This window comes from Ptiloglossa arizonensis, chromosome 9 (genome assembly GCF_051014685.1).
Source record: "Ptiloglossa arizonensis isolate GNS036 chromosome 9, iyPtiAriz1_principal, whole genome shotgun sequence".
Classification (NCBI taxonomy): Eukaryota; Metazoa; Arthropoda; class Insecta; order Hymenoptera; family Colletidae; genus Ptiloglossa; species Ptiloglossa arizonensis.
In genome coordinates, this window is record NC_135056.1 from 721,968 (window position 1) to 866,146 (window position 144,179).

A 144,179-nucleotide genomic window follows, 5' to 3' on the forward strand; every position below is an offset into this window, starting at 1 on the left:
CGAGATATGGCAGTTTTGAGGTAAGAAACGCTTGAGAAACTCCAAATTTTCGCAGTTCTGATGCTCGAAACGAATAACTAGAACGGCCTAGGGGAAGACTACTCATACCTTTGTAATCGGGCGTGTCTCTACCTTCAGATGCAACAGAATCTTTGCGGATTGGTCAATCCGTTCGCGAGATATGGCAGTTTTGAGGTAAGAAACGCTTGAGAAACTCCAATTTTTCGCAGTTCTGATGCTCGAAACGAATAACTAGAACGGCCTAGGGGAAAACTACTCATACCGTTGTAATCGGGCGGGTTTCTACTTTCAGATGCAACAGAAATTTTGCAGATTGGTCAATCTGTTCGCGAGATATGGCAGTTTTGATGTAAGAAACGCTTGAGAAACTCCAAATTTTCGCAGTTCTGTTGCTCGAAACGAATAACTAGAACGGCCTAGGAGAAGACTACTCATATCGTTGTAGTCGGGCGAGTTTCTACTTTCAGATGCAACAGAATCTTTGCGGATTGGTCAATCCGTTCGCGAGATATGGCAGTTTTGAGGTAAGAAACGCTTGAGAAACTCCAATTTTTCGCAGTTCTGTTGCTCGAAACGAATTACTAGAACGGCCTAGGGGAAGACTACTCATACCGTTGTAGTCGGGCGAGTTGCGACTTTCAGATGCAACAGAAATTTTGCGGATTGGTGAATCCGTTCGCGAGATATGGCAGTTTGAGGTAAGAAACGCTTGAGAAACTCCAAATTTTCGCAGTTCTGATGCTCGAAACGAATAACTAGAACGGCGTAGGGGAAAACTACTCATACCGTTGTAATCGGGCGAGTTTCTACTTTCAGATGCAACAGAAATTTTGCGGATTGGGGAATCCGTTCGCGAGATATGGCAGTTTGAGGTAAGAAACGCTTGAGAAACTCCAAATTTTCGCAGTTCTGATGCTCGAAACGAATAACTAGAGCGGCCTAGGGGAAAACTACTCATACCGTTGTAATCGGGAGAGTTTCTACTTTCAGATGCAACAGAAACTTTGCGGATTGGTAAATCCGTTCGCGAGATATGGCAGCTTTGAGGTAAGAAACGCTTGAGAAACTCCAAATTACCGCAGTTCTGATGCTCGAAACGAATAACTAGAACGGCCTAGGGGAAGACTACTCATACCGTTGTAATCGGGCGAGTTTCTACTTTCAGATGCAACAGAAATTTTGCGGATTGGTCAATCCGTTCGCGAGATATGGCAGTTCTGAAGTAAGAAACGCTTGAGAAACTCCAAATTTTCGCAGTTCTGATGCTCGAAACGAATAACTAGAACGGCCTAGGGGAAGACTACTCATACCTTTGTAATCGGGCGTGTCTCTACCTTCAGATGCAACAGAATCTTTGCGGATTGGTCAATCCGTTCGCGAGATATGGCAGTTTTGAGGTAAGAAACGCTTGAGAAACTCCAATTTTTCGCAGTTCTGATGCTCGAAACGAATAACTAGAACGGCCTAGGGGAAAACTACTCATACCGTTGTAATCGGGCGGGTTTCTACTTTCAGATGCAACAGAAATTTTGCAGATTGGTCAATCTGTTCGCGAGATATGGCAGTTTTGATGTAAGAAACGCTTGAGAAACTCCAAATTTTCGCAGTTCTGTTGCTCGAAACGAATAACTAGAACGGCCTAGGAGAAGACTACTCATATCGTTGTAGTCGGGCGAGTTTCTACTTTCAGATGCAACAGAAATTTTGCGGATTGGTCAATCCGTTCGCGAGATATGGCAGTTTTGAGGTATGAAACGCTTGAGAAACTCCAAATTTTCGCAGTTCTGATGCTCGAAACGAATAACTAGAACGGCCTAGGGGAAAACTACTCATACCGTTGTAATCGGGCGAGTTTCTACTTTCAGATGCAACAGAAATTTTTCGGATTGGTCAATCCGTTCGCGAGATATGGCAGTTTTGAGGTAAGAAACGCCTGAGAAACTCCAATTTTTCGCAGTTCTGATGCTCGAAACGAATTACTAGAACGGCCTAGGGGAAGAATACTCATATCGTTGTAGTCGGGCGAGTTTCTACTTCAGATGCAACAGAAATTTGCGGATTGGTCAATCCGTTCGCGAGATATGGCAGTTTTGAGGTATGAAACGCTTGAGAAACTCCAAATTTTCGCTGTTCTGATGCTCGAAACGAATAACTAGAACGGCCTAGGGAAGACTACTCATACCTTTGTAATCGGCGTGTCTCTACTTTCAGATGCAACAGAACTTTGCGGATTGGTCAATCCGTTCGCGAGATATGGCAGTTTTGAGGTAAGAAACGCTTGAGGAATTCCAATTTTTCGCAGTTCTGATGCTCGAAACGAATAACTAGAACGGCCTAGGGAAAACTACTCATACCGTTGTAATCGGGCGGGTTTCTACTTTCAGATGCAACAGAAATTTTGCAGATTGGTCAATCTGTTCACGAGATATGGCAGTTTTGATGTAAGAACCGCTTGAGAAACTCCAAATTTTCGCAGTTCTGTTGCTCGAAACGAATAACTAGAACGGCCTAGGGGAAGACTACTCATACCGTTGTAATCGGGCGTGTTTCTACTTTCAGATGCAACAGAATCTTTGCGGATTGGTCAATCCGTTCGCGAGATATGGCAGCTTTGAGGTAAGAAACGCTTGAGAAACTCCAAATTTCCGCAGTTCTGATGCTCGAAACGAATAACTAGAACGGCTAGGAGAAGACTACTCATATCGTTGTAGTCGGGCGAGTTTCTACTTTCAGATGCAACCGTAATTTTGCGGATTGGTCAATCCGTTCGCGAGATATGGCAGTTTTGAGGTATGAAACGCTTGAGAAACTCCAAATTTTCGCAGTTCTGATGCTCGAAACGAATAACTAGAACGGCCTAGGGGAAAACTACTCATACCGTTGTAATCGGGCGAGTTTCTACTTTCAGATGCAACAGAAATTTTGCGGATTGGTCAATCCGTTCGCGAGATATGGCAGTTTTGATGTAAGAAACGCTTGAGAAACTCCAAATTTTCGCAGTTCTGATGCTCGAAACGAATAACTAGAACGGCCTAGGGGAAGACTACTCATACCGTTGTAAACGGGCGGGTTTCTACTTTCAGATGCAACAGAAATTTTGCGGAATTGGTCAATCCGTTCGCGAGATATGGCAGTTTTGATGTAAGAAACGCTTGAGAGACTCCAAATTTTCGCAGTTCTGATGCTCGAAACGTATAACTAGAACGGCCTAGGAGAAGACTACTCATACCGTTGTAATCGGGCGAGTATCTACTTTCAGATGCAACAGAATCTTTGCGGATTGGTCAATCCGTTCGCGAGATATGGCAGTTTTGAGGTAAGAAACGCCTGAGAAACTCCAATTTTTCGCAGTTCTGATGCTCGAAACGAATTACTAGAACGGCCTAGGGGAAGAATACTCATATCGTTGTAGTCGGGCGAGTTTCTACTTTCAGATGCAACAGAAATTTTGCGGATTGGTCAATCCGTTCGCGAGATATGGCAGTTTTGAGGTATGAAACGCTTGAGAAACTCCAATTTTTCGCAGTTCTGATGCTCGAAACGAATAACTAGAACGGCCTAGGGGAAAACTACTCATACCGTTGTAATCGGGCGGGTTTCTACTTTCAGATGCAACAGAAATTTTGCAGATTGGTCAATCTGTTCGCGAGATATGGCAGTTTTGATGTAAGAAACGCTTGAGAAACTCCAAATTTTCGCAGTTCTGTTGCTCGAAACGAATAACTAGAACGGCCTAGGGGAAGACTACTCATACCGTTGTAATCGGGCGAGTTTCTACTTTCAGATGCAACAGAATCTTTGCGGATTGGTCAATCCGTTCGCGAGATATGGCAGTTTTGAGGTAAGAAACGCTTGAGAAACTCCAATTTTTCGCAGTTCTGATGCTCGAAACGAATTACTAGAACGGTCTAGGGGAAGACTACTCATACCGTTGTAGTCGGGCGAGTTTCTACTTTCAGATGCAACAGAAATTTTGCGGATTGGTCAATCCGTTCGCGAGATATGGCAGTTTGAGGTAAGAAACGCTTGAGAAACTCCAAATTTTCGCAGTTCTGATGCTCGAAACGAATAACTAGAACGGCCTAGGGGAAAACTACTCATACCGTTGTAATGGGGCCAGTTTCTACTTTCAGATGCGACACAAACTTTGCGGATTGGTCAAACCGTTCGCGAGATATGGCAGTTTGAGGTAAGAAACGCTTGAGAAACTCCAAATTTTCGCAGTTCTGATGCTCGAAACGAATAACTAGAACGGCCTAGGGGAAGACTACTCATACCGTTGTAATCGGGCGAGTTTCTACTTTCATATGCAACAGAAATTTTGCGGATTGGTCAATCCGTTCGCGTGATATGGCAGTTCTGAGGTAAGAAACGCTTGAGAAACTCCAAATTTTCGCAGTTCTGATGCTCGAAACGAATAACTAGAACGGCCTAGGGGAAAACTACTCATACCGTTGTAATCGGGCGAGTTTCTACTTTCAGATGCAACAGAAATTTTGCGGATTGGTCAATCCGTTCCCGAGATATGGCAGTTTTGAGGTAAGAAACGCTTGAGAAACTCCAAATTTCCGCAGTTCCGATGCTCGGAACGAATATCTAGAACGGCCTAGGGGAAATCTACTCATACCGTTGTAATCGGGCGAGTTTCTACTATCAGATGCAACAGAAATTTTGCGGATTGGTCAATCCGTTCGCGAGATATGGCAGTTTTGAGGTAAGAAACGCTTGAGAAACTCCAAATTTTCGCAGTTCTGATGCTCGAAACGAATAACTAGAACGGCCTAGGGGAAAACTTCTCATACCGTTGTAATCGAGCGAGTTTCTACTTTCAGATGCAACAGAAACTTTGCGGATTGGTAAATCCGTTCGCGAGATATGGCAGCTTTGAGGTAAGAAACGCTTGAGAAACTCCAAATTTTCGCAGTTCTGATGCTCGAAACGAATAACTAGAACGGCCTAGGGGAAGACTACTCATACCTTTGTAATCGGGCGTGTCTCTACTTTCAGATGCAACAGAATCTTTGCGGATTGGTCAATCCGTTCGCGAGATATGGCAGTTTTGAGGTAAGAAACGCTTGAGAAACTCCAATTTTTCGCAGTTCTGATGCTCGAAACGAATAACTAGAACGGCCTAGGGGAAAACTACTCATACCGTTGTAATCGGGCGGGTTTCTACTTTCAGATGCAACAGAAATTTTGCAGATTGGTCAATCTGTTCGCGAGATATGGCAGTTTTGATGTAAGAAACGCTTGAGAAACTCCAAATTTTCGCAGTTCTGTTGCTCGAAACGAATAACTAGAACGGCCTAGGGGAAGACTACTCATACCGTTGTAATCGGGCGAGTTTCTACTTTCAGATGCAACAGAATCTTTGCGGATTGGTCAATCCGTTCGCGAGATATGGCAGTTTTGAGGTAAGAAACGCTTGAGAAACTCCAATTTTTCGCAGTTCTGATGCTCGAAACGAATTACTAGAACGGTCTAGGGGAAGACTACTCATACCGTTGTAGTCGGGCGAGTTTCTACTTTCAGATGCAACAGAAATTTTGCGGATTGGTCAATCCGTTCGCGAGATATGGCAGTTTGAGGTAAGAAACGCTTGAGAAACTCCAAATTTTCGCAGTTCTGATGCTCGAAACGAATAACTAGAACGGCCTAGGGGAAAACTACTCATACCGTTGTAATGGGGCCAGTTTCTACTTTCAGATGCGACACAAACTTTGCGGATTGGTCAAACCGTTCGCGAGATATGGCAGTTTGAGGTAAGAAACGCTTGAGAAACTCCAAATTTTCGCAGTTCTGATGCTCGAAACGAATAACTAGAACGGCCTAGGGGAAGACTACTCATACCGTTGTAATCGGGCGAGTTTCTACTTTCATATGCAACAGAAATTTTGCGGATTGGTCAATCCGTTCGCGTGATATGGCAGTTCTGAGGTAAGAAACGCTTGAGAAACTCCAAATTTTCGCAGTTCTGATGCTCGAAACGAATAACTAGAACGGCCTAGGGGAAAACTACTCATACCGTTGTAATCGGGCGAGTTTCTACTTTCAGATGCAACAGAAATTTTGCGGATTGGTCAATCCGTTCCCGAGATATGGCAGTTTTGAGGTAAGAAACGCTTGAGAAACTCCAAATTTCCGCAGTTCTGATGCTCGAAACGAATAACTAGAACGGCCTAGGGGAAGTCTACTCATACCGTTGTAGTCGGGCGAGTTTCTACTTTCAGATGCAACAGAAACTTTGCGGATTGGGGAATCCGTTCGCGAGATATGGCAGTTTGAGGTAAGAAACGCTTGAGAAACTCCAAATTTTCGCAGTTCTGATGCTCGAAACGAATAACTAGAACGGCCTAGGGGAAGACTACTCATACCGTTGTAATCGGGCGGGTTTCTACTTTCAGATGCAACAGAAATTTTGCGGATTGGTCAATCCGTTCGCGAGATATGGCAGTTTTGAGGTAAGAAACGCTTGAGAAACTCCAAATTTTCGCAGTTCTGATGCTCGAAACGAATAACTAGAACGGCCTAGGGGAAAACTACTCATACCGTTGTAATCGGGCGAGTTTCTACTTTCAGATGCAACAGAAATTTTGCGGATTGGTCAATCCGTTCGCGAGATATGGCAGTTTTGATGTAAGAAACGCTTGAGAAACTCCAAATTTTCGCAGTTCTGATGCTCGAAACGAATAACTAGAACGGCCTAGGGGAAAACTACTCATACCGTTGTAATCGGGCGAGTTTCTACTTTCAGATGCAACAGAAATTTTGCGGATTGGTCAATCCGTTCGCGAGATATGGCAGTTTTGAGGTATGAAACGCTTGAGAAACTCCAAATTTTCGCAGTTCTGATGCTCGAAACGAATAACTAGAGCGGCCTAGGGGAAAACTACTCATACCGTTGTAATCGGGCGAGTTTCTACTTTCAGATGCAACAGAAATTTTGCGGATTGGTGAATCCGTTCGCGAGATATGGCAGTTTGAGGTAAGAAACGCTTGAGAAACTCCAAATTTCCGCAGTTCCGATGCTCGGAACGAATATCTAGAACGGCCTAGGGGAAATCTACTCATACCGTTGTAATCGGGCGAGTTTCTACTATCAGATGCAACAGAAATTTTGCGGATTGGTCAATCCGTTCGCGAGATATGGCAGTTTTGAGGTAAGAAACGCTTGAGAAACTCCAAATTTTCGCAGTTCTGATGCTCGAAACGAATAACTAGAACGGCCTAGGGGAAAACTTCTCATACCGTTGTAATCGAGCGAGTTTCTACTTTCAGATGCAACAGAAACTTTGCGGATTGGTAAATCCGTTCGCGAGATATGGCAGCTTTGAGGTAAGAAACGCTTGAGAAACTCCAAATTTTCGCAGTTCTGATGCTCGAAACGAATAACTAGAACGGCCTAGGGGAAGACTACTCATACCTTTGTAATCGGGCGTGTCTCTACTTTCAGATGCAACAGAATCTTTGCGGATTGGTCAATCCGTTCGCGAGATATGGCAGTTTTGAGGTAAGAAACGCCTGAGAAACTCCAAATTTTCGCAGTTCTGATGCTCGAAACGAATAACTAGAACGGCCTAGGGGAAAACTACTCATACCGTTGTAATCGGGCGGGTTTCTACTTTCAGATGCAACAGAAATTTTGCAGATTGGTCAATCTGTTCGCGAGATATGGCAGTTTTGATGTAAGAAACGCTTGAGAAACTCCAAATTTTCGCAGTTCTGTTGCTCGAAACGAATAACTAGAACGGCCTAGGGGAAGACTACTCATACCGTTGTAATCGGGCGAGTTTCTACTTTCAGATGCAACAGAATCTTTGCGGATTGGTCAATCCGTTCGCGAGATATGGCAGTTTTGAGGTAAGAAACGCTTGAGAAACTCCAATTTTTCGCAGTTCTGATGCTCGAAACGAATTACTAGAACGGTCTAGGGGAAGACTACTCATACCGTTGTAGTCGGGCGAGTTTCTACTTTCAGATGCAACAGAAATTTTGCGGATTGGTCAATCCGTTCGCGAGATATGGCAGTTTGAGGTAAGAAACGCTTGAGAAACTCCAAATTTTCGCAGTTCTGATGCTCGAAACGAATAACTAGAACGGCCTAGGGGAAAACTACTCATACCGTTGTAATGGGGCCAGTTTCTACTTTCAGATGCGACACAAACTTTGCGGATTGGTCAAACCGTTCGCGAGATATGGCAGTTTGAGGTAAGAAACGCTTGAGAAACTCCAAATTTTCGCAGTTCTGATGCTCGAAACGAATAACTAGAACGGCCTAGGGGAAGACTACTCATACCGTTGTAATCGGGCGAGTTTCTACTTTCATATGCAACAGAAATTTTGCGGATTGGTCAATCCGTTCGCGTGATATGGCAGTTCTGAGGTAAGAAACGCTTGAGAAACTCCAAATTTTCGCAGTTCTGATGCTCGAAACGAATAACTAGAACGGCCTAGGGGAAAACTACTCATACCGTTGTAATCGGGCGAGTTTCTACTTTCAGATGCAACAGAAATTTTGCGGATTGGTCAATCCGTTCCCGAGATATGGCAGTTTTGAGGTAAGAAACGCTTGAGAAACTCCAAATTTCCGCAGTTCCGATGCTCGGAACGAATATCTAGAACGGCCTAGGGGAAATCTACTCATACCGTTGTAATCGGGCGAGTTTCTACTATCAGATGCAACAGAAATTTTGCGGATTGGTCAATCCGTTCGCGAGATATGGCAGTTTTGAGGTAAGAAACGCTTGAGAAACTCCAAATTTTCGCAGTTCTGATGCTCGAAACGAATAACTAGAACGGCCTAGGGGAAAACTTCTCATACCGTTGTAATCGAGCGAGTTTCTACTTTCAGATGCAACAGAAACTTTGCGGATTGGTAAATCCGTTCGCGAGATATGGCAGCTTTGAGGTAAGAAACGCTTGAGAAACTCCAAATTTTCGCAGTTCTGATGCTCGAAACGAATAACTAGAACGGCCTAGGGGAAGACTACTCATACCTTTGTAATCGGGCGTGTCTCTACTTTCAGATGCAACAGAATCTTTGCGGATTGGTCAATCCGTTCGCGAGATATGGCAGTTTTGAGGTAAGAAACGCTTGAGAAACTCCAATTTTTCGCAGTTCTGATGCTCGAAACGAATAACTAGAACGGCCTAGGGGAAAACTACTCATACCGTTGTAATCGGGCGGGTTTCTACTTTCAGATGCAACAGAAATTTTGCAGATTGGTCAATCTGTTCGCGAGATATGGCAGTTTTGATGTAAGAAACGCTTGAGAAACTCCAATTTTTCGCAGTTCTGATGCTCGAAACGAATTACTAGAACGGTCTAGGGGAAGACTACTCATACCGTTGTAGTCGGGCGAGTTTCTACTTTCAGATGCAACAGAAATTTTGCGGATTGGTCAATCCGTTCGCGAGATATGGCAGTTTGAGGTAAGAAACGCTTGAGAAACTCCAAATTTTCGCAGTTCTGATGCTCGAAACGAATAACTAGAACGGCCTAGGGGAAAACTACTCATACCGTTGTAATGGGGCCAGTTTCTACTTTCAGATGCGACACAAACTTTGCGGATTGGTCAAACCGTTCGCGAGATATGGCAGTTTGAGGTAAGAAACGCTTGAGAAACTCCAAATTTTCGCAGTTCTGATGCTCGAAACGAATAACTAGAACGGCCTAGGGGAAGACTACTCATACCGTTGTAATCGGGCGAGTTTCTACTTTCATATGCAACAGAAATTTTGCGGATTGGTCAATCCGTTCGCGTGATATGGCAGTTCTGAGGTAAGAAACGCTTGAGAAACTCCAAATTTTCGCAGTTCTGATGCTCGAAACGAATAACTAGAACGGCCTAGGGGAAAACTACTCATACCGTTGTAATCGGGCGAGTTTCTACTTTCAGATGCAACAGAAATTTTGCGGATTGGTCAATCCGTTCCCGAGATATGGCAGTTTTGAGGTAAGAAACGCTTGAGAAACTCCAAATTTCCGCAGTTCCGATGCTCGGAACGAATATCTAGAACGGCCTAGGGGAAATCTACTCATACCGTTGTAATCGGGCGAGTTTCTACTATCAGATGCAACAGAAATTTTGCGGATTGGTCAATCCGTTCGCGAGATATGGCAGTTTTGAGGTAAGAAACGCTTGAGAAACTCCAAATTTTCGCAGTTCTGATGCTCGAAACGAATAACTAGAACGGCCTAGGGGAAAACTTCTCATACCGTTGTAATCGAGCGAGTTTCTACTTTCAGATGCAACAGAAACTTTGCGGATTGGTAAATCCGTTCGCGAGATATGGCAGCTTTGAGGTAAGAAACGCTTGAGAAACTCCAAATTTTCGCAGTTCTGATGCTCGAAACGAATAACTAGAACGGCCTAGGGGAAGACTACTCATACCTTTGTAATCGGGCGTGTCTCTACTTTCAGATGCAACAGAATCTTTGCGGATTGGTCAATCCGTTCGCGAGATATGGCAGTTTTGAGGTAAGAAACGCTTGAGAAACTCCAATTTTTCGCAGTTCTGATGCTCGAAACGAATAACTAGAACGGCCTAGGGGAAAACTACTCATACCGTTGTAATCGGGCGGGTTTCTACTTTCAGATGCAACAGAAATTTTGCAGATTGGTCAATCTGTTCGCGAGATATGGCAGTTTTGATGTAAGAAACGATTGAGAAACTCCAAATTTTCGCAGTTCTGTTGCTCGAAACGAATAACTAGAACGGCCTAGGGGAAGACTACTCATACCGTTGTAATCGGGCGAGTTTCTACTTTCAGATGCAACAGAATCTTTGCGGATTGGTCAATCCGTTCGCGAGATATGGCAGTTTTGAGGTAAGAAACGCTTGAGAAACTCCAATTTTTCGCAGTTCTGATGCTCGAAACGAATTACTAGAACGGTCTAGGGGAAGACTACTCATACCGTTGTAGTCGGGCGAGTTTCTACTTTCAGATGCAACAGAAATTTTGCGGATTGGTCAATCCGTTCGCGAGATATGGCAGTTTGAGGTAAGAAACGCTTGAGAAACTCCAAATTTTCGCAGTTCTGATGCTCGAAACGAATAACTAGAACGGCCTAGGGGAAAACTACTCATACCGTTGTAATGGGGCCAGTTTCTACTTTCAGATGCGACACAAACTTTGCGGATTGGTCAAACCGTTCGCGAGATATGGCAGTTTGAGGTAAGAAACGCTTGAGAAACTCCAAATTTTCGCAGTTCTGATGCTCGAAACGAATAACTAGAACGGCCTAGGGGAAGACTACTCATACCGTTGTAATCGGGCGAGTTTCTACTTTCATATGCAACAGAAATTTTGCGGATTGGTCAATCCGTTCGCGTGATATGGCAGTTCTGAGGTAAGAAACGCTTGAGAAACTCCAAATTTTCGCAGTTCTGATGCTCGAAACGAATAACTAGAACGGCCTAGGGGAAAACTACTCATACCGTTGTAATCGGGCGAGTTTCTACTTTCAGATGCAACAGAAATTTTGCGGATTGGTCAATCCGTTCCCGAGATATGGCAGTTTTGAGGTAAGAAACGCTTGAGAAACTCCAAATTTCCGCAGTTCTGATGCTCGAAACGAATAACTAGAACGGCCTAGGGGAAGTCTACTCATACCGTTGTAGTCGGGCGAGTTTCTACTTTCAGATGCAACAGAAACTTTGCGGATTGGGGAATCCGTTCGCGAGATATGGCAGTTTGAGGTAAGAAACGCTTGAGAAACTCCAAATTTTCGCAGTTCTGATGCTCGAAACGAATAACTAGAACGGCCTAGGGGAAGACTACTCATACCGTTGTAATCGGGCGGGTTTCTACTTTCAGATGCAACAGAAATTTTGCGGATTGGTCAATCCGTTCGCGAGATATGGCAGTTTTGAGGTAAGAAACGCTTGAGAAACTCCAAATTTTCGCAGTTCTGATGCTCGAAACGAATAACTAGAACGGCCTAGGGGAAAACTACTCATACCGTTGTAATCGGGCGAGTTTCTACTTTCAGATGCAACAGAAATTTTGCGGATTGGTCAATCCGTTCGCGAGATATGGCAGTTTTGATGTAAGAAACGCTTGAGAAACTCCAAATTTTCGCAGTTCTGATGCTCGAAACGAATAACTAGAACGGCCTAGGGGAAAACAACTCATACCGTTGTAATCGGGCGAGTTTCTACTTTCAGATGCAACAGAAATTTTGCGGATTGGTCAATCCGTTCGCGAGATATGGCAGTTTTGAGGTATGAAACGCTTGAGAAACTCCAAATTTTCGCAGTTCTGATGCTCGAAACGAATAACTAGAGCGGCCTAGGGGAAAACTACTCATACCGTTGTAATCGGGCGAGTTTCTACTTTCAGATGCAACAGAAATTTTGCGGATTGGTGAATCCGTTCGCGAGATATGGCAGTTTGAGGTAAGAAACGCTTGAGAAACTCCAAATTTCCGCAGTTCCGATGCTCGGAACGAATATCTAGAACGGCCTAGGGGAAATCTACTCATACCGTTGTAATCGGGCGAGTTTCTACTATCAGATGCAACAGAAATTTTGCGGATTGGTCAATCCGTTCGCGAGACATGGCAGTTTTGAGGTAAGAAACGCTTGAGAAACTCCAAATTTTCGCAGTTCTGATGCTCGAAACGAATAACTAGAACGGCCTAGGGGAAAACTTCTCATACCGTTGTAATCGAGCGAGTTTCTACTTTCAGATGCAACAGAAACTTTGCGGATTGGTAAATCCGTTCGCGAGATATGGCAGCTTTGAGGTAAGAAACGCTTGAGAAACTCCAAATTTTCGCAGTTCTGATGCTCGAAACGAATAACTAGAACGGCCTAGGGGAAGACTACTCATACCTTTGTAATCGGGCGTGTCTCTACTTTCAGATGCAACAGAATCTTTGCGGATTGGTCAATCCGTTCGCGAGATATGGCAGTTTTGAAGTAAGAAACGCTTGAGAAACTCCAATTTTTCGCAGTTCTGATGCTCGAAACGAATAACAAGAACGGCCTAGGGGAAGACTACTCATACCGTTGTAATCGGGCGAGTTTCTACCTTCATATGCAACAGAAATTTTGCGGATTGGTCAATCCGTTCGCGTGATATGGCAGTTCTGAGGTAAGAAACGCTTGAGAAACTCCAAATTTTCGCAGTTCTGATGCTCGAAACGAATAACTAGAACGGCCTAGGGGAAAACTACTCATACCGTTGTAATCGGGCGAGTTTCTACTTTCAGATGCAACAGAAATTTTGCGGATTGGTCAATCCGTTCCCGAGATATGGCAGTTTTGAGGTAAGAAACGCTTGAGAAACTCCAAATTTCCGCAGTTCTGATGCTCGAAACGAATAACTAGAACGGCCTAGGGGAAGTCTACTCATACCGTTGTAGTCGGGCGAGTTTCTACTTTCAGATGCAACAGAAACTTTGCGGATTGGTCAATCCGTTCGCGAGATATGGCAGTTTTGAGGTAAGAAACGCTTGAGAAACTCCAATTTTTCGCAGTTCTGATGCTCGAAACGAATTACTAGAACGGCCTAGGGGAAGACTACTCATACCGTTGTAGTCGGGCGAGTTTCTACTTTCAGATGCAACAGAAATTTTGCGGATTGGTCAATCCGTTCGCGAGATATGGCAGTTTTGAGGTAAGAAACGCTTGAGAAACTCCAATTTTTCGCAGTTCTGATGCTCGAAACGAATAACTAGAACGGCCTAGGGGAAGACTACTCATACCGTTGTAAACGGGCGGGTTTCTACTTTCAGATGCAACAGAAATTTTGCGGATTGGTCAATCCGTTCGCGAGATATGGCTGTTTTGATGTAAGAAACGCTTGAGAGACTCCAAATTTTCGCAGTTCTGATGCTCGAAACGTATAACTAGAACGGCCTAGGAGAAGACTACTCATACCGTTGTAATCGGGCAAGTTTCTACTTTCAGATGCAACAGAATCTTTGCGGATTGGTCAATCCGTTCGCGAGATATGGCAGTTTTGAGGTAAGAAACGCCTGAGAAACTCCAATTTTTCGCAGTTCTGATGCTCGAAACGAATTACTAGAACGGCCTAGGGGAAGAATACTCATATCGTTGTAGTCGGGCGAGTTTCTACTTTCAGATGCAACAGAAATTTTGCGGATTTTTCAATCCGTTCGCGAGATATGGCAGTTTTGAGGTATGAAACGCTTGAGAAACTCCAAATTTTCGCAGTTCTGATGCTCGAAACGAATAACTAGAACGGCCTAGGGGAAAACTACTCATACCGCTGTAATCGGGCGAGTTTCTACTTTCAGATGCAACAGAAATTTTGCGGATTGGTCAATCCGTTCGCGAGATATGGCAGTTTTGACGTAAGAAACGCTTGAGAAACTCCAAATTTTCGCAGTTCTTATGCTCGAAACGAATAACAAGAACGGCCTAGGGGAAGACTACTCATACCGTTGTAGTCGGGCGAGTTGCGACTTTCAGATGCAACAGAAATTTTGCGGACTGGTGAATCCGTTCGCGAGATATGGCAGTTTGAGGTAAGAAACGCTTGTGAAACTCCAAATTTTCGCAGTTCTGATGCTCGAAACGTATAACTAGAACGGCCTAGGGGAAAACTACTCATACCGTTGTAATCGGGCGAGTTTCTACTTTCAGATGCAACAGAAATTTTGCGGATTGGTCAATCCGTTCGCGAGATATGGCAGTTTTGATGTAAGAAACGCTTGAGAAACTCCAAATTTTCGCAGTTCTGATGCTCGAAACGAATAACTAGAACGGCCTAGGGGAAGACTACTCATACCGTTGTAAACGGGCGGGTTTCTACTTTCAGATGCAACAGAAATTTTGCGGATTGGTCAATCCGTTCGCGAGATATGGCAGTTTTGATGTAAGAAACGCTTGAGAGACTCCAAATTTTCGCAGTTCTGATGCTCGAAACGTATAACTAGAACGGCCTAGGAGAAGACTACTCATACCGTTGTAATCGGGCGAGTTTCTACTTTCAGATGCAACAGAATCTTTGCGGATTGGTCAATCCGTTCGCGAGATATGGCAGTTTTGAGGTAAGAAACGCCTGAGAAACTCCAATTTTTCGCAGTTCTGATGCTCGAAACGAATTACTAGAACGGCCTAGGGGAAGAATACTCATATCGTTGTAGTCGGGCGAGTTTCTACTTTCAGATGCAACAGAAATTTTGCGGATTGGTCAATCCGTTCGCGAGATATGGCAGTTTTGAGGTATGAAACGCTTGAGAAACTCCAAATTTTCGCAGTTCTGATGCTCGAAACGAATAACTAGAACGGCCTAGGGGAAAACTACTCATACCGTTGTAATCGGGCGAGTTTCTACTTTCAGATGCAACAGAAATTTTGCGGATTGGTCAATCCGTTCGCGAGATATGGCAGTTTTGATGTAAGAAACGCTTGAGAAACTCCAAATTTTCGCAGTTCTTATGCTCGAAACGAATAACAAGAACGGCCTAGGGGAAGACTACTCATACCGTTGTAATCGGGCGAGATTCTACTTTCAGATGCAACAGAATCTTTGCGGATTGGTCAATCCATTCGCGAGATATGGCAGTTTTGAGGTAAGAAACGCTTGAGAAACTCCAATTTTTCGCAGTTCTGTTGCTCGAAACGAATTACTAGAACGGCCTAGGGGAAGACTACTCATACCGTTGTAGTCGGGCGAGTTGCGACTTTCAGACGCAACAGAAATTTTGCGGATTGGTGCATCCGTTCGCGAGATATGGCAGTTTGAGGTAAGAAACGCTTGAGAAACTCCAAATTTTCGCAGTTCTGATGCTCGAAACGAATAACTAGAACGGCCTAGGGGAAAACTACTCATACCGTTGTAATCGGGCGAGTTTCTACTTTCAGATGCAACAGAAATTTTGCGGATTGGTCAATCCGTTCGCGAGATATGGCAGTTTGAGGTAAGAAACGCTTGAGAAACTCCAAATTTCCGCAGTTCCGATGCTCGGAACGAATATCTAGAACGGCCTAGGGGAAAACTACTCATACCGTTGTAATCGGGCGAGTTTCTACTTTCAGATGCAACAGAAATTTTGCGGATTGGTCAATCCGTTCGCGAGATATGGCAGTTTTGAGGTAAGAAACGCTTGAGAAACTCCAAATTTTCGCAGTTCTGCTGCTCGAAACGAATAACTAGAACGGCCTAGGGGAAAACTTCTCATACCGTTGTAATCGAGCGAGTTTCTACTTTCAGATGCAACAGAATCTTTGCGGATTGGTAAATCCGTTCGCGAGATATGGCAGCTTTGAGGTAAGAAACGCTTGAGAAACTCCAATTTTTCGCAGTTCTGATGCTCGAAACGAATAACTAGAACGGCCTAGGGGAAAACTACTAATACCGTTGTAATCGGGCGGGTTTCTACTTTCAGATGCAACAGAAATTTTGCGGATTGGTCAATCTGTTCGCGAGATATGGCAGTTTTGATGTAAGAAACGCTTGAGAAACTCCAAATTTTCGCAGTTTTGTTGCTCGAAACGAATAACTAGAACGGCCTAGGGGAACACTACTCATACCGTTGTAATCGGGCGAGTTTCTACTTTCAGATGCAACAGAATCTTTGCGGATTGGTCAATCCGTTCGCGAGATATGGCAGTTTTGAGGTAAGAAACGCTTGAGAAACTCCAATTTTTCGCAGTTCTGATGCTCGAAACGAATTACTAGAACGGTCTAGGGGAAGACTACTCATACCGTTGTAGTCGGGCGAGTTTCTACTTTCAGATGCAACAGAAATTTTGCGGATTGGTCAATCCGTTCGCGAGATATGGCAGTTTGAGGTAAGAAACGCTTGAGAAACTCCAAATTTTCGCAGTTCTGATGCTCGAAACAAATAACTAGAACGGCCTAGGGGAAAACTACTCATACCGTTGTAATGGGGCCAGTTTCTACTTTCAGATGCGACACAAATTTTGCGGATTGGTCAAACCGTTCGCGAGATATGGCAGTTTGAGGTAAGAAACGCTTGAGAAACTCCAAATTTTCGCAGTTCTGATGCTCGAAACGAATAACTAGAACGGCCTAGGGGAAAACTACTCATACCGTTGTAATCGGGCGAGTTTCTACTTTCAGATGCAACAGAATCTTTGCGGATTGGTCAATCCGTTCGCGAGATATGGCAGTTTTGAGGTAAGAAACGCTTGAGAAACTCCAATTTTTCGCAGTTCTGTTGCTCGAAACGAATTACTAGAACGGCCTAGGGGAAGACTACTCATACCGTTGTAGTCGGGCGAGTTGCGACTTTCAGATGCAACAGAAATTTTGCGGATTGGTGAATCCGTTCGCGAGATATGGCAGTTTGAGGTAAGAAACGCTTGAGAAACTCCAAATTTTCGCAGTTCTGATGCTCGAAACGAATAACTAGAACGGCCTAGGGGAAAACTACTCATACCGTTGTAATCGGGCGAGTTTCTACTTTCAGATGCAACAGAAATTTTGCGGATTGGTCAATCCGTTCGCGAGATATGGCAGTTTGAGGTAAGAAACGCTTGAGAAACTCCAAATTTCCGCAGTTCCGATGCTCGGAACGAATATCTAGAACGGCCTAGGCGAAAACTACTCATACCGTTGTAATCGGGCGAGTTTCTACTTTCAGATGCAACAGAAATTTTGCGGATTGGTCAATCCGTTCGCGAGATATGGCAGTTTTGAGGTAAGAAACGCTTGAGAAACTCCAAATTTTCGCAGTTCTGATGCTCGAAACGAATAACTAGAACGGCCTAGGGGAAAACTTCTCATACCGTTGTAATCGAGCGAGTTTCTACTTTCAGATGCAACAGAAACTTTGCGGATACGTAAATCCGTTCGCGAGATATGGCAGCTTTGAGGTAAGAAACGCTTGAGAAACTCCAAATTACCGCAGTTCTGATGCTCGAAACGAATAACTAGAACGGCCTAGGGGAAGACTACTCATACCGTTGTAATCGGGCGGGTTTCTACTTTCAGATGCAACAGAAATTTTGCGGATTGGTCAATCTGTTCGCGAGATATGGCAGTTTTGATGTAAGAAACGCTTGAGAAACTCCAATTTTTCGCAGTTCTGTTGCTCGAAACGAATAACTAGAACGGCCTAGGGGAAGACTACTCATACCGTTGTAATCGGGCGATTTTCTACTTTCAGATGCAACAGAATCTTTCCGGATTGGTCAATCCGTTCGCGAGATATGGCAGTTTTGAGGTAAGAAACGCTTGAGAAACTCCAATTTTTCGCAGTTCTGATGCTCGAAACGAATTACTAGAACGGTCTAGGGGAAGACTACTCATACCGTTGTAGTCGGGCGAGTTTCTACTTTCAGATGCAACAGAAATTTTGCGGATTGGTCAATCCGTTCGCGAGATATGGCAGTTTGAGGTAAGAAACGCTTGAGAAACTCCAAATTTTCGCAGTTCTGATGCTCGAAACGAATAACTAGAACGGCCTAGGGGAAAACTACTCATACCGTTGTAATGGGGCCAGTTTCTACTTTCAGATGCGACACAAATTTTGCGGATTGGTCAAACCGTTCGCGAGATATGGCAGTTTGAGGTAAGAAACGCTTGAGAAACTCCAAATTTCCGCAGTTCCGATGCTCGGAACGAATATCTAGAACGGCCTAGGGGAAAACTACTCATACCGTTGTAATCGGGCGAGTTTCTACTTTCAGATGCAACAGAAATTTTGCGGATTGGTCAATCCGTTCGCGAGATATGGCAGTTTTGAGGTAAGAAACGCTTGAGAAACTCCAAATTTTCGCAGTTCTGCTGCTCGAAACGAATAACTAGAACGGCCTAGGGGAAAACTTCTCATACCGTTGTAATCGAGCGAGTTTCTACTTTCAGATGCAACAGAATCTTTGCGGATTGGTAAATCCGTTCGCGAGATATGGCAGCTTTGAGGTAAGAAACGCTTGAGAAACTCCAATTTTTCGCAGTTCTGATGCTCGAAACGAATAACTAGAACGGCCTAGGGGAAAACTACTAATACCGTTGTAATCGGGCGGGTTTCTACTTTCAGATGCAACAGAAATTTTGCGGATTGGTCAATCTGTTCGCGAGATATGGCAGTTTTGATGTAAGAAACGCTTGAGAAACTCCAAATTTTCGCAGTTTTGTTGCTCGAAACGAATAACTAGAACGGCCTAGGGGAACACTACTCATACCGTTGTAATCGGGCGAGTTTCTACTTTCAGATGCAACAGAATCTTTGCGGATTGGTCAATCCGTTCGCGAGATATGGCAGTTTTGAGGTAAGAAACGCTTGAGAAACTCCAATTTTTCGCAGTTCTGATGCTCGAAACGAATAACTAGAACGGTCTAGGGGAAGACTACTCATACCGTTGTAGTCGGGCGAGTTTCTACTTTCAGATGCAACAGAAATTTTGCGGATTGGTCAATCCGTTCGCGAGATATGGCAGTTTGAGGTAAGAAACGCTTGAGAAACTCCAAATTTTCGCAGTTCTGATGCTCGAAACAAATAACTAGAACGGCCTAGGGGAAAACTACTCATACCGTTGTAATGGGGCCAGTTTCTACTTTCAGATGCGACACAAATTTTGCGGATTGGTCAAACCGTTCGCGAGATATGGCAGTTTGAGGTAAGAAACGCTTGAGAAACTCCAAATTTTCGCAGTTCTGATGCTCGAAACGAATAACTAGAACGGCCTAGGGGAAAACTACTCATACCGTTGTAATCGGGCGAGTTTCTACTTTCAGATGCAACAGAATCTTTGCGGATTGGTCAATCCGTTCGCGAGATATGGCAGTTTTGAGGTAAGAAACGCTTGAGAAACTCCAATTTTTCGCAGTTCTGTTGCTCGAAACGAATTACTAGAACGGCCTAGGGGAAGACTACTCATACCGTTGTAGTCGGGCGAGTTGCGACTTTCAGATGCAACAGAAATTTTGCGGATTGGTGAATCCGTTCGCGAGATATGGCAGTTTGAGGTAAGAAACGCTTGAGAAACTCCAAATTTTCGCAGTTCTGATGCTCGAAACGAATAACTAGAACGGCCTAGGGGAAAACTACTCATACCGTTGTAATCGGGCGAGTTTCTACTTTCAGATGCAACAGAAATTTTGCGGATTGGTCAATCCGTTCGCGAGATATGGCAGTTTGAGGTAAGAAACGCTTGAGAAACTCCAAATTTCCGCAGTTCCGATGCTCGGAACGAATATCTAGAACGGCCTAGGGGAAAACTACTCATACCGTTGTAATCGGGCGAGTTTCTACTTTCAGATGCAACAGAAATTTTGCGGATTGGTCAATCCGTTCGCGAGATATGGCAGTTTTGAGGTAAGAAACGCTTGAGAAACTCCAAATTTTCGCAGTTCTGATGCTCGAAACGAATAACTAGAACGGCCTAGGGGAAAACTTCTCATACCGTTGTAATCGAGCGAGTTTCTACTTTCAGATGCAACAGAAACTTTGCGGATACGTAAATCCGTTCGCGAGATATGGCAGCTTTGAGGTAAGAAACGCTTGAGAAACTCCAAATTACCGCAGTTCTGATGCTCGAAACGAATAACTAGAACGGCCTAGGGGAAGACTACTCATACCGTTGTAATCGGGCGAGTTTCTACTTTCAGATGCAACAGAAATTTTGCGGATTGGTCAATCCGTTCGCGAGATATGGCAGTTCTGAAGTAAGAAACGCTTGAGAAACTCCAAATTTTCGCAGTTCTGATGCTCGAAACGAATAACTAGAACGGCCTAGGGGAAAACTACTCATACCGTTGTAATCGGGCGGGTTTCTACTTTCAGATGCAACAGAAATTTTGCGGATTGGTCAATCTGTTCGCGAGATATGGCAGTTTTGATGTAAGAAACGCTTGAGAAACTCCAATTTTTCGCAGTTCTGTTGCTCGAAACGAATAACTAGAACGGCCTAGGGGAAGACTACTCATACCGTTGTAATCGGGCGATTTTCTACTTTCAGATGCAACAGAATCTTTCCGGATTGGTCAATCCGTTCGCGAGATATGGCAGTTTTGAGGTAAGAAACGCTTGAGAAACTCCAATTTTTCGCAGTTCTGATGCTCGAAACGAATTACTAGAACGGTCTAGGGGAAGACTACTCATACCGTTGTAGTCGGGCGAGTTTCTACTTTCAGATGCAACAGAAATTTTGCGGATTGGTCAATCCGTTCGCGAGATATGGCAGTTTGAGGTAAGAAACGCTTGAGAAACTCCAAATTTTCGCAGTTCTGATGCTCGAAACGAATAACTAGAACGGCCTAGGGGAAAACTACTCATACCGTTGTAATGGGGCCAGTTTCTACTTTCAGATGCGACACAAATTTTGCGGATTGGTCAAACCGTTCGCGAGATATGGCAGTTTGAGGTAAGAAACGCTTGAGAAACTCCAAATTTTCGCAGTTCTGATGCTCGAAACGAATAACTAGAACGGCCTAGGGGAAGACTACTCATACCGTTGTAATCGGGCGAGTTTCTACTTTCAGATGCAACAGAAATTTTGCGGATTGGTCAATCCGTTCGCGTGATATGGCAGTTCTGAGGTAAGAAACGCTTGAGAAACTCCAAATTTTCGCAGTTCTGATGCTCGAAACGAATAACTAGAACGGCCTAGGGGAAAACTACTCATACCGTTGTAATCGGGCGAGTTTCTACTTTCAGATGCAACAGAAATTTTGCGGATTGGTCAATCCGTTCGCGTGATATGGCAGTTCTGAGGTAAGAAACGCTTGAGAAACTCCAAATTTTCGCAGTTCTGATGCTCGAAACGAATAACTAGAACGGCCTAGGGGAAAACTACTCATACCGTTGTAATCGGGCGAGTTTCTACTTTCAGATGCAACAGAAATTTTGCGGATTGGTCAATCCGTTCCCGAGATATGGCAGTTTTGAGGTAAGAAACGCTTGAGAAACTCCAAATTTGCGCAGTTCTGATGCTCGAAACGAATAACTAGAACGGCCTAGGGGAAGACTACTCATACCGTTGTAAACGGGCGGGTTTCTACTTTCAGATGCAACAGAAATTTTGCGGATTGGTCAATCCGTTCGCGAGATATGGCTGTTTTGATGTAAGAAACGCTTGAGAGACTCCAAATTTTCGCAGTTCTGATGCTCGAAACGTATAACTAGAACGGCCTAGGAGAAGACTACTCATACCGTTGTAATCGGGCGAGTTTCTACTTTCAGATGCAACAGAATCTTTGCGGATTTGGTCAATCGGTTCGCGAGATACGGCAGTTTTGAGGTAAGAAACGCCTGAGAAACTCCAATTTTTCGCAGTTCTGATGCTCGAAACGAATTACTAGAACGGCCTAGGGGAAGAATACTCATATCGTTGTAGTCGGGCGAGTTTCTACTTTCAGATGCAACAGAAATTTTGCGGATTGTTCAATCCGTTCGCGAGATATGGCAGTTTTGAGGTATGAAACGCTTGAGAAACTCCAAATTTTCGCAGTTCTGATGCTCGAAACGAATAACTAGAACGGCCTAGGGGAAAACTACTCATACCGTTGTAATCGGGCGAGTTTCTACTTTCAGATGCAACAGAAATTTTGCGGATTGGTCAATCCGTTCGCGAGATATGGCAGTTTTGATGTAAGAAACGCTTGAGAAACTTCAAATTTTCGCAGTTCTGATGCTCGAAACGAATAACTAGAACGGCCTAGGGGAAGACTACTCATACCGTTGTAAACGGGCGGGTTTCTACTTTCAGATGCAACAGAAATTTTGCGGATTGGTCAATCCGTTCGCGAGATATGGCAGTTTTGATGTAAGAAACGCTTGAGAAACTCCAATTTTTCGCAGTTCTGATGCTCGAAACGAGTTACTAGAACGGCCTAGGGGAAGACTACTCATACCGTTGTAGTCGGGCGAGTTTCTACTTTCAGATGCAACAGAAATTTGGCGGATTGGTCAATCCGTTCCCGAGATATGGCAGTTTTGAAGTAAGAAACGCTTGAGAAACTCCAAATTCCCGCAGTTCTGGGGCTCGAAACGAATAACTAGAACGGCCTAGGGGAAGACTACTCATACCGTTGTAATCGGGCGAGTTTCTACTTTCAGATGCAACAGAAATTTTGCGGATTGGTCAATCCGTTCGCGAGATATGGCAGTTTTGATGTAAGAAACGCTTGAGAAACTCCAAATTTTCGCAGTTCTGATGCTCGAAACGAATAACTAGAACGGCCTAGGGGAAAACTACTCATACCGTTGTAATCGGGCGAGTTTCTACTTTCAGATGCAACAGAAATTTTGCGGATTGGTCGAGCCATTCGCGAGATATGGCAGTTTGAGGTAAGAAACGCTTGAGAAACTCCAAATTTTCGCAGTTCTGATGCTCGAAACGAATAACTAGAACGGCCTAGGGGAAAACCACTCATACCGCCGTAATCGGGCGAGTTTCTACTTTCAGATGCAACAGAAACTTTGCGGATTGGTCAATCCGTTCGCGAGATATGGCAGTTTTGAGGTAAGAAACGCTTGAGAAACTCCAAATTTTCGCAGTTCTGATGCTCGAAACGAATAACTAGAACGGCCTAGGGGAAGACTACTCATACCGTTGTAATCGGGCGAGTTTCTACTTTCAGATGCAACAGAAATTTTGCGGATTGGTCAATCCATTCGCGAGATATGGCAGTTTGAGGTAAGAAACGCTTGAGAAACTCCAAATTTTCGCAGTTCTGATGCTCGAAACGAATAACTAGAACGGCCTAGGGGAAGACTACTCATACCGTTGTAATCGGGCGAGTTTCTACTTTCAGATGCAACAGAAATTTTGCGGATTGGTCAATCCGTTCGCGAGATATGGCAGTTTTGAGGTAAGAAACGCTTGAGAAACTCCAAATTTTCGCAGTTCTGATGCTCGAAACTAATAACTAGAACGGCCTAGGGGAAAACTACTCATACCGTTGTAATCGGGCGAGTTTCTACTTTCAGATGCAACAGAAATTTTGCGGATTGGTCAATCCGTTCGCGAGATATGGCAGTTTTGAGGTAAGAAACACTTGAGAAACTCCAATTTTTCGCAGTTCTGATGCTCGAAACGAGTTACTAGAACGGCCTAGGGGAAGACTACTCATACCGTTGTAGTCGGGCGAGTTTCTACTTTCAGATGCAACAGAAATTTGGCGGATTGGTCAATCCGTTCCCGAGATATGGCAGTTTTGAAGTAAGAAACGCTTGAGAAACTCCAAATTCCCGCAGTTCTGATGCTCGAAACGAATAACTAGAACGGCCTAGGGGAAGACTACTCATACCGTTGTAATCGGGCGAGTTTCTACTTTCAGATGCAACAGAAATTTTGCGGATTGGTCAATCCGTTCCCGAGATATGGCAGTTTTGAAGTAAGAAACGCTTGAAAAACTCAAAATTTTCGCAGTTCTGATGCCCGAAACGAATAACTAGAACGGCCTAGGGGAAGACTACTCATACCGTTGTAATCGGGCGAGTTTCTACTTTCAGATGCAACAGAAATTTTGCGGATTGGTCAATCCGTTCGCGAGATATGGCAGTTTTGATGTAAGAAACGCTTGAAAAACTCAAAATTTTCGCAGTTCTGATGCCCGAAACGAATAACTAGAACGGCCTAGGGGAAGACTACTCATACCGTTGCAATCGGGCGAGTTTCTACTTTCAGATGCAACAGAAATTTTGCGGATTGGTCAATCCGTTCGCGTGGTATGGCAGTTCTGAGGTAAGAAACGCTTGAGAAACTCCAAATTTTCGCAGTTCTGATGCTCGAAACGAATAACTAGAACGGCCTAGGGGAAAACTACTCATACCGTTGTAATCGGGCGAGTTTCTACTTTCAGATGCAACAGAAATTTTGCGGATTGGTCAATCCGTTCGCGAGATATGGCAGTTCTGAAGTAAGAAACGCTTGAGAAACTCCAAATTTTCGCAGTTCTGATGCTCGAAACGAATAACTAGAACGGCCTAGGGGAAGACTACTCATACCTTTGTAATCGGGCGTTTCTCTACTTTCAGATGCAACAGAATCTTTGCGGATTGGTCAATCCGTTCGCGAGATATGGCAGTTTTGAGGTAAGAAACGCTTGAGAAACTCCAATTTTTCGCAGTTCTGATGCTCGAAACGAATAGCTAGAACGGCCTAGGGGAAAACTACTCATACCGTTGTAATCGGGCGGGTTTCTACTTTCAGATGCAACAGAAATTTTGCGGATTGGTCAATCTGTTCGCGAGATATGGCAGTTTTGATGTAAGAAACGCTTGAGAAACTCCAAATTTTCGCAGTTCTGTTGCTCGAAACGAATAACTAGAACGGCCTAGGGGAAGACTACTCATACCGTTGTAATCGGGCGAGTTTCTACTTTCAGATGCAACAGAATCTTTGCGGATTGGTCAATCCGTTCGCGAGATATGGCAGTTTTGAGGTAAGAAACGCTTGAGAAACTCCAATTTTTCGCAGTTCTGATGCTCGAAACGAATTACTAGAACGGTCTAGGGGAAGACTACTCATACCGTTGTAGTCGGGCGAGTTTCTACTTTCAGATGCAACAGAAATTTTGCGGATTGGTCAATCCGTTCGCGAGATATGGCAGTTTAAGGTAAGAAACGCTTGAGAAACTCCAAATTTTCGCAGTTCTGATGCTCGAAACGAATAACTAGAACGGCCTAGGGGAAAACTACTCATACCGTTGTAATGGGGCCAGTTTCTACTTTCAGATGCGACACAAATTTTGCGGATTGGTCAAACCGTTCGCGAGATATGGCAGTTTGAGGTAAGAAACGCTTGAGAAACTCCAAATTTTCGCAGTTCTGATGCTCGAAACGAATAACTAGAACGGCCTAGGGGAAGACTACTCATACCGTTGTAATCGGGCGAGTTTCTACTTTCAGATGCAACAGAAATTTTGCGGATTGGTCAATCCGTTCCCGAGATATGGCAGTTTTGAAGTAAGAAACGCTTGAAAAACTCAAAATTTTCGCAGTTCTGATGCCCGAAACGAATAACTAGAACGGCCTAGGGGAAGACTACTCATACCGTTGTAATCGGGCGAGTTTCTACTTTCAGATGCAACAGAAATTTTGCGGATTGGTCAATCCGTTCGCGAGATATGGCAGTTTTGATGTAAGAAACGCTTGAAAAACTCAAAATTTTCGCAGTTCTGATGCCCGAAACGAATAACTAGAACGGCCTAGGGGAAGACTACTCATACCGTTGCAATCGGGCGAGTTTCTACTTTCAGATGCAACAGAAATTTTGCGGATTGGTCAATCCGTTCGCGTGATATGGCAGTTCTGAGGTAAGAAACGCTTGAGAAACTCCAAATTTTCGCAGTTCTGATGCTCGAAACGAATAACTAGAACGGCCTAGGGGAAGACTACTCATACCGTTGTAAACGGGCGGGTTTCTACTTTCAGATGCAACAGAAATTTTGCGGATTGGTCAATCCGTTCGCGAGATATGGCAGTTTTGATGTAAGAAACGCTTGAGAAACTCCAAATTCCCGCAGTTCTGAGGCTCGAAACGAATAACTAGAACGGCCTAGGGGAAGACTACTCATACCGTTGTAATCGGGCGAGTTTCTACTTTCAGATGCAACAGAAATTTTGCGGATTGGTCAATCCGTTGGCGAGATATGGCAGTTTTGAGGAAAGAAACGCTTGAGAAACTCCAATTTTTCGCAGTTCTGATGCTCGAAACGAGTTACTAGAACGGCCTAGGGGAAGACTACTCATACCGTTGTAGTCGGGCGAGTTTCTACTTTCAGATGCAACAGAAATTTGGCGGATTGGTCAATCCGTTCCCGAGATATGGCAGTTTTGAAGTAAGAAACGCTTGAGAAACTCCAAATTCCCGCAGTTCTGGGGCTCGAAACGAATAACTAGAACGGCCTAGGGGAAGACTACTCATACCGTTGTAATCGGGCGAGTTTCTACTTTCAGATGCAACAGAAATTTTGCGGATTGGTCAATCCGTTCGCGAGATATGGCAGTTTTGAGGTAAGAAACGCTTGAGAAACTCCAATTTTTCGCAGTTCTGATGCTCGAAACGAATTACTAGAACGGTCTAGGGGAAGACTACTCATACCGTTGTAGTCGGGCGAGTTTCTACTTTCAGATGCAACAGAAATTTTGCGGATTGGTCAATCCGTTCGCGAGATATGGCAGTTTAAGGTAAGAAACGCTTGAGAAACTCCAAATTTTCGCAGTTCTGATGCTCGAAACGAATAACTAGAACGGCCTAGGGGAAAACTACTCATACCGTTGTAATGGGGCCAGTTTCTACTTTCAGATGCGACACAAATTTTGCGGATTGGTCAAACCGTTCGCGAGATATGGCAGTTTGAGGTAAGAAACGCTTGAGAAACTCCAAATTTTCGCAGTTCTGATGCTCGAAACGAATAACTAGAACGGCCTAGGGGAAGACTACTCATACCGTTGTAATCGGGCGAGTTTCTACTTTCAGATGCAACAGAAATTTTGCGGATTGGTCAATCCGTTCCCGAGATATGGCAGTTTTGAAGTAAGAAACGCTTGAAAAACTCAAAATTTTCGCAGTTCTGATGCCCGAAACGAATAACTAGAACGGCCTAGGGGAAGACTACTCATACCGTTGTAATCGGGCGAGTTTCTACTTTCAGATGCAACAGAAATTTTGCGGATTGGTCAATCCGTTCGCGAGATATGGCAGTTTTGATGTAAGAAACGCTTGAAAAACTCAAAATTTTCGCAGTTCTGATGCCCGAAACGAATAACTAGAACGGCCTAGGGGAAGACTACTCATACCGTTGCAATCGGGCGAGTTTCTACTTTCAGATGCAACAGAAATTTTGCGGATTGGTCAATCCGTTCGCGTGATATGGCAGTTCTGAGGTAAGAAACGCTTGAGAAACTCCAAATTTTCGCAGTTCTGATGCTCGAAACGAATAACTAGAACGGCCTAGGGGAAGACTACTCATACCGTTGTAAACGGGCGGGTTTCTACTTTCAGATGCAACAGAAATTTTGCGGATTGGTCAATCCGTTCGCGAGATATGGCAGTTTTGATGTAAGAAACGCTTGAGAAACTCCAAATTCCCGCAGTTCTGAGGCTCGAAACGAATAACTAGAACGGCCTAGGGGAAGACTACTCATACCGTTGTAATCGGGCGAGTTTCTACTTTCAGATGCAACAGAAATTTTGCGGATTGGTCAATCCGTTGGCGAGATATGGCAGTTTTGAGGAAAGAAACGCTTGAGAAACTCCAATTTTTCGCAGTTCTGATGCTCGAAACGAGTTACTAGAACGGCCTAGGGGAAGACTACTCATACCGTTGTAGTCGGGCGAGTTTCTACTTTCAGATGCAACAGAAATTTGGCGGATTGGTCAATCCGTTCCCGAGATATGGCAGTTTTGAAGTAAGAAACGCTTGAGAAACTCCAAATTCCCGCAGTTCTGGGGCTCGAAACGAATAACTAGAACGGCCTAGGGGAAGACTACTCATACCGTTGTAATCGGGCGAGTTTCTACTTTCAGATGCAACAGAAATTTTGCGGATTGGTCAATCCGTTCGCGAGATATGGCAGTTTTGATGTAAGAAACGCTTGAGAAACTCCAAATTTTCGCAGTTCTGATGCTCGAAACGAATAACTAGAACGGCCTAGGGGAAAACTACTCATACCGTTGTAATCGGGCGAGTTTCTACTTTCAGATGCAACAGAAATTTTGCGGATTGGTCGATCCATTCGCGAGATATGGCAGTTTGAGGTAAGAAACGCTTGAGAAACTCCAAATTTTCGCAGTTCTGATGCTCGAAACGAATAACTAGAACGGCCTAGGGGAAAACCACTCATACCGCCGTAATCGGGCGAGTTTCTACTTTCAGATGCAACAGAAACTTTGCGGATTGGTCAATCCGTTCGCGAGATATGGCAGTTTGAGGTAAGAAACGCTTGAGAAACTCCAAATTTTCGCAGTCCTGATGCTCGAAACGAATAACTAGAACGGCCTAGGGGAAAACTACTCATACCGTTGTAATGGGGCCAGTTTCTACTTTCAGATGCGACACAAATTTTGCGGATTGGTCAAACCGTTCGCGAGATATGGCAGTTTGAGGTAAGAAACGCTTGAGATACTCCAAATTTTCGCAGTTCTGATGCTCGAAACGAATAACTAGAACGGCCTAGGGGAAGACTACTCATACCGTTGTAATCGGGCGAGTTTCTACTTTCAGATGCAACAGAAATTTTGCGGATTGGTCAATCCGTTCCCGAGATATGGCAGTTTTGAAGTAAGAAACGCTTGAAAAACTCAAAATTTTCGCAGTTCTGATGCCCGAAACGAATAACTAGAACGGCCTAGGGGAAGGCTACTCATACCGTTGTAATCGGGCGAGTTTCTACTTTCAGATGCAACAGAAATTTTGCGGATTGGTCAATCCGTTCGCGAGATATGGCAGTTTTGATGTAAGAAACGCTTGAAAAACTCAAAATTTTCGCAGTTCTGATGCCCGAAACGAATAACTAGAACGGCCTAGGGGAAGACTACTCATACCGTTGCAATCGGGCGAGTTTCTACTTTCAGATGCAACAGAAATTTTGCGGATTGGTCAATCCGTTCGCGTGATATGGCAGTTCTGAGGTAAGAAACGCTTGAGAAACTCCAAATTTTCGCAGTTCTGATGCTCGAAACGAATAACTAGAACGGCCTAGGGGAAGACTACTCATACCGTTGTAAACGGGCGGGTTTCTACTTTCAGATGCAACAGAAATTTTGCGGATTGGTCAATCCGTTCGCGAGATATGGCAGTTTTGATGTAAGAAACGCTTGAGAAACTCCAAATTCCCGCAGTTCTGAGGCTCGAAACGAATAACTAGAACGGCCTAGGGGAAGACTACTCATACCGTTGTAATCGGGCGAGTTTCTACTTTCAGATGCAACAGAAATTTTGCGGATTGGTCAATCCGTTCGCGAGATATGGCAGTTTTGAGGAAAGAAACGCTTGAGAAACTCCAATTTTTCGCAGTTCTGATGCTCGAAACGAGTTACTAGAACGGCCTAGGGGAAGACTACTCATACCGTTGTAGTCGGGCGAGTTTCTACTTTCAGATGCAACAGAAATTTGGCGGATTGGTCAATCCGTTCCCGAGATATGGCAGTTTTGAAGTAAGAAACGCTTGAGAAACTCCAAATTCCCGCAGTTCTGGGGCTCGAAACGAATAACTAGAACGGCCTAGGGGAAGACTACTCATACCGTTGTAATCGGGCGAGTTTCTACTTTCAGATGCAACAGAAATTTTGCGGATTGGTCAATCCGTTCGCGAGATATGGCAGTTTTGATGTAAGAAACGCTTGAGAAACTCCAAATTTTCGCAGTTCTGATGCTCGAAACGAATAACTAGAACGGCCTAGGGGAAAACTACTCATACCGTTGTAATCGGGCGAGTTTCTACTTTCAGATGCAACAGAAATTTTGCGGATTGGTCGATCCATTCGCGAGATATGGCAGTTTGAGGTAAGAAACGCTTGAGAAACTCCAAATTTTCGCAGTTCTGATGCTCGAAACGAATAACTAGAACGGCCTAGGGGAAAACCACTCATACCGCCGTAATCGGGCGAGTTTCTACTTTCAGATGCAACAGAAACTTTGCGGATTGGTCAATCCGTTCGCGAGATATGGCAGTTTTGAGGTAAGAAACGCTTGAGAAACTCCAAATTTTCGCAGTTCTGATGCTCGAAACGAATAACTAGAACGGCCTAGGGGAAGACTACTCATACCGTTGTAATCGGGCGAGTTTCTACTTTCAGATGCAACAGAAATTTTGCGGATTGGTCAATCCGTTCGCGAGATATGGCAGTTTTGATGTAAGAAACGCTTGAGAAACTCCAAATTTTCGCAGTTCTGATGCTCGAAACGAATAACTAGAACGGCCTAGGGGAAAACTACTCATACCGTTGTAATCGGGCGAGTTTCTACTTTCAGATGCAACAGAAATTTTGCGGATTGGTCGATCCATTCGCGAGATATGGCAGTTTGAGGTAAGAAACGCTTGAGAAACTCCAAATTTTCGCAGTTCTGATGCTCGAAACGAATAACTAGAACGGCCTAGGGGGAAACCACTCATACCGCCGTAATCGGGCGAGTTTCTACTTTCAGATGCAACAGAAACTTTGCGGATTGGTCAATCCGTTCGCGAGATATGGCAGTTTTGAGGTAAGAAACGCTTGAGAAACTCCAAATTTTCGCAGTTCTGATGCTCGAAACGAATAACTAGAACGGCCTAGGGGAAGACTACTCATGCCGTTGTAATCGGGCGAGTTTCTACTTTCAGATGCAACAGAAATTTGGCGGATTGGTCAATCCGTTCCCGAGATATGGCAGTTTTGAAGTAAGAAACGCTTGAAAAACTCAAAATTTTCGCAGTTCTGATACCCGAAACGAATAACTAGAACGGCCTAGGGGAAGACTACTCATACCGTTGTAATCGGGCGAGTTTCTACTTTCAGATGCAACAGAAATTTTGCGGATTGGTCAATCCGTTCGCGAGATATGGCAGTTCTGAGGTAAGAAACGCTTGAGAAACTCCAATTTTTCGCAGTTCTGATGCTCGAAACGAGTTACTAGAACGGCCTAGGGGAAGACTACTCATACCGTTGTAGTCGGGCGAGTTTCTACTTTCAGATGCAACAGAAATTTGGCGGATTGGTCAATCCGTTCCCGAGATATGGCAGTTTTGAAGTAAGAAACGCTTGAGAAACTCCAAATTCCCGCAGTTCTGATGCTCGAAACGAATAACTAGAACGGCCTAGGGGAAGACTACTCATACCGTTGTAATCGGGCGAGTTTCTACTTTCAGATGCAACAGATATTTTGCGGATTGGTCAATCCGTTCCCGAGATATGGCAGTTTTGAAGTAAGAAACGCTTGAAAAACTCAAAATTTTCGCAGTTCTGATGCCCGAAACGAATAACTAGAACGGCCTAGGGGAAGACTACTCATACCGTTGTAATCGGGCGAGTTTCTACTTTCAGATGCAACAGAAATTTTGCGGATTGGTCAATCCGTTCGCGAGATATGGCAGTTTTGATGTAAGAAACGCTTGAAAAACTCAAAATTTTCGCAGTTCTGATGCCCGAAACGAATAACTAGAACGGCCTAGGGGAAGACTACTCATACTGTTGCAATCGGGCGAGTTTCTACTTTCAGATGCAACAGAAATTTTGCGGATTGGTCAATCCGTTCGCGTGATATGGCAGTTCTGAGGTAAGAAACGCTTGAGAAACTCCAAATTTTCGCAGTTCTGATGCTCGAAACGAATAACTAGAACGGCCTAGGGGAAAACTACTCATACCGTTGTAATCGGGCGAGTTTCTACTTTCAGATGCAACAGAAATTTTGCGGATTGGTCAATCCGTTCGCGAGATATGGCAGTTCTGAAGTAAGAAACGCTTGAGAAACTCCAAATTTTCGCAGTTCTGATGCTCGAAACGAATAACTAGAACGGCCTAGGGGAAGACTACTCATACCTTTGTAATCGGGCGTTTCTCTACTTTCAGATGCAACAGAAATTTTGCGGATTGGTCAATCCGTTCGCGAGATATGGCAGTTCTGAGTTAAGAAACGCTTGAGAAACTCCAAATTTCCGCAGTTCCGATGCTCCGAACGAATAACTAGAACGGCCTAGGGGAAGACTACTCATACCGTTGTAATCGGGCGAGTTTCTACTTTCAGATGCAACAGAATCTTTGCGGATTGGTCAATCCGTTCGCGAGATATGGCAGTTTTGAGGTAAGAAACGCTTGAGAAACTCCAATTTTTCGCAGTTCTGATGCTCGAAACGAATAGCTAGAACGGCCTAGGGGAAAACTACTCATACCGTTGTAATCGGGCGGGTTTCTACTTTCAGATGCAACAGAAATTTTGCGGATTGGTCAATCTGTTCGCGAGATATGGCAGTTTTGATGTAAGAAACGCTTGAGAAACTCCAAATTTTCGCAGTTCTGTTGCTCGAAACGAATAACTAGAACGGCCTAGGGGAAGACTACTCATACCGTTGTAATCGGGCGAGTTTCTACTTTCAGATGCAACAGAATCTTTGCGGATTGGTCAATCCGTTCGCGAGATATGGCAGTTTTGAGGTAAGAAACGCTTGAGAAACTCCAATTTTTCGCAGTTCTGATGCTCGAAACGAATTACTAGAACGGTCTAGGGGAAGACTACTCATACCGTTGTAGTCGGGCGAGTTTCTACTTTCAGATGCAACAGAAATTTTGCGGATTGGTCAATCCGTTCGCGAGATATGGCAGTTTGAGGTAAGAAACGCTTGAGAAACTCCAAATTTTCGCAGTTCTGATGCTCGAAACGAATAACTAGAACGGCCTAGGGGAAAACTACTCATACCGTTGTAATGGGGCCAGTTTCTACTTTCAGATGCGACACAAATTTTGCGGATTGGTCAAACCGTTCGCGAGATATGGCAGTTTGAGGTAAGAAACGCTTGAGAAACTCCAAATTTTCGCAGTTCTGATGCTCGAAACGAATAACTAGAACGGCCTAGGGGAAGACTACTCATACCGTTGTAATCGGGCGAGTTTCTACTTTCAGATGCAACAGAAATTTTGCGGATTGGTCAATCCGTTCGCGTGATATGGCAGTTCTGAGGTAAGAAACGCTTGAGAAACTCCAATTTTTCGCAGTTCTGATGCTCGAAACGAGTTACTAGAACGGCCTAGGGGAAGACTACTCATACCGTTGTAGTCGGGCGAGTTTCTACTTTCAGATGCAACAGAAATTTGGCGGATTGGTCAATCCGTTCCCGAGATATGGCAGTTTTGAAGTAAGAAACGCTTGAGAAACTCCAAATTCCCGCAGTTCTGGGGCTCGAAACGAATAACTAGAACGGCCTAGGGGAAGACTACTCATACCGTTGTAATCGGGCGAGTTTCTACTTTCAGATGCAACAGAAATTTTGCGGATTGGTCAATCCGTTCGCGAGATATGGCAGTTTTGATGTAAGAAACGCTTGAGAAACTCCAAATTTTCGCAGTTCTGATGCTCGAAACGAATAACTAGAACGGCCTAGGGGAAAACTACTCATACCGTTGTAATCGGGCGAGTTTCTACTTTCAGATGCAACAGAAATTTTGCGGATTGGTCGATCCATTCGCGAGATATGGCAGTTTGAGGTAAGAAACGCTTGAGAAACTCCAAATTTTCGCAGTTCTGATGCTCGAAACGAATAACTAGAACGGCCTAGGGGAAAACCACTCATACCGCCGTAATCGGGCGAGTTTCTACTTTCAGATGCAACAGAAACTTTGCGGATTGGTCAATCCGTTCGCGAGATATGGCAGTTTTGAGGTAAGAAACGCTTGAGAAACTCCAAATTTTCGCAGTTCTGATGCTCGAAACGAATAACTAGAACGGCCTAGGGGAAGACTACTCATGCCGTTGTAATCGGGCGAGTTTCTACTTTCAGACGCAACAGAAATTTGGCGGATTGGTCAATCCGTTCCCGAGATATGGCAGTTTTGAAGTAAGAAACGCTTGAAAAACTCAAAATTTTCGCAGTTCTGATGCCCGAAACGAATAACTAGAACGGCCTAGGGGAAGACTACTCATACCGTTGTAATCGGGCGAGTTTCTACTTTCAGATGCAACAGAAATTTTGCGGATTGGTCAATCCGTTCGCGAGATATGGCAGTTCTGAGGTAAGAAACGCTTGAGAAACTCCAAATTTTCGCAGTTCTGATGCTCGAAACGAATAACTAGAACGGCCTAGAGGAAGACTACTCATACCGTTGTAATCGGGCGAGTTTCTACTTTCAGATGCAACAGAAATTTGGCGGATTGGTCAATCCGTTCCCGAGATATGGCAGTTTTGAAGTAAGAAACGCTTGAGAAACTCCAAATTCCCGCAGTTCTGATGCTCGAAACGAATAACTAGAACGGCCTAGGGGAAGACTACTCATACCGTTGTAATCGGGCGAGTTTCTACTTTCAGATGCAACAGAAATTTTGCGGATTGGTCAATCCGTTCCCGAGATATGGCAGTTTTGAAGTAAGAAACGCTTGAGAAACTCCAAATTCCCGCAGTTCTGATGCTCGAAACGAATAACTAGAACGGCCTAGGGGAAGACTACTCATACCGTTGTAATCGGGCGAGTTTCTACTTTCAGATGCAACAGAAATTTTGCGGATTGGTCAATCCATTCGCGAGATATGGCAGTTTGAGGTAAGAAACGCTTGAGAAACTCCAAATTTTCGCAGTTCTGATGCTCGAAACGAATAACTAGAACGGCCTAGGGGAAGACTACTCATACCGTTGTAATCGGGCGAGTTTCTACTTTCAGATGCAACAGAAATTTTGCGGATTGGTCAATCCGTTCGCGAGATATGGCAGTTTTGAGGTAAGAAACGCTTGAGAAACTCCAAATTTTCGCAGTTCTGATGCTCGAAACTAATAACTAGAACGGCCTAGGGGAAAACTACTCATACCGTTGTAATCGGGCGAGTTTCTACTTTCAGATGCAACAGAAATTTTGCGGATTGGTCAATCCGTTCGCGAGATATGGCAGTTTTGAGGTAAGAAACGCTTGAGAAACTCCAATTTTTCGCAGTTCTGATGCTCGAAACGAGTTACTAGAACGGCCTAGGGGAAGACTACTCATACCGTTGTAGTCGGGCGAGTTTCTACTTTCAGATGCAACAGAAATTTGGCGGATTGGTCAATCCGTTCCCGAGATATGGCAGTTTTGAAGTAAGAAACGCTTGAGAAACTCCAAATTCCCGCAGTTCTGATGCTCGAAACGAATAACTAGAACGGCCTAGGGGAAGACTACTCATACCGTTGTAATCGGGCGAGTTTCTACTTTCAGATGCAACAGAAATTTTGCGGATTGGTCAATCCGTTCCCGAGATATGGCAGTTTTGAAGTAAGAAACGCTTGAAAAACTCAAAATTTTCGCAGTTCTGATGCCCGAAACGAATAACTAGAACGGCCTAGGGGAAGACTACTCATACCGTTGTAATCGGGCGAGTTTCTACTTTCAGATGCAACAGAAATTTTGCGGATTGGTCAATCCGTTCGCGAGATATGGCAGTTTTGATGTAAGAAACGCTTGAAAAACTCAAAATTTTCGCAGTTCTGATGCCCGAAACGAATAACTAGAACGGCCTAGGGGAAGACTACTCATACCGTTGCAATCGGGCGAGTTTCTACTTTCAGATGCAACAGAAATTTTGCGGATTGGTCAATCCGTTCGCGTGATATGGCAGTTCTGAGGTAAGAAACGCTTGAGAAACTCCAAATTTTCGCAGTTCTGATGCTCGAAACGAATAACTAGAACGGCCTAGGGGAAAACTACTCATACCGTTGTAATCGGGCGAGTTTCTACTTTCAGATGCAACAGAAATTTTGCGGATTGGTCAATCCGTTCGCGAGATATGGCAGTTCTGAAGTAAGAAACGCTTGAGAAACTCCAAATTTTCGCAGTTCTGATGCTCGAAACGAATAACTAGAACGGCCTAGGGGAAGACTACTCATACCTTTGTAATCGGGCGTTTCTCTACTTTCAGATGCAACAGAATCTTTGCGGATTGGTCAATCCGTTCGTGAGATATGGCAGTTTTGAGGTAAGAAACGCTTGAGAAACTCCAATTTTTCGCAGTTCTGATGCTCGAAACGAATAGCTAGAACGGCCTAGGGGAAAACTACTCATACCGTTGTAATCGGGCGGGTTTCTACTTTCAGATGCAACAGAAATTTTGCGGATTGGTCAATCTGTTCGCGAGATATGGCAGTTTTGATGTAAGAAACGCTTGAGAAACTCCAAATTTTCGCAGTTCTGTTGCTCGAAACGAATAACTAGAACGGCCTAGGGGAAGACTACTCATACCGTTGTAATCGGGCGAGTTTCTACTTTCAGATGCAACAGAATCTTTGCGGATTGGTCAATCCGTTCGCGAGATATGGCAGTTTTGAGGTAAGAAACGCTTGAGAAACTCCAATTTTTCGCAGTTCTGATGCTCGAAACGAATTACTAGAACGGTCTAGGGGAAGACTACTCATACCGTTGTAGTCGGGCGAGTTTCTACTTTCAGATGCAACAGAAATTTTGCGGATTGGTCAATCCGTTCGCGAGATATGGCAGTTTGAGGTAAGAAACGCTTGAGAAACTCCAAATTTTCGCAGTTCTGATGCTCGAAACGAATAACTAGAACGGCCTAGGGGAAAACTACTCATACCGTTGTAATGGGGCCAGTTTCTACTTTCAGATGCGACACAAATTTTGCGGATTGGTCAAACCGTTCGCGAGATATGGCAGTTTGAGGTAAGAAACGCTTGAGAAACTCCAAATTTTCGCAGTTCTGATGCTGGAAACGAATAACTAGAACGGCCTAGGGGAAGACTACTCATACCGTTGTAATCGGGCGAGTTTCTACTTTCAGATGCAACAGAAATTTTGCGGATTGGTCAATCCGTTCGCGTGATATGGCAGTTCTGAGGTAAGAAACGCTTGAGAAACTCCAAATTTTCGCAGTTCTGATGCTCGAAACGAATAACTAGAACGGCCTAGGGGAAAACTACTCATACCGTTGTAATCGGGCGAGTTTCTACTTTCAGATGCAACAGAAATTTTGCGGATTGGTCAATCCGTTCGCGAGATATGGCAGTTCTGAAGTAAGAAACGCTTGAGAAACTCCTAATTTTCGCAGTTCTGATGCTCGAAACGAATAACTAGAACGGCCTAGGGGAAAACTACTCATACCGTTGTAATCGGGCGAGTTTCTACTTTCAGATGCAACAGAAATTTTGCGGATTGGTCAATCCGTTCCCGAGATATGGCAGTTTTGAGGTAAGAAACGCTTGAGAAACTCCAAATTTCCGCAGTTCTGATGCTCGAAACGAATAACTAGAACGGCCTAGGGGAAGACTACTCATACCGTTGTAAACGGGCGGGTTTCTACTTTCAGATGCAACAGAAATTTTGCGGATTGGTCAATCCGTTCGCGAGATATGGCTGTTTTGATGTAAGAAACGCTTGAGAGACTCCAAATTTTCGCAGTTCTGATGCTCGAAACGTATAACTAGAACGGCCTAGGAGAAGACTACTCATACCGATGTAATCGGGCGAGTTTCTACTTTCAGATGCAACAGAATCTTTGCGGATTGGTCAATCCGTTCGCGAGATATGGCAGTTTTGAGGTAAGAAACGCCTGAGAAACTCCAATTTTTCGCAGTTCTGATGCTCGAAACGAATTACTAGAACGGCCTAGGAGAAGACTACTCATACCGATGTAATCGGGCAAGTTTCTACTTTCAGATGCAACAGAAATTTTGCGGATTGGTCAATCCGTTCGCGAGATATGGCAGTTTGGAGGTAAGAAACGCTTGAGAAACTCAAAATTTTCGCAGTTCTGATGCTCGAAACGAGTAACTAGTACGGCCTAGGGTAAAAGTACGCAGACCGTTGTAATCGAGCGAGTTTCTTCTTTCAGATGCAACGGAAATTTTGCGAATTGGTCAATCCGTTCGCGAGATATCCGTTTCTTTCTTCGTTTCTCCGTTTCTTTCATCGTTTCTCCGTTTCTTTGCTCGTTTCTCCGTTTCTTTGTTCGTTTCTCCGTTTCTTTGTTCGTTTCTCCGTTTCTTTGTTCGTTTCTCCGTTTCTTTGTCCGTTTCTCCGCTCCTTTCTTCGTTTCTCCGTTTATTTCTTCGTTTTTCCATTTACTCCTCCGTTCCTCCGTTTCTTTGTTCGTTTCTCCGTTTTTTGTCGTTTCTCCGTTTCTTTGTTCGTTTCTCCGTTTCTTTGTTCGATTCTCCGTTTCTTTGTTCGTTTCTATATTTCTTTGTTCGTTTCTCCGTTTCTTTGTTCGTTTCTTCGTTTCTTTGTTCGTTTCTCCGTTTCTTTGTTTGTTTCTCCGTTTCTTTGTTCATTTCTCCGTTTCTTTGTTCGTTTCACCGTTTCTTTGCTCGTTTCTCCGTTTCTTTGTTCGTTTCTCCGCTCCTTTCTTCGTTTCTCCGTTAATTTCTTCGTTTTTCCATTTATTTCTCCGTTTCTCCGTTTCTTTCTTCGTTTCTCCGTTTATTTCTCCGTTTCTCCGTTTCTTTCTTCGTTTCTCCGTTTCTTTGTTCGTTTCTCCGTTTCGTTCTCCGTTTCTCCGTTTCTTTCTGCGTTTGGCCGTTTCTTTGTTCGTTTCTCTGTTTGTTTCTCCGTTTCTCCATTTATTTCTCCGCTTCTCCGTTTCTTTGCTCGTTTCTCCGTTTCTTTGTTCGTTTCTCCGCTCCTTTCTTCGTTTCTCCGTTTATTTCTTCGTTTCTCCATTTATTTCTTCGTTTCTCCGTTTCTTTCTTCGTTTCTCCGTTTCTTTCTTCGTCTCTCCGTTTCTTCCTTCGTTTCTTCGTTTCTCCGTTTCTCCGTTTCTCCGTTTCTCCGTTTCGATTAAATGATTATAATAGTTATAATTTCTATCATAAATCATTTGAGCTATTGTTAAATTTTAAACTAATACTCTAAATACATATTTATTATATTTTTTAATCTCTTTAGCCTCCAGAAGAATTTTATTTATACTATTTACTGTATATAATAATTTACACAGAATCGGAAATAAATCAAATTATTTATTTATAATAATTGTTTTTTGTTCACTTATTTTGCCAAAAATTTCGATTCTTTCGAGTCTCGATCAAAATCAATTTCGACAAGTTTCCTAATTAATTGCAATACATAAATAAGATGCACATTGTTCGATCAATATAGGGAACATGCGTAAATGTTAATAACAATCGCTGAAATGAACAAACATTCACTGAAACCGTTCGCCTTCGCAGACTTCGCAATATCTTGACATTTATTTATCATAATTATTAACAACCGTCGTTGGACCGTAGATTAAACAATTTTTGACAATGTTTCGGTATAAAAAGCCATCAATTTCTTGAAATATTTGGTTAGATCGAACAAATACGATCGAAGAAGCCGTGGGATAAAATAAATGAATATTTCTCTACATATCGGAATTATAGTTTGTATGTATGCAAATATATTCTGAAACCGCAATTACAAATCCCTGTAACGTGGTAATTACATGGGTTGCCATCTATTGGAGAAAGGGTTAAACTACACTTAAGGGGTGAAAACACTTGGCGGAGAAACGCTCAAGTTTGTCGAGGAATTGTTCTAATTTCCACAAATAGATGGCGCGACAAGTACAATTTACCGACATTAGAGATAAGTATTTCCATTTGTATGATATTCCCTACCGTGCGATAAAATAAATAAATACTTTTGTACAAACTTTTGTATGTTTCATCTTTCGAATAAATGTAAAATTAAACCTACCACGGTAAATTTTATTCTTGAAATTATTAATGTTTCTAGGACGATTTATTTCAGTATAAAGAGTGCTATAGATGGGAAATTTGTGTACATAATAATTATTGAGTATAAAATAATTATTCTTTTATAAGAGTTTAATATATTAAATAAGGAAGAAGAGTTAATCTTTATTATTTTAAAAATAAAAATTAAAATTAAAGAAATTATTGAATATAAAATGAAATATGTTAAAAATTTATTTTTGTTAATTATTAATAAAATAATAGATGTTTGTATAACAGATGAATATCCTATAATTATTATGATTGATTTTTTTGTTCAAGCAAATGATAGGGGCAATAATTACATTAATTTGGCAAATAAAATAAATTTCATTATTAAATTTTAATATGAGTTCTATAATAATTATAGGGATTAATTTTATTAAAGTTATTATAAAGAATAGATTAATTCAGTTTAATGAATAAATTAAAGAAACGAATCGAACATTTAAAGAGTACATCGCAATTTTTAAGATAAGTGAAAAAAAAAATTATTATAAATAAATGATTAGATTTATTTCCGATTCTGTGTAAATTATTATATATAGTAAATAGTATGAATAAAATTCTTCTGGAGGCTAAAGAGATTAAAAAATATATTAAATATGAATTTAGAGTATTAGTGTCTAATTTAACTATAGATCAAATGATTTATAATAGGAATTATAAATATTATAATCATTTAATAGAAACGGAGAAACGGAGAAACGGAGAAACGGAGAAACGGAGAAACGATGAAACGAAGAGATAAACCGAGAAACGGAGAAAGAAACGGAGAAACGAAGAAAGAATCGGAGAAACGAAGAAAGAAACGGAGGAACGAACAAAGAAACGGAGAAACGAAGAAAAAACGCAGAAACGAAGAAAGAAACGGGGAAACGGAGAAATAAATGAGGAAACGAAGAAATAAACGGAGAAACGAAGAAAGAAACGGAGAAACGAACAAGGAAACGGAAAAACGAAGAAAGAAACGGAGAAACGAAGAAAGAAACGGAGATACGAAGAAAGAAACGGAGAAACGAACAAAGAAACGCAGAAACGAACAAAGAAACGGAGAAACGGAGAAATAAATGGAGAAACGAAGAAATAAACCGAGAAACGGAGAAAGAAGCGGAGAAACGAACAAAGAAACGGAGAAACGAACAAAGAAACGGAGAAACGAACAAAGAAACGGAGAAACGAACAAAGAAACGGAGAGACGAACAAAGAAACGGAGAAACGAACAAAGAAACGGAGAAACGAACAAAGAAACGGAGAAACGAACAAAGAAACGGAGAAACGAAGAAAGAAACGGAGAAACGAAGAAAGAAACGGAGAAATAAGTGGAGAAACGGAGAAAGAAACGGAGAAACGATGAAAGAAACAGAGAAACGAACAAAGAAACGGAGAAACGATGAAAGAAACCGAGAAACGAAGAACGAAACGAAGAAACGAAGAAAGAAACGAAGAATCGGAGAAATAAATGGAGAAACGAAGAAAAAACGGAGAAACGAAGAAAGAAACGGAGAAACGAAGAAAGAAACGGAGAAACGAAGAAAGAAACGGAGTAACGAAGAAAGAAACGAAGAAACTAAGAAAGAAGCGGAGAATCGGAGAAATAAATGGAGAAACAAAGAAATAAACCGAGAAACGGTGAAAGAATCGGAGAAACGTACAAAGAAACGGAGAAAAGAAGAAAGAAACGGAGAAACGAAGAAAGAAACGGAGAAACGAAAAAAGAAACGGAGAAACGAAAAAAGAAACGGAGAAACGAACAAAGAAACGGAGAAACGAAGAAAGAAACGGAGAAACGGAGAAATAAATGGAGAAACGAAGAAATAAACGGAGAAACGAAGGAAGAAACGGAGAAACGAAGAAAGAAACGGAGAAACGAAGAAAGAAACGGAGAAACGAAGAAAGAAACGGAGTAACGAAGAAAGAAACGAAGAAACTAAGAAAGAAGCGGAGAATCGGAGAAATAAGTGGAGAAACAAAGAAATAAACCGAGAAACGGTGAAAGAATCGGAGAAACGTACAAAGAAACGGAGAAAAGAAGAAAGAAACGGAGAAACGAAGAAAGAAACGGAGAAACGAAGAAAGAAACGGAGAAACGAAGAAGGAAACGGAGTAACGAAGAAAGAAACGAAGAAACGAAGAATGAAACGGAGAATCGGAGAAATAAATGGAGAAACGAAGAAATAAACCGAGAAACGGAGAAAGAAACGGAGAAACGAACAAAGAAACTGAGAAACGAAGAAAGAAACGGAGAAACAAAGAATGAAACGGGGAAACGAAGAAAGAAACGGAGAAACGATGAAAGAAACGGAGAAACGAAGAAAGAAACGAAGAAACGAAGAAAGAAACGAAGAAACGAAGAAAGAAACGGGGTATCGGGGAAATAAATGGAGAAACGAAGAAATAAACCGAGAAACGGAGAAAGAAACGGAGAAACGAACAAAGAAACTGAGAAACGAAGAAAGAAACGGAGAATCGGAGAAATAAATGGAGAAATGAAGAAATAAACGGAGAAACGAACAAAGAATCGAAGAAACGAAGAAAGAAACGGAGAAACGAAGAAAGAAACGGAGAAACGAAGAAAGAAACGGAGAAACGAAGAAAGAAACGGAGAATCGAAGAAAGAAACGGAGAAACGAAGAAACGAAGAAAGAAACGGAGAAACGAAGAAAGAAACGGAGTATCGGAGAAATAAATGGAGAAACGAAAAAATAAACAGAGAAACAGAGAAAGAAACGGAGAAACGGAGAAACGAACAAAGAAACGGAGAAACGAAGAAAGAAACGGAGAAACGATGAAAGAAACGGAGAAACGAAGAAAGAAACGGAGATACGAAGAAAGAAACGGAGAGACGAACAAAGAAACGGAGAAACGAACAAAGAAACGGAGAAACGAACAAAGAAACGGAGAAACGAACAAAGAAACGGAGAAACGAAGAAAGAAACGGAGAAACGAAGAAAGAAACGGAGAAATAAGTGGAGAAACGGAGAAAGAAACGGAGAAACGATGAAAGAAACAGAGAAACGAACAAAGAAACGGAGAAACGATGAAAGAAACCGAGAAACGAAGAACGAAACGAAGAAACGAAGAATCGGAGAAATAAATGGAGAAACGAAGAAATAAACGGAGAAACGAAGAAAGAAACGGAGAAACGAAGAAAGAAACGGAGAAACGAAGAAAGAAACGGAGTAACGAAGAAAGAAACGAAGAAACTAAGAAAGAAGCGGAGAATCGGAGAAATAAATGGAGAAACAAAGAAATAAACCGAGAAACGGTGAAAGAATCGGAGAAACGTACAAAGAAACGGAGAAAAGAAGAAAGAAACGGAGAAACGAAGAAAGAAACGGAGAAACGAAAAAAGAAACGGAGAAACGAAAAAAGAAACGGAGAAACGAACAAAGAAACGGAGAAACGAAGAAAGAAACGGAGAAACGGAGAAATAAATGGAGAAACGAAGAAATAAACGGAGAAACGAAGAAAGAAACGGAGAAACGAAGAAAGAAACGGAGAAACGAAGAAAGAAACGGAGAAACGAAGAAAGAAACGGAGTAACGAAGAAAGAAACGAAGAAACTAAGAAAGAAGCGGAGAATCGGAGAAATAAGTGGAGAAACAAAGAAATAAACCGAGAAACGGTGAAAGAATCGGAGAAACGTACAAAGAAACGGAGAAAAGAAGAAAGAAACGGAGAAACGAAGAAAGAAACGGAGAAACGAAGAAAGAAACGGAGAAACGAAGAAGGAAACGGAGTAACGAAGAAAGAAACGAAGAAACGAAGAATGAAACGGAGAATCGGAGAAATAAATGGAGAAACGAAGAAATAAACCGAGAAACGGAGAAAGAAACGGAGAAACGAACAAAGAAACGGAGAAACGAAGAAAGAAACGGAGAAACAAAGAATGAAACGGGGAAACGAAGAAAGAAACGGAGAAACGATGAAAGAAACGGAGAAACGAAGAAAGAAACGAAGAAACGAAGAAAGAAACGAAGAAACGAAGAAAGAAACGGAGTATCGGGGAAATAAATGGAGAAACGAAGAAATAAACCGAGAAACGGAGAAAGAAACGGAGAAACGAACAAAGAAACTGAGAAACGAAGAAAGAAACGGAGAATCGGAGAAATAAATGGAGAAATGAAGAAATAAACGGAGAAACGAACAAAGAATCGAAGAAACGAAGAAAGAAACGGAGAAACGAAGAAAGAAACGGAGAAACGAAGAAAGAAACGGAGAAACGAAGAAAGAAACGGAGAATCGAAGAAAGAAACGGAGAAACGAAGAAACGAAGAAAGAAACGGAGAAACGAAGAAAGAAACGGAGTATCGGAGAAATAAATGGAGAAACGAAAAAATAAACAGAGAAACAGAGAAAGAAACGGAGAAACGGAGAAACGAACAAAGAAACGGAGAAACGAAGAAAGAAACGGAGAAACGATGAAAGAAACGGAGAAACGAAGAAAGAAACGGAGATACGAAGAAAGAAACGGAGAAACGAACAAAGAAACGCAGAAACGAACAAAGAAACGGAGAAACGGAGAAATAAATGGAGAAACGAAGAAATAAACGGAGAAACGAAGAAAGAAACGGAGAAACGAAGAAAGAAACGGAGAAACGAAGAACGAAACGGAGTAACGAAGACAGAAACGAAGAAACGAAGAAAGAAACGGAGTAACGAAGACAGAAACGAAGAAACGAAGAATGAAACGGAGAATCGGAGAAATAAATGGAGAAACGAAGAAATAAACCGAGAAACGGAGAAAGAAGCGGAGAAACGAACAAAGAAACGGAGAAACGAACAAAGAAACGGAGAAACGAACAAAGAAACGGAGAAACGAACAAAGAAACGGAGAAACGAACAAAGAAACGGAGAAACGAACAAAGAAACGGAGAAACGAAGAAAGAAACGGAGAAACGAAGAAAGAAACGGAGAAATAAGTGGAGAAACGGAGAAAGAAACGGAGAAACGATGAAAGAAACAGAGAAACGAACAAAGAAACGGAGAAACGATGAAAGAAACCGAGAAACGAAGAACGAAACGAAGAAACGAAGAAAGAAACGAAGAATCGGAGAAATAAATGGAGAAACGAAGAAATAAACGGAGAAACGAAGAAAGAAACGGAGAAACGAAGAAAGAAACGGAGAAACGAAGAAAGAAACGGAGTAACGAAGAAAGAAACGAAGAAACTAAGAAAGAAGCGGAGAATCGGAGAAATAAATGGAGAAACAAAGAAATAAACCGAGAAACGGTGAAAGAATCGGAGAAACGTACAAAGAAACGGAGAAAAGAAGAAAGAAACGGAGGAACGAAGAAAGAAACGGAGAAACGAAAAAAGAAACGGAGAAACGAAAAAAGAAACGGAGAAACGAACAAAGAAACGGAGAAACGAAGAAAGAAACGGAGAAACGGAGAAATAAATGGAGAAACGAAGAAATAAACGGAGAAACGAAGAAAGAAACGGAGAAACGAAGAATGAAACGGAGAAACGAAGAAAGAAACGGAGAAACGAAGAAAGAAACGGAGAATCGAAGAAAGAAACGGAGAAACGAAGAAACGAAGAAAGAAACGGAGAAACGAAGAAAGAAACGGAGTATCGGAGAAATAAATGGAGAAACGAAAAAATAAACAGAGAAACAGAGAAAGAAACGGAGAAACGGAGAAACGAACAAAGAAACGGAGAAACGAAGAAAGAAACGGAGAAACGATGAAAGAAACGGAGAAACGAAGAAAGAAACGGAGATACGAAGAAAGAAACGGAGAAACGAACAAAGAAACGCAGAAACGAACAAAGAAACGGAGAAACGGAGAAATAAATGGAGAAACGAAGAAATAAACGGAGAAACGAAGAAAGAAACGGAGAAACGAAGAAAGAAACGGAGAAACGAAGAACGAAACGGAGTAACGAAGACAGAAACGAAGAAACGAAGAAAGAAACGGAGTAACGAAGACAGAAACGAAGAAACGAAGAATGAAACGGAGAATCGGAGAAATAAATGGAGAAACGAAGAAATAAACCGAGAAACGGAGAAAGAAGCGGAGAAACGAACAAAGAAACGGAGAAACGAACAAAGAAACGGAGAAACGAACAAAGAAACGGAGAAACGAACAAAGAAACGGAGAAACGAACAAAGAAACGGAGAAACGAACAAAGAAACGGAGAAACGAACAAAGAAACGGAGAAACGAACAAAGAAACGGAGAAACGAACAAAGAAACGGAGAAACGAAGAAAGAAACGGAGAAACGAAGAAAGAAACGGAGAAACGAAGAAAGGAACGGAGAAATAAGTGGAGAAACGGAGAATGAAACGGAGAAACGATGAAAGAAACGGAGAAACGAACAAAGAAACGGAGAAACGATGAAAGAAACCGAGAAACGAAGAACGAAACGAAGAAAGAAACGGAGAATCGGAGAAATAAATGGAGAAACGTAGAAATAAGCCGAGAAGCGGAGAAAGAAACGGAGAAATGAACAAAGAAACGGAGAAACGAAGAAAGAAACGGAGAAACGAAAAAAGAAACGGAGAAACGAACAAAGAAACGGAGAAACGAACAAAGAAACGGAGAAACGGAGAAATAAATGGAGAAACGAAGAAATAAACGGAGAAACGAACAAAGAAACGCAGAAACGAACAAAGAAACGGAGAAACGGAGAAATAAATGGAGAAACGAAGAAATAAACGGAGAAACGGAGAAACGAAGAAAGAAACGGAGAAACGAAGAACGAAACGGAGTAACGAAGACAGAAACGAAGAAACGAAGAAAGAAACGGAGTAACGAAGACAGAAACGAAGAAACGAAGAATGAAACGGAGAATCGGAGAAATAAATGGAGAAACGAAGAAATAAACCGAGAAACGGAGAAAGAAGCGGAGAAACGAACAAAGAAACGGAGAAACGAACAAAGAAACGGAGAAACGAACAAAGAAACGGAGAAACGAACAAAGAAACGGAGAAACGAACAAAGAAACGGAGAAACGAACAAAGAAACGGAGAAACGAACAAAGAAACGGAGAAACGAAGAAAGAAACGGAGAAATAAGTGGAGAAACGGAGAATGAAACGGAGAAACGATGAAAGAAACGGAGAAACGAACAAAGAAACGGAGAAACGATGAAAGAAACCGAGAAACGAAGAACGAAACGAAGAAAGAAACGGAGAATCGGAGAAACAAATGGAGAAACGTAGAAATAAGCCGAGAAGCGGAGAAAGAAACGGAGAAACGAACAAAGAAACGGAGAAACGAAGAAAGAAACGGAGAAACGAAAAAAAGAAACGGAGAAACGAACAAAGAAACGGAGAAACGAACAAAGAAACGGAGAAACGGAGAAATAAATGGAGAAACGAAGAAATAAACGGAGAAACGAAGAAAGAAACGAAGAAACAAAGAAAGAAACGGAGTATCGGGGAAATAAATGGAGAAACGAAGAAATAAACCGAGAAACGGAGAAAGAAACGGAGAAACGAACAAAGAAACTGAGAAACGGAGAATCGGAGAAATAAATGGAGAAATGAAGAAATAAACGGAGAAACGAACAAAGAATCGAAGAAACGAAGAAAGAAACGGAGAAACGAAGAAAGAAACGGAGAAACGAAGAAAGAAACGGAGAAACGAAGAAAGAAACGGAGAAACGAAGAAAGAAACGGAGAAACGAAGAAACGAAGAAAGAAACGGAGAAACGAAGAAAGAAACGGAGAAACGAAGAAAGAATCGGAGTATCGGAGAAATAAATGGAGAAACGAAAAAATAAACAGAGAAACAGAGAAAGAAACGGAGAAACGGAGAAACGAACAAAGAAACGGAGAAACGAAGAAAGAGACGGAGAAACGATGAAAGAAACGGAGAAACGAAGAAAGAAACGAAGAAACGAAGAATGAAACGAAGAAACGAAGAAAGAAACGGAGTATCGGGGAAATAAATGGAGAAACGAAGAAATAAACCGAGAAACGGAGAAAGAAACGGAGAAACGGAGAAACGAACAAAGAAACGGAGAAACGTTTCTCCGTTTCTCGGTTTCTCGGTTTCTCCGTTTCTTCGTTTCTCCGTTTCTCGGTTTCTCCGTTTCTCTGTTTCTCTCTTCGTTACTCCGTTTCTCTCTTCGTTTCTCCGCTTCCTTCTTCGTTTCTCCGTTTCTTTCTTCGTTTCTCCGTTTCTTGTTCGTTTCTCCGTTTCTTTGTTCGTTTCTCCGTTTCTTTCATCGTTACTCCGTTTCTCCGTTTCTTTGTTCGTTTCTCCGTTTCTTTGTTCGTTTCTCCGTTTATTTCTTAGTTTCTCCATTTATTTCTCGGATTCTCCGTTTCTTTCTTCGTTTCTTCGTTTCTTTCTTCGTTACTCCGTTTCTTTCTTCGTTTCTCCGTTTCTTTGTTCGTTTCTCCGTTTCTTTCTTCGTTTCTGCGTTTCTTTCTTTGTTTTTCCGTTTATTTCTTCGTTTCTCCATTTATTTCTCCGTTTCTTTCTTCGTTTCTCCGTTTCTTTCTTCGCTTCTGCGTTTCTTTCTTTGTTTCTCTGTTTATTTCTTCGTTTCTCCATTTATTTCTCCGTTTCTCCGTTTCTTTCTTCGTTTCACCGTTTCTTTGTTCGTTTCTCCGTTTATTTCTTCGTTTCTCCATTTATTTCTCCGTTTCGTTCTTCGTTTCTCCGTTTCTTTCATCGTTTCTTCGCTTCTCCGTTTCATTCTTCCTTTCTCCGTTTATATCTTCGTTTCTCCATTTATTTCTCCATTTCTTTCTTCGTTTCTCCGTTTCATTCTTCGTTTCTCCGTTTCTTTCTTCGTGTCTCCGTTTCTTTGTTCGTTTCGCCGTTCCTTTCTTAGTTTCTCCGTTTCTTTCTTCATTTCTCCGTTTATTTCTACGTTTCTCCGTTTCATTCTTCGTTTCTCCGTTTATTTCTTCGTTTCTCCATTTATTTCTCCGTTTCTCCGTTTCTTTCTTCGTTTCTCCGTTTCTTTGTTCGTTTCCCCGTTTCTCTCTTCGTACCTCCGTTTCTTTCTTCGTTTCTCCGTTTCTTTCTTCGTTTCTGCGTTTATTTCTTCGTTTCTCCGTTTCTTTCTTCGTTTCTCCGTTTATTTCTTCGTTTCTCCGTTTCTTTCTTCGTTTCTTTCTTTGTTTCTCCGTTTATTCCTTCGTTTCTCCATTTATTTCTCGGATTCTCCGTTTCTTTCTTCGTTTCTTCGTTTCTTTCTTCGTTACACCGTTTCTTTCTTCGTTTCTCCGTTTCTTTGTTCGTTTCTCCGTTTCTTTCTTCGTTTCTCCGTTTCTTTCTTCGTTTTTCCGTTTCTTTCTTCGTTTCTCCTTTTATTTCTTCGTTTCTCAATTTATTTCTGCGTTTCTCCGTTTCTTTGTTCGTTTTCCCGTTTCTTTCTGCGTAACTCCGTTTCTTTCTTCGTTTCTCCGTTTCTTTCTTCGTTTCTGCGTTTATTTCTTCGTTCTTCGTTTCTTTCTTCGTTTCTCCGTTTATTTCTTCGTTTCTCCGTTTCTTTCTTCGCTTCTGCGTTTCTTTCTTTGTTTCTCCGTTTATTTCTTAGATTCTCCATTTATTTCTCCGTTTCTCCGGTTCTTTCTTCGTTTCCTCGTTTCTTTCTTCGTTACTCCGTTTCTATCTTCATTTCTCCGTTTCTTTCTTCGTTTTTCCGTTTCTTTCTTCGTTTCTCCGTTTCTTTCTTCGTTTTTCTGATTCTTTCTTCGTTTCTCCTTTTATTTCTTCGTTTCTCCATTTATTTCTACGTTTCTCCGTTTCTTTCTTCGTTTCTCCGTTTCTTTCTTCGTTTCTCCGTTTCTTTCATCGTTTCTTCGCTTCTCCGTTTCTTTCTTCCTTTCTCCGTTTATATCTTCGTTTCTCCATTTATTTCTCCGTTTCTTTCTTCGTTTCTCCGTTTCTTTCTTCGCTTCTGCGTTTCTTTCTTTGTTTCTCCGTTTATTTCTTCGTTTCTCCATTTATTTCTCCGTTTCTCCGTTTCTTTCTTCGTTTCTCCGTTTCTTTGTTTGTTTCCCCGTTTCTTTGTTCGTTTCTCCGTTTATTTCTTCGTTTCTCCATTTATTTCTCCGTTTCTTTCTTCGTTTTTCCGTTTCTTTCTTCGTTTCTCCTTTTATTTCTTCGTTTCTCCATTTATTTCTACGTTTCTCCGTTTCTTTCTTCGTTTCTCCGTTTCTTTCTTCGTTTCTCCGTTTCTTTCTTCGTTTTTCCGTTTCATTCTTCGTTTCTCCATTTATTTCTCCGTTTCTTTCTTCGTTTCTCCGTTTCTTTCTTCGCTTCTGCGTTTCTTTCTTTGTTTCTCCGTTTATTTCTTCGTTTCTCCATTTATTTCTCCGTTTCTCCGTTTCTTTCTTCGTTTCTCCGTTTCTTTCTTCGTTTCTCCGTTTCTTTGTTCGTTTCCCCGTTTCTTTCTTCGTTTCTCCGTTTATTTCTTCGTTTCTCCATTTATTTCTCCGTTTCTTTCTTCGCTTCTCCGTTTCTTTCTTCGCTTCTGCGTTTCTTTCTTTGTTTCTCCGTTTCTTTCTTCGTTTCTCCGTTTCTTTGTTCGTTTCCCCGTTTCTTTCTTCGTACATCCGTTTCTTTCTTCGTTTCTCCGTTTCTTTCTTCGTTGCTGCGTTTATTTCTTCGTTTCTCCGTTTCTTTCTTCGTTTCTCCGTTTATTTCTTCGTTTCTCCGTTTCTTTATTCGTTTCTGCGTTTCTTTCTTTGTTTCTCCGTTTATTTCTTCGTTTCTCCATTTATTTCTCCGTTTCTCCGTTTCTTTCTTCGTTTCTCCGTTTCTTTGTTCGTTTCTCCGTTTATTTCTTCGTTTCTCCATTTATTTCTCCGTTTCTTTCTTCGTTACTCAGTTTCTTTCTTCGTTTCTCCGTTTCTTTCTTCGCTTCTGCGTTTCTTTCTTTGTTTCTCCGTTTATTTCTTCGTTTCTCCATTTATTTCTCCGTTTCGCCGTTTCTTTCTTCGTTTCTCCGTTTCTTTCTTCGTTACTCCGTTTCTTTCTTCGTTTTTCCGTTTCATTCTTCGTTTCTCCGTTTCTTTCTTCGTTTTTCCGTTTCCTTCTTCGTTTCTCCTTTTATTTCTTCGTTTCTCCATTTATTTCTACGTTTCTCCGTTTCTTTCTTCGTTTCTCCGTTTCTTGCTTCGTTTCTTCGTTTCTTTCATCGTTTCTTCGCTTCTCCGTTTCTTTCTTCCTTTCTCCGTTTATATCTTCGTTTCTCCATTTATTTCTCCGTTTCTTTCTTCGTTTCTCCGTTTCATTCTTCGTTTCTCCGTTTCTTTCTTCGTGTCTCCGTTTCATTGTTCGTTTCGCCGTTCCTTTCTTTGTGTCTCCGTTTCTTTCTTCATTTCTCCGTTTATTTCTTCGTTTCTCCGTTTCATTCTTCGTTTCTGCGCTTCTTTGTTCGTTTCTCGGTTTCTTTGTTCGTTTCTCCGTTTCTTTGTTCGTCTCTCCGTTTCTTTGTTCGTTTCTCCGTTTCTTTCTCCGTTTCTCTGTTTAGATCTTCGTTTCTCCATTTATTTCTCCGATTCTCCGTTTCTTCGTTTCTTTCTTCGTTACTCCGTTTCTTTCTTCGTTTCTCCGTTTCTTTCTTCGTTTCTCCGTTTCTTTCTTCGTTTCTCCGTTTATTTCTTCGTTTCTCCATTTATTTCTCCGTTTCTCCGTTTCTTTCTTCTCTTCTCCGTTTCTTTGTTCGTTTCCCCGTTTCTTTCTTCGTATCTCCGTTTCTTTCTTCGTTTCTCCGTTTCTTTGTTCGTTTCTGCGTTTCTTTCTTCGTTTCTCCGTTTCTTTCTTCGTTTCTCCGTTTATTTCTTCACTTCTCCATTTATTTCTCCGATTCTCCGTTTCTCTCTTCGTTTCTCCGTTTGTTTGTTGGTTTCTCCATTTATTTCTCCGTTTCTCCGTTTCTTTGTCCGTTTCTCCGTTTCGCCGTTTCTTTGTTCGTTTCTTCGTTCGTTTCTCCGTTTCTTTGTTCGTTTCTCCGTTTCTTTCTTAGTTTGCCCGTGTCTTTGTTCGTTTCTCTGTTTGTTTCTTCGATTCTCCATTTATTTCTCCGTTTCTCCGTTTCTTTGCTCGTTTCTCGGTTTCTTTGTACGTTTCTCTGCTCCTTTTTTCGTTTCTCCGTTTATTTCTTCCTTTTTCCAGTTATTTCTCCGTTTCTCCGTTTCTTTCTTCGTTTGTCCGTTTCTTTCTTCGTTTCTCCGTTTCTTTCTCCGTTTCTCCGTTTATTTCTTCGTTTTTCCATTTATTTCTCCGTTTCTCCGTTTCTTTGCTCGTTTCTCCGTTTCTTTGTACGTTTCTCTGCTCCTTTTTTCGTTTCTCCGTTTATTTCTTCCTTTTTCCAGTTATTTCTCCGTTTCTCCGTTTCTTTCTTCGTTCCTCCGTTTCTTTCTTCGTTTCATCGTTTCTTTGTTCGTTTCTCCGTTTCTTTGTTCGTTTCCCCGTTTGCTTCTTCGTTTCTCCATTTATTTCTCCGTTTCTCCGTTTCTTTCTTCTTCTCTCCGTTTCTTTCTTCGTTTCTCCGTTTATTTCTTCGTTTCTCCATTTATTTCTTCGTTTCCCCGTTTGCTTCTTCGTTTCTCCATTTATTTCTCCGTTTCTCCGTTTCTTTCTTCTTCTCTCCGTTTCTTTCTTCGTTTCTCCGTTTATTTCTTCGTTTCTCCATTTATTTCTTCGTTTCTCCGTTTCTTTCTTCGATTCTCCTTTTCTTTCTTCGTTTCTCCGTTTCTTTCTTCGTTTCTCCGCTTCTTCCTTCGTTTCTTCGTTTCTCCGTTTCTCCGTTTCTCCGTTTCTCCGTCTCCCGGTTTTTCCGTTTCTCCGTTTCTTCGTTCGTTTCACCATTTATTTCTCCGTGTCTTCATGTCTTTGTTCGTTTCTCCGTTTCCTTGTTCGTTTCTCCGTTTCTTTATTCGTTTCTTCGTTTCTTTCTTCGTTTCACCGTTTCTTTCTTCGTTTCTCCGTTTCTTTCTTCGTTTCTCCGTTTCTTTCTTCTTTTCTCCGTTTCTTTGTTCGTTTCTCCGTTTCTTTCTTCGTTTCTCCGTTTCTTTCTTCGTTTCTCCGTTTGTTTCATCGTTTCTCCGTTTCTTTGTTCGTTTCTCCGCTTCTTGGTTCGTTTCTCCGTTTCTTTGTTCGTTTCTCCGCATCTTTGTTCGTTTGTTCGTTTCTTTCATCGTTTCTCCGTTTCTTTGTTCGTTTCTCCGTTTCTTTCTTCGTTTCTGCGTTTATTTCTTCGTTTCTCCGTTTCTTTCTTCATTTCTCCGTTTATTTCTTCGTTTCTCCGTTTCATTCTTCGTTTCTGCGCTTCTTTGTTCGTTTCTCCGTTTCTTTGTTCGCTTCTCCGTTTCTTTCTTCGTTTCTCCGTTTCTTTGTTCGTTTCTCCGTTTATTTCTTAGTTTCTCCATTTATTTCTCCGTTTCTCCGGTTCTTTCTTCGTTTCCTCGTTTCTTCCTTCGTTACTCCGTTTCTTTCTTCGTTTCTCCGTTTCTTTCTTCGTTTCTCCGTTTCTTTGTTCGTTTCTCCGTTTATTTCTTCGTTTCTCCATTTATTTCTCCGTTTCTTTCTTCGGTACTCCGTTTCTTTCTTCGTTTCTCCGTTTCTTTCTTCGTTTCTCCTTTTATTTCTTCGTTTCTCCATTTATTTCTCCGTTTCTCCGTTTCTTTCTTTGTTTCTCCGTTTCTTTCTTCGTTTCTCCGTTTCTTTCATCGTTTCTTCGCTTCTCCGTTTCTTTCTTCCTTTCTCCGTTTATATCTTCGTTTCTCCATTTATTTCCCCGTTTCTTTCTTCGTTTCTCCGTTTCATTCTTCGTTTCTCCGTTTCTTTCTTCGTGTCTCCGTTTCTATGTTCGTTTCACCGTTCCTTTCTTTGTTTCTCCGTTTCTTTCTTCATTTCTCCGATTCTTTCTCCGTTTCTCGGTTTAGATCTTCGTTTCTCCATTTATTTCTCCGATTCTCCGTTTCTTTCTTCGTTTCTTCGTTTCTTTCTTCGTTACTCCGTTTCTTTCTTCGTTCCCCGTTTCTTTCTTCGTACCTCCGTTTCTTTCTTCGTTTCTCCGTTTCTTTCTTCGTTTCTGCGTTTATTTCTTCGTTTCTCCGTTTCACTCTTCGTTTCTGCGTTTCTTTGTTCGTTTCTCCGTTTCTCCGTTTCTTTGTTCGCTTCTCCGTTTCTTTGTTCGTTTCTCCGTTTCTTTCTCCGTTTCTCGGTTTATTTCTTCGTTTCTCCATTTATTTCTCCGATTCTCCGTTTCTTCGTTTCTTTCTTCGTTACTCCGTTTCTTTCTTCGTTTCTCCGTTTCTTTCTTCGTTTCTCCGTTTCTTTCTTCGTTTCTCCGTTTATTTCTTCGTTTCTCCATTTATTTCTCCGTTTCTCCGTTTCTTTCTTCTCTTCTCCGTTTCTTTGTTCGTTTCCCCGTTTCTTTCTTCGTATCTCCGTTTCTTTCTTCGTTTCTCCGTTTCTTTGTTCGTTTCTGCGTTTCTTTCTTCGTTTCTCCGTTTCTTTCTTCGTTTCTCCGTTTATTTCTTCACTTCTCCATTTATTTCTCCGATTCTCCGTTTCTCTCTTCGTTTCTCCGTTTGTTTGTTGGTTTCTCCATTTATTTCTCCGTTTCTCCGTTTCTTTGTCCGTTTCTCCGTTTCGCCGTTTCTTTGTTCGTTTCTTCGTTCGTTTCTCCGTTTCTTTGTTCGTTTCTCCGTTTCTTTCTTAGTTTGCCCGTGTCTTTGTTCGTTTCTCTGTTTGTTTCTTCGATTCTCCATTTATTTCTCCGTTTCTCCGTTTCTTTGCTCGTTTCTCGGTTTCTTTGTACGTTTCTCTGCTCCTTTTTTCGTTTCTCCGTTTATTTCTTCCTTTTTCCAGTTATTTCTCCGTTTCTCCGTTTCTTTCTTCGTTTGTCCGTTTCTTTCTTCGTTTCTCCGTTTCTTTCTCCGTTTCTCCGTTTATTTCTTCGTTTTTCCATTTATTTCTCCGTTTCTCCGTTTCTTTGCTCGTTTCTCCGTTTCTTTGTACGTTTCTCTGCTCCTTTTTTCGTTTCTCCGTTTATTTCTTCCTTTTTCCAGTTATTTCTCCGTTTCTCCGTTTCTTTCTTCGTTCCTCCGTTTCTTTCTTCGTTTCATCGTTTCTTTGTTCGTTTCTCCGTTTCTTTGTTCGTTTCCCCGTTTGCTTCTTCGTTTCTCCATTTATTTCTCCGTTTCTCCGTTTCTTTCTTCTTCTCTCCGTTTCTTTCTTCGTTTCTCCGTTTATTTCTTCGTTTCTCCATTTATTTCTTCGTTTCCCCGTTTGCTTCTTCGTTTCTCCATTTATTTCTCCGTTTCTCCGTTTCTTTCTTCTTCTCTCCGTTTCTTTCTTCGTTTCTCCGTTTATTTCTTCGTTTCTCCATTTATTTCTTCGTTTCTCCGTTTCTTTCTTCGATTCTCCTTTTCTTTCTTCGTTTCTCCGTTTCTTTCTTCGTTTCTCCGCTTCTTCCTTCGTTTCTTCGTTTCTCCGTTTCTCCGTTTCTCCGTTTCTCCGTCTCCCGGTTTTTCCGTTTCTCCGTTTCTTCGTTCGTTTCACCATTTATTTCTCCGTGTCTTCATGTCTTTGTTCGTTTCTCCGTTTCCTTGTTCGTTTCTCCGTTTCTTTATTCGTTTCTTCGTTTCTTTCTTCGTTTCACCGTTTCTTTCTTCGTTTCTCCGTTTCTTTCTTCGTTTCTCCGTTTCTTTCTTCTTTTCTCCGTTTCTTTGTTCGTTTCTCCGTTTCTTTCTTCGTTTCTCCGTTTCTTTCTTCGTTTCTCCGTTTGTTTCATCGTTTCTCCGTTTCTTTGTTCGTTTCTCCGCTTCTTGGTTCGTTTCTCCGTTTCTTTGTTCGTTTCTCCGCATCTTTGTTCGTTTGTTCGTTTCTTTCATCGTTTCTCCGTTTCTTTGTTCGTTTCTCCGTTTCTTTCTTCGTTTCTCCGTTTATTTCTTCGTTTCTCCATTTCTGTGTTCGTTTCCCCGTTTCTTTCTTCGTATCTCCGTTTCTTTCTTCGTTTCTCCGTTTCTTTCTTCGTTTCTGCGTTTCTTTTTTCGTTTCTCCGTTTCTTTCTTCGTTTCTCCGTTTATTTCTTCGTTTCTCCATTTATTTCTCCGTTTCTCCGTTTCTTTGTTCGTTTCTCCGTTTCTTTGTTCGTTTCTCCGTTTCTTTGTTCGTTTCTCCGTTTCTTTGTTCGTTTCTCCGTATCTTCGTTTCTTTTTTCGTTTCTCCGTTTCTTTTTTCGTTTCTGCGTTTCTTTCATTGATTCTCCGTTTCTTTCTTCGTTTCTTCGTTTCTTTCTTCGTTTCTCCGTTTCTTACATCGTTTCTCCGTTTTTTTGGTCGTTTCTCCGTTTCTTTGTTCGTGTCTCCGTTTCTTTGTTCGTTTCTCCGTTTCTTTGTTCGTTTCTCCGTTTCTTTGTTCGTTTCTCCGTTTCTTTGTTCGTTTCTCCGTATCTTCGTTTCTTTTTTCGTTTCTCCGTTTCTTTCATCGATTCTCCGTTTCCTTCTTCGTTTCTCCGTTTCTTTCTCCGTTTCTCGGTTTCTCCGTTTCTAGGTTTATCCGTTTCTCGGTTTCTCCGTTTCTAGGTTTATCCGTTTCTCCGTTTCTCGGTTTCTCCGTTTCTCGGTTTATCCGTTTGTCCGTTTCTCGGTTTCTCCGTTTCTCCGTTTCTAGGTTTCTCCGTTTCTAGGTTTCTCCGTTTCTCCGTTTCTCCGTTTCTCCGTTTCTTCATTTCTCCGTTTCTCGGTTTCTCCGTTTCTCCGTTTCTCCGTTTCTCCGTTTCTCCGTTTCTACGTTTCTCCGTTTCTCCGTTTCTCCGTTTCTCCGTTTCTCCGTTTCTCTGTTTCTCCGTTTCTCCGTTTCTCGGTTTCTCCGTTTCTCCGTCTCTCGGTTTTTCCGTTTCTCCGTTTCTTCGTTCGTTTCACCATTTATTTCTCCGTGTCTTCATTTCTTTGTTCGTTTCTCCGTTTCCTTGTTCGTTTCTCCGTTTCTTTATTCGTTTCTTCGTTTCTTTCTTCGTTTCTCCGTTTCTTTGTTCGTTTCTCCGTTTCTTTCTTCGTTTCTCCGTTTATTTCTTCGTTTCTCCATTTCTGTGTTCGTTTCCCCGTTTCTTTCTTCGTATCTCCGTTTCTTTGTTCGTTTCTCCGTTTCTTTGTTCGTTTCTCCGTATCTTCGTTTCTTTTTTCGTTTCTCCGTTTCTTTTTTCGTTTCTGCGTTTGTTTCTTTCTTCGTTTCTTCGTTTCTTTCTTCGTTTCTCCGTTTCTTACATCGTTTCTCCGTTTTTTTGGTCGTTTCTCCGTTTCTTTGTTCGTGTCTCCGTTTCTTTGTTCGTTTCTCCGTTTCTTTGTTCGTTTCTCCGTTTCTTTGTTCGTTTCTCCGTTTCTTTGTTCGTTTCTCCGTATCTTCGTTTCTTTTTTCGTTTCTCCGTTTCTTTCATCGATTCTCCGTTTCCTTCTTCGTTTCTCCGTTTCTTTCTCCGTTTCTCGGTTTCTCCGTTTCTAGGTTTATCCGTTTCTCGGTTTCTCCGTTTCTAGGTTTATCCGTTTCTCCGTTTCTCGGTTTCTCCGTTTCTCGGTTTATCCGTTTGTCCGTTTCTCGGTTTCTCCGTTTCTCCGTTTCTAGGTTTCTCCGTTTCTCCGTTTCTCCGTTTCTCCGTTTCTTCATTTCTCCGTTTCTCGGTTTCTCCGTTTCTCCGTTTCTCCGTTTCTCCGTTTCTCCGTTTCTACGTTTCTCCGTTTCTCCGTTTCTCCGTTTCTCCGTTTCTCCGTTTCTCTGTTTCTCCGTTTCTCCGTTTCTCGGTTTCTCCGTTTCTCCGTCTCTCGGTTTTTCCGTTTCTCCGTTTCTTCGTTCGTTTCACCATTTATTTCTCCGTGTCTTCATTTCTTTGTTCGTTTCTCCGTTTCCTTGTTCGTTTCTCCGTTTCTTTATTCGTTTCTTCGTTTCTTTCTTCGTTTCTCCGTTTCTTTCATCGTTTCTCCGTTTCTTTGTTCGTTTCTCCGTTTCTTTGTTCATTTCTCCGTTTCTATGGTCGATTCTCCGTTTCTTTGTTCGTTTCTCCGTTTCTTCGTTTCTTTGTTCGTTTCTCCGTTTCTTTCTTCGTTTCTCCGTTTATTTCTTCGTTTCTCCGTTTCTTTCTTCGTTTCTCCGTTTATTTCTTCATTTCTCCATTTATTTCTCCGATTCTCCGTTTCTCTCTTCGTTTCTCCGATTGTTTGTTGGTTTCTCCATTTATTTCTCCGTTTCGCCGTTTCTTTCTTCGTTCCTCCGCTTCTTTCTTCGTTTCATCGTTTCTTTGTTCGTTTCTCCGTTTCTTTCTTCGTTTCTCCGTTTATTTCTTCGTTTCTCCATTTATTTCTTCGTTTCTCCGTTTCTTTCTTCATTTCTCCGTTTCTTTCTTCGTTTCTCCGTTTCTTTCTTCGTTTCTGCGTTTCTTCCTTCGTTTCTTCGTTTCTCCGTTTCTCCGTTTCTCCGTTTCTCCGTTTCTCCGTCTCTCGGTTTTTCCGTTTCTCCGTTTCTTCGTTCGTTTCACCATTTATTTCTCCGTGTCTTCATGTCTTTGTTCGTTTCTCCGTTTCCTTGTTCGCTTCTCCGTTTCTTTATTCGTTTCTTCGTTTCTTTCTTCGTTTCTCCGTTTCTTTCTTCGTTTCTCCGTTTCTTTCTTCGTTTCTCCGTTTCTTTCTTCGTTTCTCCGTTTCTTTGTTCGTTTCTCCGTTTCTTTGTTCGTTTCTCCGTTTCTTTCTTCGTTTCTCCGTTTGTTCCATCGTTTCTCCGTTTCTTTGTTCGTTTCTCCGTTTCTTGGTTCGTTTCTCCGTTTCTTTGTTCGTTTCTCCGGTTCTTTGTTCGTTTGTTCGTTTCTTTCATCGTTTCTCCGTTTCTTTGTTCGCTTCTCCGTTTCTTTCTTCGTTTCTCCGTTTCTTTCTTCGTTTCTGCGTTTCTTCCTTCGTTTCTTCGTTTCTCCGTTTCTCCGTTTCTCGGTTCCTCGGTTTCTCCGTTTCTCCGTATCTCCGTTTCTCCGTTTCTCCGTTTCTCGGTTTCTCCGTTTCTCCGTCTCTCGGTTTTTCCGTTTCTCCGTTTCTTCGTTCGTTTCACCATTTATTTCTCCGTGTCTTCATTTCTTTGTTCGTTTCTCCGTTTCCTTGTTCGTTTCTCCGTTTCTTTATTCGTTTCTTCGTTTCTTTCTTCGTTTCTCCGTTTCTTTCATCGTTTCTCCGTTTCATTGTTCGTTTCTCCGTTTCTTTGTTCTTTTCTCCGTTTCTTTGTACGTTTCTCCGTTTCTTTGTTCGTTTCTCCGTTTCTTCGTTTCTTTGTTCGTTTCTCCGTTTCTTTCATCGTTTCTCCGTTTCTTTCTTCGTTTCTCCGTTTATTTCTTCATTTCTCCATTTATTTCTCCGATTCTCCATTTCTCTCTTCGTTTCTCCGTTTCTTTGTTTGTTTCTCCATTTATTTCTCCGTTTCTCCGTTTCTTTGTCCGTTTCTCCGTTTCGCCGTTTCTTTGTTCGTTTCATTGTTCGTGTCTCCGTTTCTTTGTTCGGTTCTCCGTTTCTTTGTTCGTTTCTCCGTTTCTTTGTTCGTTTCTCCGTTTCTTTGTTCGTTTCTCCGTATCTTCGTTTCTTTTCTCGTTTCTCCGTTTCTGTCATCGATTCTCCGTTTCCTTCTTCGTTTCTCCGTTTCTTTCTCCGTTTCTCGGTTTCTCCGTTTCTCGGTTTATCCGTTTCTCCGTTTCTCGGTATCTCCGTTTCTCGGTTTATCCGTTTCTCCGTTTCTCGGTTTCTCCGTTTCTCCGTTTCTAGGTTTCTCGGTTTATCCGTTTCTCCGTTTCTCCGTTTCTCGGTTTCTGCGTTTCTTCATTTCTCCGTTTCTCGGTTTCTCCGTTTCTCCGTTTCTCCGTTTCTCCGTTTCTCCGTTTCTCCGTTTCTCCGTTTCTCCGTTTCGCTGTTTCTCCGTTTCTCCGTTTCTCGGTTTCTCCGTTTCTCCGTTTCTCCGTATCTCCGTTTCTCCGTTTCTCGGTTTCTCCGTTTCTCCGTGTCTCGGTTTTTCCGTTTCTCCGTTTCTTCGTTCGTTTCACCATTTATTTCTCCGTGTCTTCATTTCTTTGTTCGTTTCTCCGTTTCCTTGTTCGTTTCTCCGTTTCTTTCTTCGTTTCTCCGTTTCTTTCTTCGTTTCTCCGTTTCAATCTTCGTTTCTGCGTTTCTTCCTTCGTTTCTCCGTTTCGATTAAATGATTATAATATTTATAATTCCTATTATAAATCATTTGATCTATAGTTAAATTAGACTCTAATACTCTAAATATTTATTTAATATATTTTTTAATCTCTTTAGCCTCCAGAAGAATTTTATTTATACTATTTACTATATATAATAATTTACACAGAATCGGAAATAAATCTAATCATTTATTTATAATAATTTTTTTTTTTCACTTATCTTAAAAATTGGGATGTACTCTTTAAATGTTCGATTCATTTCTTTAATTTATTCATTAAACTGAATTAATCTATTCTTTATAATAACTTTAATAAAATTAATCCCTATAATTATTATAGAACTCATATTAAAATTGAATAATGAAATTTATTTTATTTGCCTAATTAATGTAATTATTGCCCCTATCATTTGCTTGAACAAAAAAATCAATCATAATAATTATAGGATATTCATCTGTTATACAAACATCTATTATTTTATTAATAATTAACAAAAATAAATTTTTAACATATTTCATTTTATATTCAATAATTTCTTTAATTTTAATTTTTATATTTAAAATAATAAAGATTAACTCTTCTTCCTTATTTAATATATTAAACTCTTATAAAAGAATAATTATTTTATACTCAATAATTATTATGTACACAAATTTCCCATCTATAGCACTCTTTATACTGAAATAAATCGTCCTAGAAACATTAATAATTTCAAGAATAAAATTTACCGTGGAAGGTTTAATTTTACATTTATTCGAAAGATGAAACATACAAAAGTTTGTACAAAAGTATTTATTTATTTTATCGCACGGTAGGGAATATCATACAAATGGAAATACTTATCTCTAATGTCGGTAAATTGTACTTGTCGCGCCATCTATTTGTGGAAATTAGAACAATTCCTCGACAAACTTGAGCGTTTCTCCGCCAGGTGTTTTCACCCCTTAAGTGTAGTTTAACCCTTTCTCCAATAGATGGCAACCCATGTAATTACCACGTTACAGGGATTTGTAATTGCGGTTTCAGAATATAATTGCATACATACAAACTATAATTCCGATATGTAGAGAAATATTCATTTATTTTATCCCACGGCTTCTTCGATCGTATTTGTTCGATCTAACCAAATATTTCAAGAAATTGATGGCTTTTTATACCGAAACATTGTCAAAAATTGTTTAATCTACGGTCCAACGACGGTTGTTAATAATTATGATAAATAAATGTCAAGATATTGCGAAGTCTGCGAAGGCGAACGGTTTCAGTGAATGTTTGTTCATTTCAGCGATTGTTATTAACATTTACGCATGTTCCCTATATTGATCGAACAATGTGCATCTTATTTATGTATTGCAATTAATTAAGAAACTTGTCGAAATTGATTTTGATCGAGACTACACGTTAAAACATGTTTCGCAGAGTTTTAAAGCACGGAAAGTAACAATTGTTCATTAGATACATTAATTTAACATTTGTTTAATACTTAGAATTTACACAATACGCGTAGAAGTGGTATTTTTTACACAAAAGTGCCAAAATTCAATTAATCGCTTTTTTAGATAGAAAGATCACCGCGATAAATACTTGGGAATCGATAATCGATACGTGTAGCCTTGAGAATGTCAGTTGGATCTCAAGGAAAAATTCCTTCGCGAACAAGGAATATTTCAACGAAATGATATTTTAAGCCATTATTTATACCAGGACATTGTTAATAATTGTCTAATGTATGATCCTACGACGGTTGTCAATCATTATGATAAACAAACATCAAGATATTGCGAAATCTTCGAGGCCGAATGGTTTCGGTGAATGTTTGTTCATTTCAGCGATTGTTATTAACATTTACGCATGTTCCCTATATTGATCGAACAATGTGCATCTTATTTATGCATTAAAAATGATTGATTCGCCTCTAGCAATTGATTTTGTTCAAACTTCAAAGTAATGAGATGTTTCCTAAAGTCTTAAAACATGGAAAGTAATAATTGTCTATGAGATATATCAATTTAACATTTGTTTAATACATGAAGAATCGAAATTTTTGGCAAAATAAGTGAACAAAAAATAATTATTATAAATAAATAATTTGACTTATTTCCGATTCTGTGTAAATTATTATATACAGTAAATAGTATAAATAAAATTCTTCTGGAGGCTAAACAGATTAAAAAATATAATAAATATGTATTTAGAGTATTAGTTTAAAATTTAACAATAGCTCAAATGATTTATAATAGAAATTATAACTATTATAATCATTTAATCGAAACGGAGAAACGGAGAAACGGAGATACGGAGAAACGGAGAAACGGAGAAACGAAGAAACGAAGGAAGAAACGGAGAAACGAAGAACGAAACGGAGAAACGAAGAAAGAAACGGAGAAACGAAGAAAGAAGCGGAGAAACGGAGAAATAAATGGAGGAACGAAGAAATAAACGGAAAAACGAAGAAAGAAACGGAGAAACGAACAAAGAAACGGAGAAACGAGCAAAGAAACGGAGAAACGGAGAAATAAATGGGGAAACGAAGAATCAAACAGAGAAACGAACAAAGAAATGGACAAACGAAGAAAGAAACGGAGAATCGGAGAGAGAAACGGAGAATCGAACAAAGAAACAGAGAAACGAACAAAGAAACGGAGAAACGAACAAAGAAACGGAGAAACGAAGAAATAAGCGGAGAAACGAAGAACGAAACGCAGAAACGAACAAAGAAACGGAGAAACGAAGAAAGAAACAGAGAAACGGAGAAATAAATGGAGAAATGAAGAAATAAACGGAGAAACGAAGAAAGAAACGGAGAAACGGAGAAAGAAACGGAGAAACGAAGAAAGAAACGGAGTAACGAAGAAAGAAACGAAGAAACGAAGAAACAAAAGGAGAAACGAACAAAGAAACGGAGAACCGAAGAAATAAATGGAGAAACTAAGAAATAAACCGAGAAACGGAGAAAGAAACGGAGAAACGAACAAAGAAACAGAGAAACGAAGAAAGAAACGGAGAAACGAACAAAGAACCGGAGAAACGAGCAAAGAAACGGAGAAACGAAGAAAGAAACGGAGAAACGGAGAAATAAATGGAGAAACGAAGAAATAAACGGAGAAACGAAGAAAGAAACGAAGAAACGAACAAAGAAACGAACAAACGAAGAAAGAAACGGAGAATCGGAGAAATAAACGGAGAAACAAAGAAAGAAACGGAGAAACGAAGAAAGAAACGGAGAAACGAAGAAAGAAACGGAGTATCGAACAAAGAAACGGAGAACCGAACAAAGAAACGGAGAAACGGAGAAAGAAACGGAGAAACGAAGAAAGAAACAGAGAAACGAAGAAAGAAACGGAGAAACGGAGAAAGAAACGGAGAAACGAAGAAAGAAACAGAGAAACGAACAAAGAAACGCAGAAACGCAGAATGAAACGGAGAAACGAAGAAAGAAACGGAGAAACGAAGAAAGAAACGGAGAAACGAAGTAAGAAACGGAGTAACGAACAAAGAAACGGAGAAACGAACAAAGAAACGGAGAAACGGAGAAAGAAACGGAGAAACGAAGAAAGAAGCAGAGAAACGAACAAAGAAACGCAGAAACGCAGAAACGCAGAACGAAACGTAGAAACGAAGAAAGGAACGGAGAAACGAAGAAAGAAACGGAAAAACGAAGTAAGAAACGGAGTAACGAACAAAGAAACGGAGAAACGAACAAAGAAACGGAGAAACGGAGAAAGAAACGGAGAAACGAAGAAAGAAACAGAGAAACGAACAAAGAAACGCAGAAACGCAGAATGAAACGGAGAAACGAAGAAAGAAACGGAGAAACGAAGAAAGAAACGGAGAAACGAAGTAAGAAACGGAGTAACGAACAAAGAAACGGAGAAACGAACAAAGAAACGGAGAAACGGAGAAAGAAACGGAGAAATGAAGAAAGAAGCAGAGAAACGAACAAAGAAACGCAGAAACGCAGAAACGCAGAACGAAACGGAGAAACGAAGAAATAAACGGAGAAATGAAGAAAGAAACGCAGAAACGAAGAAAGAAACGGAGAATCGGAGAAATAAACGGAGAAACGAAGAAATAAACCGATAAACGGAGAAAGAAACGGAGAAACGAACAAAGAAACGGAGAAACGGAGAAAGAAACGGAGAAACGAAGAAAGAAGCAGAGAAACGAACAAAGAAACGCAGAAACGCAGAAACGCAGAATGAAACGGAGAAACGAAGAAATAAACGGAGAAATGAAGAAAGAAACGCAGAAACGAAGAAAGAAACGGAGAATCGGAGAAATAAACGGAGAAACGAAGAAATAAACCGATAAGCGGAGAAAGAAACGGAGAAACGAACAAAGAAACGGAGGAACGAAGAAAGAAACGGAGAAACGGAGAAATAAATGGAGAAACGAAGAAAGAAACGGAGAAACGAAGAAAGAAACGGAGAAACGAAGTAAGAAACGGAGTAACGAACAAAGAAACGGAGAAACGGAGAAATAAATGGAGAAACGAAGATCTAAACCGAGAAACGGGGAAAGAATCGGAGAAATGAAGAAAGAAACGGAGAAACAAAGAAAGGAACGGTGAAACGAACAAAGAAACGGAGACACGAAGAAAGAAACGGAGAAACGAAGAAAGAAACGGAGAAACGAAGTAAGAAACGGAGTAACGAACAAAGAAACGGAGAAACGAACAAAGAAACGGAGAAACGGAGAAAGAAACGGAGAAACGAAGAAAGAAGCAGAGAAACGAACAAAGAAACGCAGAAACGCAGAAACGCAGAACGAAACGTAGAAACGAAGAAAGGAACGGAGAAACGAAGAAAGAAACGGAAAAACGAAGTAAGAAACGGAGTAACGAACAAAGAAACGGAGAAACGAACAAAGAAACGGAGAAACGGAGAAAGAAACGGAGAAACGAAGAAAGAAACAGAGAAACGAACAAAGAAACGCAGAAACGCAGAATGAAACGGAGAAACGAAGAAAGAAACGGAGAAACGGAGAAAGAAACGGAGAAACGAAGAAAGAAACAGAGAAACGAACGCAGAAACGCAGAAACGCAGAATGAAACGGAGAAACGAAGAAAGAAACGGAGAAACGAAGAAAGAAACGGAGAAACGAAGTAAGAAACGGAGTAACGAACAAAGAAACGGAGAAACGAACAAAGAAACGGAGAAACGGAGAAAGAAACGGAGAAACGAAGAAAGAAGCAGAGAAACGAACAAAGAAACGCAGAAACGCAGAAAGGCAGAACGAAACGTAGAAACGAAGAAAGGAACGGAGAAACGAAGAAAGAAACGGAAAAACGAAGTAAGAAACGGAGTAACGAACAAAGAAACGGAGAAACGAACAAAGAAACGGAGAAACGGAGAAAGAAACGGAGAAACGAAGAAAGAAACAGAGAAACGAACAAAGAAACGCAGAAACGCAGAATGAAACGGAGAAACGAAGAAAGAAACGGAGAAACGAAGAAAGAAACGGAGAAACGAAGTAAGAAACGGAGTAACGAACAAAGAAACGGAGAAACGAACAAAGAAACGGAGAAACGGAGAAAGAAACGGAGAAATGAAGAAAGAAGCAGAGAAACGAACAAAGAAACGCAGAAACGCAGAAACGCAGAATGAAACGGAGAAACGAAGAAATAAACGGAGAAATGAAGAAAGAAACGCAGAAACGAAGAAAGAAACGGAGAATCGGAGAAATAAACGGAGAAACGAAGAAATAAACCGATAAACGGAGAAAGAAACGGAGAAACGAACAAAGAAACGGAGAAACGGAGAAAGAAACGGAGAAACGAAGAAAGAAGCAGAGAAACGAACAAAGAAACGCAGAAACGCAGAAACGCAGAATGAAACGGAGAAACGAAGAAATAAACGGAGAAATGAAGAAAGAAACGCAGAAACGAAGAAAGAAACGGAGAATCGGAGAAATAAACGGAGAAACGAAGAAATAAACCGATAAGCGGAGAAAGAAACGGAGAAACGAACAAAGAAACGGAGGAACGAAGTAAGAAACGGAGAAACGGAGAAATAAATGGAGAAACGAAGAAAGAAACGGAGAAACGAAGAAAGAAACGGAGAAACGAAGTAAGAAACGGAGTAACGAACAAAGAAACGGAGAAACGGAGAAATAAATGGAGAAACGAAGAAATAAACGGAGAAAAGAACAAAGAAACGGAGAAACGAAGAAAGAAACGGAGAAGCGAAGAAAGAAACGGAGATACGAAGAAAGAAACGGAGAAACGAAGAAAGAAACGAAGAAAGAAACGGAGAAACGAAGAAAGAAACGGAGTAACGAAGAAAGAAACGAAGAAACGAAGAAAGAATCGGAGAATCGGAGAAATAAATGGAGAAACGAAGAAATAAACCGAGAAACGGAGAAAGGAACGGAGAAGCGAACAAAGAAACGGAGAAACGAACAAAGAAACGGAGAATCGAAGAAAGAAACGGAGAAACGGAGAAATAAATGGAGAAACGAAGAAATAAACGGAGAAACGAAGAAAAGAACGGAGAAACGAAGAAAGAAACGGAGAAACGAAGAAAGAAACCGAGTAACGAAGAAAGAAGCGAAGAAACGAAGAGAGAAACGGAGAAACGAAGAAAGAAACGGAGAAACGAAGAAAGAAACGGAGTAACGAACAAAGAAACGGAGAAACGAACAAAGAAACGGAGAAACGGAGAAAGAAACGGAGAAACGAAGAGAGAAACAGAGAAACGAACAAAGAAACGCAGAAACGCAGAATGAAACGGAGAAACGAAGAAATAAACGGAGAAATGAAGAAAGAAATGGAGAAACAAGGAAAGAAACGGAGAAATAAATGGAGAAACGAAGATATAAACGGAGAAACGAAGAAAGAAACGGAGAATCGGAGAAATAAATGGAGAAACGAAGAAATAACCCGAGAAACGATGGAAGAAGCGAAGAAACGAAGAAAGAAACGGAGAAACGAAGAAAGAAACGAAGAAAGAAACGGAGAAACGAAGAAAGAAACGGAGAAACGAAGAAAGAAACGGAGAAACGAAGAAAGAAACGGAGAAACGAAGAAAGAAACGGAGAAACGAACAAAGATACGGAGAAACGAAGAAAGAAACATAGAAACGAACAAAGAATCGGAGAAACGAGCAAAGAAACGGAGAAACGAAGAAAGAAACGGAGAAACGGAGAAATAAATGGAGAAACGAAGAAATAAACGGAGAAACGAAGAAAGAAACGGAGAAACGACGAATGAAACTGAGAAACGAAGAAAGAAACGGAGAATCGGAGAAATAAATGGAGAAACGAAGAAATAAACGGAGAAACGAAGAAAGAATCGGAGAAACGAAGAAAGAAACGGAGAAACGAAGAAAGAAACGCAGAAACGCAGAATGAAACGGAGAAACGAAGAAATAAACGGAGAAATGAAGAAAGAAACGGAGAAACAAGGAAAGAAACGGAGAAATAATTGGAGAAACGAAGATATAAACGGAGAAACGAAGAAAGAAACGGAGAATCGGAGAAATAAATGGAGAAACGAAGAAATAACCCGAGAAACGAAGGAAGAAGCGAAGAAACGAAGAATGAAACGGAGAAACGAAGAAAGAAACGGAGAAACGAAGGAAGAAACGGAGAAACGAACAAAGAAACGGAGAAACGGAGAAATAAATGGAGAAACGAAGAAATAAACGGAGAAACGAAGAAAGGAACGGCGAAACGGAGAAATAAGTGGAAAAACGAAGAAATAAACGGAGAAACGAAGAAAGGAGCGGAGAAACGAAGAAAGGAGCGGAGAAGCGAAGAAAGAAACTGAGAAACGAAGAAAGAAACGGAGAATCGGAGAAATAAATGGAGAAATGAAGAAATAAACGGAGAAACGAAGAAAGAAACGGAGAAACGAAGAAAGAAACGGAGAAACGAAGAAAGAAACGGGAAACGAACAAAGAAACGGAGAAACGAAGAAAGAAACGGAGAAACGGAGAAGTAAATGGAGGAACGAAGAAATAAACGGAGAAACGAAGAAAGAAACGGAGAAACATGGAAAGAAACGGAGAAATAGATGGAGAAACGGAGATACAAACGGAGAAACGAAGAAAGAAACGGAGAAACGAAGAAAGAAACGGAGAAAGGATGAAAGAAACGGAGAAACGAAGAAAGAAACGGAGTAAAGAAGAAAGAAACGAAGAAACGAAGAAAGAAACGGAGAATCGGAGAAATAAATTGAGAAACGAAGAAATACACCGAGAAACGGAGAAAGGAACGGAGAAGCGAACAAAGAAACGGAGAAACGAACAAAGAAACGGAGAATCGGAGAAATAAATGGAGAAACGAAGAAATAAACGGAGAAACGAAGACAGAAACGGAGAAACGAAGAAAGAAGCGGAGAAACGAAGAAAGAAACGGAGAAACGAAGAAAGAAACAGAGAAACGAACAAAGAAACGCAGAAACGCAGAATGAAACGGAGAAGCGAAGAAATAAACGGAGAAATGAAGAAAGAAACGGAGAAACAAGGAAAGAAACGGAGAAATAGATGGAGAAACGGAGATACAAACGGAGAAACGAAGAAAGAAACGGAGAAACGAAGAAAGATACGGAGAATCGGAGAAATAAATGGAGAAACGAAGAAATAAACGGAGAAACGAACAAAAACGGAGAAACGAAGAAAGAAACGGAGAAACGATGAAAGAAACGGAGAAACGAAGAAAGAAACCGAGTAACGAAGAAAGAAACGAAGAAACGAAGAAAGAAACGGAGAATCGGAGAAATAAATGGAGAAACGAAGAAATACACCGAGAAACGGAGAAAGGAACGGAGAAGCGAACAAAGAATCGGAGAAACGAGCAAAGAAACGGAGAAACGAAGAAAGAAACGGAGAAACGGAGAAATAAATGGAGAAACGAAGAAATAAACGGAGAAAAGAAGAAAGAAGCGGAGAAACGAAGAAAGAAACTGAGAAACGAAGAATGAAACGGAGAAACGAAGAAAGAAACGGAGAAACGGAGAAATAAATGGAGAAACGAAGAAATAAACGCAGAAACGAAGAAAGAAACGGAGAAACGAAGAAAGAAACGGAGAAACGAAGAAAGAATCGGAGTAATGAAGAAAGAAACGAAGAAACGGAGAAAGAAACGTTGAATCGGAGAAATAAATGGAGAAACGAACAAAGAAACAGAGAAACGAACAAAGAAACGCAGAAACGCAGAATGAAACGGAGAAACGAAGAAATAAACGGCGAAATGAAGAAAGAAACGGAGAAACAAGGAAAGAAACGGTGAAATAAATGGAGAAACGAAGATATAAACGGAGAAACGAAGAAATAAACGGAGAAATGAAGAAAGAAACGGAGAAACAAGGAAAGAAACGTAGAAATAAATGGAGAAACGAAGAAATAAACCGAGAAACGTAGAAAGAAACGGAGAAACGAACAAAGAAACGGAGAAACGAAGGAAGAAACGGAGAAACGAACAAAGAAACGGAGAAACGAAGAAATAAGCGGAGAAACGAAGAAAGAAACGGAGAAACGAAGAAAGAAACGGAGAAACGAAGAAAGAAATGGAGAAGCGACGAAAGAAACGGAGTAACGAAGAAAGAAACGAAGAAACGAAGAAAGAAACGGAGAATCGGAGAAATAAATGGAGAAACGAAGAAATAAACCGAGAAACGGAGAAAGAAACGGAGAGACGAACAAAGAAACGGAGAAACGAACAAAGAAACGGAGAAACGGAGAAAGAAACGGAGAAACGAAGAGAGAAACAGAGAAACGAACAAAGAAACGCAGAAACGAAGAAAGAAACGGGGAAACGAAGAAATAAACGGAGAAACGAACAAAGAAACGGAGAAACGAAGAAAGAAACGGAGAAACGAACAAAGAAACGGAGAAACGAACAAAGAAACGGAGAAACGAACAAAGAAACGGAGAAACGGAGAAATAGATGGAGAAACGAAGAAATAAGCGGACAAACGAACAAAGAAACGGAGAAACGAACAAAGAAACGGAGAAACGAACAAAGAAATGGAGAAACGAACAAAGAAACGGAGAAACGGAGAAATAAGTGGAGAAACGAAGAAATAAACGGAGTAACGAAGAAAGAAACGGAGAAACGAAGAAAGAAACTGAGAAACGAAGAAAGAAACGGAGAATCGGAGAAATAAATGGAGAAACGTAGAAATAAACGGAGAAACGAAGACAGAAACGGAGAAACGAAGAAAGAAGCGGAGAAACGAAGAAAGAAACGGAGAAACGAAGAAAGAAACAGAGAAACGAACAAAGAAACGCAGAAACGCAGAATGAAATGGAGAAATGAAGAAATAAACGGAGAAATGAAGAAAGAAACGGAGAAACAAGGAAAGAAACGGAGAAATAGATGGAGAAACGAAGAAATACACCGAGAAACGGAGAAAGGAACGGAGAAGCGAACAAAGAAACGGAGAAACGAACAAAGAAACGGAGAATCGAAGAAAGAAACGGAGAAACGGAGAAATAAATGGAGAAACGAAGAAATAAATGGAGAAACGAAGAAATAAACCGAGAAACGGAGAAAGAAACGGAGAAACGAAGAAAGAAACAGAGAAACGAAGAAAGAAACGGAGAAACGAAGAAAGAAACTGAGAAACGAAGAATGAAACGGAGAAACGAAGAAAGAAACGGAGAAACGGAGAAATAAATGGAGAAACGAAGAAATAAACGCAGAAACGAAGAAAGAAACGGAGAAACGAAGAAAGAAACGGAGAAACGAAGAAAGAAACGGAGAAACGGAGAAATAAATGGAGAAACGAAGAAATAAACGCAGAAACGAAGAAAGAAACGGAGAAACGAAGAAAGAAACGGAAAAACGAAGAAAGAAACGGAGAAACGAACAAAGAAACGGAGAAACGAAGAAATAAGCGGAGAAACGAAGAAAGAAACGGAGAAACGAAGAAAGAAACGGAGAAACGAAGAAAGAAACGGAGAAACGAACAAAGAAACGGAGAAACGGAGAAATAGATGGAGAAACGAAGAAATAAGCAGAGAAACGAACAAAGAAACGGAGAAACGAAAAAAGAAACGGAGAAACGAACAAAGAAATGGAGAAACGAACAAAGAAACGGAGAAACGGAGAAATAAGTGGAGAAACGAAGAAATAAACGGAGAAACGAACAAAGAAACGGAGAAACGAAGAAAGAAACGGAGAAACGGAGAAATAAATCGAGAAACGAAGAAATAAACGGAGAAACGAAGAAAGAAACGGAGAAACGAAGAAAGAAGCGGAGAAACGAAGAAAGAAACGGAGAAACGAAGAAAGAAACGGAGAAACGAAGAAAGAAACGGAGAAACGAACAAAGAAACGGAGAAACGGAGAAATAGATGGAGAAACGAAGAAATAAGCGGAGAAACGAACAAAGAAACGGAGAAACGAACAAAGAAACGGAGAAACGAACAAAGAAATGGAGAAACGAACAAAGAAACGGAGAAACGAAGAAATAAACGGAGTAACGAAGAAAGAAACGAAGAAACGAAGAAAGAAACGGAGAATCGGAAAAATAAATGGAGAAACGAAGAAATAAACCGAGAAACGGAGAAAGAAACGGAGAAACGAACAAAGAAACGGAGAAACGAACAAAGAAACGGAGAAACGGAGAAAGAAACGGAGAAACGAAGAGAGAAACAGAGAAACGAACAAAGAAACGCAGAAACGAAGAAAGAAACGGGGAAACGAAGAAATAAACGGAGAAACGAAGAAAGAAACGGAGAAACGAAGAAAGAAACGGAGAAACGAACAAAGAAACGGAGAAACGAACAAAGAAACGGAGAAACGAACAAAGAAACGGAGAAACGGAGAAATAGATGGAGAAACGAAGAAATAAGCGGAGAAACGAACAAAGAAACGGAGAAACGAACAAAGAAACGGAGAAACGAACAAAGAAATGGAGAAACGAACAAAGAAACGGAGAAACGGAGAAATAAGTGGAGAAACGAAGAAATAAACGGAGAAACGAACAAAGAAACGGTGAAACGAAGAAAGAAACGGAGAAACGGAGAAATAAATCGAGAAACGAAGAAATAAACGGAGAAACGAAGAAAGAAACGGAGAAACGAAGAAAGAAGCGGAGAAACGAAGAAAGAAACGGAGTAACGAAGAAAGAAACGGAGAAACGAAGAAAGAAGCGGAGAAACGAAGAAAGAAACGGAGTAACGAAGAAAGAAACGAAGAAACGAAGAAAGAAACGGAGAAACGAACAAAGAAACGGAGAACCGAAGAAAGAAACGGCGAAACGAAGAAAGAAACGGAGAAACGAAGAAAGAGATGGAGAAACGAAGAAAGAAACGGAGAAACGAAGAAAGAAACGGAGTAACAAAGAAAGAAACGAAGAAACGAAGAAAGAAACGGAGAATCGGAGAAATAAGTGGAGAAATGAAGAAATAAACGGAGAAACGAAGAAAGAAACGGAGAAACGAAGAAAGAAACGGAGAAACGATGAAAGAAACGGAGAACCGGAGAGAGAAACGGAGAAACGAACAATGAAACGGAGAAACGAACAAAGTAACGGAGAATCGAACAAAGAGACGGAGAAACGGAGAAATAAATGGAGAAACGAAGAAAGAAACGGAGAAACGGAGAAAGGAGCGGAGAAACGAACAAAGAAACGGAGAAACGAGCAAAGGAACGGAGAAACGAGCAAAGAAACGGAGAAACGGAGAAATAAATGGAGAAACGAAGAAACAAACAGAGAAACGAACAAAGAAACGGACAAACGAAGAAAGAAACGGAGAATGGGAGAGAGAAACGGAGAAATGAACAAAGAAACGGGGAAACGAACAAAAAAACGGAAAAACGCACAAAGAAACGGAGAAGCGGAGAAGTAAATGGTGAAACGGAAAAACGAACAAAGAAACGGAGAAATGACGAAAGAAACGGAGAAACGAAGAAAGAAACGAAGAAAGAAACGGAGAAACGAAGAAAGAAACGGAGAAACGAAGAAAGAAACGGAGAAACGAACAAAGAAACGGAGAAACGAAGAAAGAAACGGAGAAACGAAGAAAGAAACGGAGTAACGAAGAAAGAAACTGGGAAACGAAGAAAGAAACGGAGAATCGGAGAAATAAGTGGAGAAACGAAGAAATAAACGGAGAAACGAAGAAAGAAACGGAGAAAGAAAGAAAGAAACGGAGAAACGAAGAAAGAAACGGAGTAGCGAAGAAAGAAACGAAGAAACGAAGAAAGACACGGGGAATCGGAGAAATAAATGGAGAAACGAAGAGATAAACCGAGAAACGGAGAAAGAAACGTAGAAACGAACAAAGAAACGGAGAAACGAAGAAAGAAACGGAGAAACAAAGAAAGAAACGGCGAAACGAACAAAGAAACGGAGAAACGAAGAAAGAAACGCAGAAACGAAGAATGAAACGGAGAAACGAAGAAAGAAACGGCGAAATAAATGGAGAAACGAAGATATAAACGGAGAAAGGAAGAATGAAACGATGAAAGAAACGGAGAAACGAAGAAAGAAACGGAGTAACGAAGAAAGAAACGAAGAAACGAAGAAAGAAACGGAGAATCGGAGAAATAAATGGAGAAACGGAGAAATAAACGGAGAAACGAAGAAAGAAACGGAGAAACCAAGAAAGAAACGGAGAAACGAAGAAAGAAACGGAGTAACGAAGAAAGAAGCGAAGAAAGAAACGGCGAATCGGAGAAATAAATGGAGAAACGAAGAAATAAACGGAGAAACGAAGAAAGAAACGGAGAAACGAAGGAAGAAACGGAGAAACGAAGAAAGAAACGGAGAATCGGAGAAATAAATGGAGAAACGAAGAACTAAACCGAGAAACGGAGAAAGAAACGGAGAAACGAACAAAGAAACGGAGAAACGAAGAAAGAAACGGAGAAACGAAGGAAGAAACGGAGAAACGAAGAAAGAAACGGAGTAACGAAGAAAGAAACGAAGAAACGAAGAAACGAAGAAAGAAACGGAGAATCGGAGTAATAAATGGAGAAACGAAGAAATAAACCGAGAAACGGAGAAACGAACAAAGAAACGGAGAAACGAAGAAAGAAACGGAGAAACGAAGGAAGAAACGGAGAAACGAAGAAAGTAACGGAGTAACGAAGAAAGAAACGAAGAAAGAAACGGAGAATCGGAGAAATAAATGGAGAAACGAAGAAATAAACGGAGAAACGAAGAAAGAAACGGAGAAACGGACAAAGAAACGCAGAAACGAAGAATGAAACGGAGAAACGAAGAAATAAACGGAGAAATGAAGAAAGAAACGCAGAAACGAAGAATGAAACGGAGAAACGAAGAAATAAACGGAGAAATGAAGAAAGAAACGGAGAAACAAAGAAAGAAACGGGGAAACGAACAAAGAAACGGAGAAACGGAGAAAGAAACGGAGAAACGAAGGAAGAAACGGAGAAACGAAGAAAGAAACGGAGTAACGAAGAAAGAAACGAAGAAACGAAGAAACGAAGAAAGAAACGGAGAATCGGAGTAGTAAATGGAGAAACGAAGAAATAAACCGAGAAACGGAGAAACGAACAAAGAAACGGAGAAACGAACAAAGAAACGGAGAAACGAACAAAGAAACGGAGAAACGAAGAAATAAACGGAGAAACGAGCAAAGAAACGGAGAAACGAAGAAAAAAACGGAGAAACGAAGAAAGAAACGGAGTAACGAAGAAAGAAACGAAGAAACGAAGAAAGAATCGGAGAATCGGAGTAATAAATGGAGAAACGAAGAAATAGACCGAGAAACGGAGAAACGAACAAAGAAACGGAGAAACGAAGAAAGAAACGGAGAAACAAACAAAGAAACGGAGAAATAAATGGAGAAACGAAGATATAAAGGGAGAAAGGAAGAAAGAAACGATGAAAGAAACGGAGAAACGAAGAAAGAAACGGAGAAACGAAGAAAGAAACGGAGAAACGAAGAAATAAACGGAGAAACGAAGAAAGAAACGGAGAAACGAGGAAAGAAACGGGGAAACGAAGAAAGAAACGGAGTAACGAAGAAAGAAACGAAAAAACGAAGAAAGAAACGGAGAAACGAAGAATGAAACGGAGAAACGAAGAAAGAAACGGAGAAATAAATGGAGAAACGAAGAAAGAAACGGAAAAACGAAGAATGAAACGGAGAAACGAAGAAAGAAACGGAGAAATAAATGGAGAAACGAAGAAAGAAACGGAGAAACGAAGAAAGAAACGGAGAAACGAAGAGATAAACCGAGAAACGGAGAAAGAAACGTAGAAACGAACAAAGAAACAGAGAAACGAAGAAAGAAACGGAGAAACAAAGAAAGAAACGACGAAACGAACAAAGAAACGGAGAAACGAAGAAAGAAACGGAGAAACGAAGAATGAAACGGAGAAACGAAGAAAGAAACGGAGAAACGAAGAAAGAAGCGGAGTAACGAAGAAAGAAACGAAGAAACGAAGAAAGGAACGGAGAAATGAACAAAGAAACGGAGAAACGAAGAAAGAAACGGAGAAACGGAGAAATAAATGGAGAAACGAAGAAATAAATAGTGAAACGAAGAAAGAAACGGAGAAACGAAGAAATAAACGCAGAAACGAAGAAAGAGACGGAGAAACGAACAAAGAAACGGAGATACGAAGAAAGAAACGGGGAAACGAACAAAGAAACGGAGAAACGAAGAAAGAAACGGAGAAACGGAGATATAAATGGAGAAACGAAGAAAGAAACGGAGAAACGAGCAAAGAAACGGAGAAACGAAGAAAGAAACGGAGAAACGGAGTAGTAAATGGAGAAACGAAGATATAAACGGAGAAAGGAAGAAAGAAACGATGAAAGAAACGGAGAAACGGAGAAATAAGTGGAGAAACGGATATATAAATGGAGAAACGAAGAAATAAAAGGAGAAGCGAACAAAGAAACGGAGAAACGAAGAAAGAAACGGAGAAACGAAGAAAGAAACGGAGAAATAAATGGAGAAACGAAGAAATAAACGGAGAAACGAACAAAGAAACGGAGAAACGAAGAAGGAAACGGAGAAACGGAGAAATAAATGGAGAAACGAAGAAATAAACGCAGAAACAAAGAAAGAAACGGAGAAACGAAGAAAGAAACGGAGAATCGGAGAAATAAATTGAGAAACGAAGAAATAAACCGAGAAACAGGGAAAGAAACGGAGAAACGAACAAAGAAACGGAGAAACGAAGAAAGAAACGGAGAAACGGAGAAATAAATGGAGAAACGAAGAAATAAATAGTGAAACGAAGAAAGAAACGGAGAAACGAAGAAATAAACGCAGAAACGAAGAAAGAGACGGAGAAACGAACAAAGAAACGGAGATACGAAGAAAGAAACGGGGAAACGAACAAAGAAACGGAGAAACGAAGAAAGAAACGGAGAAACGGAGATATAAATGGAGAAACGAAGAAAGAAACGGAGAAACGAGCAAAGAAACGGAGAAACGAAGAAAGAAACGGAGAAACGGAGTAGTAAATGGAGAAACGAAGATATAAACGGAGAAAGGAAGAAAGAAACGATGAAAGAAACGGAGAAACGGAGAAATAAGTGGAGAAACGGATATATAAATGGAGAAACGAAGAAATAAAAGGAGAAGCGAACAAAGAAACGGAGAAACGAAGAAAGAAACGGAGAAACGAAGAAAGAAACGGAGAAACGGAGAAATAAATGGAGAAACGAAGAAATAAACGGAGAAACGAACAAAGAAACGGAGAAACGAAGAAGGAAACGGAGAAACGGAGAAATAAATGGAGAAACGAAGAAATAAACGCAGAAACAAAGAAAGAAACGAAAAAACGAAGAATGAAACGGAGAAACGAAGAATGAAACGGAGAAACGAAGAAAGAATCGGAGAAATAAATGGAGAAACGAAGATATAAACGGAGAAAGGAAGAAAGAAACGATGAAAGAAACGGAGAAACGAAGAAAGAAACGGAGAAACGAAGAAAGAAACGGAGAAACGGAGAAATAAATGGAGAAACGAAGAAATAAACGGAGAAACGAAGAAAGAAATGGAGAAACGAAGAAAGAAACGGCGAAACGGAGAAATAAATGGAGAAACGAAGAAAGAAACGGAGTAACGAAGATAGAAACGAAGAAACGAAGAAAGGAACGGGGAATCGGAGAAATAATTGGAGAAACGAAGAAATAAACGGAGAAACGAAGAAAGAAACGGAGAAACGAAGAAAGAAACGGGGAAACGAACAAAGAAACGGAGAAACGAACAAAGAAACGGAAAAACGAAGAATGAAACGGAGAAACGAAGAAAGAAACGGAGAAATAAATGGAGAAGCGAAGAAAGAAACGGAGAAACGAAGAAAGAAACGGAGAAACGAAAAGATAAACCGAGAAACGGAGAAAGAAACGTAGAAACGAACAAAGAAACGGAGAAACGAAGAAAGAAACAGAGAAACGAAGAAAGAAACGGAGAAACAAAGAAAGAAACGGCGAAACGAACAAAGAAACCGAGAAACGAAGAAAGAAACGAAGAAACGAAGAAAGAAACGGAGAAATAAATGGAGAAACGAAGATATAAACGGAGAAAGGAAGAAAGAAACGGAGAAACGAAGAAAGAAACGGAGTAACGAAGAAAGAAACGAAGAAACGCAGAAACGAAGAAAGAAACGGAGAAACGGAGTAATAAATGGAGAAACGAAGAAATAAACCGAGAAACGGAGAAACGAACAAAGAAACGGAGAAACGAAGAAAGAAACAGAGAAACGGACAAAGAAACGGAGAAACGAACAAAGAAACGGAGAAACGAAGAAAGAAACGGAGAAACGGAGAAATAAATGGAGAAACGAAGAAATAAACGGAGAAACGAAGAAAGAAACGGAGAAACGAAGAAATAAACGCAGAAACGAAGAAAGAAACGGAGAAACGAAAAAAGAAACGGAGATACGAACAAAGAAACGGAGAAACGAAGAAAGAAACGGGGAAACGAAGAAAGAAACGGAGTAACGAAGAAAGAAACGAAAAAACGAAGAATGAAACGGAGAAACGAAGAATGAAACGGAGAAACGAAGAAAGAATCGGAGAAATAAATGGAGAAACGAAGATATAAACGGAGAAAGGAAGAAAGAAACGATGAAAGAAGCGGAGAAACGGAGAAACGAAGAAAGAAACGGAGAAACGGAGAAATAAATGGAGAAACGAAGAAATAAACGGAGAAACGAAGAAAGAAATGGAGAAACGAAGAAAGAAACGGCGAAACGGAGAAATAAATGGAGAAACGAAGAAAGAAACGGAGTAACGAAGATAGAAACGAAGAAACGAAGAAAGGAACGGGGAATCGGAGAAATAATTGGAGAAACGAAGAAATAAACGGAGAAACGAAGAAAGAAACGGAGAAACGAAGAAAGAAACGGGGAAACGAACAAAGAAACGGAGAAACGAACAAAGAAACGGAAAAACGAAGAATGAAACGGAGAAACGAAGAAAGAAACGGAGAAATAAATGGAGAAGCGAAGAAAGAAACGGAGAAACGAAGAAAGAAGCGGAGAAACGAAAAGATAATCCGAGAAACGAAGAAAGAAACGTAGAAACGAACAAAGAAACGGAGAAACGAAGAAAGAAACAGAGAAACGAAGAAAGAAACGGAGAAACAAAGAAAGAAACGGCGAAACGAACAAAGAAACCGAGAAACGAAGAAAGAAACGAAGAAACGAAGAAAGAAACGGAGAAATAAATGGAGAAACGAAGATATAAACGGAGAAAGGAAGAAAGAAACGATGAAAGAAACGGAGAAACGAAGAAAGAAACGGAGAAACGAAGAAAGAAACGGAGAAACGGAGAAATAAATGGAGAAACGAAGAAATAAACGGAGAAACGAAGAAAGAAATGGAGAAACGAAGAAAGAAACGGGGAAACGAAGAAAGAAACGGAGTAACGAAGAAAGAAACGAAGAAACGAAGAAAGAAACGGAGAATCGGAGAAATAAATGGAGAAACGAAGAAATAAACGGAGAAACGAAGAAAGAAACGGAGAAACGAAGAAAGAAACGGAGTAACGAAGAAAGAAACGAAGAAACGAAGAAACGAAGAAAGAAACGGAGAAACGGAGTAATAAATGGAGAAACGAAGAAATAAACCGAGAAACGGAGAAACGAACAAAGAAACGGAGAAACGAAGAAAGAAACAGAGAAACGGACAATGAAACGGAGAAACGAACAAAGAAACGGAGAAACGAAGAAAGAAACGGAGAAACGGAGAAATAAATGGAGAAACGAAGAAATAAACGGAGAAACGAAGAAAGAAACGGAGAAACGAAGAAATAAACGCAGAAACGAAGAAAGAAACGGAGAAACGAAAAAAGAAACGGAGATACGAAGAATGAAACGGGGAAACGGACAAAGAAACGGAGAAACGAAGAAAGAAACGGAGAAACGGAGAAATAATAGGAGAAACGAAGAAATAAACGGAGAAACGAAGAAATAAACGGAGAAACGAAGAAAGAAACAGAGAAACGAAGGAAGAAACGGAGAAACGAAGAAAGAAACGGAGATACGAAGAAAGAAACGGGGAAACGAACAAAGAAACGGAGAAACGAAGAAAGAAACGGAGAAACGGAGAAATAATTGGAGAAACGAAGAAATAAACCGAGAAACGGAGAAAGAAACGGAGAACGAACAAAGAAACGGAGAAACGAAGATAGAAACGGAGAAACGAACAAAGAAACGGAGAAACGAACAAAGAAGCGGAGAAACGAACAAAGAAACGGAGAAACGAACAAAGAAACGGTGAAACGGAGAAATAAGTGGAGAAACGAAGAAATAAACGGAGAAACAAAGTAAGAAACGGAGAAACGAAGAAAGAAACGGAGTAACGAAGAAAGAAACGAAGAAACGAAGAAAGACACGGGGAATCGGAGAAATAAATGGAGAAACGAAGAGATAAACCGAGAAACGGAGAAAGAAACGTAGAAACGAACAAAGAAACGGAGAAACGAAGAAAGAAACGAAGAAACAAAGAAAGAAACGGCGAAACGAACAAAGAAACGGAGAAACGAAGAAAGAAACGCAGAAACGAAGAATGAAACGGAGAAACGAAGAAATAAATGGAGAAACGAAGATATAAACGGAGAAAGGAAGAATGAAACGATGAAAGAAACGGAGAAACGAAGAAAGAAACGGAGTAACGAAGAAAGAAACGAAGAAACGAAGAAAGAAACGGAGAATCGGAGAAATAAATGGAGAAACGGAGAAATAAACGGAGAAACGAAGAAAGAAACGGAGAAACCAAGAAAGAAACGGAGAAACGAAGAAAGAAACGGAGTAACGAAGAAAGAAGCGAAGAAAGAAACGGCGAATCGGAGAAATAAATGGAGAAACGGAGAAATAAACGGAGAAACGAAGAAAGAAACGGAGAAACGAAGGAAGAAACGGAGAAACGAAGAAAGAAACGGAGAATCGGAGAAATAAATGGAGAAACGAAGAACTAAACCGAGAAACGGAGAAAGAAACGGAGAAACGAACAAAGAAACGGAGAAACGAAGAAAGAAACGGAGAAACGAAGGAAGAAACGGAGAAACGAAGAAAGAAACGGAGTAACGAAGAAAGAAACGAAGAAACGAAGAAACGAAGAAAGAAACGGAGAATCGGAGTAATAAATGGAGAAACGAAGAAATAAACCGAGAAACGGTGAAACGAACAAAGAAACGGAGAAACGAAGAAAGAAACGGAGAAACGAAGGAAGAAACGGAGAAACGAAGAAAGTAACTGAGTAACGAAGAAAGAAACGAAGAAAGAAACGGAGAATCGGAGAAATAAATGGAGAAACGAAGAAATAAACGGAGAAACGAAGAAAGAAACGGAGAAACGGACAAAGAAACGCAGAAACGAAGAATGAAACGGAGAAACGAAGAAATAAACGGAGAAATGAAGAAAGAAACGGAGAAACAAAGAAAGAAACGGGGAAACGAACAAAGAAACGGAGAAACGGAGAAAGAAACGGAGAAACGAAGGAAGAAACGGAGAAACGAAGAAAGAAACGGAGTAACGAAGAAAGAAACGAAGAAACGAAGAAACGAAGAAAGAAACGAAGAAACGAAGAAACGAAGAAAGAAACGGAGAAACGGAGTAATAAATGGAGAAACGAAGAAATAAACCGAGAAACGGAGAAACGAACAAAGAAACGGAGAAACGAAGAAAGAAACAGAGAAACGGACAAAGAAACGGAGAAACGAACAAAGAAACGGAGAAACGAAGAAAGAAACGGAGAAACGGAGAAATAAATGGAGAAACGAAGAAATAAACGGAGAAACGAAGAAAGAAACGGAGAAACGAAGAAATAAACGCAGAAACGAAGAAAGAAACGGAGAAACGAAAAAAGAAACGGAGATACGAACAAAGAAACGGAGAAACGAAGAAAGAAACGGGGAAACGAAGAAAGAAACGGAGTAACGAAGAATGAAACGAAAAAACGAAGAATGAAACGGAGAAACGAAGAATGAAACGGAGAAACGAAGAAAGAATCGGAGAAATAAATGGAGAAACGAAGATATAAACGGAGAAAGGAAGAAAGAAACGATGAAAGAAGCGGAGAAACGGAGAAACGAAGAAAGAAACGGAGAAACGGAGAAATAAATGGAGAAACGAAGAAATAAACGGAGAAACGAAGAAAGAAATGGAGAAACGAAGAAAGAAACGGCGAAACGGAGAAATAAATGGAGAAACGAAGAAAGAAACGGAGTAACGAAGATAGAAACGAAGAAACGAAGAAAGGAACGGGGAATCGGAGAAATAATTGGAGAAACGAAGAAATAAACGGAGAAACGAAGAAAGAAACGGAGAAACGAAGAAAGAAACGGGGAAACGAACAAAGAAACGGAGAAACGAACAAAGAAACGGAAAAACGAAGAATGAAACGGGGAAACGAAGAAAGAAACGGAGAAATAAATGGAGAAGCGAAGAAAGAAACGGAGAAACGAAGAAAGAAACGGAGAAACGAAAAGATAAACCGAGAAACGGAGAAAGAAACGTAGAAACGAACAAAGAAACGGAGAAACGAAGAAAGAAACAGAGAAACGAAGAAAGAAACGGAGAAACAAAGAAAGAAACGGCGAAACGAACAAAGAAACCGAGAAACGAAGAAAGAAACGAAGAAACTAAGAAAGAAACGGAGAAATAAATGGAGAAACGAAGATATAAACGGAGAAAGGAAGAAAGAAACGATGAAAGAAACGGAGAAACGAAGAAAGAAACGGAGAAACGAAGAAAGAAACGGAGAAACGGAGAAATAAATGGAGAAACGAAGAAATAAACGGAGAAACGAAGAAAGAAATGGAGAAACGAAGAAAGAAACGGGGAAACGAAGAAAGAAACGGAGTAACGAAGAAAGAAACGAAGAAACGAAGAAAGAAACGGAGAATCGGAGAAATAAATGGAGAAACGAAGAAATAAACGGAGAAACGAAGAAAGAAACGGAGAAACGAAGAAAGAAACGGAGTAACGAAGAAAGAAACGAAGAAACGAAGAAACGAAGAAAGAAACGGAGAAACGGAGTAATAAATGGAGAAACGAAGAAATAAACCGAGAAACGGAGAAACGAACAAAGAAACGGAGAAACGAAGAAAGAAACAGAGAAACGGACAAAGAAACGGAGAAACGAACAAAGAAACGGAGAAACGAAGAAAGAAACGGAGAAACGGAGAAATAAATGGAGAAACGAAGAAATAAACGGAGAAACGAAGAAAGAAACGGAGAAACGAAGAAATAAACGCAGAAACGAAGAAAGAAACGGAGAAACGAAAAAAGAAACGGAGATACGAAGAATGAAACGGGGAAACGGACAAAGAAACGGAGAAACGAAGAAAGAAACGGAGAAACGGAGAAATAATAGGAGAAACGAAGAAATAAACGGAGAAACGAAGAAATAAACGGAGAAACGAAGAAAGAAACAGAGAAACGAAGGAAGAAACGGAGAAACGAAGAAAGAAACGGAGATACGAAGAAAGAAACGGGGAAACGAACAAAGAAACGGAGAAACGAAGAAAGAAACGGAGAAACGGAGAAATAATTGGAGAAACGAAGAAATAAACCGAGAAACGGAGAAAGAAACGGAGAACGAACAAAGAAACGGAGAAACGAAGATAGAAACGGAGAAACGAACAAAGAAACGGAGAAACGAACAAAGAAGCGGAGAAACGAACAAAGAAACGGAGAAACGAACAAAGAAACGGTGAAACGGAGAAATAAGTGGAGAAACGAAGAAATAAACGGAGAAACAAAGTAAGAAACGGAGAAACGAAGAAAGAAACGGAGTAACGAAGAAAGAAACGAAGAAACGAAGAAAGACACGGGGAATCGGAGAAATAAATGGAGAAACGAAGAGATAAACCGAGAAACGGAGAAAGAAACGTAGAAACGAACAAAGAAACGGAGAAACGAAGAAAGAAACGAAGAAACAAAGAAAGAAACGGCGAAACGAACAAAGAAACGGAGAAACGAAGAAAGAAACGCAGAAACGAAGAATGAAACGGAGAAACGAAGAAATAAATGGAGAAACGAAGATATAAACGGAGAAAGGAAGAATGAAACGATGAAAGAAACGGAGAAACGAAGAAAGAAACGGAGTAACGAAGAAAGAAACGAAGAAACGAAGAAAGAAACGGAGAATCGGAGAAATAAATGGAGAAACGGAGAAATAAACGGAGAAACGAAGAAAGAAACGGAGAAACCAAGAAAGAAACGGAGAAACGAAGAAAGAAACGGAGTAACGAAGAAAGAAGCGAAGAAAGAAACGGCGAATCGGAGAAATAAATGGAGAAACGAAGAAATAAACGGAGAAACGAAGAAAGAAACGGAGAAACGAAGGAAGAAACGGAGAAACGAAGAAAGAAACGGAGAATCGGAGAAATAAATGGAGAAACGAAGAACTAAACCGAGAAACGGAGAAAGAAACGGAGAAACGAACAAAGAAACGGAGAAACGAAGAAAGAAACGGAGAAACGAAGGAAGAAACGGAGAAACGAAGAAAGAAACGGAGTAACGAAGAAAGAAACGAAGAAACGAAGAAACGAAGAAAGAAACGGAGAATCGGAGTAATAAATGGAGAAACGAAGAAATAAACCGAGAAACGGAGAAACGAACAAAGAAACGGAGAAACGAAGAAAGAAACGGAGAAACGAAGGAAGAAACGGAGAAACGAAGAAAGTAACGGAGTAACGAAGAAAGAAACGAAGAAAGAAACGGAGAATCGGAGAAATAAATGGAGAAACGAAGAAATAAACGGAGAAACGAAGAAAGAAACGGAGAAACGGACAAAGAAACGCAGAAACGAAGAATGAAACGGAGAAACGAAGAAATAAACGGAGAAATGAAGAAAGAAACGGAGAAACAAAGAAAGAAACGGGGAAACGAACAAAGAAACGGAGAAACGGAGAAAGAAACGGAGAAACGAAGGAAGAAACGGAGAAACGAAGAAAGAAACGGAGTAACGAAGAAAGAAACGAAGAAACGAAGAAACGAAGAAAGAAACGGAGAATCGGAGTAGTAAATGGAGAAACGAAGAAATAAACCGAGAAACGGAGAAACGAACAAAGAAACGGAGAAACGAACAAAGAAACGGAGAAACGAACAAAGAAACGGAGAAACGAAGAAATAAACGGAGAAACGAGCAAAGAAACGGAGAAACGAAGAAAGAAACGGAGAAACGAAGAAAGAAACGGAGTAACGAAGAAAGAAACGAAGAAACGAAGAAAGAATCGGAGAATCGGAGTAATAAATGGAGAAACGAAGAAATAGACCGAGAAACGGAGAAACGAACAAAGAAACGGAGAAACGAAGAAAGAAACGGAGAAACAAACAAAGAAACGGAGAAATAAATGGAGAAACGAAGATATAAAGGGAGAAAGGAAGAAAGAAACGATGAAAGAAACGGAGAAACGAAGAAAGAAACGGAGAAACGAAGAAAGAAACGGAGAAACGAAGAAAGAAACGGAGAAACGAAGAATGAAACGGAGAAACGAAGAAAGAAACGGAGAAACGAAGAAAGAAGCGGAGTAACGAAGAAAGAAACGAAGAAACGAAGAAAGAAACGGAGAAATGAACAAAGAAACGGAGAAACGAAGAAAGAAACGGAGAAACGGAGAAATAAATGGAGAAACGAAGAAATAAATAGTGAAACGAAGAAAGAAACGGAGAAACGAAGAAATAAACGCAGAAACGAAGAAAGAGACGGAGAAACGAACAAAGAAACGGAGATACGAAGAAAGAAACGGGGAAACGAACAAAGAAACGGAGAAACGAAGAAAGAAACGGAGAAACGGAGAAATAAATGGAGAAACGAAGAAAGAAACGGAGAAACGAGCAAAGAAACGGAGAAACGAAGAAAGAAACGGAGAAACGGAGTAGTAAATGGAGAAACGAAGATATAAACGGAGAAAGGAAGAAAGAAACGATGAAAGAAACGGAGAAACGGAGAAATAAGTGGAGAAACGGATATATAAATGGAGAAACGAAGAAATAAAAGGAGAAGCGAACAAAGAAACGGAGAAACGAAGAAAGAAACGGAGAAATAAATGGAGAAACGAAGAAATAAACGGAGAAACGAACAAAGAAACGGAGAAACGAAGAAGGAAACGGAGAAACGGAGAAATAAATGGAGAAACGAAGAAATAAACGCAGAAACAAAGAAAGAAACGGAGAATCGGAGAAATAAATTGAGAAACGAAGAAATAAACCGAGAAACAGGGAAAGAAACGGAGAAACGAACAAAGAAACGGAGAAACGAAGAAAGAAACGGGGAAACGAAGAAAGAAACGGAGTAACGAAGAAAGAAACGAAAAAACGAAGAATGAAACGGAGAAACGAAGAATGAAACGGAGAAACGAAGAAAGAATCGGAGAAATAAATGGAGAAACGAAGATATAAACGGAGAAAGGAAGAAAGAAACGATGAAAGAAGCGGAGAAACGGAGAAACGAAGAAAGAAACGGAGAAACGGAGAAATAAATGGAGAAACGAAGAAATAAACGGAGAAACGAAGAAAGAAATGGAGAAACGAAGAAAGAAACGGCGAAACGGAGAAATAAATGGAGAAACGAAGAAAAAAACGGAAAAACGAAGAAAGAAACGGAGAAACGAAGAAAGAAACGGAGAAACGAAGAAAGAAACGGAGTAACGAAGATAGAAACGAAGAAACGAAGAAAGGAACGGGGAATCGGAGAAATAATTGGAGAAACGAAGAAATAAACGGAGAAACGAAGAAAGAAACGGAGAAACGAAGAAAGAAACGGGGAAACGAACAAAGAAACCGAGAAACGAACAAAGAAACGGAAAAACGAAGAATGAAACGGAGAAACGAAGAAAGAAACGGAGAAATAAATGGAGAAGCGAAGAAAGAAACGGAGAAACGAAGAAAGAAACGGAGAAACGAAAAGATAAACCGAGAAACGGAGAAAGAAACGTAGAAACGAACAAAGAAACGGAGAAACGAAGAAAGAAACAGAGAAACGAAGAAAGAAACGGAGAAACAAAGAAAGAAACGGCGAAACGAACAAAGAAACCGAGAAACGAAGAAAGAAACGAAGAAACGAAGAAAGAAACGGAGAAATAAATGGAGAAACGAAGATATAAACGGAGAAAGGAAGAAAGAAACGATGAAAGAAACGGAGAAACGAAGAAAGAAACGGAGAAACGAAGAAAGAAACGGAGAAACGAAGAAAGAAACGGAGAAACGGAGAAATAAATGGAGAAACGAAGAAATAAACGGAGAAACGAAGAAAGAAATGGAGAAACGAAGAAAGAAACGGGGAAACGAAGAAAGAAACGGAGTAACGAAGAAAGAAACGAAGAAACGAAGAAAGAAACGGAGAATCGGAGAAATAAATGGAGAAACGAAGAAATAAACGGAGAAACGAAGAAAGAAACGGAGAAACGAAGAAATAAACGCAGAAACGAAGAAAGAAACGGAGAAACGAAAAAAGAAACGGAGATACGAAGAATGAAACGGGGAAACGGACAAAGAAACGGAGAAACGAAGAAAGAAACGGAGAAACGGAGAAATAATAGGAGAAACGATGAAATAAACGGAGAAACGAAGAAAGAAACAGAGAAACGAAGGAAGAAACGGAGAAACGAAGAAAGAAACGGAGATACGAAGAAAGAAACGGGGAAACGAACAAAGAATCGGAGAAACGAAGAAAGAAACGGAGAAACGGAGAAATAATTGGAGAAACGAAGAAATAAACCGAGAAACGGAGAAAGAAACGGAGAACGAACAAAGAAACGGAGAAACGAAGATAGAAACGGAGAAACGAACAAAGAAACGGAGAAACGAACAAAGAAGCGGAGAAACGAACAAAGAAACGGAGAAACGAACAAAGAAACGGAGAAATAAATGGAGAAACGAAGATATAAACGGAGAAAGGAAGAAAGAAACGATGAAAGAAACGGAGAAACGAAGAAAGAAACGGAGAAACGAAGAAAGAAACGGAGAAACGAAGAAAGAAACGGAGATACGAAGAAAGAAGCGGAGAAACGAACAAAGAAACGGAGAAACGAACAAAGAAACGGAGAAACGGAGAAATAAATGGAGAAACGAAGAAATAAACGGAGAAACGAAGAAAGAAACGGAGAAACGAAGAAGGAAACGGAGAAACGGAGAAATAAATGGAGAAACGAAGAAATAAACGCAGAAACAAAGAAAGAAACGGAGAAACGAAGGAAGAAACGCAGAAACGAAGAAAGAAACGGAGAAACGAAGAAAGAAACGGAGAAATGAACAAAGAAACGGAGAAACGAAGAAAGAAACGGAGAAACGGAGAAATAAATGGAGAAACGAAGAAATAAATAGTGAAACGAAGAAAGAAACGGAGAAACGAAGAAATAAACGCAGAAACGAAGAAAGAGACGGAGAAACGAACAAAGAAACGGAGATACGAAGAAAGAAACGGGGAAACGAACAAAGAAACGGAGAAACGAAGAAAGAAACGGAGAAACGGAGAAATAAATGGAGAAACGAAGAAAGAAACGGAGAAACGAGCAAAGAAACGGAGAAACGAAGAAAGAAACGGAGAAACGGAGAAGTAAATGGAGAAACGAAGATATAAACGGAGAAAGGAAGAAAGAAACGATGAAAGAAACGGAGACACGAAGAAAGAAACGGAGAAACGAAGAAAGAAACGGAGAAACGGAGAAATAAATGGAGAAACGAAGAAATAAAAGGAGAAATGAAGAAAGAAACGGAAAAACGAAGAAAGAAACGGAGAAACGAAGAAAGAAACGGAGTAACGAAGAAAGAAACGGAGAAACGGAGTAATAAATGGAGAAACGAAGAAATAAACGGAGAAACGAGCAAAGAAACGGAGAAACGAAGAAAGAAACGGAGAAACGAAGAAAGAAACGGAGAAACGAAGAAAGAAACGGAGAAACGAAGAAAGAAACGGAGAATCGGAGAAATAAATTGAGAAACGAAGAAATAAACCGAGAAAAAGAGAAGGAATAGGAGAAACGAACCAACAAACGGAGAAACGAAGAAAGAAACGGAGAAACGAACAAAGAATCGGAGAAACGAACATAGAAACCGAGAAACGAAGAAAGAAACGGAGAAACGAAGAAATAAACGGAGAAACGAATAAAGAAACGGAGAAACGAACAAAGAACCGGAGCAACGAAGAGAGAAACGGAGAAACGGAGAAATAAATGGAGAAACGAAGAAATAAACGGAGAAACGGAGAAACGAACAAAGAAACGGAGAAACGAAGAAAGAAACGGAGAAACGAAGAAAGAAACGGAGATACGAAGAAAGAAGCGGAGAAACAAACAAAGAAACGGAGAAACGAAGAAAGAAACGGAGAAACGGAGAAATAAATGGAGAAACGAAGAAATAAACGGAGAAACGAACAAAGAAACGGAAAAACGAAGAAGGAAACGGAGAAACAGAGAAAGAAACGGAGTAACGAAGAAAGAAACGAAGAAACGAAGAAACGAAGAAAGAAACGGAGAAACGGAGTAATAAATGGAGAAACGAAGAAATAAACCGAGAAACGGAGAAACGAACAAAGAAACGGAGAAACGAAGAAAGAAACAGAGAAACGGACAAAGAAACGGAGAAACGAACAAAGAAACGGAGAAACGAAGAAAGAAACGGAGAAACGGAGAAATAAATGGAGAAACGAAGAAATAAACGGAGAAACGAAGAAAGAAACGGAGAAACGAAGAAAGAAACGGAGAAACGGAGAAATAATAGGAGAAACGAAGAAATAAACGGAGAAACGAAGAAAGAAACAGAGAAACGAAGGAAGAAACGGAGAAACGAAGAAAGAAACGGAGATACGAAGAAAGAAACGGGGAAACGAACAAAGAAACGGAGAAACGAAGAAAGAAACGGAGAAACGGAGAAATAATTGGAGAAACGAAGAAATAAACCGAGAAACGGAGAAAGAAACGGAGAACGAACAAAGAAACGGAGAAACGAAGATAGAAACGGAGAAACGAACAAAGAAACGGAGAAACGAACAAAGAAGCGGAGAAACGAACAAAGAAACGGAGAAACGAACAAAGAAACGGAGAAACGGAGAAATAAGTGGAGAAACGAAGAAATAAACGGAGAAACGAAGAAAGAAACGGAGAAACAAAGAAAGAAACGGCGAAACGAACAAAGAAACGGAGAAACGAAGAAAGAAACGGAGAAACGAAGAATGAAACGGAGAAACGAAGAAAGAAACGGAGAAATAAATGGAGAAACGAAGATATAAACGGAGAAAGGAAGAAAGAAACGGAGAAACGGAGAAATAATTGGAGAAACGAAGAAATAAACCGAGAAACGGAGAAAGAAACGGAGAACGAACAAAGAAACGGAGAAACGAAGAAAGAAACGGAGAAACGAAGAAAGAAACGGAGATACGAAGAAAGAAGCGGAGAAACGAACAAAGAAACGGAGAAACGAACAAAGAAACGGAGAAACGGAGAAATAAATGGAGAAACGAAGAAATAAACGGAGAAACGAACAAAGAAACGGAGAAACGAAGAAGGAAACGGAGAAACGGAGAAATAAATGGAGAAACGAAGAAATAAACGCAGAAACAAAGGAAGAAACGGAGAAACGAAGAAAGAAACGCAGAGACGAAGAAAGAATCGGAGAAACGAAGAAAGAAACGGAGAAATGAACAAAGAAACGGAGAAACGAAGAAAGAAACGGAGAAACGGAGAAATAAATGGAGAAACGAAGAAATAAATAATGAAACGAAGAAAGAAACGGAGAAACGAAGAAATAAACGCAGAAACGAAGAAAGAGACGGAGAAACGAAAAAAGAAACGGAGATACGAAGAAAGAAACGGGGAAACGAACAAAGAAACGGAGAAACGAAGAAAGAAACGGAGAAACGGAGAAATAAATGGAGAAACGAAGAAAGAAACGGAGAAACGAGCAAAGAAACGGAGAAACGAAGAAAGAAACGGAGAAACGGAGAAATAAATGGAGAAACGAAGAAATAAACGGAGAAACGAGCAAAGAAACGGAGAAACGAAGAAAGGAACGGAGAAACGAAGAAAGAAACGGAGAATCGGAGAAATAAATTGAGAAACGAAGATATAAACGGAGAAACGAAGAAAGAAACGGAGAATCGAACAAAGAAACGGAGAAATAAATGGAGAAACGAAGATATAAACGGAGAAAGGAAGAAAGAAACGATGAAAGAAACGGAGACACGAAGAAAGAAACGGAGAAACGAAGAAAGAAACGGAGAAACGGAGAAATAAATGGAGAAACGAAGAAATAAAAGGAGAAATGAAGAAAGAAACGGAAAAACGAAGAAAGAAACGGAGAAACGAAGAAAGAATCGGAGTAACGAAGAAAGAAACGGAGAAACGGAGTAATAAATGGAGAAACGAAGAAATAAACGGAGAAACGAGCAAAGAAACGGAGAAACGAAGAAAGAAACGGAGAAACAAAGAAAGAAACGGAGAAACGAAGAAAGAAACGGAGAAACGAAGAAAGAAACGGAGAATCGGAGAAATAAATTGAGAAACGAAGAAATAAACCGAGAAAAAGAGAAGGAAAAGGAGAAACGAACCAACAAACGGAGAAACGAAGAAAGAAACGGAGAAACGAACAAAGAATCGGAGAAACGAACATAGAAACCGAGAAACGAAGAAAGAAACGGAGAAACGAAGAAATAACCGGAGAACCGAATAAAGAAACGGAGAAACGAACAAAGAACCGGAGCAACGAAGAGAGAAACGGAGAAACGGAGAAATAAATGGAGAAACGAAGAAATAAACGGAGAAACGAACAAAGAAACGGAGAAGCGAACAAAGAAACGGAGAAACGAAGAAAGAAACGGAGAAACGAAGAAAGAACCGGAGATACGAAGAAAGAAGCGGAGAAACGAACAAAGAAACGGAGAAACGAAGAAAGAAACGGAGAAACGGAGAAATAAATGGAGAAACGAAGAAATAAACGGAGAAACGAACAAAGAAACGGAGAAACGAAGAAGGAAACGGAGAAACGGAGAAATAAATGGAGAAACGAAGAAATAAACGCAGAAACAAAGAAAGAAACGGAGAAACGAAGAAAGAAACGGAGAAACGAAGAAAGAAACGGAGAAACGAAGAAAGAAACGGAGAAACGAAGAAAGAAATGAGGAAACGAAGAAAGAAACGGAGAATCGGAGAAATAAATGGAGAAACGAAGAAATAAACGGAGAAACGAAGAAAGAAATGGAGAAACGAAGAAAGAAACGGGGAAACGAAGAAAGAAACGGAGTAACGAAGAAAGAAACGAAGAAACGAAGAAAGAAACGGAGAATCGGAGAAATAAATGGAGAAACGAAGAAATAAACGGAGAAACGAAGAAAGAAACGGAGAAACGAAGAAAGAAACGGAGAAACGAAGAAAGAAACGGAGTAACGAAGAAAGAAACGGAGAAACGGAGTAATAAATGGAGAAACGAAGAAATAAACCGAGAAACGGAGAAACGAACAAAGAAACGGAGAAACGAAGAAAGAAACAGAGAAACGGACAAAGAAACGGAGAAACGAAAAAAGAAACGGAGAAACGAAGAAAGAAACGGAGAAACGGAGAAATAAATGGAGAAACGAAAAAAAAAAGGAGAAACGAAGAAAGAAACGGAGAAACGAAGAAATAAACGCAGAAACGAAGAAAGAAACGGAGCAACGAAAAAAGAAACGGAGATACGAAGAATGAGACGGGGAAACGGACAAAGAAACGGAGAAACGAAGAAAGAAACGGATAAACGGAGAAATAAATGGAGAAACGAAGAAATAAACGGAGAAACGAAGAAAGAAACAGAGAAACGAAGGAAGAAACGGAGAAACGAAGAAAGAAACGGAGATACGAAGAAAGAAACGGGGAAACGAACAAAGAAACGGAGAAACGAACAAAGAAACGGAGAAACGGAGAAATAAGTGGAGAAACGAAGAAATAAACGGAGAAACGAAGAAAAAAACGGAGAAACAAAGAAAGAAACGGCGAAACGAACAAAGAAACGGAGAAACGAAGAAAGAAACGGAGAAACGAAGAATGAAACTGAGAAACGAAGAAAGAAACGGAGAAATAAATGGAGAAACGAAGATATAAACGGAGAAAGGAAGAAAGAAACGGAGAAACGAAGAAAGAAACGGAGAAAAGAAGAAAGAAACGGAGATACGAAGAAATAAATGGAGAAACGAAGAAATAAACGGAGAAACGAAGAAAGAAATGGAGAAACGAAGAAAGAAACGGGGAAACGAAGAAAGAAACAGAGTAACGAAGAAAGAAACGAAGAAACGAAGAAAGAAACGGAGAATCGGAGAAATAAATGAAGAAACGAAGAAATAAACGGAGAAACGAAGAAAGAAACGGAGAAACGAAGGAAGAAATGGGGAAACGAAGAAAGAAACTGAGAAACGAAGAAAGAAACGGAGAAACGGAGAAATAAATGGAGAAACGAAGAAATAAACCGAGAAACGAAGAAAGAAACGGAGAAACGGAGAAATAATTGGAGAAACGAAGAAATAAACAGAGAAACGGAGAAAGAAACGGAGAAACGAACAAAGAAACGGAGAAACGAAGAAAGAAACGGAGAAACGAACAAAGAAACGGAGAAACGAAGAAAGAAACGGAGAAACGGAGAAATAAATGGAGAAACGAAGAAATAAACCGAGAAACGAAGAAAGAAACGGAGAAACGGAGAAATAATTGGAGAAACGAAGAAATAAACAGAGAAACGGAGAAAGAAACGGAGAAACGAACAAAGAAACGGAGAAACGAAGAAAGAAACGGAGAAACGAACAAAGAAACGGAGAAACGAAGAAAGAAGCGGAGAAACGAAGAAAGAAACGGAGAAACGAAGAAAGAAACGGAGATACGAAGAAAGAAATGGGGAAACGAAGAAAGAAACTGAGAAACGAAGAAAGAAACGGAGAAACGGAGAAATAAATGGAGAAACGAAGAAATAAACCGAGAAACGGAGAAACGAACAAAGAAACGGAGAAACGAAGAAAGAAACGGAGAAACGGAGAACCGGAGAAATAAATGGAGAAACGAAGAAATAAACGGGGAAACGAAGAAAGAAACGGAGAAACGAAGGAAGAAATGGGGAAACGAAGAAAGAAACTGAGAAACGAAGAAAGAAACGGAGAAACGAAGGAAGATACGGAGAAACGAGGAAAGAAACGGAGATACGAAGAAAGAAACGGGGAAACGAACAAAGAAACGGAGAAACGAAGAAAGAAACGGAGAAACGGAGAAATAATTGGAGAAACGAAGAAATAAACAGAGAAACGGAGAAAGAAACGGAGAAACGAACAAAGAAACGGAGAAACGAAGAAAGAAACGGAGAAACGGAGAAATAAATGGAGAAACGAAGAAATAAACCGAGAAACGAAGAAAGAAACGGAGAAACGGAGAAATAATTGGAGAAACGAAGAAATAAACAGAGAAACGGAGAAAGAAACGGAGAAACGAACAAAGAAACGGAGAAACGAAGAAAGAAACGGAGAAACGAACAAAGAAACGGAGAAACGAAGAAAGAAGCGGAGAAACGAAGAAAGAAACGGAGAAACGAAGAAAGAAACGGAGATACGAAGAAAGAAATGGGGTAACGAAGAAAGAAACTGAGAAACGAAGAAAGAAACGGAGAAACGGAGAAATAAATGGAGAAACGAAGAAATAAACGGAGAAACGAAGAAAGAAACGGAGAAACGAAGGATGAAACGGAGAAACGAGGAAAGAAACGGAGATACGAAGAAAGAAACGGGGAAAAGAACAAAGAAACGGAGAAACGTAGAAAGAAACGGAGAAACCGAGAAATAAATGGAGAAACGGAGAAACGAAGAATGAAACGGAGAAACGAAGAAAGAAACGGAGAAACGAAGAAGGAAACGGAGTAACGAAGAAAGAAACGAAGAAAGAAACGGAGAAACGAAGAAAGAAACGGAGAATCGGAGAAATAAATGGAGAAACGAAGAAATAAACCGAGAAACGGAGAAACGAACAAAGAAACGGAGAAACGAAGAAAGAAACGGAGAAACGGAGAACCGGAGAAATAAATGGAGAAACGAAGAAATAAACGGGGAAACGAAGAAAGAAACGGAGAAACGAAGGAAGAAATGGGGAAACGAAGAAAGAAACTGAGAAACGAAGAAAGAAACGGAGAAACGAAGGAAGATACGGAGAAACGAGGAAAGAAACGGAGATACGAAGAAAGAAACGGGGAAACGAACAAAGAAACGGAGAAACGAAGAAAGAAACGGAGAAACGGAGAAATAATTGGAGAAACGAAGAAATAAACAGAGAAACGGAGAAAGAAACGGAGAAACGAACAAAGAAACGGAGAAACGAAGAAAGAAACGGAGAAACGAACAAAGAAACGGAGAAACGAAGAAAGAAGCGGAGAAACGAAGAAAGAAACGGAGAAACGAAGAAAGAAACGGAGATACGAAGAAAGAAATGGGGAAACGAAGAAAGAAACGGAGAATCGGAGAAATAAATGGAGAAACGAAGAAATAAACGGAGAAACGAAGAAAGAAATGGAGAAACGAAGAAAGAAACGGGGAAACGAAGAAAGAAACGGAGTAACGAAGAAAGAAACGAAGAAACGAAGAAAGAAACGGAGAATCGGAGAAATAAATGGAGAAACGAAGAAATAAACGGAGAAACGAAGAAAGAAACGGAGAAACGAAGAAAGAAACGGAGAAACGAAGAAAGAAACGGAGTAACGAAGAAAGAAACGGAGAAACGGAGTAATAAATGGAGAAACGAAGAAATAAACCGAGAAACGGAGAAACGAACAAAGAAACGGAGAAACGAAGAAAGAAACAGAGAAACGGACAAAGAAACGGAGAAACGAAAAAAGAAACGGAGAAACGAAGAAAGAAACGGAGAAACGGAGAAATAAATGGAGAAACGAAGAAATAAACGGAGAAACGAAGAAAGAAACGGAGAAACGAAGAAATAAACGCAGAAACGAAGAAAGAAACGGAGCAACGAAAAAAGAAACGGAGATACGAAGAATGAGACGGGGAAACGGACAAAGAAACGGAGAAACGAAGAAAGAAACGGATAAACGGAGAAATAAATGGAGAAACGAAGAAATAAACGGAGAAACGAAGAAAGAAACAGAGAAACGAAGGAAGAAACGGAGAAACGAAGAAAGAAACGGAGATACGAAGAAAGAAACGCGGAAACGAACAAAGAAACGGAGAAACGAAGAAAGAAACGGAGAAACGGAGAAATAATTGGAGAAACGAAGAAATAAACCGAGAAACGGAGAAAGAAACGGAGAACGAACAAAGAAACGGAGAAACGAAGATAGAAACGGAGAAACGAACAAAGAAACGGAGAAACGAACAAAGAAGCGGAGAAACGAACAAAGAAACGGAGAAACGAACAAAGAAACGGAGAAACGGAGAAATAAGTGGAGAAACGAAGAAATAAACGGAGAAACGAAGAAAAAAACGGAGAAACAAAGAAAGAAACGGCGAAACGAACAAAGAAACGGAGAAACGAAGAAAGAAACGGAGAAACGAAGAATGAAACTGAGAAACGAAGAAAGAAACGGAGAAATAAATGGAGAAACGAAGATATAAACGGAGAAAGGAAGAAAGAAACGGAGAAACGAAGAAAGAAACGGAGAAAAGAAGAAAGAAACGGAGATACGAAGAAATAAATGGAGAAACGAAGAAATAAACGGAGAAACGAAGAAAGAAATGGAGAAACGAAGAAAGAAACGGGGAAACGAAGAAAGAAACAGAGTAACGAAGAAAGAAACGAAGAAACGAAGAAAGAAACGGAGAATCGGAGAAATAAATGAAGAAACGAAGAAATAAACGGAGAAACGAAGAAAGAAACGGAGAAACGAAGAAAGAAACGGAGTAACGAAGAACGAAACGAAGAAACGAAGAAACGAAGAAAGAAACGGAGAATCGGTGTAATAAATGGAGAAACGAAGAAATAAACCGAGAAACGGAGAAACGAACAAAGAAACGGAGAAACGAAGAAAGAAACGGAGAAACGGAGAACCGGAGAAATAAATGGAGAAACGAAGAAATAAACGGGGAAACGAAGAAAGAAACGGAGAAACGAAGGAAGAAATGGGGAAACGAAGAAAGAAACTGAGAAACGAAGAAAGAAACGGAGAAACGAAGGAAGATACGGAGAAACGAGGAAAGAAACGGAGATACGAAGAAAGAAACGGGGAAACGAACAAAGAAACGGAGAAACGAAGAAAGAAACGGAGAAACGGAGAAATAATTGGAGAAACGAAGAAATAAACAGAGAAACGGAGAAAGAAACGGAGAAACGAACAAAGAAACGGAGAAACGAAGAAAGAAACGGAGAAACGGAGAAATAAATGGGGAAACGAAGAAATAAACCGAGAAACGAAGAAAGAAACGGAGAAACGGAGAAATAATTGGAGAAACGAAGAAATAAACAGAGAAACGGAGAAAGAAACGGAGAAACGAACAAAGAAACGGAGAAACGAAGAAAGAAACGGAGAAACGAACAAAGAAACGGAGAAACGAAGAAAGAAGCGGAGAAACGAAGAAAGAAACGGAGAAACGAAGAAAGAAACGGAGATACGAAGAAAGAAATGGGGAAACGAAGAAAGAAACTGAGAAACGAAGAAAGAAACGGAGAAACGGAGAAATAAATGGAGAAACGAAGAAATAAACGGAGAAACGAAGAAAGAAACGGAGAAACGAAGGATGAAACGGAGAAACGAGGAAAGAAACGGAGATACGAAGAAAGAAACGGGGAAAAGAACAAAGAAACGGAGAAACGTAGAAAGAAACGGAGAAACCGAGAAATAAATGGAGAAACGGAGAAACGAAGAATGAAACGGAGAAACGAAGAAAGAAACGGAGAAACGAAGAAGGAAACGGAGTAACGAAGAAAGAAACGAAGAAACGAAGAAAGAAACGGAGAAACGAAGAAAGAAACGGAGAATCGGAGAAATAAATGGAGAAACGAAGAAATAAACCGAGAAACGGAGAAACGAACAAAGAAACGGAGAAACGAAGAAAGAAACGGAGAAACGGAGAACCGGAGAAATAAATGGAGAAACGAAGAAATAAACGGGGAAACGAAGAAAGAAACGGAGAAACGAAGGAAGAAATGGGGAAACGAAGAAAGAAACTGAGAAACGAAGAAAGAAACGGAGAAACGAAGGAAGATACGGAGAAACGAGGAAAGAAACGGAGATACGAAGAAAGAAACGGGGAAACGAACAAAGAAACGGAGAAACGAAGAAAGAAACGGAGAAACGGAGAAATAATTGGAGAAACGAAGAAATAAACAGAGAAACGGAGAAAGAAACGGAGAAACGAACAAAGAAACGGAGAAACGAAGAAAGAAACGGAGAAACGGAGAAATAAATGGAGAAACGAAGAAATAAACCGAGAAACGAAGAAAGAAACGGAGAAACGGAGAAATAATTGGAGAAACGAAGAAATAAACAGAGAAACGGAGAAAGAAACGGAGAAACGAAGAAAGAAACGGAGAAACGATGAAAGAAACGGAGAAACGAAGAAAGAAACGGAGAAACGAAGAAAGAAACGAAGAAACGGAGAAACGGAGAAATAAATGGAGAAACGAAGAAATAAACGGAGAAACGAAGAAATAAACGGAGAAACGAAGAAAGAAACGGAGAAACGAAAAAGAAACGGAGAAACGAAGAAAGAAACGGAGAAACGAAGAAAGAAACGGGGTAACGAAGAAAGAAACGTAGAAACGAAGAAAGAAACGGAGAATCGGAGAAATAAATGGAGCAACGAAGAAAGAAACGGAGAAACGGAGAAAGAAACGGAGAAACGAAGAAAGAAACGGAGAAACGAAGAAAGAAACGGAGAAACGAACAAAGAAACGGAGAAACGCACAAAGAAATGGAGAAACGAACAAAGAAACGGAGAAACGAACAAAGAAATGGAGAAACGAAGAAAGAAGCGGAGAAACGGAGAAATAAATGGAGAAACGAAGAAATAAACGAAGAAACGAAGAAAGAAACGGAGAATCGGAGAAATGAATGGAGAAACGAAGAAATAAACCGAGAAACGGAGAAAGAAACGGAGAAACGAACAAAGAAACGGAGAACCGAAGAAAGAAACGGAGAAACGAAGAAAGAAACGGAGAAACGAAGAAAGAAACGGAGAATCGAAGAAAGAAACGGAGTAACGAAGAAAGAAACGAAGAAAGAAACGGAGAAACGAAGAAAGAAACGGAGTAACGAAGAAAGAAACGAAGAAACGAAGAAAGAAACGGAGAAATGAAGAAAGAAACGGAGAAACGAAGAAAGAAACGGAGAAACGAAGAAAGAAACGGAGAAACGAAGAAAGAAACGGAGTAACGAAGAAAGAAACGAAGAAACGAAGAAAGAAACGGAGAAACGAAGAAAGAAACGGAGAAACGAAGAAAGAAACGGAGAAACGAAGAAAGAAACGGAGAAACGAAGAAAGAAACGGGGTAACGAAGAAAGAAACGTAGAAACGAAGAAAGAAACGGAGAAACGAAGAAAGAAACGGAGAAACGGAGAAATAAATGGAGAAACGAAGAAATAAACGAAGAAACGAAGAAAGAAACGGAGAATCGGAGAATTGAATGGAGAAACTAAGAAATAAACCGAGAAACGGAGAAAGAAACGGAGAAACGAACAAAGAAACGGAGAACCGAAGAAAGAAACGGAGAAACGAAGAAAGAAACGGAGAAACGAAGAAAGAAATGGAGAAACGAAGAAAGAAACGGAGAAACGGAGAAATAAGTGGAGAAACGAAGAAAGAAAAGGAGAAACGGAGAAACGAAGAAAGAAACGGAGAATCGAAGAAAGAAACGGAGTAACGAAGAAAGAAACGAAGAAAGAAACGGAGAAACGAAGAAAGAAACGGAGTAACGAAGAAAGAAACGAAGAAACGAAGAAAGAAACGGAGAAACGAAGACAGAAACGGAGAAACGAAGAAAGAAACGGAGAAACGAAGAAAGAAACGGAGTAACGAAGAAAGAAACAAAGAAACGGAGAATCGGAGAAATAAATGGAGAAACGAAGAAATAAACCGAGAAACGGAGAAAGAAACGGAGAAACGAACAAAGAAACGGAGAAACGAACAAAGAAACGGAGAAACGAAGAAAGAAACGAAGAAACGAAGAAAGAAACGGAGAAACGAAGAAAGAAACGGAGAAACGAAGAAAGAAACGGAGAAACGAAGAAAGAAACGGACAAAACCAAGAAAGAAACGGAGTAACGATGAAAGAAACGAAGAAACGGAGAATCGGAGAAATAAATGGAGAAACGAAGAAATAAACCGAGAAACGAACAAAGAAACGGAGAAACGAACAAAGAAACGGAGAAACGAACAAAGAAACGGAGAAACGAACAAAGAAACGAAGAAACGAAGAAAGAAACGGAGAAATGAAGAAAGAAACGGAGTAACGAAGAAAGAAACGAAGAAACGAAGAAAGAAACGAAGAATCGGTGAAATAAATGGAGAAACGAAGAAATAAACCGAGAAACGGAGAAAGAAACGGAGAAACGAAGAATGAAACGGAGAAACGGAGAAAGAAACGGAGAAAAGATGAAAGAATCGGAGAAACGAAGAAAGAAACGGAGAAACGAAGAAAGAAACGGAGAATCGAAGAAAGAAACGGAGTAACGAAGAAAGAAACGAAGAAAGAAACGGAGAAACGAAGAAAGAAACGGAGTAACGAAGAAAGAAACGAAGAAACGAAGAAAGAAACGGAGAAACGAAGAAAGAAACGGAGTAACGAAGAAAGAAACGAAGAAACGATCAAAGAAACGGAGAAAAGATGAAAGAAACGGAGAAACGAAGAAAGAAACGGAGAAACGAAGAAAGAAACGGAGAAACGAAGAAAGAAACGGAGAAACGAAGAAAGAAACGGAGAAACGAAGAAAGAAACGGAGTAACGAAGAAAGAAACGAAGAAACGGAGAATCGGAGAAATAAATGGACAAACGAAGAAATAAACCGAGAAACGGAGAAAGAAACGGAGAAACGAACAAAGGAACGGAGAAACGAACAATGAACCGGAGAAACGAACAAAGAAACGGAGAAACGAAGAAAGAAACGGTGAAACAGAGAAATAAATGGAGAAACGAAGAAATAAACGGAGAAACGAAGAAAGAAACGGAGAAATGAAGAAAGAAACGGAGTAACGAAGAAAGAAACGAAGAAACGAAGAAAGAAACGAAGAATCGGTGAAATAAATGGAGAAACGGAGAAATAAACCGAGAAACGGTGAAAGAAACGGAGAAACGAAGAATGAAACGGAGAAACGAACAAAGAAACGGAGAAAAGATGAAAGAAACGGAGAAACGAAGAAAGAAACGGAGAAACGAAGAAAGAAACGGAGAAACGAAGAAAGAAACGGAGAAACGAAGAAAGAAACGGAGTAACGAAGAAAGAAACGAAGAAACGGAGAATCGGAGAAATAAATGGACAAACGAAGAAATAAACCGAGAAACGGAGAAAGAAACGGAGAAACGAACAAAGGAACGGAGAAACGAACAATGAACCGGAGAAACGAACAAAGAAACGGAGAAACGAAGAAAGAAACGGTGAAACAGAGAAATAAATGGAGAAACGAAGAAATAAACGGAGAAACGAAGAAAGAAACGGAGAAACGAAGAAAGAAACGGAGAAACGATCAAAGAAACGAACAAAGAAACGAAGAATCGGAGAAATAAATGGAGAAATGAAGAAATAAACCGAGAAACGGAGAAAGAAACGGAGAAACGAACAAAGAAACGGAGAACCGAAGAAAGAAACGGAGAAACGAACAAAGGAACAGAGAAACGAACAAAGAAACGGAGAAACCGAGGAAGAAACGGAGAAACGAACAAAGAAACGGAGAAACGAACAAAGAAACGGAGAAACGAAGAAAGAAACGGAGAAAAGGAGAAATAAATGGAGAAACGAAGAAATAACCGGAGAAACGAAGAAAGAAACGGAGAAACGAAAAAGAAACGGAGTAACGAAGAAAGAAACGAAGAAACGAAGAAAGAAACGGAGAAACGGAGAAATAAATGGAGAAACGAAGAAAGAAACGGAGAAACGGAGAAACGAAGAAAGAAACGGAGAATCGAAGAAAGAAACGGAGTAAGGAAGAAAGAAACGAAGAAACAAACGGAGAAACGAAGAAAGAAACGGAGTAACGAAGAAAGAAACGGAGAAACGGAGAAATAACTGGAGAAACGAAGAAAGGAACGGAGAAACGAAAAAAGAGACGGAGAAACGATGAAAGAAACGGAGAAACGAAGAAAGAAACGAAGAAACGAAGAAAGAAACGGAGAAACGAAGAAAGAAACGGAGAAACGAAGAATGAAACGGAGAAACGAAGAAAGAAACGGAGAATCGGAGAAATAAATGGAGAAACGATGATATAAACCGAGAAACGGAGAAAGAAACGGAGAAACGAACAAAGAAACGGAGAAACGAACAATGAAACGGAGAAACGAACAAAGAAACGGAGAAACGAACAAAGAAACGAAGAAACGAAGAAAGAAACGGAGAATCGAAGAAAGAAACGGGGTAACGAAGAAAGAAACGTAGAAACGAAGAAAGAAACGGAGAATCGGAGAAATAATTGGAGAAACGAAGAAAGAAACGGAGAAACGGAGAAAGAAGCGGAGAAATAAATGGAGAAACGAAGAAATAAACGAAGAAACGAAGAAAGAAACGGAGTAACGAAGAAAGAAACGGAGAAACGAAGAAAGAAACGGAGAAACGGAGAAATAAATGGAGAAACGAAGAAATAAACGGAGAAACGAAGAAAGAAACGGAGAAACGGAGAAACGGAGAAAGAAACGGAGAAACGAAGAAAGAAACGGAGAAACGGAGAAATAAATGGAGAAACGAAGAAATAAACGGAGAAACGAAGAAAGAAACGGAGAAACGAAAAAGAAACGGAGAAACGAAGAAAGAAACGGGGTAACGAAGAAAGAAACGGAGAAACGAAGGAAGAAACGGAGAAACGGAGAAATAAATGGAGAAACGAAGAAATAAACGGAGAAACGAAGAAAGAAACGGAGAAACGAAGAAAGAAACGGAGAAACGAACAAAGAAACGGAGTAACGAAGAAAGAAACGAAGAAACGAAGAAAGAAACGGAGAAACGAAGAAAGAAACGGAGAAACGAAGAAAGAAGCGGAGAAACGAAGAAAGAAACGGAGAAACGAAGAAAGAAACGGAGGATCGGAGAAATAAATGGAGAAACGAAGAAATAAACCGAGAAATAAATGGAGAAACGAAGATATAAACGGAGAAAGGAAGAAAGATACGAAGAAACGAAGAAAGAAACGCAGAAACGAAGAAAGAAACGAAGGAAGAAGCGAAGAAACTAAGAGAGAAACGGAGAAACGAAGAAAGAAACGGAGAAACAAAGAAAGAAACGGAGAAACGAAGAAAGAAACGGAGAAACGAAGAAAGAAACGGAGAAACGAAGGAAGAAACGGAGAAACGAAGAAAGAAACGGAGAAACGGAGAAATAAATGGAGAAACGAAGAAATAAACGGAGAAACGGAGAAACGAAGAAAGAAACGGAGAAACGAAGAAAGAATCGGAGTAATGAAGAAAGAAACGAAGCAACGAAGAAAGAAACGGAGAATCGGAGAAATAAATGGAGAAACGAAGAAATAAACCGAGAAACGGAGAAACAAACGGAGAAACGAACAAAGAAACGGAGAAACGAAGAAAGAAACGGAGAAACGAAGAAAGAAACGTAGAAACGGAGAGAGAAACGGAGGAACGAACAATGAAACGAAGAAACGAACAAAGAAACGGAGAAACGAACAAAGAGACGGAGAAACGGAGAAATAAACCGAGAAACGGAGAAAGAAACGGAGAAACGAACAAGGAAACGGAGAAACGAACAAAGAACCGGAGAAACGAACAAAGAAACGGAGAAACGAAGAAAGAAGCGGTGAAACGGAGATATAAATGGAGAAACGAAGAAATAAACGGAGAAACGAAGAAAGAATCGGAGAAACGAAGAAAGAAACGGAGAAACGAACAAAGAAACGAACAAAGAAACGAAGAAAGAAACGAAGAAACGAAGAAAGAAACGGAGAAACGAAGAAAGAAACGGGGTAACGAAGAAAGAAACGTAGAAACGAAGAAAGAAACGGAGAATCGGAGAAATAAATGGAGAAACGAAGAAAGAAACGGAGACACGGAGAAAGAAACGGAGAAACGAAGAAAGAAACGGAGAAACGAAGAAAGAAACGGAGAAACGAACAAAGAAACGGAGAAACGAACAAAGAAATGGAGAAACGAAGAAAGAAACGGAGAAACGGAGAAATAAATGGAGAAACGAAGAAATAAACGAAGAAACGAAGAAAGAAACGGAGAATCGGAGAAATGAATGGAGAAACGAAGAAATAAACCGAGAAATAAATGGAGAAACGAAGATATAAACGGAGAAAGGAAGAAAGATACGAAGAAACGAAGAAAGAAACGCAGAAACGAAGAAAGAAACGAAGGAAGAAGCGAAGAAACTAAGAGAGAAACGGAGAAACGAAGAAAGAAACGGAGAAACAAAGAAAGAAACGGAGAAACGAAGAAAGAAACGGAGAAACGAAGAAAGAAACGGAGAAACGAAGGAAGAAACGGAGAAACGAAGAAAGAAACGGAGAAACGGAGAAATAAATGGAGAAACGAAGAAATATACGGAGAAACGAAGAAACAAACTGAGAAACGAAGAAAGAAACGGAGAAACGAAGAAAGAAACGAAGGAAGAAACGAAGAAACGAAGAAAGAAACGGAGAAACGAACAAAGAAACGGAGAACCGAAGAAAGAAACGGAGAAACGAACAAAGGAACGGAGAAACGAACAAAGAAACGGAGAAACGAAGAAAGAAACGGAGAAACGAACAAAGTAACGGAGAAACGAACAAAGAAACGGAGAAACGGAGAAAAGGAGAAATAAATGGAGAAACGAAGAAATAACCGGAGAAACGAAGAAAGAAACGGAGACACGAAAAAGAAACGGAGTAACCTAGAAAGAAACGAAGAAACGAAGAAAGAAACGGAGAAACGAACAACGAAACGGAGAAACGAAGGAAGAAACGGAGAATCGGAGAATTAAATGGAGAAACGAAGAAACAAACCGAGAAACGGAGAAAGAAACGGAGAAACGAACAAAGAAACGGAAAAACGAAGAAAGAAACGGAGAAACGAACAAAGAATCGGAGAAACGAAGATAGAAACGGAGAAACGAAAAAAGAAACGGAGAAACGAAGAAAGAAACGGAGAAACGAAGAAAGAAACGGAGAAACGAAGAAAGAAACGGAGAAACGAAGAAAGAAACGGAGAAACGAAGAAAGAAACGGAGAAACCAAGAAAGAAACGGAGAAACGGAGAAATAAATGGAGAAACGAAGAAATAAACGGAGAAACGAAGAAATAAACCGAGAAACGGAGAAAGAATCAGAGAAACGAACAAAGAAACGGATAAACGAAGAAAGAAACGGGAAACGAAGAAAGAAACGGAGAAACGTAGAAAGAAACGGAGAAACGAACAAAGAAACGGAGAAACGGAGAAATAAATGGAGAAACGAAGAAATAAACCGAGAAACGAAGAAAGAAACATAGAAACAAAGAAAGAAACGGAGAAAGGAACAAAGAAACGGAGAAACGAAGAAAGAAACGGAGAAACGAAGATAGAAACGGAGAAACGAAAAAAGAAACGGAGAAACGAAGAAAGAAACGGAGAAACGAAGAAAGAAACGGAGAAACGAAGAATGAAACGGAGAAACCAAGAAAGAAACGGAGAAACGGAGAAATAAATGGAGAAACGAAGAAATAAACGGAGAAACGGACAAAGAAACGGAGAAACGTAGAAAGAAACGGAGAAACGAAGAAAGAAACGGAGAAACGGAGAAATAAATGGAGAAACGAACAAAGAAACGGAGAAACGAAGAAAGAAACGGAGAAACAAAGAAAGAAACGGAGAAACGTACAAAGAAACGGAGAAACGAAGAAAGAAACGGAGTAACGAAGAAAGAATCGAAGAAACGAAGAATCGGAGAAATAAATGGAGAAACGAAGAAATAAACCGAGAAACGGAGATAGAAACGGCGAAACGAAGAAAGAAACGGAGAAACGTACACAGAAACGGAGAAACGAAGAAAGAAACGGAGAAACGAAGAAAGAAACGGAGAAACGAAGAAAGAAACGGTGAAACGAAGAAAGAAACGGAGAAACGAAGAAAGAAACGGAGAAACGAACAAAGAAACGGAGAAACGAAGAAAGAAACGGAGAAACGAAGAAAGAAACGAAGAAACGAAGAAAGAAACGGAGAAACGAAGAAAGAAACGGAGAATCGGGGAAATAAATGGAGAAACGAAGAAAGAAACGGAGAAACGAAGAAAGAAACGGAGAAACGAAGAAAGAAACGGAGAAACGAACAAAGAAACGGAGAAACGAAGAAAGAAACGGAGAAACGGAGAAATAAATGGAGAAACGAAGAAATAAACGGAGAAACGAAGAAAGAAACGGAGAAACGAAGAAAGAAACGGAGAATCGGAGAAATAAATGGAGAAACGAAGAAATAAGCCGAGAAACGGAGAAAGAAACAGAGAAACGAACAAAGAAACGGATAAACGAAGAAAGAAACGGAGAAACGAAGAAAGAACGGAGTAACGAAGAAAGAAACGGAGAAACGGAGAAATAAATGGGGAAACGAAGAAATAAACGGAGAAACGAACAAAGAAACGGAGAAACGAAGAAAGAAACGGGGAACGAAGAATGAAACGGAGAAACGTAGAAAGAAACGGAGAAACGAACAAAGAAACGGAGAAACGGAGAAATAAATGGAGAAACGAAGAAATAAACGGAGAAACGAAGAAAGAAACGGAGAAACAAAGATAGAAACGGAGAAACGAACAAAGAAACGGAGAAACGAACAAAGAAACGGAGAAACGAAGAAAGAAACGGAGAAACGAAAAAAGAAACGGAGAAACGAAGAAAGAAACGGAGAAGCGAAGAAAGAAACGGAGTAACGGAGAAAGAATCGAAGAAACGAAGAATCGGAGAAATAAATGGAGAAACGAAGAAATAAACCGAGAAACGGAGAAAGAAACGGCGAAACGAAGAACGAAACGGAGAAACGAAGAAAGAAACGGAGAAACGAAGAAAGAAACGGAGAAACGAAGAAAGAAACGGAGAAACGAAGAAAGAAACGTAGAAACGAAGAAAGAAACGAAGAAACGAAGAAAGAAACGGAGAATCGGAGAAATAAATGGAGAAACGAAGAAATAAACCGAGAAACGGAGAAAGGAACGGAGAAACGAACAAAGAAACGGAGAAACGAAGAAAGAAACTGAGAAACGAAGAAAGAAACGGAGAAACGAAGAAAGAAACGTAGAAACGAAGAAAGAAACAGAGTAACGAAGAAAGAAACGAAGAAACGAAGAAAGAAACGGAGAATCGGAGAAATAAATGGAGAAACGAAGAAATAAACCGAGAAACGGAGAAGCGAACAAAGAAACGGAGAAACGAACAAAGAAACGGAGAAACGAAGAAAGAAACGGAGAAACGGAGAAATAAATGGAAAAACGAAGAAATAAACGGAGAAACGAAGAAAGAAACGGAGAAGCGAAGAAAGAAACGGAGAATCGGAGAAATAAATGGAGAAACGAAGAAATAAACCGAGAAACGGAGAAAGAAACAGAGAAACGAACAAACAAACGGATAAACGAAGAAAGAAACGGGAAACGAAGAAAGAAACGAAGAAACGAAGAAAGAAACGGAGAATCGGAGAAATAAATGGAGAAACGAAGAAATAAACCGAGAAACGGAGAAGCGAACAAAGAAACGGAGAAACGAACAAAGAAACGGAGAAACGAACAAAGAAACGGAGAAACGGAGAAATAAATGGAGAAACGAAGAAATAAACGGAGAAACGAAGAAAGAAACGGAGAAACAAAGAAAGAAACGGAGAAAGGAACAAAGAAACGGAGAAACGAAGAAAGAAACGGAGAAACGAAGATAGAAACGGAGAAACGAAAAAAGAAACGGAGAAACGAAGAAAGAAACGGAGAAACGAAGAAAGAAACGGAGAGACGAAGAAAGAAACGGAGAAACCAAGAAAGAAACGGAGAAACGGAGAAATAAATGGAGAAACGAAGAAATAAACGGAGAAACGGACAAAGAAACGGAGAAACGTAGAAAGAAACGGAGAAACGAAGAAAGAAACGGAGAAACGAACAAAGAAATGGAGAAACGAACAAAGAAACGGAGAAACGAAGAAAGAAACGGAGAAACAAAGAAAGAAACGGAGAAACGAAGAAAGAAACGGAGAAACGAAGAAAGAAACGGAGTAACGAAGAAAGAATCGAAGAAACGAAGAATCGGAGAAATAAATGGAGAAGCGAAGAAATAAACCGAGAAACGGAGAAAGAAACGGCGAAACGAAGAAAGAAACGGAGAAACGTACAAAGAAACGGAGAAACGAAGAAAGAAACGGAGAAACGAAGAAAGAAACGGAGAAACGAAGAAAGAAACGGTGAAACGAAGAAAGAAACGGAGAAACGAAGAAAGAAACGGAGAAACGAACAAAGAAACGGAGAAACGAAGAAAGAAACGGAGAAACGAAGAAAGAAACGAAGAAACGAAGAAAGAAACGGAGAAACGAAGAAAGAAACGGAGAATCGGGGAAATAAATGGAGAAACGAAGAAAGAAACGGAGAAACGAAGAAAGAAACTGAGAAACGAAGAAAGAAACGGAGAATCGGAGAAATAAATGGAGAAACGAAGAAATAAACGGAGAAACGAAGAAAAAAACGGAGAAACGAAGAAAGAAACGGAGAAACGAAGAAAGAAACGGAGTAACGAACAAAGAAACGGAGAAACGGAGAAATAGATGGAGAAACGAAGAAACAAACAGAGAAACGAACAAAGAAACGGACAAACGAAGAAGGAAACGGAGAAACGGAGAGAGAAACGGAGAAACGAAGAAAGAATCGGAGAAACGAAGAAAGAATCGGAGAAACGAAGAAAGAAACGGAGATACAAAGAAAGAAATGGAGAAACGAACAAAGAAACGGGGAAACGAAGAAAGAAACGAAGAAACGGCGAAATAAGTGGAGAAAGGAAGAAATAAACGGAGAAACGAAGAAAGAAACGGAGAAATGAAGAAAGAAACGGAGAAACGAAGAAAGAAACGGAGAATCGAACAAAGAATCGAAGAAACGAAGAATCGGAGAAATAAATGGAGAAACGAAGAAATAAACCGAGAAACGTAGAAAGAAACGGCGAAACGAAGAAAGAAACGGAGAAACGTACAAAGAAACGGAGAAACTAAGAAAGAAACGGAGAAACGATGAAAGAAACGGAGAAACGAAGAAAGAAACGGAGTAACGAAGAAAGAATCGAAGAAACGAAGAATCGGAGAAATAAATGGAGAAACGAAGAAATAAACCGAGAAACGGAGAAAGAAACGGCGAAACGAAGAAAGAAACGGAGAAACGTACAAAGAAACGGAGAAACGAAGAAAGAAACGGAGAAACGAAGAAAGAAACGGAGAAACGAAGAAACAAACGGAGAAACGAAGAAAGAAACGGAGAAACGAAGAAAGAAACGGAGAAACGAACAAAGAAACGGAGAAACGAAGAAAGAAACGGAGAAACGATGAAAGAAACGAAGAAATGAAGAAAGAAACGGAGAAACGAAGAAAGAAACGGAGAATCGGAGAAATAAATGGAGAAACGAAGAAAGAAACGGAGAAACGAAGAAAGAAACGGAGAAACGAAGAAAGAAACGTAGTAACGAACAAAGAAACGGAGAAACGGAGAAATAAATGGAGAAACGAAGAAACAAACAGAGAAACGAACAAAGAAACGGACAAACGAAGAAGGAAACGGAGAAACGGACAGAGAAACGGAGAAACGAAGAAAGAATAGGAGAAACGAAGAAAGAAACGGAGATACAAAGAAAGAAACGGAGAAACGAAGAAAGAAACGGGGAAACGAAGAAAGAAACGGAGAAACGGAGAAATAAGTGGAGAAAGGAAGAAATAAACGGAGAAACGAAGAAAGAAACGGAGAAAGGAAGAAAGAAACGGAGAAACGAAGAAAGAAACGGAGTAACGAACAAAGAAATGGAGAAACGGAGAAATAAATGGAGAAACGAAGAAACAAACAGAGAAACGAACAAAGAAACGGACAAACGACGAAAGAAACGGAGAAACGGAGAAACGAACAAAGAAACGGAGAAACGAAGAAAGAAACGGAGAAACGGAGAAATAAATGGAGAAACGAAGAAAGAAACGGAGTAACGAAGAAAGAATCGAAGAAACGAAGAATCGGAGAAATAAATGGAGAAACGAAGAAATAAACGGAGAAACGAAGAAAGAAACGGAGAAACAAAGATAGAAACGGAGAAACGAACAAAGAAACGGAGAAACGAACAAAGAAACGGAGAAACGAAGAAAGAAACGGAGAAACGAAAAAAGAAACGGAGAAACGAAGAAAGAAACGGAGAAGCGAAGAAAGAAACGGAGTAACGGAGAAAGAATCGAAGAAACGAAGAATCGGAGAAATAAATGGAGAAACGAAGAAATAAACCGAGAAACGGAGAAAGAAACGGCGAAACGAAGAACGAAACGGAGAAAAGGAGAAATAAATGGAGAAACGAAGAAATAACCGGAGAAACGAAGAAAGAAACGGAGAAACGAACAAAGAAACGGAGAAACGAAGAAAGAAACGGAGAAACGGAGAAATAAATGGAGAAACGAAGAAAGAAACGGAGTAACGAAGAAAGAATCGAAGAAACGAAGAATCGGAGAAATAAATGGAGAAACGAAGAAAGAAACGGAGACACGAAAAAGAAACGGAGTAACGAAGAAAGAAACGAAGAAACGAAGAAAGAAACGGAGAAACGAACAACGAAACGGAGAAACGAAGGAAGAAACGGAGAATCGGAGAAATAAATGGAGAAACGAAGAAACAAACCGAGAAACGGAGAAAGAAACGGAGAAACGAACAAAGAAACGGAGAAACGAAGAAAGAAACGGAGAAACGAACAAAGAATCGGAGAAACGAGCAAAGAAACGGGGAAGCGAAGAAAGAAACGGAGAAACGGAGAAATAAATGGAGAAACGAAGAAATAAACGGAGAAACGGAGAAACGAAGAAAGAAACGGAGAAACGAAGAAAGAGTCGGAGTAATGAAGAAAGAAACGAAGAAACGAATAAAGAAACGGAGAATCGGAGAAATAAATGGAGGAACGAAGAAATAAACCGAGAAACGGAGAAACAAACGGAGAAACGAACAAAGAAACGGAGAAACGAAGAAAGAAACGGAGAAACGAAGAAAGAAACGGAGTAACGAAGAAAGAAACGAAGAAACGAAGAAAGAAACGGAGAAACGAACGAAGAAACGCAGAAACGCAGAATGAAACGGAGAAACGAAGGAAGAATCGGAGTAACGAAGAAAGAAACGAAGAACCGAAGAAAGAAACGGAGTAACGAAGAAAGAAACGAAGAAACGAAGAAAGAAACGGAGAAACGAAGAAAGGAACGGAGAAACGGAGAAAGAATCGGAGTAATGAAGAAAGAAACGAAGAAACGAAGAAAGAAACGGAGAATCGGAGAAATAAATGGAGAAACGAAGAAACAAACCGAGAAACGGAGAAAGGAACGGAGAAACGAACAAAGAAACGGAGAAACGAAGAAAGAAACGGAGAAACGAACAAAGAATCGGAGAAACGAGCAAAGAAACGGAGAAACGGAGAAATAAATGGAGAAACGAAGAAATAAACGGAGAAACGGAGAAACGAAGAAAGAAACGGAGAAACGAAGAAAGAATCGGAGTAATGAAGAAAGAAACGAAGCAACGAAGAAAGAAACGGAGAATCGGAGAAATAAATGGAGAAACGAAGAAATAAACCGAGAAACGGAGAAACAAACGGAGAAACGAACAAAGAAACGGAGAAACGAAGAAAGAAACGGAGAAACGAAGAAAGAAACGTAGAAACGGAGAGAGAAACGGAGGAACGAACAATGAAACGAAGAAACGAACAAAGAAACGGAGAAACGAACAAAGAGACGGAGAAACGGAGAAATAAACCGAGAAACGGAGAAAGAAACGGAGAAACGAACAAGGAAACGGAGAAACGAACAAAGAACCGGAGAAACGAACAAAGAAACGGAGAAACGAAGAAAGAAGCGGTGAAACGGTGATATAAATGGAGAAACGTAGAAATAAACGGAGAAACGAAGAAAGAAACGGAGAAACGAAGAAAGAAACGGAGAAACGATCAAAGAAACGAACAAAGAAACGAAGAATCGGAGAAATAAATGGAGAAATGAAGAAATAAACCGAGAAACGGAGAAAGAAACGGAGAAACGAAGAATGAAACGGAGAAACGTAGAAAGAAACGGAGTAACGAAGAAAGAAACGAAGAAACGAAGAAAGAAACGGAGAAAGGGAGAAATGAATGGAGAAACGAAGAAATAAACCGAGAAACGGAGAAAGAAACGGAGCAACGAACAAAGGAACGGAGAACCGAAGAAAGAAACTGAGAAACGAACAAAGGAACGGAGAAACGAACAAAGAAACGGAGAAACGAAGGAAGAAACGGAGAAACGAACAAAGAAACGGAGAAACGAACAAAGAAACGGAGAAACGAAGAAAGAAACGGAGAAAAGGAGAAATAAATGGAGAAACGAAGAAATAACCGGAGAAACGAAGAAAGAAACGGAGAAACGAAAAAGAAACGGAGTAACGAAGAAAGAAACGAAGAAACGAAGAAAGAAACGGAGAAACGGAGAAATAAATGGAGAAACGAAGAAAGAAACGGAGAAACGGCGAAACGAAGAAAGAAACGGAGAATCGAAGAAAGAAACGGAGTCACGAAGAAAGAAACGAAGAAACAAACGGAGAAACGAAGAAAGAAACGGAGTAACGAAGAAAGAAACGGAGAAACGGAGAAATAACTGGAGAAACGAAGAAATAAACGGAGAAACGAAGAAAGGAACGGAGAAACGAAAAAAGAGACGGAGAAACGATGAAAGAAACGGAGAATCGAAGAAAGAAACGAAGAAACGAAGAAAGAAACGGAGAAACGAAGAAAGAAACGGAGAAACGAAGAAAGAAACGGAGAAACGAAGAAAGAAACGGAGAAACGAAGAAAGAAACGGAGAATCGGAGAAATAAATGGAGAAACGATGATATAAACCGAGAAACGGAGAAAGAAACGGAGAAACGAACAAAGAAACGGAGAAACGAACAATGAAACGGAGAAACGAACAAAGAAACGGAGAAACGAACAAAGAAACGAAGAAACGAAGAAAGAAACGGAGAAACGAAGAAAGAAACGGGGTAACGAAGAAAGAAACGTAGAAACGAAGAAAGAAACGGAGAATCGGAGAAATAAATGGAGAAACGAAGAAAGAAACGGAGAAACGGAGAAAGAAGCGGAGAAATAAATGGAGAAACGAAGAAATAAACGAAGAAACGAAGAAAGAAACGGAGTAACGAAGAAAGAAACGGAGAAACGAAGAAAGAAACGGAGAAACGGAGAAATAAATGGAGAAACGAAGAAATAAACGGAGAAACGAAGAAAGAAACGGAGAAACGGAGAAACGGAGAAAGAAACGGAGAAACGAAGAAAGAAACGGAGAAACGGAGAAATAAATGGAGAAACGAAGAAATAAACGGAGAAACGAAGAAAGAAACGGAGAAACGAAAAAGAAACGGAGAAACGAAGAAAGAAACGGGGTAACGAAGAAAGAAACGGAGAAACGAAGGAAGAAACGGAGAAACGGAGAAATAAATGGAGAAACGAAGAAATAAACGGAGAAACGAAGAAAGGAACGGAGAAACGAAGAAAGAAACGGAGAAACGAACAAAGAAACGGAGTAACGAAGAAAGAAACGAAGAAACGAAGAAAGAAACGGAGAAACGAAGAAAGAAACGGGGTAACGAAGAAAGAAACGTAGAAACGAAGAAAGAAACGGAGAATCGGAGAAATAAATGGAGAAACGAAGAAAGAAACGGAGACACGGAGAAAGAAACGGAGAAACGAAGAAAGAAACGGAGAAACGAAGAAAGAAACGGAGAAACGAACAAAGAAACGGAGAAACGAACAAAGAAATGGAGAAACGAAGAAAGAAACGGAGAAACGGAGAAATAAATGGAGAAACGAAGAAATAAACGAAGAAACGAAGAAAGAAACGGAGAATCGGAGAAATGAATGGAGAAACGAAGAAATAAACCGAGAAATAAATGGAGAAACGAAGATATAAACGGAGAAAGGAAGAAAGATACGAAGAAACGAAGAAAGAAACGCAGAAACGAAGAAAGAAACGAAGGAAGAAGCGAAGAAACTAAGAGAGAAACGGAGAAACGAAGAAAGAAACGGAGAAACAAAGAAAGAAACGGAGAAACGAAGAAAGAAACGGAGAAACGAAGAAAGAAACGGAGAAACGAAGGAAGAAACGGAGAAACGAAGAAAGAAACGGAGAAACGGAGAAATAAATGGAGAAACGAAGAAATATACGGAGAAACGAAGAAACAAACTGAGAAACGAAGAAAGAAACGGAGAAACGAAGAAAGAAACGAAGGAAGAAACGAAGAAACGAAGAAAGAAACGGAGAAACGAACAAAGAAACGGAGAACCGAAGAAAGAAACGGAGAAACGAACAAAGGAACGGAGAAACGAACAAAGAAAGGAGAAACGAAGAAAGAAACGGAGAAACGAACAAAGTAACGGAGAAACGAACAAAGAAACGGAGAAACGGAGAAAAGGAGAAATAAATGGAGAAACGAAGAAATAACCGGAGAAACGAAGAAAGAAACGGAGACACGAAAAAGAAACGGAGTAACGAAGAAAGAAACGAAGAAACGAAGAAAGAAACGGAGAAACGAACAACGAAACGGAGAAACGAAGGAAGAAACGGAGAATCGGAGAATTAAATGGAGAAACGAAGAAACAAACCGAGAAACGGAGAAAGAAACGGAGAAACGAACAAAGAAACGGAAAAACGAAGAAAGAAACGGAGAAACGAACAAAGAATCGGAGAAACGAGCAAAGAAACGGGGAAGCGAAGAAAGAAACCGAGAAACGGAGAAATAAATGGAGAAACGAAGAAATAAACGGAGAAACGGAGAAACGAAGAAAGAAACGGAGAAACGAAGAAAGAATCGGAGTAATGAAGAAAGAAACGAAGCAACGAAGAAAGAAACGGAGAATCGGAGAAATAAATGGAGAAACGAAGAAATAAACCGAGAAACGGAGAAACAAACGGAGAAACGAAGAAATAAACCGAGAAACGGAGAAAGAATCAGAGAAACGAACAAAGAAACGGATAAACGAAGAAAGAAACGGGAAACGAAGAAAGAAACGGAGAAACGTAGAAAGAAACGGAGAAACGAACAAAGAAACGGAGAAACGGAGAAATAAATGGAGAAACGAAGAAATAAACGGAGAAACGAAGAAAGAAACAGAGAAACAAAGAAAGAAACGGAGAAAGGAACAAAGAAACGGAGAAACGAAGAAAGAAACGGAGAAACGAAGATAGAAACGGAGAAACGAAAAAAGAAACGGAGAAACGAAGAAAGAAACGGAGAAACGAAGAAAGAAACGGAGAAACGAAGAAAGAAACGGAGAAACCAAGAAAGAAACGGAGAAACGGAGAAATAAATGGAGAAACGAAGAAATAAACGGAGAAACGGACAAAGAAACGGAGAAACGTAGAAAGAAACGGAGAAACGAAGAAAGAAACGGAGAAACGGAGAAATAAATGGAGAAACGAACAAAGAAATGGAGAAACGAACAAAGAAACGGAGAAACGAAGAAAGAAACGGAGAAACGAAGAAAGAAACGGAGAAACGAAGAAAGAAACGGAGAAACGAACAAAGAAACGGAGAAACGAAGAAAGAAACGGAGAAACGAAGAAAGAAACGAAGAAACGAAGAAAGAAACGGAGAAACGAAGAAAGAAACGGAGAATCGGGGAAATAAATGGAGAAACGAAGAAAGAAACGGAGTAACGAAGAAAGAATCGAAGAAACGAAGAATCGGAGAAATAAATGGAGAAACGAAGAAATAAACCGAGAAACGGAGATAGAAACGGCGAAACGAAGAAAGAAACGGAGAAACGTACACAGAAACGGAGAAACGAAGAAAGAAACGGAGAAACGAAGAAAGAAACGGAGAAACGAAGAAAGAAACGGTGAAACGAAGAAAGAAACGGAGAAACGAAGAAAGAAACGGAGAAACGAACAAAGAAACGGAGAAACGAAGAAAGAAACGGAGAAACGAAGAAAGAAACGAAGAAACGAAGAAAGAAACGGAGAAACGAAGAAAGAAACGGAGAATCGGGGAAATAAATGGAGAAACGAAGAAAGAAACGGAGAAACGAAGAAAGAAACGGAGAAACGAAGAAAGAAACGGAGAAACGAACAAAGAAACGGAGAAACGAAGAAAGAAACGGAGAAACGGAGAAATAAATGGAGAAACGAAGAAATTAACGGAGAAACGAAGAAAGAAACGGAGAAACGAAGAAAGAAACGGAGAATCGGAGAAATAAATGGAGAAACGAAGAAATAAGCCGAGAAACGGAGAAAGAAACAGAGAAACGAACAAAGAAACGGATAAACGAAGAAAGAAACGGAGAAACGAAGAAAGAACGGAGTAACGAAGAAAGAAACGGAGAAACGGAGAAATAAATGGGGAAACGAAGAAATAAACGGAGAAACGAACAAAGAAACGGAGAAACGAAGAAAGAAACGGGGAACGAAGAAAGAAACGGAGAAACGTAGAAAGAAACGGAGAAACGAACAAAGAAACGGAGAAACGGAGAAATAAATGGAGAAACGAAGAAATAAACGGAGAAACGAAGAAAGAAACGGAGAAACAAAGATAGAAACGGAGAAACGAACAAAGAAACGGAGAAACGAACAAAGAAACGGAGAAACGAAGAAAGAAACGGAGAAACGAAAAAAGAAACGGAGAAACGAAGAAAGAAACGGAGAAGCGAAGAAAGAAACGGAGTAACGGAGAAAGAATCGAAGAAACGAAGAATCGGAGAAATAAATGGAGAAACGAAGAAATAAACCGAGAAACGGAGAAAGAAACGGCGAAACGAAGAACGAAACGGAGAAACGAAGAAAGAAACGGAGAAACGAAGAAAGAAACGGAGAAACGAAGAAAGAAACGGAGAAACGAAGAAAGAAACGTAGAAACGAAGAAAGAAACGAAGAAACGAAGAAAGAAACGGAGAATCGGAGAAATAAATGGAGAAACGAAGAAATAAACCGAGAAACGGAGAAAGGAACGGAGAAACGAACAAAGAAACGGAGAAACGAAGAAAGAAACTGAGAAACGAAGAAAGAAACGGAGAAACGAAGAAAGAAACGTAGAAACGAAGAAAGAAACAGAGTAACGAAGAAAGAAACGAAGAAACGAAGAAAGAAACGGAGAATCGGAGAAATAAATGGAGAAACGAAGAAATAAACCGAGAAACGGAGAAGCGAACAAAGAAACGGAGAAACGAACAAAGAAACGGAGAAACGAAGAAAGAAACGGAGAAACGGAGAAATAAATGGAAAAACGAAGAAATAAACGGAGAAACGAAGAAAGAAACGGAGAAGCGAAGAAAGAAACGGAGAATCGGAGAAATAAATGGAGAAACGAAGAAATAAACCGAGAAACGGAGAAAGAAACAGAGAAACGAACAAACAAACGGATAAACGAAGAAAGAAACGGGAAACGAAGAAAGAAACGGAGAAACGTACAAAGAAACGGAGAAACGAACAAAGAAACGGAGAAACGGAGAAATAAATGGAGAAACGAAGAAATAAACGGAGAAACGAAGAAAAAAACGGAGAAACAAAGAAAGAAACGGAGAAAGGAACAAAGAAACGGAGAAACGAAGAAAGAAACGGAGAAACGAAGATAGAAACGGAGAAACGAAAAAAGAAACGGAGAAACGAAGAAAGAAACAGAGAAACGAAGAAAGAAACGGAGAAACGAAGAAAGAAACGGAGAAACCAAGAAAGAAACGGAGAAACGGAGAAATAAATGGAGGAACGAAGAAATAAACGGAGAAACGGACAAAGAAACGGAGAAACGTAGAAAGAAACGGAGAAACGAAGAAAGAAACGGAGAAACGAACAAAGAAATGGAGAAACGAACAAAGAAACGGAGAAACGAAGAAAGAAACGGAGAAACAAAGAAAGAAACGGAGAAACGAAGAAAGAAACGGAGAAACGAAGAAAGAAACGGAGTAACGAAGAAAGAATCGAAGAAACGAAGAATCGGAGAAATAAATGGAGAAGCGAAGAAATAAACCGAGAAACGGAGAAAGAAACGGCGAAACGAAGAAAGAAACGGAGAAACGTACAAAGAAACGGAGAAACGAAGAAAGAAACGGAGAAACGAAGAAAGAAACGGAGAAACGAAGAAAGAAACGGTGAAACGAAGAAAGAAACGGAGAAACGAAGAAAGAAACGGAGAAACGAACAAAGAAACGGAGAAACGAAGAAAGAAACGGAGAAACGAAGAAAGAAACGAAGAAACGAAGAAAGAAACGGAGAAACGAAGAAAGAAACGGAGAATCGGGGAAATAAATGGAGAAACGAAGAAAGAAACGGAGAAACGAAGAAAGAAACTGAGAAACGAAGAAAGAAACGGAGAATCGGAGAAATAAATGGAGAAACGAAGAAATAAACGGAGAAACGAAGAAAAAAACGGAGAAACGAAGAAAGAAACGGAGAAACGAAGAAAGAAACGGAGTAACGAACAAAGAAACGGAGAAACGGAGAAATAGATGGAGAAACGAAGAAACAAACAGAGAAACGAACAAAGAAACGGACAAACGAAGAAGGAAACGGAGAAACGGAGAGAGAAACGGAGAAACGAAGAAAGAATCGGAGAAACGAAGAAAGAATCGGAGAAACGAAGAAAGAAACGGAGATACAAAGAAAGAAATGGAGAAACGAACAAAGAAACGGGGAAACGAAGAAAGAAACGAAGAAACGGCGAAATAAGTGGAGAAAGGAAGAAATAAACGGAGAAACGAAGAAAGAAACGGAGAAATGAAGAAAGAAACGGAGAAACGAAGAAAGAAACGGAGAATCGAACAAAGAATCGAAGAAACGAAGAATCGGAGAAATAAATGGAGAAACGAAGAAATAAACCGAGAAACGTAGAAAGAAACGGCGAAACGAAGAAAGAAACGGAGAAACGTACAAAGAAACGGAGAAACTAAGGAAGAAACGGAGAAACGATGAAAGAAACGGAGAAACGAAGAAAGAAACGGAGTAACGAAGAAAGAATCGAAGAAACGAAGAATCGGAGAAATAAATGGAGAAACGAAGAAATAAACCGAGAAACGGAGAAAGAAACGGCGAAACGAAGAAAGAAACGGAGAAACGTACAAAGAAACGGAGAAACGAAGAAAGAAACGGAGAAACGAAGAAAGAAACGGAGAAACGAAGAAACAAACGGAGAAACGAAGAAAGAAACGGAGAAACGAAGAAAGAAACGGAGAAACGAACAAAGAAACGGAGAAACGAAGAAAGAAACGGAGAAACGATGAAAGAAACGAAGAAATGAAGAAAGAAACGGAGAAACGAAGAAAGAAACGGAGAATCGGAGAAATAAATGGAGAAACGAAGAAAGAAACGGAGAAACGAAGAAAGAAACGGAGAAACGAAGAAAGAAACGTAGTAACGAACAAAGAAACGGAGAAACGGAGAAATAAATGGAGAAACGAAGAAACAAACAGAGAAACGAACAAAGAAACGGACAAACGAAGAAGGAAACGGAGAAACGGACAGAGAAACGGAGAAACGAAGAAAGAATAGGAGAAACGAAGAAAGAAACGGAGATACAAAGAAAGAAACGGAGAAACGAAGAAAGAAACGGGGAAACGAAGAAAGAAACGGAGAAACGGAGAAATAAGTGGAGAAAGGAAGAAATAAACGGAGAAACGAAGAAAGAAACGGAGAAAGGAAGAAAGAAACGGAGAAACGAAGAAAGAAACGGAGTAACGAACAAAGAAATGGAGAAACGGAGAAATAAATGGAGAAACGAAGAAACAAACAGAGAAACGAACAAAGAAACGGACAAACGACGAAAGAAACGGAGAAACGGAGAAACGAACAAAGAAACGGAGAAACGAAGAAAGAAACGGAGAAACGGAGAAATAAATGGAGAAACGAAGAAAGAAACGGAGTAACGAAGAAAGAATCGAAGAAACGAAGAATCGGAGAAATAAATGGAGAAACGAAGAAATAAACCGAGAAACGGAGAAAGAAACGGCGAAACGAAGAAAGAAACGGAGAAACGTACAAAGAAACGGAGAAACGAAGAAAGAAACGGAGAAACGAAGAAAGAAACGGAGAAACGAAGAAAGAAACGGAGAAACGAAGAAAGAAACGGAGAAACGAAGAAAGAAACGGAGAAACGAACAAAGAAACGGAGAAACGAAGAAAGAAACGGAGATACAAAGAAAGAAACGGAGAAACGAAGAAAGAAACGGGGAAACGAAGAAAGAATCGAAGAAACGAAGAATCGGAGAAATAAATGGAGAAACGAAGAAATAAAGCGAGAAACGTAGAAAGAAACGGCGAAACGAAGAAAGAAACGGAGAAACGTACAAAGAAACGGAGAAACGAAGAAAGAAACGGAGAAACGAAGAAAGAAACGGAGAAACGAAGAAACAAACGGAGAAACGAAGAAAGAAACGGAGAAACGAAGAAAGAAACGGAGAAACGAACAAAGAAACGGAGAAACGAAGAAAGAAACGGAGAAACGATGAAAGAAACGAAGAAATGAAGAAAGAAACGGAGAAACGAAGAAAGAAACGGAGAATCGGAGAAATAAATGGAGAAACGAAGAAAGAAACGGAGAAACGAAGAAAGAAACGGAGAAACGAAGAAAGAAACGTAGTAACGAACAAAGAAACGGAGAAACGGAGAAATAAATGGAGAAACGAAGAAACAAACAGAGAAACGAACAAAGAAACGGACAAACGAAGAAGGAAACGGAGAAACGGACAGAGAAACGGAGAAACGAAGAAAGAATAGGAGAAACGAAGAAAGAAACGGAGATACAAAGAAAGAAACGGAGAAACGAAGAAAGAAACGGGGAAACGAAGAAAGAAACGGAGAAACGGAGAAATAAGTGGAGAAAGGAAGAAATAAACGGAGAAACGAAGAAAGAAACGGAGAAAGGAAGAAAGAAACGGAGAAACGAAGAAAGAAACGGAGTAACGAACAAAGAAATGGAGAAACGGAGAAATAAATGGAGAAACGAAGAAACAAACAGAGAAACGAACAAAGAAACGGACAAACGACGAAAGAAACGGAGAAACGGAGAAACGAACAAAGAAACGGAGAAACGAAGAAAGAAACGGAGTAACGAACAAAGAAACGGAGTAACGAAGAAAGAATCGAAGAAACGAAGAATCGGAGAAATAAATGGGGAAACGAAGAAATAAACCGAGAAACGGAGAAAGAAACGGCGAAACGAAGAAAGAAACGGAGAAACGTACAAAGAAACGGAGAAACGAAGAAAGAAACGGAGAAACGAAGAAAGAAACGGAGAAACGAAGAAAGAAACGGAGAAACGAAGAAAGAAACGGAGAAACGAAGAAAGAAACGGAGAAACGAACAAAGAAACGGAGAAACGGAGAAATAAATGGAGAAACGAAGAAATAAATGGAGAAACGAAGAAAGAAACGGAGAAACAAAGAAAGAAACGGAGAAACGAACAAAGAAACGGAGAAACGAAGAAAGAAACGCAGAAACGAAGAAAGAAACGGAGAAACGAAAAAAGAAACGGAGAAACGAAGAAAGAAATGGAGAAACGAAGAAAGAAACGGAGTAACGAAGAAAGAATCGAAGAAACGAAGAATCGGAGAAATAAATGGAGAAACGAAGAAATAAACCGAGAAACGGAGAAAGAAGCGGCGAAACGAAGAAAGAAACGGAGAAACGAAGAAAGAAACGGAGAAACGAAGAAAGAAACGGAGAAACGAAGAAAGAAACGGAGAAACGAAGAAAGAAACGGAGAAACGAAGAAAGAAACGTAGAAACGAAGAAAGAAACGGAGTAACGAAGAAAGAAATGAAGAAACGAAGAAAGAAACGGAGAATCGGAGAAATAAATGAAGAAACGAAGAAATAAAGCGAGAAACGGAGAAAGGAACGGAGAAACGAACAAAGAAACGGAGAAACGAAGAAAGAAACTGAGAGACGAAGAAAGAAACGGAGAAACGAAGAAAGAAACGTAGAAACGAAGAAAGAAACGGAGTAACGAAGAAAGAAACGAAGAAACGAAGAAAGAAACGGAGAATCGGAGAAATAAATGGAGAAACGAAGAAATAAACCGAGAAACGGAGAAAGGAACGGAGAAGCGAACAAAGAAACGGAGAAACGAACAAAGAAACGGAGAAACGAAGAAAGAAACGGAGAAACGGAGAAATAAATGGAGAAACGAAGAAATAAACGGAGAAACGAAGAAAGAAACGGAGGAACGAAGAAAGAAACGGAGAATCGGAGAAACAAATGGAGAAACGAAGAAATAAACCGAGAAACGGAGAAAGAAACAGAGAAACGAACAAAGAAACGGATAAACGAAGAAAGAAACGGAGAAACGAAGAAAGAACGGAGTAACGAAGAAAGAAACGGAGAAACGGAGAAATAAATGGGGAAACGAAGAAATAAACGGAGAAACGAACAAAGAAACGGAGAAACGAAGAAAGAAACGGGGAACGAAGAAAGAAACGGAGAAACGTAGAAAGAAACGGAGAAACGAACAAAGAAACGGAGAAACGGAGAAATAAATGGAGAAACGAAGAAATAAACGGAGAAACGAAGAAAGAAACGGAGAAACAAAGATAGAAACGGAGAAACGAACAAAGAAACGGAGAAACGAACAAAGAAACGGAGAAACGAAGAAAGAAACGGAGAAACGAAAAAAGAAACGGAGAAACGAAGAAAGAAACGGAGAAACGAAGAAAGAAACGGAGTAACGAAGAAAGAATCGAAGAAATGAAGAATCGGAGAAATAAATGGAGAAACAAAGAAATAAACCGAGAAACGGAGAAAGAAACGGCGAAACGAAGAACGAAACGGAGAAACGAAGAAAGAAACGGAGAAACGAAGAAAGAAACGGAGAAACGAAGAAAGAAACGGAGAAACGAAGAAAGAAACGTAGAAACGAAGAAAGAAACGAAGAAACGAAGAAAGAAACGGAGAATCGGAGAAATAAATGGAGAAACGAAGAAATAAACCGAGAAACGGAGAAAGGAACGGAGAAACGAACAAAGAAACGGAGAAACGAAGAAAGAAACTGAGAAAGGAAGAAAGAAACGGAGAAACGAAGAAAGAAACGTAGAAACGAAGAAAGAAACAGAGTAACGAAGAAAGAAACGAAGAAACGAAGAAAGAAACGGAGAATCGGAGAAATAAATGGAGAAACGAAGAAATAAACCGAGAAACGGTGAAAGGAACGGAGAAGCGAACAAAGAAACGGAGAAACGAACAAAGAAACGGCGAAACGAAGAAAGAAACGGAGAAACGTACAAAGAAACGGAGAAACGAAGAAAGAAACGGAGAAACGAAGAAAGAAACGGAGAAACGAAGAAAGAAACGGAGAAACGAAGAAAGAAACGGAGAAACGAAGAAAGAAACGGAGAAACGAACAAAGAAACGGAGAATCGGAGAAATAAATGGAGAAACGAAGAAATAAACCGAGAAACGGAGAAAGAAACAGAGAAACGAACAAAGAAACGGATAAACGAAGAAAGAAACCGAGAAACGAAGAAAGAACGGAGAAACGAAGAAAAAAACGGAGAAACGAAGAAAGAAACGGAGAAACGAAGAAAGAAACGGAGTAACGAACAAAGAAACTGAGAAACGGAGAAATAAATGGAGAAACGAAGAAACAAACAGAGAAACGAACAAAGAAACGGACAAACGAAGAAGGAAACGGAGAAACGGAGAGAGAAACGGAGAAACGAAGAAAGAATCGGAGAAACGAAGAAAGAAACGGAGATACAAAGAAAGAAATGGAGAAACGAACAAAGAAACGGGGAAACGAAGAAAGAAACGGAGAAACGGCGAAATAAGTGGAGAAAGGAAGAAATAAACGGAGAAACGAAGAAAGAAACGGAGTAACGAACAAAGAAATGGAGAAACGGAGAAATAAATGGGGAAATGAAGAAACAAACAGAGAAACGAACAAAGAAACGGACAAACGACGAAAGAAACGGAGAACCGAAGAAAGAAACGGAGAAACGAAGAAAGAAACGGAGAAACGAAGAAAGAAACGGAGAAACGATGAAAGAAACGAAGAAATGAAGAAAGAAACGGAGAAACGAAGAAAGAAACGGAGAATCGGAGAAATAAATGGAGAAACGGAGAAAGAAACGGAGAAACGAAGAAAGAAACGGAGAAACGAAGAAAGAAACGGAGAAACGAACAAAGAAACGGAGAAACGAAGAAAGAAACGGAGAAACGAAGAAAGAAACGGTGTAACGAAGAAAGAATCGAAGAAACGAAGAATCGGAGAAATAAATGGAGAAACGAAGAAATAAACCGAGAAACGGAGAAAGAAACGGCGAAACGAAGAACGAAACGGAGAAACGAAGAAAGAAACGGAGTAACGAAGAAAGAATCGAAGAAACGAAGAATCGGAGAAATAAATGGAGAAACGAAGAAATAAACCGAGAAACGGAGAAAGAAACGGCGAAACGAAGAAAGAAACGGAGAAACGTACAAAGAAACGGAGAAACGAAGAAAGAAACGGAGAAACGAAGAAAGAAACGGAGAAACGAAGAAAGAAACGGAGAAACGAACAAAGAAACGGAGAAACGAAGAAAGAAACGGAGAAACGAACAAAGAAACGGAGAAACGAAGAAAGAAACGGAGAAACGATGAAAGAAACGAAGAAATGAAGAAAGAAACGGAGAAACGAAGAAAGAAACGGAGAATCGGAGAAATAAATGGAGAAACGGAGAAAGAAACGGAGAAACGAAGAAAGAAACGGAGAAACGAAGAAAGAAACGTAGTAACGAACAAAGAAACGGAGAAACGGAGAAATAAATGGAGAAACGAAGAAACAAACAGAGAAACGAACAAAGAAACGGACAAACGAAGAAGGAAACGGAGAAACGGACAGAGAAACGGAGAAACGAAGAAAGAATAGGAGAAACGAAGAAAGAAACGGAGATACAAAGAAAGAAACGTAGAAACGAAGAAAGAAACGGGGAAACGAAGAAAGAAACGGAGAAACGGAGAAATAAGTGGAGAAAGGAAGAAATAAACGGAGAAACGAAGAAAGAAACGGAGAAACGAAGAAAGAAACGGAGAAACGAAGAAAGAAACGGAGTAACGAACAAAGAAATGGAGAAACGGAGAAATAAATGGAGAAACGAAGAAACAAACAGAGAAACGAACAAAGAAACGGACAAACGTCGAAAGAAACGGAGAAACGGAGAAAGAAACGGAGAAACGAAGAAAGAAACGGAGAAACGAAGAAAGAAACGGAGTACCGAAGAAAGACACGGAGAAACGGAGAAAGAATCGGAGAAACGAAGAAACAAATGGATAAATGAAGAAATAAACGGAGAAACGAAGAAAGAAACGGAGAAACGGAGAAATAAATGGAGAAACGAAGAAATAAACGGAGATACGAAGAAAGAAACGGAGAAACGAACAAAGAAACGGAGAAACGAACAAAGAAACGGAGAAACGAAGAAAGAAACGTAGAAACGGAGAGAGAAACGGAGAAACGGAGAAATAAGTGGAGAAAGGAAGAAATAAACGGAGAAACGAAGAAAGAAACGGAGAAACGAAGAAAGAAACGGAGAAACGGAGAAATAAATGGAGAAACGAAGAAAGAAACGGAGTAACGAAGAAAGAGACGGAGAAACGAACAAAGAAACGGAGAAACGAACAAAGAAACGGAGAAACGGAGAAATAAATGGAGAAACGAAGATATAAACGGAGAAACGAAGAAAGAAACGGAGAAACGAAGAAAGAAACGGAGAATCGGAGAAATAAATGGAGAAACGAAGAAATAAACCGAGAAACGGAGAAAGAAACAGAGAAACGAACAAAGAAACGGATAAACGAAGAAAGAAACCGAGAAACGAAGAAAGAACGGAGAAACGAAGAAAAAAACGGAGAAACGAAGAAAGAAACGGAGAAACGAAGAAAGAAACGGAGTAACGAACAAAGAAACTGAGAAACGGAGAAATAAATGGAGAAACGAAGAAACAAACAGAGAAACGAACAAAGAAACGGACAAACGAAGAAGGAAACGGAGAAACGGAGAGAGAAACGGAGAAACGAAGAAAGAATCGGAGAAACGAAGAAAGAAACGGAGATACAAAGAAAGAAATGGAGAAACGAACAAAGAAACGGGGAAACGAAGAAAGAAACGGAGAAACGGCGAAATAAGTGGAGAAAGGAAGAAATAAACGGAGAAACGAAGAAAGAAACGGAGTAACGAACAAAGAAATGGAGAAACGGAGAAATAAATGGGGAAATGAAGAAACAAACAGAGAAACGAACAAAGAAACGGACAAACGACGAAAGAAACGGAGAACCGAAGAAAGAAACGGAGAAACGAAGAAAGAAACGGAGAAACGAAGAAAGAAACGGAGAAACGATGAAAGAAACGAAGAAATGAAGAAAGAAACGGAGAAACGAAGAAAGAAACGGAGAATCGGAGAAATAAATGGAGAAACGGAGAAAGAAACGGAGAAACGAAGAAAGAAACGGAGAAACGAAGAAAGAAACGGAGAAACGAACAAAGAAACGGAGAAACGAAGAAAGAAACGGAGAAACGAAGAAAGAAACGGTGTAACGAAGAAAGAATCGAAGAAACGAAGAATCGGAGAAATAAATGGAGAAACGAAGAAATAAACCGAGAAACGGAGAAAGAAACGGCGAAACGAAGAACGAAACGGAGAAACGAAGAAAGAAACGGAGTAACGAAGAAAGAATCGAAGAAACGAAGAATCGGAGAAATAAATGGAGAAACGAAGAAATAAACCGAGAAACGGAGAAAGAAACGGCGAAACGAAGAAAGAAACGGAGAAACGTACAAAGAAACGGAGAAACGAAGAAAGAAACGGAGAAACGAAGAAAGAAACGGAGAAACGAAGAAAGAAACGGAGAAACGAACAAAGAAACGGAGAAACGAAGAAAGAAACGGAGAAACGAACAAAGAAACGGAGAAACGAAGAAAGAAACGGAGAAACGATGAAAGAAACGAAGAAATGAAGAAAGAAACGGAGAAACGAAGAAAGAAACGGAGAATCGGAGAAATAAATGGAGAAACGGAGAAAGAAACGGAGAAACGAAGAAAGAAACGGAGAAACGAAGAAAGAAACGTAGTAACGAACAAAGAAACGGAGAAACGGAGAAATAAATGGAGAAACGAAGAAACAAACAGAGAAACGAACAAAGAAACGGACAAACGAAGAAGGAAACGGAGAAACGGACAGAGAAACGGAGAAACGAAGAAAGAATAGGAGAAACGAAGAAAGAAACGGAGATACAAAGAAAGAAACGTAGAAACGAAGAAAGAAACGGGGAAACGAAGAAAGAAACGGAGAAACGGAGAAATAAGTGGAGAAAGGAAGAAATAAACGGAGAAACGAAGAAAGAAACGGAGAAACGAAGAAAGAAACGGAGAAACGAAGAAAGAAACGGAGTAACGAACAAAGAAATGGAGAAACGGAGAAATAAATGGAGAAACGAAGAAACAAACAGAGAAACGAACAAAGAAACGGACAAACGTCGAAAGAAACGGAGAAACGGAGAAAGAAACGGAGAAACGAAGAAAGAAACGGAGAAACGAAGAAAGAAACGGAGTACCGAAGAAAGACACGGAGAAACGGAGAAAGAATCGGAGAAACGAAGAAACAAATGGATAAATGAAGAAATAAACGGAGAAACGAAGAAAGAAACGGAGAAACGGAGAAATAAATGGAGAAACGAAGAAATAAACGGAGATACGAAGAAAGAAACGGAGAAACGAACAAAGAAACGGAGAAACGAACAAAGAAACGGAGAAACGAAGAAAGAAACGTAGAAACGGAGAGAGAAACGGAGAAACGGAGAAATAAGTGGAGAAAGGAAGAAATAAACGGAGAAACGAAGAAAGAAACGGAGAAACGAAGAAAGAAACGGAGAAACGGAGAAATAAATGGAGAAACGAAGAAAGAAACGGAGTAACGAAGAAAGAGACGGAGAAACGAACAAAGAAACGGAGAAACGAACAAAGAAACGGAGAAACGGAGAAATAAATGGAGAAACGAAGATATAAACGGAGAAACGAAGAAAGAAACGGAGAAACGAAGAAAGAAACGGAGAATCGGAGAAATAAATGGAGAAACGAAGAAATAACCCAAGAAACGGAGAAAGAAACGGGAACACGAACAAAGAAACGGAGAAACGAACAAAGAAACGGAGAAACGAACAAAGAAACGGAGAAACGAACAAAGAAATGGAGAAACGAACAAAGAAACGAAGAAACGAAGAAAGAAACGGAGAAACGAAGAAAGAAACGGAGAAACGAACAAAGAAACGGAGAAACGAACAAAGAAACGGAGAAACGAAGAAAGAAACGGAGAAACGATGAAAGAAACGGAGAATCGGAGAGAGAAACGGAGAAACAAACAATGAAACGGAGAAACGAACAAAGAAACGGAGAAACAAGCAAAGAGACGGAGAAACGGAGAAATAAATGGAGAAACGAAGAAATAAACGGAGAAACGGAGAAATAAATGGAGAAACGAAGAAACAAACAGAGAAACGAACAAAGAAACGGACAAACGAAGAAAGAAACGGAGAAACGGAGAGAGAAACGGAGAAACGAAGAAAGAATCGGAGAAACGAAGAAAGAAACGGAGATACAAAAAAGAAACGGAGAAACGAACAAAGAAACGGGGAAACGAAGAAAGAAACGGAGAAACGGAGAAATAAATGGAGAAACGAAGAAATAAACGGAGATACGAAGAAAGAAACGGAGAAACGAACAAAGAAACGGAGAAACGAACAAAGAAACGGAGAAACGAAGAAAGAAACGTAGAAACGGAGAGAGAAACGGAGAAACGGAGAAATAAGTGGAGAAAGGAAGAAATAAACGGAGAAACGAAGAAAGAAACGGAGAAACGAAGAAAGAAACGGAGAAACGGAGAAATAAATGGAGAAACGAAGAAAGAAACGGAGTAACGAAGAAAGAGACGGAGAAACGAACAAAGAAACGGAGAAACGAACAAAGAAACGGAGAAACGGAGAAATAAATGGAGAAACGAAGATATAAACGGAGAAACGAAGAAAGAAACGGAGAAACGAAGATATAAACGGAGAAACGAAGAAAGAAACGGAGAAACGAAGAAACAAATGGAGAAACGAAGAAAGAAACGGAGAAACGAACAAAGAGACGGAGAAACGAACAAAGAAACGGAGAAACGAACAAAGAAACGGAGAAACGAAGAAAGAAACGGAGAAACGGAGAAATAAATGGAGAAACGAAGAAATAAACGGAGAAACGAAGAAAGAAACGGAGAAACGAAGAAAGAGACGGAGAAACGAAGAAAGAAACGCATTAACGAAGAAAGAAACGGAGAAACGAACAAAGAAACGGAGAACCGAAGAAAGAAACGGAGAAACGAAGAAAGAAACGGAGAAACGAAGAAACAAACAGAGAAACGAACAAAGAAACGGACAAACGACGAAAGAAACGGAGAACCGAAGAAAGAAACGGAGAAACGAAGAAAGAAACGGAGAAACGAAGAAACAAATGGAGAAACGAAGAAAGAAACGGAGAAACGAACAAAGAGACGGAGAAACGAACAAAGAAACGGAGAAACGAACAAAGAAACGGAGAAACGGAGAAATAAATGGTGAAACGAAGATATAAACGGAGAAACGAAGAAAGAAACGGAGAAACGAAGAAACAAATGGAGAAACGAAGAAAGAAACGGAGAAACGAAGAAAGAACCGGAGTAACGAAGAAAGAAACGAAGAAACGAAGAAAGAAACGGAGAATCGGAGAAATAAATGGAGAAACGAAGAGATAACCCAAGAAACGGAGAAAGAAACGGAGAAACGAACAAAGAAACGGAGAAACGAACAAAGAGACGGAGAAACGAACAAAGAAACGGAGAAACGAACAAAGAAACGGAGAAACGGCGAAATAAATGGAGAAACGAAGATATAAACGGAGAAACGAAGAAAGAAACGGAGAAACGAAGATATAAACGGAGAAACGAAGAAAGAAACGGAGAATCGGAGAAATAAATGGAGAAACGAAGAGATAACCCAAGAAACGGAGAAAGAAACGGAGAAACGAACAAAGAAACGGAGAAACGAACAAAGAGACGGAGAAACGAACAAAGAAACGGAGAAACGAACAAAGAAACGGAGAAACGAAGAAAGAAACGGAGAAACGAAGAAAGAAACGGAGAAACGAACAAAGAAACGGAGAAACGAAGAAAGAAACGGAGAAACGGAGAAATAAATGGAGAAACGAAGAAATAAACGGAGAAACGAAGAAAGAAACGGAGAAACGAAGAAAGAGACGGAGAAACGAAGAAAGAAACGCAGTAACGAAGAAAGAAACGGAGAAACGAACAAAGAAACGGAGAACCGAAGAAAGAAACGGAGAAACGAAGAAAGAAACGGAGAAACGAAGAAACAAATGGAGAAACGAAGAAAGAAACGGAGAAACGAAGAAAGAAACGGAGTAACGAAGAAAGAAACGAAGAAACGAAGAAAGAAACGGAGAATCGGAGAAATAAATGGAGAAATGAAGAAATAAACGGAGAAACGAAGAAAGAAACGGAGAAACGAAGAAAGAAACGGAGAAACGATGAAAGAAACCGAGAATCGGAGAGAGAAACGGAGAAACAAACAGTGAAACGGAGAAACGAACAAAGAAACGGAGAAACGAACAAAGAGACGGAGAAACGGAGAAATAAATGGAGAAACGAAGAAATAAACGGGGAAACGGAGAAATAAATGGAGAAACAAAGAAACAAACAGAGAAACGAACAAAGAAACGGACAAACTACGAAAGAAACGGAGAAACGGAGGGAGAAACGGAGAAACGAAGAAAGAATCGGAGAAACGAAGAAAGAAACGGAGATACAAAGAAAGAAACGGAGAAACGAACAAAGAAACGCGGAAACGAAGAAAGAAACGGAGAAACGGAGAAATAAGTGGAGAAACGAAGAAATAACCCGAGAAACGGAGAAAGAAACGGAGAAACGAACAAAGAAACGGAGAAACGAAGAAAGAAACGGAGAAACGAAGAAAGAAACGGAGAAACGAACAAAGAAACGGAGAAACGATGAAAGAAACGGAGAAACGAAGAAAGAAACGGAGAAACGAAGAAAGAAACGGAGAAACGAAGAAAGAAACGGAGAAACGAACAAAGAAACGGAGAAACGAACAAAGAAACGGAGAAACGGAGAAATAAATGGAGAAACGAAGAAATAAACGGAGAAACGAAGAAAGAAACGGAGAAACGAAGAAAGAAACGGAGAAACGAAGAAAGAAACGGAGTACCGAAGAAAGACACGGAGAAACGGAGAAAGAATCGGAGAAACGAAGAAACAAATGGATAAATGAAGAAATAAACGGAGAAACGAAGAAAGACGCGGAGAAACGAAGAAAGAAACGGAGAAACGATGAAAGAAACGGAGAATCGGAGAGAGAAACGGAGAAACGAAGAAACAAGTGGAGAAACGAAGAAAGAAACGGAGAAACGGAGAAAGGAGCGGAGAAACGAACAAAGAATCGGAGAAACGAGCAGAGAAACGGAGCAATGGAGAAATAAATGGAGAAACGAAGAAACAAACAGAGAAACGAACAAAGAAACGGACAAACGAAGAAAGAAACGGAGAATCGGAGAGAGAAACGGAGAAATGAACAAAGAAACGGAGAAACGGAGAAAGAAACGGAGAAACGAAGAAAGAAACGGAGAAACGAACAAAGAAACGCAGAAACGCAGAATGAAACGTAGAAACGAAGAAATAAACGGAGAAATGAAGAAAGAAACGGAGAAACAAGGAAAGAAACAGAGAAATAAATGGAGAAACGAAGATATAAACGGAGAACCGAAGAGAGAAACGGAGAATCGGAGAAATAAATGGAGAAACGAAGAAATAAACCGAGAAACGGAGAAAGAAACCGAGAAACGAACAAAGAAACGGAGAAACGAAGAAAGAAACGGAGAAACGAAGAAAGAAACGGAGAAACGAAGAAAGAAACTGAGAAACGAAGAAAGAAACGGAGAATCGGAGAAATAAATGGAGAGACGAAGAAATAAACGGAGAAACGAAGAAAGAAACAGAGAAACGAACAAAGGAACGCAGAAACGCAGATTGAAACGGAGAAACGAACAAAGAAACGGAGAAACGAAGAAAGAAACGGAGAAACGGAGAAATAAATGGAGAATCGAAGAAATAAACGGAGAAACGAAGAAAGAAACGTAGAAACGAAGAAAGAAACGGAGAAACGGAGAAATAAATGGAGTAACGAAGAAATAAACGGAGAAACGAAGAAAGAAACGGAGAAACGAAGAAAGAAACGGAGAAACGAAGAAAGAAACGGAGTAACGAAGAAAGGAACGAAGAAACGAAGAAAGGAACGGATAAACGAACAAAGAAACGGAGAAACGAACAAAGAAACGGAGAAACGAACAAAGAAACGGAGAAACGGAGAAATAAATGGAGAAACGAAGAAATAAACGGAGAAACGAACAAAGAAACGGAGAAACGATGAAAGAAACGGAGAAACTGAGAAAAAAATGGAGAAACGAAGAAATAAACGGAGAAACGAAGAAAGAAACGGAGAAACGAAGAAAGAAACGAAGAAACGAAGGAAGAAACGGAGAACAGGAGAAATAAATGGAGAAACGAAGAAATAAACCGAGAAACGGAGAAAGAAGCGGAGAAACGAAGAAAGAAACGGAGAAACGAAGAAAGAAACGGAGTAACGAAGAAAGGAACGAAGAAACGAAGAAAGGAACGGATAAACGAACAAAGAAACGGAGAAACGAACAAAGAAACGGAGAAACGAACAAAGAAACGGAGAAACGGAGAAATAAATGGAGAAACGAAGAAATAAACGGAGAAACGAACAAAGAAACGGAGAAACGATGAAAGAAACGGAGAAACTGAGAAAAAAATGGAGAAACGAAGAAATAAACGGAGAAACGAAGAAAGAAACGGAGAAACGAAGAAAGAAACGAAGAAACGAAGGAAGAAACGGAGAACAGGAGAAATAAATGGAGAAACGAAGAAATAAACCGAGAAACGGAGAAAGAAGCGGAGAAACGAACAAAGAAACGGAGAAACGGAGAAATAAATGGAGTAACGAAGTAATAAACGGAGAAACGAAGAAAAAAACGGAGAAACGAAGAAAGAAACGGAGAAACGAACAAAGAAACGGAGAAACGGGGAAATAAATGGAGAAACGAAGAAATAAACGGAGAAACGAAGAAAGAAACGGAGAAACGAAGAAAGAAACGGAGAAACGAAGAAAGAAACGGAAAAACGAAGAAAGGAACGGAGAAACGAACAAAGAAACGGAGAAACGGAGAAAGAAACGGAGAAACGAACAAAGAAACGGAGAAACGAACAAAGAAACGGAGAAACGGAGAAATAAATGGAGAAACGAAGAAATAAACGGAGAAACGAACAAAGAAACGGAGAAACGATGAAAGAAACGGAGAAACGGAGAAAAAAATGAAGAAACGAAGAAATAAACGGAGAAACGAAGAAAGAAACGGAGAAACGAAGAAAGAAACGGAGAATCGGAGAAATAAATGGAGAAACGAAGAAATAAACCGAGAAACGGAGAAAGAAACAGAGAAACGAACAAAGAATCGGATAAACGAAGAAAGAAACGGAGAAACGAACAAAGAAACGGAGAAACGAAGAAAGAAACGGGAAACGAAGAAAGAAACGGAGAAACGTAGAAAGAAACGGAGAAACGAACAAAGAAACGGAGAAACGGTGAAATAAATGGAGAAACGAAGAAAGAAACGGAGAATCGAACAAAGAATCGAAGAAGCGAAGAATCGGAGAAATAAATGGAGAAACGAAGAAATAAACCGAGAAACGAAGAAAGAAACGGAGAAACGAAGAAAGAAACGGAGAAACGAACAAAGAAACGGAGAAACGAAGAAAGAAACGGAGAAACGAAGAAAGAAACGGAGAAACGAAGAAAGAAACTGAGAAACGAAGAAAGAAACGGAGAATCGGAGAAATAAACGGAGAGACGAAGAAATAAACGGAGAAACGAAGAAAGAAACGGAGAAACGGAGAAATAAATGGAGAATCGAAGAAATAAACGGAGAAACGAAGAAAGAAACGTAGAAACGAAGAAAGAAACGGAGAAACGGAGAAATAAATGGAGTAACGAAGAAATAAACGGAGAAACGAAGAAAAAAACGGAGAAAAGAAGAAAGAAACGGAGAAACGAACAAAGAAACGGAGAAACGGAGAAATAAATGGAGAAACGAAGAAATAAACGGAGAAAAGAAGAAAGAAACGGAGAAACGAAGAAAGAGACGGAGAAACGAAGAAAGAAACGGAGTAACGAAGAAAGGAACGAAGAAACGAAGAAAGGAACGGAGAAACGAACAAAGAAACGGAGAAACGGAGAAAGAAACGGAGAAACGAACAAAGAAACGGAGAAACGAACAAAGAAACGGAGAAACGGAGAAATAAATGGAGAAACGAAGAAATAAACGGAGAAACGAACAAAGAAACGGAGAAACGATGAAAGAAACAGAGAAACTGAGAAAAAAATGGAGAAACGAAGAAATAAACGGAGAAACGAAGAAAGAAACGGAGAAACGAAGAAAGAAACGGAGAAACGGAGAAATAAATGGAGGAACGAAGAAATAAGCGGAGAAACGAAGAAAGAAACGGAGAAACGAAGAAAGAAACGGAAAAACGAAGAAAGAAACGAAGAAACGAAGGAAGAAACGGAGAACAGGAGAAATAAATGGAGAAACGAAGAAATAAACCGAGAAACGGAGAAAGAAGCGGAGAAACGAACAAAGAAACGGAGAAACGAAGAAAGAAACGGAGAAACGGAGAAATAAATGGAGAAACGAAGAAATAAACGGAGAAATGAAGAAGGAAACGGAGAAACGAAGAAAGAAACGGAGAATCGGAGAAATAAATGGAGAAACGAAGAAATAACCCGAGAAACGGAGAAAGAAACAGAGAAACGAACAAAGAATCGGATAAACGAAGAAAGAAACGGAGAAACGAACAAAGAAACGGAGAAACGAAGAAAGAAACGGGAAACGAAGAAAGAAACGGAGAAACGTAGAAAGAAACGGAGAAACGAACAAAGAAACGGAGAAACGGTGAAATAAATGGAGAAACGAAGAAAGAAACGGAGAATCGAACAAAGAATCGAAGAAGCGAAGAATCGGAGAAATAAATGGAGAAACGAAGAAATAAACCGAGAAACGAAGAAAGAAACGGAGAAACGAAGAAAGAAACGGAGAAACGAACAAAGAAACGGAGAAACGAAGAAAGAAACGGAGAAACGAAGAAAGAAACGGAGAAACGAAGAAAGAAACTGAGAAACGAAGAAAGAAACGGAGAATCGGAGAAATAAATGGGGAGACGAAGAAATAAACGGAGAAACGAAGAAAGAAACGGAGAAACGAAGAAAGAAACGGAGAAAAGGAGAAATAAATGGAGAAACGAAGAAATAAACGGAGAAGCGAACAAAGAAACGGAGAAACGAAGAAAGAAATGGAGAAACGGAGAAATAAATGGAGAAACGAAGAAAGAAACGAAGAAACGAAGAAAGAAACGGAGAAACGAACAAAGAAACGGAGAAACGAACAAAGAAACGGAGAAACGAACAAAGAAACGGAGAAACGAACAAAGAAACGGAGAAACGGAGAAATAAATGGAGAAACGAAGAAATAAACGGAGATACGAACAAAGGAACGCAGAAACGCAGATTGAAACGGAGAAACGAAGAAATAAACGGAGAAATGAACAAAGAAACGGAGAAACGGAGAAATAAATGGAGAAACGAAGAAATAAACGGAGAAATGAAGAAGGAAACGGAGAAACGAAGAAAGAAACGGAGAATCGGAGAAATAAATGGAGAAACGAAGAAATAAACCGAGAAACGGAGAAAGAAACAGAGAAACGAACAAAGAATCGGATAAACGAAGAAAGAAACGGAGAAACGAACAAAGAAACGGAGAAACGAAGAAAGAAACGGGAAACGAAGAAAGAAACGGAGAAACGTAGAAAGAAACGGAGAAACGAACAAAGAAACGGAGAAACGGTGAAATAAATGGAGAAACGAAGAAAGAAACGGAGAATCGAACAAAGAATCGAAGAAGCGAAGAATCGGAGAAATAAATGGAGAAACGAAGAAATAAACCGAGAAACGAAGAAAGAAACGGAGAAACGAAGAAAGAAACGGAGAAACGAACAAAGAAACGGAGAAACGAAGAAAGAAACGGAGAAACGAAGAAAGAAACGGAGAAACGAAGAAAGAAACTCAGAAACGAAGAAAGAAACGGAGAATCGGAGAAATAAATGGAGAGACGAAGAAATAAACGGAGAAACGAAGAAAGAAACGGAGAAACGGAGAAATAAATGGAGAATCGAAGAAATAAACGGAGAAACGAAGAAAGAAACGTAGAAACGAAGAAAGAAACGGAGAAACGGAGAAATAAATGGAGTAACGAAGAAATAAACGGAGAAACGAAGAAAAAAACGGAGAAACGAAGAAAGAAACGGAGAAACGAACAAAGAAACGGAGAAACGGAGAAATAAATGGAGAAACGAAGAAATAAACGGAGAAAAGAAGAAAGAAACGGAGAAACGAAGAAAGAAACGGAGAAACGAAGAAAGAAACGGAGTAACGAAGAAAGGAACGAAGAAACGAAGAAAGGAACGGAGAAACGAACAAAGAAACGGAGAAACGGAGAAAGAAACGGAGAAACGAACAAAGAAACGGAGAAACGAACAAAGAAACGGAGAAACGGAGAAATAAATGGAGAAACGAAGAAATAAACGGAGAAACGAACAAAGAAACGGAGAAACGATGAAAGAAACGGAGAAACTGAGAAATAAATGGAGAAACGAAGAAATAAACGGTGAAGCGAACGAAGAAACGGAGAAACGAAGAAAGAAATGGAGAAACGGAGAAATAAATGGAGAAACGAAGAAATAAACGGAGAAACGAAGAAAGAAACGGAGAAACGAAGAAAGAAACGGAGAAACGGAGAAATAAATGGAGAAACGAAGAAATAAGCGGAGAAACGAAGAAAGAAACGGAGAAGCGAAGAAAGAAACGGAGAAAGGAAGAAAGAAACGGAGTAACGAAGAAAGAAACGAACAAAGAAACGGAGAAACGAAGAAAGAAACGGAGTAACGAAGAAAGGAACGAAGAAACGAAGAAAGAAACTGAGAAACGAAGAAAGAAACGGAGAATCGGAGAAATAAATGGAGAAACGAAGAAATAAACGGAGAAATGAAGAAGGAAACGGAGAAACGAAGAAAGAAACGGAGAATCGGAGAAATAAATGGAGAAACGAAGAAATAACCCGAGAAACGGAGAAAGAAACAGAGAAACGAACAAAGAATCGGATAAACGAAGAAAGAAACGGAGAAACGAACAAAGAAACGGAGAAACGAAGAAAGAAACGGGAAACGAAGAAAGAAACGGAGAAACGTAGAAAGAAACGGAGAAACGAACAGAGAAACGGAGAAACGGTGAAATAAATGGAGAAACGAAGAAAGAAACGGAGAATCGAACAAAGAATCGAAGAAGCGAAGAATCGGAGAAATAAATGGAGAAACGAAGAAATAAACCGAGAAACGAAGAAAGAAACGGAGAAACGAAGAAAGAAACGGAGAAACGAACAAAGAAACGGAGAAACGAAGAAAGAAACGGAGAAACGAAGAAAGAAACGGAGAAACGAAGAAAGAAACTGAGAAACGAAGAAAGAAACGGAGAATCGGAGAAATAAATGGGGAGACGAAGAAATAAACGGAGAAACGAAGAAAGAAACGGAGAAAAGGAGAAATAAATGGAGAAACGAAGAAATAAACGGAGAAGCGAACAAAGAAACGGAGAAACGAAGAAAGAAATGGAGAAACGGAGAAATAAATGGAGAAACGAAGAAAGAAACGAAGAAACGAAGAAAGAAACGGAGAAACGAACAAAGAAACGGAGAAACGAACAAAGAAACGGAGAAACGAACAAAGAAACGGAGAAACGGAGAAATAAATGGAGAAACGAAGAAATAAACGGAGAAACGAACAAAGGAACGCAGAAACGCAGATTGAAACGGAGAAACGAAGAAATAAACGGAGAAATGAACAAAGAAACGGAGAAACAAGGAAAGAAACGGAGAAATAAACGAAGAAACGGAGAAACGAACAAAGAAACGGAGAAACGAAGATAGAAACGGAGAAACGAAGATAGAAACGGAGAAACGAAGAAAGAAACGGAGTAACGAAGAAAGAAACGAAGAAACGAAGAAAGAAACGGAGAATCGGAGTAATAAATGGAGAAACGAAGAAATAAACCGAGAAACGAAGAAAGAAACAGAGAAACGAACAAAGAAACGGAGAAACGAAGAAAGAAACGGAGAAACGAACAAAGAAACGGAGAAACGAGCAAAGAAACGGAGAAACGAAGAAAGAAACGGAGAAACGGAGAAATAAATGGAGAAACGAAGAAATAAACGGAGAAACGGAGAAATAAATGGAGAAACGAAGAAATAAGCGGAGAAACGAAGAAAGAAACGGAGAAACGAAGAAAGAAACGGAGAAACGAAGAAAGAAACGGAGTAACGAAGAAAGAAACGATGAAACGAAGAAAGAAACGGAGAAACGAACAAAGAAACGGAGGAACGAACAAAGAAACGGAGAAACGAACAAAGAAACGGAGAAACGAACAAAGAAACGGAGAAACGGAGAAATAAATGGAGAAACGAAGAAATAAACGGAGAAACGAACAAAGAAACGGAGAAACGAAGAAAGAAACGGAGAAACGAAGAAAGAAACGGAGTAACGAAGAAAGAAACGAAGAAACGAAGAAAGAAACGGAGAAACGAACAAAGAAACGGAGAAACGGAGAAACGAACAAAGAAACGGAGAAACGAACAAAGAAACGGAGAAAAGGAGAAATAAATGGAGAAACGAAGAAATAAACGGTGAAGCGAACGAAGAAACGGAGAAACGAAGAAAGAAATGGAGAAACGGAGAAATAAATGGAGAAACGAAGAAATAAACGGAGAAACGAAGAAAGAAACGGAGAAACGAAGAAAGAAACGGAGAAACGGAGAAATAAATGGAGAAACGAAGAAATAAGCGGAGAAACGAAGAAAGAAACGGAGAAGCGAAGAAAGAAACGGAGAAAGGAAGAAAGAAACGGAGTAACGAAGAAAGAAACGAACAAAGAAACGGAGAAACGAAGAAAGAAACGGAGTAACGAAGAAAGGAACGAAGAAACGAAGAAAGAAACTGAGAAACGAAGAAAGAAACGGAGAATCGGAGAAATAAATGGAGAAACGAAGAAATAAACGGAGAAATGAAGAAGGAAACGGAGAAACGAAGAAAGAAACGGAGAATCGGAGAAATAAATGGAGAAACGAAGAAATAACCCGAGAAACGGAGAAAGAAACAGAGAAACGAACAAAGAATCGGATAAACGAAGAAAGAAACGGAGAAACGAACAAAGAAACGGAGAAACGAAGAAAGAAACGGAGAAACGGAGAAATAAATGGAGAAACGAAGAAATAAACGGAGAAACGAAGAAAGAAACGGAGAAACGAAGAAAGAAACGGAGAAACGGAGAAATAAATGGAGAAACGAAGAAATAAGCGGAGAAACGAAGAAAGAAACGGAGAAGCGAAGAAAGAAACGGAGAAAGGAAGAAAGAAACGGAGTAACGAAGAAAGAAACGAACAAAGAAACGGAGAAACGAAGAAAGAAACGGAGTAACGAAGAAAGGAACGAAGAAACGAAGAAAGAAACTGAGAAACGAAGAAAGAAACGGAGAATCGGAGAAATAAATGGAGAAACGAAGAAATAAACGGAGAAATGAAGAAGGAAACGGAGAAACGAAGAAAGAAACGGAGAAACGATGAAAGAAACGGAGAAACGAACAAAGAAACGGAGAAACGAAGAATGAAACGGAGAAACGAAGAAAGAAACGGAGAAACGGAGAAATAAATGGAGAATCGAAGAAATAAACGGAGAAACGAAGAAAGAAACGTAGAAACGAAGAAAGAAACGGAGAAATAAATGGAGTAACGAAGAAATAAACGAAGAAACGAAGAAAAAAACGGATAAACGAACAAAGAAACGGAGAAACGAAGAAAGAAACGGAGAAACGAAGAAAGAAACGGAGAATCGAACAAAGAATCGAAGAAGCGAAGAATCGGAGAAATAAATGGAGAAACGAAGAAATAAACCGAGAAACGAAGAAAGAAACGGAGAAACGAAGAAAGAAACGGAGAAGCGAACAAAGAAACGGAGAAACGAAGAAAGAAATGGAGAAACGGAGAAATAAATGGAGAAACGAAGAAAGAAACGAAGAAACGAAGAAAGAAACGGAGAAACGAACAAAGAAACGGAGAAACGAACAAAGAAACGGAGAAACGGAGAAATAAATGGAGAAACGAAGAAATAAACGGAGAAACGAACAAAGGAACGCAGAAACGCAGATTGAAACGGAGAAACGAAGAAATAAACGGAGAAATGAACAAAGAAACGGAGAAACAAGGAAAGAAACGGAGAAATAAACGAAGAAACGGAGAAACGAACAAAGAAACGGAGAAACGAAGATAGAAACGGAGAAACGAAGATAGAAACGGAGAAACGAAGAAAGAAACGGAGTAACGAAGAAAGAAACGAAGAAACGAAGAAAGAAACGGAGAATCGGAGTAATAAATGGAGAAACGAAGAAATAAACCGAGAAACGAAGAAAGAAACAGAGAAACGAACAAAGAAACGGAGAAACGAAGAAAGAAACGGAGAAACGAACAAAGAAACGGAGAAACGAGCAAAGAAACGGAGAAACGAAGAAAGAAACGGAGAAACGGAGAAATAAATGGAGAAACGAAGAAATAAACGGAGAAACGGAGAAATAAATGGAGAAACGAAGAAATAAGCGGAGAAACGAAGAAAGAAACGGAGAAACGAAGAAAGAAACGGAGAAACGAAGAAAGAAACGGAGTAACGAAGAAAGAAACGATGAAACGAAGAAAGAAACGGAGAAACGAACAAAGAAACGGAGAAACGAACAAAGAAACGGAGAAACGAACAAAGAAACGGAGAAACGAACAAAGAAACGGAGAAACGAACAAAGAAACGGAGAAACGGAGAAATAAATGGAGAAACGAAGAAATAAACGGAGAAACGAACAAAGAAACGGAGAAACGAAGAAAGAAACGGAGAAACGAAGAAAGAAACGGAGTAACGAAGAAAGAAACGAAGAAACGAAGAAAGAAACGGAGAAACGAACAAAGAAACGGAGAAACGGAGAAACGAACAAAGAAACGGAGAAACGAACAAAGAAACGGAGAAAAGGAGAAATAAATGGAGAAACGAAGAAATAAACGGTGAAGCGAACAAAGAAACGGAGAAACGAAGAAAGAAATGGAGAAACGGAGAAATAAATGGAGAAACGAAGAAATAAACGGAGAAACGAAGAAAGAAACGGAGAAACGAAGAAAGAAACGGAGAAACGGAGAAATAAATGGAGAAACGAAGAAATAAGCGGAGAAACGAAGAAAGAAACGGAGAAGCGAAGAAAGAAACGGAGAAAGGAAGAAAGAAACGGAGTAACGAAGAAAGAAACGAACAAAGAAACGGAGAAACGAAGAAAGAAACGGAGTAACGAAGAAAGGAACGAAGAAACGAAGAAAGAAACTGAGAAACGAAGAAAGAAACGGAGAATCGGAGAAATAAATGGAGAAACGAAGAAATAAACGGAGAAATGAAGAAGGAAACGGAGAAACGAAGAAAGAAACGGAGAAACGATGAAAGAAACGGAGAAACGAACAAAGAAACGGAGAAACGAAGAATGAAACGGAGAAACGAAGAAAGAAACGGAGAAACGGAGAAATAAATGGAGAATCGAAGAAATAAACGGAGAAACGAAGAAAGAAACGTAGAAACGAAGAAAGAAACGGAGAAACGGAGAAATAAATGGAGTAACGAAGAAATAAACGAAGAAACGAAGAAAAAAACGGATAAACGAACAAAGAAACGGAGAAACGAAGAAAGAAACGGAGAAACGAAGAAAGAAACGGAGAATCGAACAAAGAATCGAAGAAGCGAAGAATCGGAGAAATAAATGGAGAAACGAAGAAATAAACCGAGAAACGAAGAAAGAAACGGAGAAACGAAGAAAGAAACGGAGAAGCGAACAAAGAAACGGAGAAACGAAGAAAGAAATGGAGAAACGGAGAAATAAATGGAGAAACGAAGAAAGAAACGAAGAAACGAAGAAAGAAACGGAGAAACGAACAAAGAAACGGAGAAACGAACAAAGAAACGGAGAAACGAACAAAGAAACGGAGAAACGAACAAAGAAACGGAGAAACGGAGAAATAAATGGAGAAACGAAGAAATAAACGGAGAAACGAACAAAGGAACGCAGAAACGCAGATTGAAACGGAGAAACGAAGAAATAAACGGAGAAATGAACAAAGAAACGGAGAAACAAGGAAAGAAACGGAGAAATAAACGAAGAAACGGAGAAACGAACAAAGAAACGGAGAAACGAAGAAAGAAACGGAGAAACGAAGAAAGAAACGGAGAAACGAAGAAAGAAACGGAGTAACGAAGAAAGAAACGAAGAAACGAAGAAAGAAACGGAGAATCGGAGTAATAAATGGAGAAACGAAGAAATAAACCGAGAAACGAAGAAAGAAACAGAGAAACGAACAAAGAAACGGAGAAACGAAGAAAGAAACGGAGAAACGAACAAAGAAACGGAGAAACGAGCAAAGAAACGGAGAAACGAAGAAAGAAACGGAGAAACGGAGAAATAAATGGAGAAACGAAGAAATAAACGGAGAAACGGAGAAATAAATGGAGAAACGAAGAAATAAGCGGAGAAACGAAGAAAGAAACGGAGAAACGAAGAAAGAAACGGAGAAACGAAGAAAGAAACGGAGAAACGAAGAAAGAAACGGAGAAACGAAGAAAGAAACGGAGAAACGGAGAAATAAATGGAGAAACGAAGAAATAAGCGGAGAAACGAAGAAAGAAACGGAGAAGCGAAGAAAGAAACGGAGAAACGAAGAAAGAAACGAAGAAACGAAGAAAGAAACGGAGAAACGAACAAAGAAACGGTGAAACGGAGAAAGAAACGGAGAAACGAACAAAGAAACGGAGAAACGAACAAAGAAACGGAGAAAAGGAGAAATAAATGGAGAAACGAAGAAATAAGCGGAGAAGCGAAGAAAGAAACGGAGAAGCGAAGAAAGAAACGGAGAAAGGAAGAAAGAAACGGAGTAACGAAGAAAGAAACGAAGAAACGAAGGAAAAAACAGAGAACCGGAGAAATAAATGGAGAAACGAAGAGATAAACCGAGAAACGGAGAAAGAAGCGGAGAAACGAACAAAGAAACGGAGAAACGAAAAGAGAAACGGAGAAACGAACAAAGAAACGGAGAAACGAACAAAGAAACGGAGAAACGAAGAAAGAAACGGAGAAACGGAGAAATAAATGGAGAAACGAAGAAATAAACGGAGAAACGAACAAAGAAACGGAGAAACGAAGAAAGAAACGGAGAAACGGAAAAATAAATGGAGAATCGAAGAAATAAACGGAGAAACGAAGAAAGAAACGTAGAAACGAAGAAAGAAATGGAGAAACGGAGAAATAAATGGAGTAACGAAGAAATAAACGGAGAAACGAAGAAAAAAACGGAGAAACGAAGAAAGAAACGGAGAAACCAACAAAGAAACGGAGAAACGTAGAAATAAATGGAGAAACGAAGAAATAAACGGAGAAACGAAGAAAGAAACGGAGAAACGAAGAAAGAAACGGAGAAACGAAGAAAGAAACGGAGTAACGAAGAAAGGAACGAAGAAACGAAGAAAGGAACGGAGAAACGAACAAAGAAACGGAGAAACGGAGAAAGAAACGGAGAAACGAACAAAGAAACGGAGAAACGAACAAAGAAACGGAGAAACGGAGAAATAAATGGAGAAACGAAGAAATAAACGGAGAAACGAACAAAGAAACGGAGAAACGAAGAAGGAAACGGAGAAACGGAGAAAAAAATGGAGAAACGAAGAAATAAACGGAGAAACGAAGAAAGAAACGGAGAAACGAAGAAAGAAACGGAGAAACGGAGAAATAAATGGAGGAACGAAGAAATA